Source organism: Carcharodon carcharias, chromosome 2 (assembly GCF_017639515.1).
Source record: "Carcharodon carcharias isolate sCarCar2 chromosome 2, sCarCar2.pri, whole genome shotgun sequence".
Lineage (NCBI taxonomy): Eukaryota > Metazoa > Chordata > Chondrichthyes > Lamniformes > Lamnidae > Carcharodon > Carcharodon carcharias.
In genome coordinates, this window is record NC_054468.1 from 54,969,451 (window position 1) to 55,113,629 (window position 144,179).

A 144,179-nucleotide genomic window follows, 5' to 3' on the forward strand; every position below is an offset into this window, starting at 1 on the left:
ATGAACAGAGATGTGTAAAGAACTAGAGTGGAGTCAGCTCCATACCTGTACCCTCTACTGTATATATGTAGATCGTCATGAGTTATTAATAAAGATTTGCTGTTAATATACTCAAAACTTGGAAGCCTACTTCATGGTGTCCATGTTATGACCAGTCTCCTGGCAAAGTTGCCTAATATGTTAACTTCCTGAATGGGATCTCAATTTTGTTATGCTCCCAGATGAGGAGAGATGAGCTGGCTCCCCTTCTTTATTCAACCCCTCAGTTGGTCACAAGGTTAATTTAAAAAGGGTAAAGGTAAAATGCCACAGATGCTGGAAATCTGAAACAAAAACATAAAATGCTGGAAAAACTCAGCAGTTCTAGCAGCATTTAGGAGGAGAGAAACAGAGTTAACATTGAGTCCATATGACCCTTCTTCAGAGCTGAAGAGAGGTGGAAATGTGATGAATTTTACACTGTTAAAAAGGGGTGGGTCAGGTGGAGCTGGATAGAAGGCCAGTGACAGGTGGGGACAAAGAAAGGATTGACAAAGATGTCATGAACCAAAGGACAAAGGGAGTGTTAATGATAGTGGTTAGTGCTAAAAGAAAGTGCTGACAGTGGCATAAAGGTAAGAAAGCAGAATGTGATAATAGCAGGACAACAGTAGTATTGTGTCAAAGAACATCAGGGAACAAGTAACAGATGGCTCTGTAGGGGATGGGGTGGAGGGAGGGGGCAGTGGTGGGGAAAAAAAGAGGATAGAAAATGGGGTAGAAGGTGGGATAAAACCACAGATAGATGAATAAAAATAAAAACGGATAAAAAATAAAAATGAAAGTAGAAAAGAGGGGATAAAAAATAGGGGGTGAGGATCGAGGAGAGAATTCATGGTCTGAAGTTGTTGAACTCAATGTTGAGCCCAGGAGACTGGAAAGTGCCCAGTCAGAAGATGAGGGGCTGTTCCTCCAGTTGGCGTTGAGCTTCACTGGAACATTGCAGCAGGCAAAGGACAGGCATGTGGGCATGAAAGCAGGGTGGTGTGTTGAAATGGCAAGTGACAGGAAGGTCTGGGTCATGCTTGGGGGCAGACCGGAGGAGTTCCGCAAAGCGGTCACAGAGTCTGCATTTGGTTTCCCCAATGTAGAGAAGAATTTAAAAAGGATCCCTTCGGCCGTGGATACCTTTTCCCAGTCCAAATGTATTTTTTTTTTTTAGAAGCAGCCAATTTAGCCAGACTTTCTTTAGTCAAAGAAAGAGTGAGTTTACTAGTAACCAAAACCCGAGAGAAATAATAAAAAAGCAACACACATACACAGATCAGAAATGGCAAGTTAAGAGTCCAAATAAAAGGTAAAAAAAAAAACAGATCAGTCCTTGGCTTGCCCATGAGACGAAGGTGGCGGTACATTGCAGCTACTATGTTTGGTGATTCCAGTACAGCTGACTTTGGCAGTTTCTCAGTTGGTTTGGAGACATTTGTTTCTGCAGGGGAACTAAAGAGTCTGTCCTATTTCCTTTTTGATTGTGGCTTCCGCTGGCTGTAGCCTCCAGGAAAGCCGGTGGTGGGGGAGGGGGTAGGGGGGCCGAGCGGGGCGGGATAAAGGGGGCCCGAGCGAGAGAGAGAGAGCACAGGGGAACGAGCGAGTGCAGCAGTGCACAAGGGAGCGAGAAAGGGAGAAAGGGCAGGGAAGGGAGGGAGTGAGAGGCCGAGTGAGGGAGAGACCAAGAAAGCGGGAGAGAGCAAGACAGAGCGAAAGGGAGACGGGGGGGGAGGGGAGAGAGAGAGCGAGAGGGAGATGGGGAGGAGGGGAGAGAGAGACAGACAGGGGGGAGAGAGAGAGAGAGACAGACAGGGGGAGAGAGAGAGAGAGAGACAGACAGGGGGAGAGAGAGAGAGAGAGACAGATGGGGGGAGAGAGAGAGAGAGAGACAGACAGGGGGAGAGAGAGAGAGAGAGACAGACAGGGGGAGAGAGAGAGAGAGAGACAGACAGGGGGAGAGAGAGAGAGAGAGACAGACAGGGGGAGAGAGAGAGAGAGACAGACAGGGGGAGAGAGAGAGAGAGACAGACAGGGGGAGAGAGAGAGAGAGACAGACAGGGGGAGAGAGAGAGAGAGAGACAGACAGACGGGGAGAGAGAGAGAGAGAGACAGACAGATGGGCAGACAGAGAGAGAGAGACAGACGGGGGGAGAGAGAGAGAGAGAGAGACAGACAGGGGAGAGAGAGAGAGAGAGAGACAGACAGGGGAGAGAGAGAGAGAGAGAGACAGACAGGGGGAGAGAGAGAGAGAGACAGACAGGGGGAGAGAGAGAGAGAGACAGACAGGGGGAGAGAGAGAGAGAGACAGACAGGGGGAGAGAGAGAGAGACAGACAGGGGGAGAGAGAGAGAGACAGACAGGGGGAGAGAGAGAGACAGACAGACAGGGGGAAGAGAGAGAGAGAGACAGACAGACGGGGGGAGGGAGAGAGAGACAGACAGACAGGGGGAGAGAGAGAGAGACAGACAGACAGTGGAGAGAGAGAGACAGACAGACGGGGGGAGAGAGAGAGAGACAGACAGACAGGGGGAGAGAGAGAGAGACAGACAGACGGGGGAGAGAGAGAGAGACAGACAGACAGGAGAGAGAGAGAGAGACAGACAGAGAGGGGGAGAGAGAGAGAGACAGACAGACAGGGGAGAGAGAGACAGACAGACAGACAGGGGGAGAGAGAGAGAGAGACAGACAGACAGACGGGGAGAGAGAGAGAGAGACAGATGGGGGAGAGAGAGAGACAGACAGACAGGGGGAGAGAGAGAGACAGACAGACAGGGGGAGAGAGAGAGAGACAGACAGACAGGGGGAGAGAGAGAGAGACAGACAGACAGGGGGAGAGAGAGAGACAGACAGACAGGGGGAGAGAGAGAGACAGACAGACAGGGGGAGAGAGAGGGAGACAGGGGGAGAGAGAGGGAGACAGGGGGAGAGAGAGGGAGACAGGGGGAGAGAGAGACAGAGAGAGGGTGAGAGAGAGAGACAGACGGGGGGAGAGAGAGACACAGACAGGGTGAGAGAGAGAGACAGACAGGGTGAGAGAGAGAGACAGACAGGGGGAGAGAGAGAGACAGACAGGGGGAGAGAGAGAGACAGACAGGGGGAGAGAGAGAGACAGACAGGGGGAGAGAGAGAGACAGACAGGGGGAGAGAGAGAGACAGACAGGGGGAGAGAGAGAGACAGACAGGGGGAGAGAGAGAGACAGACAGGGGGAGAGAGAGAGACAGACAGGGGGAGAGAGAGAGACAGACAGGGGGAGAGAGAGAGACAGACAGGGGGAGAGAGAGAGACAGACAGGGGGAGAGAGAGAGACAGACAGGGGGAGAGAGAGAGACAGACAGGGGGAGAGAGAGAGACAGACAGGGGGAGAGAGAGAGACAGACAGGGGGAGAGAGAGAGACAGACAGGGGGAGAGAGAGAGACAGACAGGGGGAGAGAGAGAGACAGACAGGGGGAGAGAGAGAGACAGACAGGGGGAGAGAGAGAGACAGACAGGGGGAGAGAGAGAGACAGACAGGGGGAGAGAGAGAGACAGACAGGGGGAGAGAGAGAGACAGACAGGGGGAGAGAGAGAGACAGACAGGGGGAGAGAGAGAGACAGACAGGGGGAGAGAGAGAGACAGACAGGGGGAGAGAGAGAGACAGACAGGGGGAGAGAGAGAGACAGACAGGGGGAGAGAGAGAGACAGACAGGGGGAGAGAGAGAGACAGACAGGGGGAGAGAGAGAGACAGACAGGGGGAGAGAGAGAGACAGACAGGGGGAGAGAGAGAGACAGACAGGGGGAGAGAGAGAGACAGACAGGGGGAGAGAGAGAGACAGACAGGGGGAGAGAGAGAGACAGACAGGGGGAGAGAGAGAGACAGACAGGGGGAGAGAGAGAGGGAGACAGGGGGAGAGAGAGAGGGAGACAGGGGGAGAGAGAGAGGGAGACAGGGGGAGAGAGAGAGGGAGACAGGGGGAGAGAGAGAGGGAGACAGGGGGAGAGAGAGAGGGAGACAGGGGGAGAGAGAGAGGGAGACAGGGGGAGAGAGAGAGGGAGACAGGGGGAGAGACAGAGGGAGACAGAGGGAGAGAGAGAGGGAGACAGATAGAGAGAGGGAGACAGATAAAGAGAGGGAGACAGATAAAGAGAGGGAGACAGATAAAGAGAGGGAGACAGGGGGAGAGAGAGAGGGAGACAGGGGGAGAGAGAGGGAGACAGGGGGAGAGAGAGGGAGACAGGGGGAGAGAGAGGGAGACAGGGGGAGAGAGAGGGAGACAGGGGGAGAGAGAGGGAGACAGGGGGAGAGAGAGGGAGACAGGGGGAGAGAGAGGGAGACAGGGGGAGAGAGAGGGAGACAGTTGGAGAGAGAGGGAGACAGTTGGAGAGAGAGGGAGACAGGGGGAGAGAGAGGGAGACAGGGGAAGAGAGAGGGAGACAGGGGGAGAGAGAGGGAGACATCAGAGAGAAAGAGAGACGGGGAGGGAGAGAGAGAGACAGGGAGGGAGAGAGAGAGAGACAGGGAGGGAGAGAGAGAGAGACAGGGGAGGGAGAGAGAGAGAGACAGGGGAGGGAGAGAGGGAGAGATAGAGGAGGGAGAGAGAGAGAGACAGGGGAGGGAGAGAGAGAGAGACAGGGAGGGAGAGAGAGAGACAGGGAGGGAGAGAGAGAGACAGGGAGGGAGAGAGAGAGACAGGGAGGGAGAGAGAGAGACAGGGAGGGAGAGAGAGAGACAGGGAGGGAGAGAGAGAGACAGGGAGGGAGAGAGAGAGGGACAGGGGGAGAGAGAGAGGGACAGGGGGAGAGAGAGAGGGACAGGGGGAGAGAGAGAGGGACAGGGGGAGAGAGAGAGGGACAGGGGGAGAGAGAGAGGGACAGGGGGAGAGAGAGAGGGACAGGGGGAGAGAGAGAGGGACAGGGGGAGAGAGAGAGGGACAGGGGGAGAGAGAGAGGGACAGGGGGAGAGAGAGAGGGACAGGGGGAGAGAGAGAGGGACAGGGGGAGAGAGAGAGGGACAGGGGGAGAGAGAGAGGGACAGGGGGAGAGAGAGAGGGACAGGGGGAGAGAGAGAGGGACAGGGGGAGAGAGAGAGGGACAGGGGGAGAGAGAGAGGGACAGGGGGAGAGAGAGAGGGACAGGGGGAGAGAGAGAGGGACAGGGGGAGAGAGAGAGGGACAGGGGGAGAGAGAGAGGGACAGGGGGAGAGAGAGAGGGACAGGGGGAGAGAGAGAGGGACAGGGGGAGAGAGAGAGGGACAGGGGGAGAGAGAGAGGGACAGGGGGAGAGAGAGAGGGACAGGGGGAGAGAGAGAGGGACAGGGGGAGAGAGAGAGGGACAGGGGGAGAGAGAGAGGGACAGGGGGAGAGAGAGAGGGACAGGGGGAGAGAGAGAGGGACAGGGGGAGAGAGAGAGGGACAGGGGGAGAGAGAGAGGGACAGGGGGAGAGAGAGAGGGACAGGGGGGAGAGAGAGAGGGACAGGGGGAGAGAGAGAGGGACAGGGGGAGAGAGAGAGGGACAGGGGGAGAGAGAGAGGGACAGGGGGAGAGAGAGAGGGACAGGGGGAGAGAGAGAGGGACAGGGGGAGAGAGAGAGGGACAGGGGGGAGAGAGAGAGGGACAGGGGGAGAGAGAGAGGGACAGGGGGAGAGAGAGAGGGACAGGGGGAGAGAGAGAGGGACAGGGGGAGAGAGAGAGGGACAGGGGGGAGAGAGAGAGGGACAGGGGGAGAGAGAGAGGGACAGGGGGGAGAGAGAGAGGGACAGGGGGAGAGAGAGAGAGGGACAGGGGGAGAGAGAGAGAGGGACAGGGGGAGAGAGAGGGACAGGGGGACGGACAGAGAGAGAGGGACAGGGGGACGGAGAGAGAGGGACAGGGGGAGAGAGAGAGAGGGACAGGGGAGAGAGAGAGAGGGACAGGGGGAGAGAGAGAGGGGACAGGGGGGAGAGAGAGAGGGACAGGGGGAGAGAGAGAGGGACAGGGGGAGAGAGAGAGGGACAGGGGGAGAGAGAGAGGGGACAGGGGGAGAGAGAGAGGGACAGGGGGAGAGAGAGAGGGACAGGGGGAGAGAGAGAGGGACAGGGGGAGAGAGAGAGGGACAGGGGGAGAGAGAGAGGGACAGGGGGAGAGAGAGAGGGACAGGGGGAGAGAGAGAGGGACAGGGGGAGAGAGAGAGGGACAGGGGGAGAGAGAGAGGGACAGGGGGAGAGAGAGAGGGACAGGGGGAGAGAGAGAGGGACAGGGGGAGAGAGAGAGGGACAGGGGGAGAGAGAGAGGGACAGGGGGAGAGAGAGAGGGGACAGGGGGAGAGAGAGAGGGACAGGGGGAGAGAGAGAGGGACAGGGGGAGAGAGAGAGGGACAGGGGGAGAGAGAGAGGGACAGGGGGAGAGAGAGAGGGACAGGGGGAGAGAGAGAGGGGACAGGGGGAGAGAGAGAGGGACAGGGGGAGAGAGAGAGGGGACAGGGGGAGAGAGAGAGGGACAGGGGGAGAGAGAGAGGGACAGGGGGAGAGAGAGAGGGGACAGGGGGAGAGAGAGAGGGGACAGGGGGAGAGAGAGAGGGGACAGGGGGAGAGAGAGAGGGGACAGGGGGAGAGAGAGAGGGGACAGGGGGAGAGAGAGAGGGGACAGGGGGAGAGAGAGAGGGGACAGGGGGAGAGAGAGAGAGGGACAGGGGGAGAGAGAGAGGGACAGGGGGAGAGAGAGAGGGACAGGGGGAGAGAGAGAGGGACAGGGGGAGAGAGAGAGGGACAGGGGGAGAGAGAGAGGGACAGGGGGAGAGAGAGAGGGACAGGGGGAGAGAGAGAGGGACAGGGGGAGAGAGAGAGGGACAGGGGGAGAGAGAGAGGGACAGGGGGAGAGAGAGAGGGACAGGGGGAGAGAGAGAGAGGGACAGGGGGAGAGAGAGAGGGACAGTGGGAGAGAGAGAGGGACAGGGGGAGAGAGAGAGGGACAGGGGGAGAGAGAGAGGGACAGGGGGAGAGAGAGAGGGACAGGGGGAGGGAGAGAGAGAGACAGGGGGAGGGAGAGAGAGAGACAGGGGGAGGGAGAGAGAGAGACAGGGGGAGGGAGAGAGAGAGACAGGGGGAGGGAGAGAGAGAGACAGGGGGAGGGAGAGAGAGAGACAGGGGGAGGGAGAGAGAGAGACAGGGGGAGGGAGAGAGAGAGACAGGGGGAGGGAGAGAGAGAGACAGGGGGAGAGAGAGAGAGAGACAGGGGGAGAGAGAGAGAGAGACAGGGGGAGAGAGAGAGAGAGACAGGGGGAGAGAGAGAGAGAGACAGGGGGAGAGAGAGAGAGACAGGGGGAGAGAGAGAGAGACAGGGGGAGAGAGAGAGAGACAGGGGGAGAGAGAGAGAGACAGGGGGGAGAGAGAGAGAGACAGGGGGAGAGAGAGAGAGACAGGGGGAGAGAGAGAGAGAGACAGGGGGAGAGAGAGAGAGACAGGGGGAGTGAGAGAGAGACAGGGGGAGAGAGAGAGAGACAGGGGGAGAGAGAGAGAGACAAGGAGGGAGAGAGAGAGAGAGACAGGGAGGGAGAGAGAGAGAGACAGGGAGGGAGAGAGAGAGACAGGGAGGGAGAGAGAGAGAGAGACAGGGAGGGAGAGAGAGAGACAGGGAGGGAGAGAGAGAGACAGGGAGGGAGAGAGAGAGACAGGGAGGGAGAGAGAGAGAGACAGGGAGGGAGAGAGAGAGACAGGGAGGGAGAGAGAGAGACAGGGAGGGAGAGAGAAAGACGGGGAGGGAGAGAGAGAGACAGGGAGAGGCGCAGAGAAAGAGAGGCAGACAGGGAGAGAGAGTGAGAGAGGAACAGGGAGAATGAGAGTGAGAGAGAGAGACAGGGAGAGAGAGAGAGAAAGAGAGAGAGACAGGGAGAGATGCGTAAAGACAGGGAGACAGAGAGAGAGAGAGACAGGGACAAGGAGAGAGATGAAGAGACTGGGAGAGACGGAGAGAGAGGGGGTATCAAGCAATAAGTTTAGCTCAGTTAACAGTGCTGTGTTTGGGTGGTCTCGTGTTATCTAATTTGAATTTAAATAGCATTTCTGTTATATTCAGTGATTTATTTGAGTTTGCAAGTTATTCCAGCTAGGAATGTGCAGTGCTGCAGTACAGTATTTCTACTTCAGCATAGGTTCCTTTGGACATTTCTCGCCTGGTAGAACCAAACTCTGGCTTTAACATTGATTCCTATGGCAATCCACTATTCGCTTAAAGTTGTTTCATTTAAAGTCATGATTTTCAAGAATGTGACCACAACTTTAAGTGAGGACTTACTGTATATATTTATCAATTGTCAGCAGTATGCCTACCCCTGCTGCCTCTCTGGGCTGTTCTGAGGTGATATCCTGAGGGCCAGAGGAACCTCACTCACCAGTAGCATATCTCAGAAAAATCCAATTTGCAGTGCACATGGTTTTCTAACCACAAGGAATTTTCAACATGCGCTCCCAGTCGACAAGACTCTCCCCCAGAAATGCCAAGAGAAAAAATTAATCTTTGTATTAACAATTCTTGCCTAATTAGTTTTATAATGGTTTCAACACAGATATTCCATTGGTGGTCCTGTTGCTTCTATTATGTATCTATGTTTTTTTGAACACAGTTGTGAATCATTTGTCATTGCCTTGCACACCTGCAAAGTCATGCATAGAACTGAGGTCAGTATTTAAAGAGTCATACGGACTCGAAACATTAACTGTATTCCTCTCCGCAGATGCTGTCAGACCTGCTGAGATTTTCCAGCTTTTTTTATTTTAGATTTCCAGCATCCACAATATTTTACTTTTATCTCAGTATTTGTCTGTCCAGGTTTAAGGGTGAAAAAATTGTCACTCCTAGTTCTGCCCCTCAGTGCTGCTCCCATTTGATAAAGCTGTTGTAGGTCAGATTGTTTGACAAAACATTTCTGAAGATAATACTATGGTATTACTTTTAGGTTAGCTAGAAATGAAATACATTAAACAATAACAAAAGGCTGTAAAATAATCAAGTGCCAAAGTTCATGTGCAATTGAATTACCCGAGGGAACTGGCAGATGAAATAACCACAGTTCAATGCATACAGTAAAAGCCTCTATCCAACTGCCGGGCAAGCTGTCTACATTGTGGACACATAATGTACTTGTGCGAGTGTTGCGTGTAAATTATTAAGGGAGGAAGGACAAAGCATGTGCGATCCCAGCAAAAGGATAAGGAGCAAAAGAGAGATGGCGTTAAAAAAAAAGAGGGAGCTGTGGAAACCCCAGAAAAGCAGCAGAAGCACTAGGATTTCTACAGTTCTCATGCTGGTTATGGCCAAAATACAGACAAACCCCAGGGGAAATTCACCCCCAGATGATTTATTGCAACAAATAGCAAAACATGCATGTCGATTGCCCATTTCACCTGAAAATTGTGCTGTAGTGGGAAGTCTCATAACTTTTGTGTCCTCAGGAATTCCTACCCATGGTAGAGTTCAATGCCTCAGAACAGCACCCCATCAAGTATAAAACTTGAGCAATCTGGAAATGAAATACATTAGACAGTAACAAAGGTTGTTGTTGGGCAGGCGAGGGGGCGGTTGTTGCAGGAGGTACCCATATGTAGGGTATCTGCCAGAAATGCAGCGCATAGCAAAAGGAGTTAAAAGAGGAATCTTGATTGAGTTAGTCAATGTGAAAGCAACTTTTCTTTATTTATTGTATTAGATTCCTATTAGGTAATGTTTAGTTTTGATTTTAGTTTGCTTGTTACAGTAAATCACATGAAATCTTGTCCTTTGGTTATTTCCATTGGTGGCAGGCAAATTTCTCTATTTTAAAAAATGGTTATTGGATCTCTACAGGGATCGTAACCTGTATCTAGGTTTGTGTCATGTTGCATAATCTTAGTATGAGGGACCAGCCCTTACCACTATCTGGACATTGATTAGAAAGCGAAGTCAGTTTATTTCACTGCTATCACATGGAACACCTGAGAAACAGGCATATCCTACACAATGGACTGCAGCAATTCAAGAAGGCGGCTCACCACCACCTTTACAAGGGCAATTAGGGGTGGGCAATAAATGCGGGCCTAGCTAGTGATGCCCACATCCCGTGAAAGAATAAAAAAAGAGTAGCAATACAAGATTAAGTCCCAATGAGCACCCAGCTTCTAACAGACTCATTTCTCCCTGTGAAAGCAAGTAAAATCTTCCAACGTTCTTAGAAAATTGTTCCACTTTGCTGGGATATTCGAGCACCAACATTCACCAGCAAGGCCCACCTCAGGAACTCCTTGCTTCTTAAATCTTGAAAAGCGTCACTTGTCCTTTCCTTTTGAACAGAAAACTGTTACAAGTATTCTACATAATTGCTAATACAAAAACAGTTCACCCTGCTCTTCATTGGTGTAGCTGCTGCTTCTCCACACAACAGTAATTCTTTTCTCTTTGCCTCTCTCTCTCTCTTTCTATATCTCTACGTCCAAAAGCCAGCTGTGCCTCTTTTTGTGTCCAGGTCTGAAAACTATCACTTGATTTTCAATAGCTTTGGTTTTTAGTTTCTTTCTCATGACAACCAGATCACATGGGCCTGTTTCTGGGCAGAATTTGTATGATCACTATCTCCCTATCCAGTACATTCTATTTTACCTTAAATTAAAAGAGACATTTTAAAATATAACCATCTTGTAAAGTTTTGCTTTCATAACAGCCATGGCTGTACTGCATGGAGCCTCCAAAATGATTCAGGCAGAACAAATACCTGAGCATGCCAAATGTCTGCTTGATAATGTTCCTAGATGCAGCATTGCTGTCATTCTAGGCCACTTCTGCAGCTGTGTCCAAGTGTCTGACAGTAGTCATAAGCCACTTCTGAAGGGGAGAGCCTCTGTCGCCCAGCAACAAGTCACTAATGTGATCGCTTCAGTGGAGGCAAGACCAGAGTGACTGCCCTTGACATCAAGGCAGCATTTGACTGTGTGGCATCAAGGAGCCTAGCAAAACCGGAGTCAATGGAAATCAGGGGGAAAACTCTCCACCTGTTGGAATCATACCTAGCACAAAAGTAGATGGTTGTGGTTGTTGGAGGTCAATCATCTCAGTTCCAGTACATCACTGCAGGAGTTCCTCAGGGTAGTGTCCTCAGCCCAACCATCTTCAGCTGCTCATCAACGCCCTTCCTTCCATCAGAAGATCAGAAGTGGGAATGTTCAGCACCATTCGCTGAAGCAGTCCATGTCCAAATGCAGCAAGACCTGGACAATATCCAGACTTGGGCTGACAAGTGGTAAATAACATTTGCGCCAAGTGCCAGGCAATGATCTCTCCAACAAGAGAGAATCTAACCATTAGCCTTTGATATTCAATGGCATTGCTGAATCTCCCACTATCAACATCATGGGGGCTACCATTGATCAGAAACTGAACTGGATAGCCATATAAATATTGTGGCACAAGGTCAGAGGTTAGGAATCTTGCAGTGAGTAACTTACCTCCTGACACCCCAAATCCTGTCCACCATCTACAAGGCACAGGTCAGGAGTGTAATGGAATACTCTCCATTTGCCTGGATGAGTGCAGCTCCAAGAAGCCTGACACCACCCAGGACAAAGCAGCCCGCTCGATTGGCTCCACATCCACAAACACTCATTCCCTTTACCACTGATGCACAGTGGCAGCAGTGTGTACCCTCTACAAGAAGCATTGTAGGAACTCACCAAGGACCCTTGGACAGCACCTTCCAAACCCAGGGCCACTACCATCTAGAAGGACAAGGGCAGCAGATGTTTGGGAACACCAGCACATGCAAATTCCCCTCCAAGTCACTCACCATCCTGGCTTGGAAATATATCGCTGTTCCTTTACTGTGACTGGGTCAAAATTCTGGAACTCCCTCCCAAACAGCACTGTGGGTGCACCCACACAACATGGACTGCAGTGGTTCAAGAAGACAGCTCATCACCACCTTCTCAAGGGCAATTAGGGATGGGCAATAAATGCTGGTCTAGCCAGCAACACCTATTTGCCATGAATGAATAAAAAAAAATAATGGCGCAGAACGATTGAATCACAAACGCTACGAGCAAATTGGGCATGGGTCTGCATGTCTCCATGTGGTCACAAACAAACTGGACATTGTGGGACTGGAATTCTTTTATATTCAGGAAGATGGCAGGATGGTGGTGTGGCAATTTCAAGAAAATGTAGCTGCAGTCCACGGCAACTTGTCCCCTGGGAAAGCTTGCAATGTGGGAAAAACCTAGTGCTTTCTTCTACATCAGTATGTCCATTGGGGAAAAACTTGTAAGTGTTCTACTGAGAGCCTCGGTGACCTTCCTGATACAATGCTAAACAGCAAGCTGGGAGATTCACTGATGTCATAGTTTGGCAATAGCCTCCTTGCGGAAGCAAAAGTGCCTGAAATTACTCTTTATGAAGTTAAAGGAGAAAAAGTGCTCTCTAAAGACCTCTTGTGGGTATGTACACTGCCTCCTCCTCCCTCTTTGCTCACTTGATTCTGTTTTTTCCTGTCCTCTTGGCTGTAGCCTCTCATTCTCCAGTGCAAAAGAAAGCTCACCAGAGCGTCCATAAGAGAGTGGAACTTTTTAAGATAGACAAATGGATCCTCTATCTTACTCTTCATAGTGGTGTTCATTCTATGAACTTTAAAATGAGGCCCTTAATCTCACTTACTAGCTTTTTGCACCCCTCCCCCAAAGTTTTCCAAGATAATTGCATATACCTCCAGGAGTGCTGCAGCAGAAGGTCTGTGTGATTAATTCCCACGCACCAAATAGAACACATGCTCTTGGGATTTAGGAATCTGCAGCTCAGACCAAACCCTGGTGTGTAACATTAGCCAAGTGGAACCAAGTAGCAGAGAAAAAAAAAACTAACCAGTAACAACGGCTGTAGGAATGGTTCCATTTATTCATTTTTAGCAACAAAATGGAAAGAGAATTAAAATAATTATGTTGGGGTATAACATTCTGCGGCACACATTTTTTACAACCCACGTCCAATAGGTGGCAATAGCTTGATTAGAAATGCTACGTCCATGGAGACAAATATAAAAAATAAATGAAGTTGTACAGCAACAAAGAACCTTTCCCAGTAGAATGCAAATTATTAGACCTAATCTCAGTAATCAAGCTCCATATGAAGGTGCATAACATGAAAGCAATAATTTTGACTACATTTTTTGATGTTTGTAATAAAGATCAAAGTAAGCCACTGGATCATAAAAGATCCTTTTATTTACAGTGGGGCAACAGGCAGTTCACAGAAAGCAGGTGGGATAGCTACTCAATTAACAACCCATGCACTCAGACTACCAAAGCCATGCCAAAACAATTCAAAAGCATACAAGGGAATTGTTGTGCCAAACTGTGACATAAATTCACTGTTCAAATTTATTGAGGAAATTCATTTAAATCTAACTAGATCTTGGCACAGATTTAGAAACAAACTGTAACTTTCTCAGCCACAAATCTATAGCAAAGTTTCCATAACTATTGTGTAAGTCTAAAAGAAGTCAATGATCACTTTACATATCAATAATTAAATTCTCCTTCTTACTTATATATTTAACCTCATTAAATCCAGTGGAAAGTTCCAGGGTTAATGACATAAAGAAAGTTAATTGGGAAAACACTAGCCAGTAATCCATCCAGACATGAATTTTGAAATCTGCAGTTATATGGTAAGTACCACAGACACTTTCTGGTGCAGTTGAAGACAGGGATCTATTGAGAACAATCCTCAGCTCTTTGTTTCAGACTTCAATCACATGACCCTAACATAAATTATTGCCTTTAGGAGCTGAGGTTTATTTCTTTTACGATTGCATGAAAACCTCTGCTGCCTTAGGCATCTACTTACTCTCAGTATGTTTTCAGCAACCACACCTCACTTTAAAACGTTAACAAGTGCAATTCCCTCATACAATTAAGCATTAGTGTTAGAATAATTAACATGCTATCCTAAACAAAAAGGCAAACAATGACACTGGACATGATTTCTAACTTTAATGCAACTTAATAAATTAGTTACAATGCAAACATGGAATCAAAATCTGAACACTTTCCATTTTAACTTTTATTCTTTAGGTTAAGCAAGTTATGCTAAGATCAATGGTGGTACAAAAGAAAGTAAGTTTCAAAAACTGCATATCGTCTATGGTTTACTTCTGAAATTTGGACATGGCTTGATTCTGTATGATGTTGATTACTTCCCTAGACAGTGTATTTTGTACAAAGCAGTAATGTAGTGTTAACGCACGTTAAGTGTGGCCAGCCAAAAATTCGTAACACTAAGAAGGCATAGCTGAATCCTGACATGCATTCATTCAACTCACCACCAATTGCTCCTCTTTGTTTCAATTATCTACACAAGGCTAAATGTAAAGAAAATATTGTTGAGATATATCTGATTTAAAATGGAACTGAATGCTGGTATTTTCTTATTGTTCTTTGTAAACAGTATTAAGTCTTGAAAAACAAAAAAAACATACCTCAGTCTTCAGTGTAAAAGATGTATGTGTGAGCGCTCCTTGTTTTCTTGCAATGAAACATTTAAAGTTCAAATGAAGGCAAATAATCCAAACACTGTCCCCTTACACGAGTGTAAGTTAGCAGTTAGCTGTAGAAACAGTAATATGCCGCCACAACCTGCTTTCTCATTCAAACACACAATTACTATGTCTTTGGGCGTGCTACAAAATAAGGACTGGAGCAACTGGAATGGGTGTTCCACACTTTAAATATTCTTCATTCACTTGGTCACTTTATTACATGATGGGATTCCTCAAATATGTGGTCCAGCTCCCCTCTTAAAGTTATTTTGTCCTCTTTTGGTCCCTGATACCACAAATAAGTAAGCAAATAAGAAGGTACTAATGCAATTTATTCCCAATGTTTGCCTTCACCTCTCCTCTTAAACCAATAGCTCTGGGCACAGGAATGCATCCAATTCTAAATGTAAGAGTCCTCCCTCCATCAGCTGAATTCCGGGGGGTGGGGGGGCATGGACCTGAGGGCTTAGATATCCTTAAAACAACTTATTTTTTAAAAACAGGCGAGTATTAGTGTTAAAAAATGGCAGTTGGAAAACCTAGGCCAATGTTCCAGAAACTGATGATATTGTAGGCCCACATAAGCAGGGCCACGAACATAAGCTCACAAATTTGCCACCTGATTAAGGCTACCTTTTTGAGTAAATCAAATGCCGGGAGTCCAGTGCTACTGTTCCCACTCTTTTTCTATATTATGTAGAAGAGTCTACAGAGTGGCTCCTGATGTGAAATGTAAAAGAGGTTATCTTTCCAAAACAGGAATAAAAAGACCCAGTAATTAGAAAAGCACTTTAGTATAAATACACAAGAGACCTGTAATGCTTTGTCTTGCCTTCCTGCAGAAAAATGCATGCTTACATTCTCTCTCTCTCTCTCTCTCTCTGATTGCTGAGTTGAGATAGGTAACTCACCACGAAGGGAATCACAAGCATGAACTTTATCTAGGCTCAGGTGACCATAGGCACTACTTCAAGAATTTTAGTTAGTTCCAACCAGTTAGAAGGTAAAAATCTTTACCAGTACTACTATCCACTAATTAATTGAAAAATTCTTTATGTTACAGCATACAATGAGGTTTTGTCCTACATGACACACAGCCCTAAGAGAAAGTAGTTCTTTGTTTCACCACATGCCGCTTTCTTTCACTTCTCATTGTTAAACTTTTTGAATGAATGCCATAATTTCAGTCTCACCTCTCTGGGTTCTAATTGTCCATGGTTGGATGGTTCAAAGTCTTCTACATTCACTAATCAGCTTTCAGTCCACCTTCCATTTCAAATGTTTCCACCAATAGGAGGAAATAAATGCAGCTTTTGTCATAGCTATTAGCACAACAATATGGTCTTCTGTTTTTTGTATTCACTCCAGAGTTCTTAGAGCAGAAAACCTGGAACTTTATCTATTTACACTGAAAGAATAGCTAGAAACCAAAGCTTCTTCTGAGGTTATTTGTTTTACAGTCGCACCTTTATTGTTCATAATTAGACACTGAAAATATGTCCTAAACCATTTCACTTTGAGCTTAAACTTATGAGATGTTAAAAAATATATGTTCTAAAATAAATAATGTTTTATTTTGTCTTGTCTTTCAATAATTTCCTTTTTCTATGCCACTCATCACTTCCTGTTCAAGATGATCAATCAGGTGCTTTCATTGGTTGCAAGGAAATAAAAGTAGCTGGTGCTGTATCACCTTGCAATCTTCCCTCCCATCTAGTCAGGGAGAATTCTACCTCCAGTTAGTGCCTCCCTTTGCTGGTGTGAATTCAAATTCTATAGTTTGGAAATATGTAAACAGGTTTTTAAAAAATATAAAACAAAAACAGAATTACCCGGAAAAACTCAGCAGGTCTGGCAGCATCGGCGGAGAAGAAAAGAGTTGACGTTTCGAGTCCTCATGACCCTTCGACAGAACTAAGTTCTGCTGCCAGACCTGCTGAGTTTTTCCGGGTAATTCTGTTTTTGTTTTATATTTTTTAAAAACCTGTTTACATATTTCCAAACTATAGAATTTGAATTCACACCAGCAAAGGGAGGCACTAACTGGAGGTAGAATTCTCCCTGACTAGATGGGAGGGAAGATTGCAAGGTGATTTCCAGCATCCGCAGTTTTTTTGTTTTTAAAAAATATATGCTGTTGTGCTTTTGGCTTTTTTCCCTCTTACTCCAGATTCTTGGCTTCTGTATCTTACTCCATTCTTTTGGGGCAGGTCTTCTGTTTGGCGAGCTAGGGTAGGGCCCGCTCTTTGATACGTAAAATGATGCGGGATGACATTGGGTGGAACTCCCGATGTCACCCCATGTCATTTCCATTTTCAGGTTGGCAGGGGCGCAGCCAAGTCAGCTGTGTGCCCGCTGACCTGCCAACGGCCTATTGAGACCATTGAAAAACTAATCAAGGTAATTAATGGACCTGCCCATCCAACCTTAAGGTTGGCGGGCAGGCTGGGAGCCCTGGCAGGCTTTGGGAAAAGCATGAAAACTCATCCACAGGTGGGATGAGGTTTCATGAGGGTATTTAAATGATCAAACCTTTCAATAAAATTTATGGATATGTCCCACCTCATCTGACAGTGTCACATGAGGGGACATGTCAGGGAAATTTTTTTATCCTTTCTATTAAAAATTTTAATTTTGAGCCAATCTCCCTGAGGCAGCACTTAGCCCCAGGGAGATCTGTGCACTCTTTCACGCACATGCACGAAAGAGTACACTCCCAGCTGAGGGAATCCCCTCCCCTGCCCCGTCCGGGGGGAAATTTCCCCCTTGGTGTTTCCTGATTCCCTGGGTCTTTGCCAATACCTTGGTATCATAGTAATCTCTGAGTAACATACCTAGGATAATTAACAGAGCTCTGTCCATTAACCTGGAATTTCTTAGAATAGCGCAATATATGGCACATGCTGTAAGTTGCATTCTCCAATTTTCTCACGCCATAATAAGACTAAAGGTTCCTGGAAAATTGATTCAATTGCAGTGTTTCAAGCTCAACGATGAATCAAGAACTGCATGGTGTACCCAAAAGCTTATTCCTCCAGACCTACTACATAGTACTATAAAAAGCCGAGAAGTAGTGCCAGAGATCAGAATGAGGGTTGGCATTATTTACAGTGAAAGTTATGCACAGTTGTATAAAGTTCTGGGTTGACCACATCTGGATTACAGCATTCAGTTCTGGACATCAAAGCCTCAGGCTTTCGATAAAATGCTAAAAGTTTGATTAAGAGTACAGGTTGCATAGACTAACTTTGTATGCCTTTGGATATAGACAGTTAAAAGGTGACCTAATTGAAGTGTCTAAGATGAGTAAAGAATTTGGTAAGGTACATAGAATCTATTTCTTCCGGTGACAGAGTACAAGACAAAGGGGTATAACCTTAAAGTTAAAACTAGGCTATTCAGGGTTAATTACTTCTTCACACAAAGGGTTGAATTTTACACTGGGGGTGGGGTCCTCTTCCCCAGCACAAAGTCGGTAGTGAACGCATCCCCTCTTGGCCAAATTGTTCCACAAGTATTTAACGGCTGTTGGGCCATTAATTGATGAGGTGGGTCTTCCACTCCCATCTGAGAAGAAGTCCCTCCTGAGAGCTGCCAGCTATTCAAAGAGCCAACAGCTCTCTTGTCCCAGCAATGCCAACGGGAGCAGTGGATGAAGGCAAGTCAAAGTCTCACTAGGGCCAGCTGGCAGGCACTTTGAAGAGGAGGGGGGCGCCTGGGCGAACAGTGGAGGGGTTGGGGTGAGGGAAGCGGGGGGGCTGCGGGGAGAGGGGAAACATGGGGTGGAATACTTTTTAGCCCAAAAAGTAGACAGTCCCAACTTGCCCGGCCACTAGCCCATGAGGTTTCATCTGGCAGGCTGGACACTTGGCGTCAGCCTCCCTTATTGTACTTAAAATCCCAGCGGCGGTGGGAGGCGGCTATAACTTAAGGGCTTCAATTGGCTTGTAGGCTAGCAGATCGCCCAACACCTCTCTCGCCTCTGGTAAAATTGCAGTGGGAAGGAAAGGTTGCAGGTACAGTGCTACTGCTATAGTGCCCAATTTTATGCCCTCTGCCACTTGCCATCCCTCCCCTGGGGGTGGTAGAATCCCAGCTAAGAGACAGTGAAGATCTGGAACCTACACCACCATAATAGCTAAATGGAGTTACGATACATATTTGCCATTAACTAATTGCATGGGGGAGCAGGCAAGAGGGGCTGAATGACTACCTCTTCTATGTTCCTATGCATTGGAATGCAAGTGAAATCACCTTAAATCAATCTTACAAGGTTAGTTTTAGTATAAATTGTTGTAAAATATTCGAAATGTAATTTCTAGTGTCTGCACCCATTTTTCTTACATATTTCAGTTTGGAAGAGGCCAAGAAAAGAGCTGTAAACTTCAGGTATGAAGGTCTGTAGGCCCTCCTCAATGAGATACCACAGAGATAAGAGGACACAAAGGACAAGGGTTCCACACAAGGTAAGCTAGGTGGTGTGGAGGGAGGTGGCCAGGGTGTACAGACCCAAAAGATCTTATTTGAATATCTTGCTGGGGTGCTTTGTACAACCAAACAGTTCTGGAAAATATTTGCATAATTCTAAATAGAGATCTGCAAACTTCCTAAAAAAAATGAAAGTGCTCATTATTGCAGTTGATTAATGGGCTCATGCTGAAAAGCAATATGCGATTTCTGTATGTCAGTCAATTCGCTGTCCATTCTTGCATGGGGTATGTAATTAAAATAAAGTCAAATTTAATGCAGCATTTGTCAGGGTAGTCCAGTTCATAACAGAGGAACAAGATAAATGATAGACAGGGATTCCATAACAGCTTGTAGCTCTAGATTGCACTCATGTGATCATTGTCAATCCACACCATTATGTCAGCTCTAGTGAAGTGCAATTAGTGAGGCCATAGGAACACTTTTTATATCTCAAGGCTCAATATACAGGATGCTGCAATGCTGTGTTCATCCCTCAGTAGTCCATTGTTCTTTTCAAAATCAAGGGCAAGATATGGCTGGCTTCATAGGGACAAGATGTACCTAATACCATTATGGTTTTGAGTACCACCATTGCAATCCATGATCACTAAAGCAAAACTCACATTTGCAATCAAATTAAAAGTGAACAGAACACTGTCATACTTGGATTGGGGTCTGTGGGGAGGAGTGGGAGGTGGTGTGGGGGGAGTGAGAGTAAGAATCAGGTGTCTAGATAGGTAAGGGATCTTCCTCCACTGTGTCCCCAAACTTGTATTCCAAATTGGTTGGCTTCTGTATAATCCCAGTTTTGTTCTTGAGAAAGATCTTTCAGTTGAAATTCATGAGGAAGAGATAAGAGTCAGAAGTTAAATACCCAAGACAGAAGAAATCAAACATGAAGAGGAGACATCAGCGTCACAGACAGTTGCTGAGAGACAGTTGCAAGACAATTCTTTAGGAAGGATATGAGGGTCCATGAGAGGGTGCAGAGGAAGCTTAGCAGATTGGTTCCAGGGTGAGGGTTTTAGCTACAACATTAGTTTGGAAAACTAATTTGTGTTGTTCTCCTTGGAACAAAGGAAATTGATAGAGTTGTATAATATTATGATAGGTTTAGATAAGGTAACAAAGATAAGTTAATACCATTAGCTGAAAGTATAAGGACTAGGGGACAGTGATTTAAGGTCTTAGGCATGAGTTGCAGGGGTTATGTAAAGAAGAACCTATTTACGCAGCGAGTGAGAGATGACCTGGGACTTGGTGCTTAAAGGGGGTGGAAGTGGAGGAGATGAATTCTTTCAAATGAAATTGGATGGGCATGATGGAAATAAGCTTACTGGGCTACAAGTAATGGAATTGATTTGATTGCTTTATAGAGAGCCAGCATGGACTCAGTGGACCAAATGGCCTCTTGTGCCATAATGACTCTATGATAGAGTTTGTTCAGTCTCATCATCTTATATTGTTTTATAACATTTGTAATAACCAGCATATTCTACTTAATTTAAATATATAAACCTTGATAATACTCCATTCATCAGTAAAAGCAGAAGTTCAATGAAGTTCTGAAGTCCGCAAACATCCTTTTTAGCTCCAAGTCAACTGGACATGTGCAGAAAAAGAAGGTTGCAAATGTAGCAATATTTCTGTTAAGTATAAGATTTTTAGAACTTTAGAACTGAAAAGTCAATTAGACTTGCCACTGTGCATTACCCTTGTGACCTTTTCATCTTTTCTCAGTCCTAACCTAAAGTTTCACTCCAAGTTGCTTCACAGGAGAGTTATGAAGCAAAATCTGACATTAAGCCAATGAAGTAATATTAGGGCAGATGGTCAAAAGCTTGATCAAATACATAGGTTTTATGGAGTGCAATAAAAGAGGAAAGAGTGTTAGAAAGGGTTAAGGATGGAATTCCAGAGTTTAGGGCCTAGGTAACTAAAAGCACGGCCATCAATGACAGAGCAATTAAAATCAAAGGTGATCATAAGACCAATATTAGATGAGCACAGCTATTTCGGAGGTTTTGAGCTGGAGGAGATTAGAGATAGGGAGGGATGAGGCCATGAAGGGACTTGAAACAAGCAGAAATTTAAAAGTCAGGCATCACTTGACCAGAAGCCAATGTAAATTAGCAAGTATAGGGATGATGGGTGAGCAAGTATAGGACTTGGTGTGAGTAAAATCACAGGCAGGAGAATTTTGGAGACCGCAACTTTATGGAGGATAGAATGTGGGAGGCCAGCCATGAGTGTGTTGGAATAGTCAAGTCTCGAGGTGACGAAAGCATGCATGAAAGTTTCAGCAGCAGATTAGCTGAGGCAGGGACAGAGTTAAGAAATATTGTGGAGATCGAAGTAAGCAGCCTTACTGACAGCACAGATGTCTGATGAGAAGCTAGTCTCAGGTTTAAATATGACAGCAAGGTAGAAAACTGTTTAGTTCAGCTCAGGAGAGGGATGAAGTCAGTAGCTAAGGAATGGAGTTTGCAACAGGGACTGAAGATAATGACATCAGTCATCCCAATGTTTAATTGGAGGATATTTTTACTCATCCAGCACTGGACATTTGTCAAGGAACCTCATAATTTAGCAACAGTGGAGAAGTCAGGTGAGTTGAGGTGGAGCTGAGTGTTGTCAACGTACATATGAAAACTAACACTGTGTTTTCGGATGATGTCGCTGAAGGGCAGCATTTAGATAAGAAAATAAGGGGGTCAAAGATAGGTTGTGAGGACACCAGAAGTATTGGTGCAAGAGCAGGAAGAGAAGTCATTGCAAGTGATACTCTGGCTATGATCATACAGAATAAGAATAAACTAGTTGAGCACAGTCCTATATAGTTAGGTGTCAGTGAAGAAGCGTTGGAGGAAGATGGTGTGATCAACAGTGTCAAAGGGTGCAAACAGGTCAGGAAAGTTGAGCTTCAACATAGTTTACCTTCAATACAGTCACATAGGATGTCATTTGTTAAAAGCACACCAGGCATAAGAGATTATAGAAAGTTAGGATTACCAAACGTGCTAATGTAAAAGACCTGCTGTATAGTGAGTTTGTGGCACTACTGCAGTGTAATAGCATTTCTGCAGTAAGAATTTGAAAGAGGACTGGTTTTCACTGGGTTTCCTGTTTTGTGCTCCTATAATTGAGTGCAGTTGTGGAAAGAGTGTTTCCTTTCCCTTACGAATATACAAATTAGGAGCAGGATAAGGCCATTCAGCCCTTCAACCCTGCTCCTCCATTCAATAAGATCATGTCTGATCTGAATGTATCTTCAACTCCACACTCCCACCTACCCCCAATAACATTTCACCCCATTGTTTGTTTATTAAGAATCTATCTACCTCTGTCTTAATAATATTCAAAGTCTCTGCTTCCACTGTCTTGAGGAACAGAGCTCCAAAGATTTGTCCTAAGTGGGTGACTCCTTATTTTAAACAGTGGCCCCTGGTTATAGATTCTGCCACAAGTGGAAACATTGTCTCCACATCCACCCTGTCAAGACCCCTCAGGATGTTATATGTTTCATTCAAGTCACCTCTTAGTCATCTAAACTCCAGCAGGTACAAGTTTAGCCTCTCCAACTGTTCCTCATGGCAACGCACCCAATCCAGGTATTAGTTTAGTAAGCCTTCTCTGAACTGCTTCCAACACATTTACATCCTTCCTTAAATAAGGAGACTAATACTGCACACAGTACTACAGATGTAGTCTCACCAATGCCCTGTATAACTGAAGTATAACCTTCCTACTTTTGTATTAATTTCCCCTTGCAATAAATGATAACATTCTATTAGCTTTCCTAATTATTTGCTGTACTTGCATATTAGCCTTTTGTGATTCATGCACTATGACCCCTAGATCCCTCTACATCTCAGAGCTCTGCAATCTCTCACCATTTAGATAACATGCTTCTTTCTTATTTTCCCGCCAAAGTGGACAATGTCACACTTTTCCACATTATACTCCATTTGCCAGATTTTTGCCCACTCACTTAACCTATCTCCCAGTATAGCCTCCTTGTGTCCTCTTCACATTTTACTATCTGACCTTTCTGTGTCATCAGCAAATTTAACAACCATACCTTTGGTTTCTTCATCCAAGTCATTTATGTAAATTGTAAACGTTGAGACCCCATCACTGGTCCCTGTGGCAGCACTCATTACATCTTGCCAAACAGAAAAAGACCCATTTTTGCCTACCCTCTGTTTCCTGTTAGCTAGCCAATCTTATATCCATGTTACCTCCTACACCATGAGCTTTTACTTTTCGCAATAACCTTTGATGTGGCAACTTATCAAATGCCTTCTGGAAATGTAATACAGTACATCCACTGGTTCCCCTTTATCCACAACATATGTTATGTCTTCAAAGAACTTCAAAAAAAGGTTAAACATGATATCCCTCTCACAAAACCATGTTGGCTCTGCCTGATTACTCTGAATTTTTCCAAGTGCCCTGCTATAACATCTTCAATAATAGCCTCTATGACAGATGTTAAGCCAACTGGCCTGAAGTTAACATGCTTTCTGTCTCCCTCCCTTTTTGAATAAAGAAGTTACATTTGCTAGTTTCCAATCTAATGGAACCTTCCCTAAATGTAGAGATTTTTGGAAAATTAAAGCAAAAGCATAAACTATCTCACTAGCCACTTATTTTAAAACCCTAGGGTGAAGTACATCAGGACCCGGGGACTTGTCAGCCTGCAGATCCAAAAATTTTCTCAGTGATTGTAACTATGATTGTAATTTTCCTGAGTTCCTTCCTCCTTTCCATTTCCCGATTTACAGCTATTTTTGGGATGTTACTTGTACCCTGTATCATGAAGACTGATGCAAAATACCTGTTCAATTCATCTGCCATCTAATTTTCCATTATTAATTTCCCAGACTCACTTTCTATACAACTAACACTCACTTTGTTAACACTTTTCTTTTAAAAATATCTATAGAAACTCTTACTATCTCTCTTTATACTTCTAACTAGCTTTCTCTCGCACATTAATTTTTTCTTCCTTTTCAATTTTTTATTATTCGTTATTCATTGCTGTTTTTATATTCTGTCCAATCTTCTCACCTGCCACCCATCTTTGCACAATTAAACCCTTTTTAGGTTTGATACTATCTTTAATTTTTTTTAGTTAACCATGGATTGTGGGTCCTCCCCTTGGAATTTTTATTTTTTTGTTGGAATGTACTATTTTGGAGATTTTTAAATATCTCCTTAAATGTCTGCCACTGCTTCTCTATTGACCTATCTCTTAACCTCATTTGCCAGTTCACTTTGGCTAGCTGTGTTTTTATGCCCTCATAATTGCTCTTATTAAGTTTAAAATACTCGTCTTGGACCCCCTTTACTCTCCCTCAAGCTGAATGTAAAATTCAATCATATTATGATCACTGCTACCGAGGGGCACCTACACTATGAGGTCATTCATTAATCCTATCTCATTGCACAATACCATGTCTAGTATAGCCTGCTCTCTGGTCAGTGCCAAAACGTTTTGTTCTGAGAAACTATCCTGAAAACATTCCATGAATCCCTCATCTAGGCTACCTTTGCCCATCTGATTTTCCCAGTCTATATGCAGATTAAAATTCCCCATGATTATCGCTACACCTTTCTGATAAGCTGTCATTATTTTTCTTTTTACCCCATCCTACTGTATGGTTACTGCTAGGGGGCCAGTACACCACTCCCACAAATGACTTCTTGCCCTCATCATTTCTGATCTCTACCCAAACCATTTCTACATCCTGGTTTCTTGAACTTAGGTTATCCCTCTCTAACGTGCTAATACCATCATTAAATAATAGAGCCACCCCTCCACCTTTTCATAGCTTCCTGTCCTTCTTGAATGTCATGTACCCTTCAATATTCAGGTTCAAACCTATGTCATCCTGCAGCCATGTCTCTATAATGGCTATCGGATTGCACTTATTTATTTTTACTTGCAATCCCAGTTCATCTGTTTTGTTTTAAATGCTACGTTGATTCAGATACAGAGCCTTTAGCTTTGTCCTTTTATTCTTTTTATAATTTCTAACCTTGTCTGATTTATTCTTAGGTTTGTACTCTCTGTCCCTTCCTGACACAGTCTATCATTTCCCACATTAACACTTTTCATATTTTCTCTACTCTTTGATCTATTACATCTTCACAAATTTGATCCCTTTCCCCCACTATTTAGGTTAGAAACCTCTCTACTTCCCTAGTTATCCAGCTTGCTGGAAGACTGTTCCCAGCATGGTTCAGGTATAGATTGTCCCAACTGCAGCCCCCATTTTCCCCAGTACTGCTGCCAGTGCCCCACAAACTGGAACCCACTTCTCCTACACCAGTCTTTGTGCCACTTATTCTTCTAATGCCAATTTGCACATGGCTCAGGTATTAATCCAGGGTTTATAACTTTAGAGGTTCTGCTTTTTAATTTAGTGCCTAGCTCCACATATTTTCTATGAAGAAACTCTTTCCTAGTTTTACCTATGTTATTGGCACCTACGTGGGGCATGACAACTGGATCAGCCTCCTTCCCACTGCAAGTTTCTCTCTAGCCCTGAGCAGATGTCATGAACCCTGGCACCAGGCAGGCAACACAGCCATCTTGGCTCTTGCTCTTTGCTGCAGAGAACAGTGTCAATGTCCTTCACTACACTGTCCCTAACTACCGCTACATTCCTTTTTGTTCCACCCACTTGAATGGCTTCCTGTACCACAGTGCCATGGTCAGTTTTCTCATCCACCCTGCATCCCCCACTCTCATCCAAACCAGCTGAGAGAACTTCAAACCTAATGGACAAATGCAAAAGCTGAGGTTCCTGCATTCCTGCCCTCTGGGTCCCCTTACCTGCATCACTCAGTCACACTCTCTTGTCCCTGACCACTGACCAGATCAGAAGGCCCAATCCTAAATGGTGTGACCGCTTCCTGGTAACTTTCCCCCTCCATGATGTGTTGTAGTATCTGCAGCTTTGCTTCCAGCTCAATGATTCTGAGCCAAAGCTCCTCCAGCCGCAAACACTTACTGCAGGTGTGTTTGCCCTGGTTCACACTGGCATCCAGGAGCTGCCACATGCTGCAGCCTTGACACATTACCTGTCCTACCATCCTTAATGTGTTTTAATTATGTTATTGACTTATTTATTTTCCTTTTTTATGTTATTAACTTTATCACAGTTTGTATACTGTTTTAAATGTTAAATACATACCAAATACGCACCAAACAATTAGCTCATTTCCCTGTAGTTGAGTAAGAACCAATTCCTATCGGGTGCAAAAGGTAGAAAAAGCAAAAGGAAAGGAACACCTCCTTCCCTTCATCACTGAACTCCCCCATTCACCAAACTCCCATATATGCAATCAGTTCTTCAGCTGCAGTCATTTGCCTTAGCTGTACTAAAGAACCCTGAATTTATATTAAACTGAACTGGAGGTAGAGAAACCAGATTCAACCAGTTAGCTAATTAACTGCTCAGCACTCTCAGCAGAGTATGCTTACCCTACCTCAGGCTGGAGGAAAAAAAGGAGGAAACTTACATCTTATATTGTACTTTCCAGTTACTGCCAATTACAAATTAGGCTAGATTTTTAAGAACAAGATTAACACTTTAAAACTCCCCCACTCACCAAACTCCTAGGTCTGCACTCAGTTTTTCAGCTGCACTTCATCGGTGTAAATATATAACTTAAATTCAAATCAAAGGATGGTATTATGGGCCCCAAAATCCAGAGATTTCTGCCCCTGTTATACTTAGTGGAGATGACACTAAATAAATTAGGCATACGTGAGACATTCTGCAGGCTGGATATGTAATGATTTTTCTATACCAAACCTTTGCATTCACTTTCCAGTGCTTTTCTTTGATGCGGTGAGTTGTAGGAGTTGAAATAGTAACTGAGAAACTTAAGTCCTTTCTGACCCGCTTCTATAGCAATTTAGTTTGCAGCATAGGTTTTCCTATGAGAATTCTTTTATATTCTAACTTATGGAAGGAGCAGATGGGCTAGACCAGAAGGGATTGAAGAAGAGTTTAACAGCATCTAAGGAGGATAAGATGAGGCCAACCTGCTACTACACCTGTTATGATCCTGTAGAGATCAGTAATATTCATTTATTTTCTTTTAGAATCTGAAAACCCAGGTATTTACTAAAATAATGAAGTCACGAGGTTCACAGTTTAAATCAAAAGGATTTTACTACACAAAAGTCAAAGAACATGAATCTTAGTAACTACACTTAAAGTCATTACATTAAAAAGGTTAAAGGTATAATAAACACAGATGCTTATACTTTGAACCAAGCTTTTTATCTCAATTTTCCTTCTACACCCTGTTGACTTCCAGCTTCAAACTCAAGCCAAATACTTATCAAAAATTGGAAGCTTAACCATTTGGTCCAAGAACTACTTTGAAGTTTTGTACAAAGTTTAAGATTTCTTGAGCCTTATGCTTACTTCTGGCAAGTTATTCCTTCAAAACTCTTCCAACCATCCCAAGGTTGTAGGCTCCCATTTCAACACAAGCAATATTAACATCTTACGAGTAGCCACCTTGGATCAGATCTCTCCTGGTTCTAATATTCTTCAACTCTGAAGTCTTGTATCTAGAACTCCCTTCTCAACTTGGCTATCTCAGAAATCCAACTCACTGTTAGTAGAGTCCTTCCATGATAAAAGTTTTTTTAAAAGCCCTTTTAGCCAGCAGGTACAGAATTTCAACTGAATCCTGTTTGAAATTTCCTCTCTAGCCAGCTTGTTCTAAATTAATAATCTAACTGTTTGGATATAGCACCACACCCAAGGATCTACTCACTCCTATAATTAACTTCTGGCTGATCCTTTTTCTATTTTTTTATTTTCCATGCAACTTGGTCATATGATCATTTACTGGAAGCAACTACTTTTTACAAGAATTCTTCTTTCAGAAACATCTGACTCTTAAAGGGAGCATCACCCCAACATAAAACAAAGATTCCCCTGACATGAAACTACCATATTTTTCATAATATTATTGTGGGTTTATGGCTGTCTGTGTGGCTGATTTAATTGAATTAGAGCTGGATAGATGCAAAGTTGAAATTATCAAAAGAGTTAGGTGTAAGAAGGATATTTGAAATGCTAATGGATGAGGGCTTAGCATAAAGGGTGTGAATGAAATTTGCATTTTTGATAAGGATTTTTGGATTTTCAAAGGAGACACGATAAGGTTTTACAACTGGCAAGATGACTATTGCAAGATCATTGATTTTTCCGAAAAGTACTGGCTGTACTGACAACATGAAAGATTTTATTATGGGAAAAGTACATTTCAAAAGATATGTAGAACAATGGGATTTTACACATTAAAGAGATAAAACATATATAAAGAGGGATGGGAGGCTATGTGGGTGCTGCCAAGTAAAATCTTGAAAGGTACATGTGAGTGACTTGGAAGAAGCTCTGCAGGAAGAAGTGCTGTTCCAGAAATCAAAGTTGTCTTACAAGCTTCTGGATTTCCATTATCAAGTGGATGTGTATAGTAACCTTGCTGGGTTGATTTGTAATTTCAAATCTGCTTTGGACTGTTGCCTTAAAGGGGATGTGTAGTTGGGAGCCTGTTTAATTAAAAATTTTGGGAAGTGTTAAATAACTAATTGTAATTTTGTGTACACTTATTGTTTTGTTTCTTTTTCTTTTGTTAATAAATGTTTTAATTTATAAATCTCAAAGTGTAAAAGGCTCAATTCTTCTGAACTCAGTGCATAATTCTTCTCATAATCAATACAAATTGCAAAACCGTTGCGACAGCGTGGCCAAATTTTCCTTGTGGATTTGTTCTGCCTGGCACACATCACCTGCCACTTCATAACACCCCTCACCCCCCAAAAAACACGTGGGCCAAAACACACCACATAAAGAGGCTCCAGAGATCTGAGCTGTGTGCATAAGTGGTTTCACTTAAGAGGATGAATTGTGCCAGTTTTTACAAAATTACTTGCAACCCAAATGATCAGTTCAAACAGGGTTGCTAGTGGGTGTTGAAGTTTGCTATGTCTTCACAATTTTGCTATTTAGAAAGGCCCAAAAATGAAGTTCCAGAGGAGCTGGGTCCAGATTTTTTGAACACTGAAGCATGGAATGAGCTTCATGAAAAGCATTACTGGGAGGAACCTTTATTAGCAGTTGCAAAGGAAATTAATATGTAGATTATCTGTGATGCTTTCTAATTAATCATGATTTGCCTTCAACTCCACTTCCATTATTATATTTACACCACCTTCAATGTAGAACATAGCTCAACATTCAACTGCTCCTCTCACACTTATGAGCTGTAGGGATAATTCAGCAAAATCAAACTGTAGCTTCTTTTATTACACCATTCTCAAAAATGTTAAACTATTACTACTCACCTTGCACATCTATTCAAACCAAGACTTCCTCTCACCAGGCCTTACCCAGGTTTTAAATGTGTTTCTCCTAGCTGCCACCTGATAGCCATAATCACAAGAACTGCTTTTTGATACAAATGGCTCATAGAACAGGGACCACCTTCCTCTCATCACACCTTGGTCCTGGGAATAATCTGCTGGGTAGCTTTGTCTCATTTCTGTGTGCTACTCATTCCACGTATCTGAAGGCTTGAACAGTGTTCTCTCTAGCTTGTTCCCCATGGACTCTGAGGCTGCATTTCGTGCTTTCATGGAGCAAAATTCATCATGAACCACTTCTGAAGTGGAGGGCCATCACAAGCGCTAATGAAGCTACCACAAGCACAACTGATGTGTTAAATATTACCCATATGAGTACTATAGAGTCAACATTCATATTTGTCATTGGCTGCACATCCTTGGAATCTGAGTTCAGTGGCTGGAGAGTTTGATGTTTCTCAAAGCTTCTTCTCAGGCAGGACCCATGAGATAAGAGTCCAAAAACTCCCCAGCAGTCTCTATGGTCTCCTTTGGGGCAGGGCATATACTCATCTACTCTCCATTTCTTTTGCAACCTTATGCTGTGTGAATACTAAATCTTACTTCCTCATTTACACTATCTACACCACTTCCCATGTGAAAATATCTGGCGCTTGGGAGTGAAAAAGCCAAGCGATGTAGAATGCAATCCATTGCACTATCATCTTTAAACAACAAGAAAATATTTTTTCCCCTCTTCCTCATCCCCACCATCATCCTCCAGGTCATTTTTCTTTGCCTCAAATGCTGTGTTATATCTAAAGAATGGTTATGATCATGATCTGCAGCTTGCACAGATCTACCAGTCTAGTCACCTCCTACAACTGGACCTGAGTGCTATCCCAGGAGTTTGATGGATTAATCTTCATTTGAGGTTAGATTTTTTTAAAAATCTGCAATACCACCACCACTCGCCAGTCTTTCATAAGCATCAGGAGCTATTTATTTTCCTGAAACAAGAATAGATGCATTAGATGAAGATTAGCAATGTCTCCTAGGTAGAAATGAAGCAACTGATGTTATAGGTATGCAGGCATTACCTTGTTACAGTAGGCAATGGACTTTTAAGCTTCACTGTAGTATGTTACAGTAGGCAATGGACTTTTAAGCTTCACTGTAGTAGTAAAGTTTTTGTTAGGAGAGATGGAGTCATTTACAGTAAGTTAGAGAAGTAGAAAATCTTTGAAACATGGAGCAGCACACAAGATCACTTCTACGCCAAAAAAGAATGACCACCACTGCAGTGATTCCCATGGTACCAAATAAAAAAAGACAGTTTCAGTCCTTACCTTATCAGATAATTTTATCCACGGCCTGCTCTTTTGTTCCAGTGATGAGTGATTACCCTCAGTGCCACTGCCATCTTCCTGTATATGATCCTAAAGATCTTTTTTGGGGGTATTCTATCAGGATTCTTTCTCTCATTACTTACATCTCTTCCACAGGGGTCTGCCTTGAAAGTTAGGTGTTTTTTCTGCTTTTTTCTTTGGATCCTTCTGGCTCTTTCTGAAGTTGAAGCTATATTTCTTATAAAATTACACAAAATCTTTCAGAGCTATAACTACTGCCTGCTTCTCATGCTCTTTCCAGTTGATGTACACAAGAACTAGGAGCAGGACTAGGCAATTCAGCCCCTAGAGCCTGCCCCATCATTCAATACAATCATGGCTGATCTCATTTTTGGCCTCAACTCCAATTTCTTGCCCTCTCCCCATAACCTTTCAACCTGTTACTAATGAAAAATCTGCCTATTTCCTCCTTAAATTTATTCAGCGTCCCGACATCCACTGCACTCTGAGGTAATGAATTCCACAGATTCACAACCCTTTGAGAAAAGTAATTCCTCCTCATCTCTAATTTAAATCTACCACCCCTTAGTCTAAAACCATGGCCTCTCATTCTAGGATGCCCCACAAGGGGAAACATCCACTCCACGTCTACTTTGTCTATCCTCTTTAGTATCTTATATGCCTCAATTAGATCTCCTCTCATCCTTCTAGCTAGTATATGCCTAAACTGCTCAATCTCTCCTCATAAGACAAGCCCCGCATCTCTGAAATCAATCTAGTAAACCTCCTCTGAGTCACCTCCAATGTAATTACATCCTTCTTCAAGTAAGGGGATCAAAATTGTGCACGGTACTCCAAGTGTGGTCTCACCAATGCCTTGCACAGTTGCAACGACACTTCCCTATTTTTATATTCAATTCCTTTAGCAATAAATGCCAAAATTCCATTTGCTTTCCTTATTACCTGCTGTACCTGCATACTAGCTTTCAGCGATTCATGCACGAGGACACCCAGATCCCTCTGCACGGAAACATTCTGAAGTTTCTTTCCATTTAAACAATAATTCACCTTTTTATTCTTCCGACCAAAATGGATAACCTCACACTTATCCACATTAAATTCCACCTGCCAAATGTTGGCCCATTCACCTAACCTGTCCATATCCATTTGTAAATTTCTTATTTCTTCATTGCAACTTACTTGCCCACCTATTTTGGTGTCATCTGCAAATTTAGCTATGGTGCCTTTTATCCCTGAATCCAAGTAATTAATATAGCTTGTAAATAGTTGGGGCCCAAGGACCGAACCCAGGGCACCCCACTTGTTACAACTTGCCATCCAGAAAAAGATCCATTTATCCCAACTCTCTGCTTTCTGTTGGTTAGCCAATCCTCTATCCAAGCTAATATATTACCCCTAACTCCGTGTGATCTTATCTTGCAGAATAATCTTTTGTGCAGCACCTTATCAAAGGCCTTCTGGAAGTCCAGATGTACATCCACAGGATCCCCATTATCCACTTTGCTTGTCACATCTTCAACGAACTCCAGCAAATTAATCAAACACAATTTACTCTTAAGACCATGCTGACTCTGATGGATTGCACTTTGACTTTCCAAATGCCCCATTACTACTTCCTTAATAATGGATTCCAACAATTTCCCAATGACAGAAGTTAAACTAACTGGTCTATAGTTTCCTACCTTCTGCCTCCCCCATTTTTGAATAAGGGCATTATATTAGCATTTTCCCAATCCACTGGAACCTTTCCAGAATCCAAGGAATTTTGGAATATTTTAGCCAATGCATCCACTATCTCCGCTGCCACTTCCTTTAAGACCCTGGGATGTAGAGAGGGTAGATTACTATACAGGGTAGATGCAGGGAGGATGTTACTGATGGTGGGGGAGTCCAGAACCAGGGGTCACAGTCTGAGGATATGGGGTAGACCATTTAGGACTGAGATGAGGAGAAATTTCTTCACCCAGAGTGTGGTGAGCCTGTGGAATTTGTTACCAGAGAAAGTAGTTGAGACCAAAACATTGTATGTTTTCAAGGAGTTAGATATAGCTCTTGGAGCGAAAGGGATCAAAGGGTATGGGGAGAAAGCGGGAGCAAGCTTTTGAGTTGGATGATCAGCCATGATCATAATGAATGGCGGAGTAAGCTCAAAGGGCCGAATGGCCTACTCCTGCTCCTAGTTTCTATGTAGGCCATCAGGTCCTGGGGACTTGTCACCCTTTAATCCCAATAGTTTGTTCACTGCTTTTTCTCTAGTGATGGTGATTGTTCTAAGTTCCTCCTTCTCTATACCCTCTGCACTACCTGTTACTATTGGGGTGGTACTAGTGTCCTCCACCGAGAAAACTGAGGCAAAATAAGCATCTCTGCCATGCGTTCCCCACTATTAACTCCCCAGTCTCATCTTCCAAGGGGCCAACATTCACTTTAGCTACTCTCTTTCCTTTTATATACTTGTAGAAGCTGCTGCTATCAGTTTTTACATTTTGCGCTAGTTTTCTTTCATAATCTCCCTTTGCTCTTTTTATTATTTTTTTTAGTAACCCTTTGTTGATCTTTAAAAGTTTCCCAATCTTCCAGCCTGCCACTGACCTTTGCAATTTGGTATGCTTTCGTGTTTGCCTTAATGTTATCTTTAACTTCCTTGCTTAGCCATGGGTGCTTTTTCCCCCTCTTACCATCTTTCTTCCTCTTTGGAATATATTTTATTTGGGAGGAATTGAATATCTCCTTAAATATCTGCCACTGTTCATCAACTGTCCTACCTTGTAGTCTTCCTGCCCAGTCCACTAGGGCCAAACCTGCCCTCATGCCTATGTAGCTACCTTTAACTCCAGAACACTAGTGTGGGACTCAAGTTTCTCGCTCTCAAACTGAACGTGAAATTCTAGCATGCTATGATCACTCTTCCCTAGATAATCCTTTACTATGAGATCATTAATTAATCCCATCTCATTACACAAAACCAAATCCAGAATAACCTGCTCCCTGGTTTGTTCCACAACATATTGCTCCAAGAAACGATCATTAATACACTCTCTGAACTCTCCCTCGAGGCTAACTATGCCAATTTGATTAGTCCAGTCTATATGCATATTAAAATCACCCATAATTAATGTCGTGCCTTTCTTACATGTTCCCAGTATTTCCTGGTTTATACTGTGCCCTGCTGCTGAACTACTGTTTGGGGACCTATAGATTACTCCCCACTAGGGACTTTCCCTTGCTATTTCTTATTTCTACCCAGACTGACTCTACATCTTGCTCTCCAGTGCCTATATCATTCCTCACTATAGCACTGATCTCTTCCTTTACTAACAAAACTACACCACCTGTTTTTCCTTCCTGCCTAACCTTCTGAAACACTGAGTACCCTTGGATATTCAACTCCCAAACCTGTTTTCCCTGTAACCAGGTCTCAGCAATTCCCCCCAAATCATACCTATTTCTTTCTATTTGTGCTGTTAACTTATTAGTTTTATTCCAAATGCTATGCACATTCAGATACAAAGCCTTTAAGTTTGCCCTATTGTCAATTTTCCCTACTCTTATATGTGGGCTTTTAAAGCCTGGTGGAATAAATTTCCACTTCCACAAGAGTTATAAACCCACATTACATTCATTAGCATTGCCACATCATCACTACCAGCAGCTTTGACAACAACCTGAATTTATACTGTGTCTATAATGCAGAAAAATGTCCCTAAATGCTTCTGAACAGATGTAATCTGAACTCATCCAAAGGCAGAAGTTTCACCCCAGTGGCACAAGAATGTTATAAATGCCCACATGGCTGTTTAGAAACCATGATTTGAGCCAATGCAAATTACAAGATTCTCATCTTGAAACCATTTCATGCTTAATGGATTGACATCATGATTAATAATTCATATAATTTCAGATTTTTTCTAGTATGGTACATATAGTACCTAAAGGTAGAATAACTAGTTCAAAACCAGCATGGTTCTAAAATTATTGTAAAGGTTGTGGAGGATTTTTGGGTGTGTGCTATTAGAAACATATATTTCACCTTTCGAGTTGGATTGTTACTGCTTTAGAAGCTTAAGTTACTGTTATTTAACTCACCTGAGATAACTACACTTCCACAGCAAATCATTGTGAAAATGTAGATAGTTGATCATTATTGTAAAAGCCCCTTAGGATAAATCTATAAACCTTAATTATTTGTATAGGTGTTTCATAAGCTGCTTCTGCGAAACCATGCTTTATATCAAAAAATTATTTTTGAATTTACTGGCTGGAAACCCAATTGATTTTAAAATGACTAAAGCCACGTTCCACTGTCTTGGGATCAGTCAAAGATGGCTGCACATTTGCATCACTGTATCTTCTACATCCCAAAACTATTGAAACAACAGCATCCTGTCTGCAAAGCTGCACCAGGAACAATTGCCTTGAAAGAGATGAATTGGGGGCATCTCCTATTGTATTAGCAAAGTATCCAGACAATCACCTGGGTACTTAACTGGGTGGAGATAAACCATTAGACGTAATCACTTGAACCATGGCTGACAGGAATTCCCAGCAATGAACTAATCAAGGTACCTATAATGCATTTGCCATGACCGTCTTTGGGTTGCTGGGCAGTTGGAGAGAGATGGTGCCAATCCTTCGTGTGTTTAAGCACCTATTTTCTCTGCAGAACAGGACAAGCAACTGCAATGTTGAAAGAACAAGACCCTGACTGGGTTTCTTCATCTCCCTCTCTCTCCATCCAACTTACAAGTTTTAAACCCTGTCTGCTAATTTTGACTGCCCAGGTGTTGCAAAGATTTTAAAAAGAACTCAGCCCAGTGCTGTTGTCTCTAGAAGACCAGATAAAACATTCATCACCAAACCACCTCAATGCCAAAACAGCAGGACTATCAAGTTAAAGCAGCAGAGCTTCAGAGTTCAGTCTGAAGTAGCTGAGTCACCAACCTTCAAGAGTCATATATCCCTTTAATTTTACTGGATTCTAAATTGCTTAATCTATCCTCCCCAGTCTGTAATCTATTTGTGTGTGTGAGAGAACTTCGAGAGTGTGTATGTAAGTTAGAGCATTTTTATTATTTCACTTAGGCCAGATTAAGTACAATAAAAACTATTCTCGTTCCTTTTTAAAATTCAAAGCCTATCTGATCACATCTTTTATGGCCATGGCACATAAGCAGTTAACATTCATGCAATTGGCAAGGTTGGACAGGCTAGGCTTGTTTCTGCTGGAGTTTAGAGAGAGAGGTGATCTGATTGAAATATACAAGATCCTGAACAGCTTGACAAGGTGGAAGTCAAAGGATGCTTCCTCTTGTGGGTGAGTCCAGACCTAGGGGGCACTATTTTAAAATTAGGGGCCGCCCATTTAGGACAGAGATGAGGAGAATTTTTTTCACCAGGGTTGTACAACTTTGGAACTCTCTGCCTCAGAAGGTGGTGAAAGCGGGGTCATTGAGTATTTTTAAGGCAGAGATAGATAGATTCTTGTTAGGCAAGGTTATTGAGGTTCGATGGTAATGTGGAAATCGAAACACAATAAGATCAGCCACGATCTAATTGAATAGTGGTGCAGGTTCGAGGGGCCAAATGGTCTACTTCTGCTTCTATTTCTTATGTTCTTAAGAAAAATCTCTCGTGGTCAAACAAGGAGGAAAAAGGGAGCCATTCAACCCCTCCTCATCTGATTGGAACACTGCTTTATCCCAGTAGTCAGATTAAGTTTGACTACAAGGCCCCAACATAAAAATTGCTAGGTGGAAAAAGGTCAAGGTCAATCTAATTCTACTGTTCCATCCTGATAAGTTGAATGCTCCCCCCATGCCAAAATCTGTCCTTCCACCCACTTTCTATGGCCCCTCATGCCCCTATATTAAACCATAGTACTTCCATGTCCATACTGACACACTACATACTGTCAGTATCAGACAGACTGAGCTGTCAATGTTTCCACTGGGGGAGTGTTTTTGTATTCTATTAGCTGTCTAGGCTCTCAGCCAAGCATACATAATAAGGCTTGGTTGACAGCCCAGACAACTATTACTCTTGTTGAAACAGCTGCTCTCCGGAGGAAACATTGTTTGATTGACAGCTCAATCTCTGATGTCAATTTCACATTTTGTTTCTACAAGTTAAGCGTTTCATGTGTTTCAAGAGGTTTTTATGATTGATACTTTAAAAAGTCTGGATGATTGACAATTTTATTAGTTTGTAGTGAAATGATTTTTAAACATAGGAGAAAGTTATGAATGCATTACTTTTTTCCAAAGCTTTATTTTTACACATTCCACTATACACTATAGGGTTCTTTGGTTCTAATATAGTGAGGTTCAATGGGCAAGGGAGTGCTATAGTCTGGCATTGGGGACATGAGGGGCCATTGGGGGTGATGAAAGAGCAGAGCTTGGCATAGAGGATCCTTTTGAACTTACCTTTTGAAAGGTCCCCTTATGCAGACTAGGGCTCACAACTCAAAGGGGCCATGAACCATGGCTCTTTAAAAATCAGGCACGACTCCATGAAAATTGCAGAGGAATAGGAGATGCCTATCTCCACAATAGAATTAGCCAGGTCCAGCATGTCGGGTGCAGGCTTCTGATAAGAACCAGCTGCACCCTTTAAAGGCACTCCTGAAAATCAGGCAGTCCAGGAATGGGGTCAGGAATCCTGGAATCAGGATCCATCTGCCATTTTTAAAGGGCTTCCAAGTCATGTCAACTTGGTGAAAATTCAGGCTGAAGTAAGCAAAATCCCAGTAGTGAGGCAGTGTGTGTGTTGGTCTTATTAAAATGTAAGGTACTGAGGGAGCTTGACAGGCTAGATGCTAAGAGGATGTTTCTCCTCATGAGGGAATCTAGAACTAGGGAGCACAATTTAAAATAGGAGGTCTCCCTTATTAGACAGAGATTAAATATTTCTTAGAGAGTAGTTGGTTTTTGGAATTCTCTTCCTGTGGAGGCTGGGTCATTGAATATATTCAAAGCTGAGTTAGACAGGTTTTTGATCTACAAGAGACTCAAGGGTTATGGGGAGAGGGCAGGCAGGAGAGTGAAGTTAACGCCACAGTCAGATCAGCTATGATTTTATTGGATGGCGTAGCAGGTTCGATGGGCCAAATGGCCTACTCCTATTTCCTATGATCTTTTGAAACTGTTAGTCTAGCCACTGTTTCCCAAGCACCTACCATACATCATGTCTCAAATTAACTATATGCCAACATATATATATTTTTAAAGTTAACAATTGAAATAATGCCACTACAAACTTAAGATCAGCATTGGAAACTTTGGGATGTAAATTCCTTTAGGCCTACTCTAAAGCCTGAAATGGGCACCATGCATGGAGGGCATGTTTTCAACTGGTGGGCCGAAGGGTAGCCTGAAATTAGGTTTCGGGCCTCATTACTTAAAAAGACAAATGTCTGGCTGCTTGTCTCACAGGTAGGTCCTGGTGGGAGTGGAGATGCAACTGTGCGGTGGTCAGTGAGGGTGGAAGGGGGAGCGAGGAGAGGTTAATTGGAAAAACAGTATAGAGTCATGGAAGTAATCCTACTCCTCATGGCTCCACAGGAATGATCTTTGATCCAATTTGACCTTTTTTTACACGTAAAATCACACTGGATATGTAGCACTGCAATTTTACAACCTTGCCTTTTGCCAAAATATATAAACTTTATAGATTAGCAGAATCAAAAAAGAAAATTTCCAACTATACCTGACTGACTATCATAAATTTACCTGCAGGTTTCTGATCAGAATGGAATTAGATAACGCATAACTAGCACATACCTGACTCTCCAAAGCATCTGCTCAGTTACCTTCACTTGAGGGATTCCAATACTCAGGAATAGGAAAGTGCACTGGAACCTGACAGGACAGGAACAAACGATTATGATAAAGGAAAAGCAGGAAACTTTAGTCTGGAGGGCCAGATGGTGTCCTTCTTCAATTCATGAGGCTGTGCTCCATGCTCGATAAAGATACTTCAATTCCTTCCACTAACAAGCGCAGGTATGGATAAGAATGTAGAGGAGTGAACAAGATGAATGAGCTTCCATGAGTTACAAAGATTCTCTCATTCTTGGTTTTTTATATGTTGTTATGCCATTTGTAACATGATACAAAAGAATAAATCTCCACAACATACAACCAACCGATTTATTGATTTTAAAATACAGACAAATTTTTACTGTGCACACAGACATTTATGTACGATTATATAACAATGACAAAACTTAATACACATTAAATATAATGTTGTATCTTACAATATTAATTTTAAAGCCTGCAATGTAAGATAAGCCAGCCCAAAGAATGTTCATGTTGGAATAATTTAACTCAAGTTTCCAGCTCTAGTTAGAAACACTAAGGGTCCATTTCTTTTATTTGTTCTGTACATGTTGCAATATTGGAGCTACACTGTTAGTTGAAATTCATACGGTAACACTGTTCTCGTTGCATACCTTTTGAACTAGACAGTTATTATGTTTGATAGCTTGTGTTGTATTCATGCTTTTGAATTAAGTACTCAATACCATAATATATTACAGTGATACCTGTACAAACGGTTACTCCAAATACATGGGCAATAACTGACGGTCCCAAATAACTTACATTATAACAGATACACAGTGCCACTCAAAACCACAGATACAAACTACAGACAGCCTTCAATGCACCAAGACTCCGGACACGCAGGTTAAGTGCAAGGCAACACAAGGTTAGAAAAAAGTGTTTGTGCAATGGAGATCTCTTTACCTTGCATGTATAGTGACAGAGAAACCACTATCTCTGGGATTGAATATTTGCACAGCTTTATCACAAGTATAGAATGGTTTTTCTGTTCTACAAATACTGAGTTAAGTGACTCCTTTACACAAAAGCCAGAAATTGGAGGCCCTGAAATCATAAGGCAGAGGGGGGCAAGATGGATGTTAGGAGAAGGGGGTGGAAAGGAGTTGGAGAGAATGGCTTCCCTTTTTCCTCCATTCTCAATTTTCTCTCTTTTCCTGCTCTTGGGTTATCTTCTCATTCTTGGAACAGCTGTTGCTGTGTGAATCAACCAATAAAGATACTCAGGGGCCCCAATCTACATGCAGTAAATCAAACATTTGTAGAAGTCATATGATCTTGTGTAATTTAATCTGGTGTCATATGACTCAACTCCACATGGCCCAGGACATGTGATCAAACTTCCAGGATTGCCTCCAACCAGAGTTGGATCTTACTCCACCAGTACATCAGCTACTGAGGAGCTATTAACACCACCTACTCACTTCCCAACACTTCAAACATTAACAGCGCAGAAAGAAGTGGTCTCATTCAAGGGTCTTCAAGACATTAATTCTCCCCACTAATTTTGTTGCAACTTGCCAGGCACTTCAGTTCTTCAGCTGTCACCTTGTTCTGGGTATGCTGCCAACATAGTAGATCCCAGAATCAGGACACCCCTCTCCCAATGGGAAAGGATTTTGGGATGGCAATGAACTAAGAAATCCAACAAACATAAAATGAACTGAAGTCACATCCTGTAGGCAAAGTTCCATAATTGGGCACAATCCCAATTGCGGGTGAAAAAAAGCAATGCTGCAGGAGATTCAGCCAATTCCAAAATATTTAGCTCATCTCCAATGACAATTTCAAAACCAAACACACCAGCAAATAAAGGACACCTAATGTCCTTTAGGTATCCTTAATTTACAAGTTTCATTATATAGTAAATTTGTTTACCTGACGGCACATTCTTCAAATGGTTTCAGAATGCAGCAGTAATAGTGCATACTTTTGGACTTTGTTTTTATTCCAGCACCCTTTTCCTTCATTTTTTAAATTTCCCCATGCACCTGCTGCCCTTTTCTTGTAATAGGCGGAGATTGTGGAATTGTGAGGTGCTGTCAAAATTCTAAGAACTAAGTCCGTTCAAGAGCAGGAAAGGAAAGTGTACTGAGACAGATTTTAGTGACGACAGACAACTTCTATTATTTGTTTATAAAATCCTTGTCCCGCACACCAACATTCAGTTCTGGTCACGTAACAGGTTCGCAATCCAAGTGTCTTTCATTTCAAAACACTCTCAATTGAAGCAGAGTGTAATTTCAACAACAAACTGCATTCCTTAGTGTATCATACCAGTCAGTGGTTTGAAATAATTCCATTTCTGAATGGGCTAGCGAGATGCAACATTTTGCATAGTAAGAAATGGGTCTCTCTTTTTTAAACAAGGATAACACATTTTGCACTTTATAATTACATACTTAAACATGACAAACTACTTAGAAAGCAGTTAGATTTACTATACAAACTGTATCTACAATTGATTAGCTTATTTTTTTCTGAGAGATTTGACCCATGAGAAAAGATTAAGCATGTTATGCAAAATCTTATACTGCTGTGCATTATTCGAAATTTTTTCTAATAAAGTAGGTCTTTTCCAGATGCCTTTACCTTTTTTCATGGCTTTTAGCTCTGCTCTAAGCAACTTTGTCTGCAATCTCCAGTACAGTTTAGGATTAGAATTTAGGCCCTCAATGTTAACAGTTCGCCCAAGGCCTTTCCTCAAAATCTCTTCATTTAGAGAGACCGAGTAAAAACCACCCTAAGGGAAAAAAATGCAATGAAAATCCATTTTAACTAGTGGTTATACATTTTGAAGTGGCATGTTACAATGCCAATAATTTCATCTAGCCTTGCCAACGGTGGATCACTTATTACTTCGATACAACTAACAGGAAACATAAAAGCAAATTTTCAGTTGAACTGGGCAAACAGCAGATGACAAACAAATGATAAGCAATATAAAAGGCTTTTCTGAAAAAAGAGGCCCATAAATGTTAGAACTAGCATATATCTGTGCATAAACATTAAGAACTATTCAGCTGACTTAGCTGACTCATGCTGAGGTTGCAATAGAAAAGTGTGCGTTCTTGGTTGAACAAAGTTTTTTTTTCAAATTCTCAGTTTACGGGCTATGATATCATAACAAAAAATATCGTAAAAGCCACCAGGGGTATTATCATTAAACAAGCTAAGAAGGGACAATTGAGCTAAACTGCAAAATCACTTCAAATAATCGTCTTTTAAGGGTCAATACATGTAATATTTCTCCACAAGGTCAAAGCTAGAGAATGCCAAAGAAACTGACAGCCTGAGACTGCGGTAGAAATGAGAAGTGATCCTAGCAGAAGATTGGACAGTGGTTAATGAGCGAGTAATCATGAAGTGTGCAAGATACAGCTCAAGTCTGTAGCCCAGAATATTGAAAATAAATACATACTGCTGAAGGATACTGGCAAGAAAAGCAGAGAGAGATTCTAATTGGGAGTTTGATCAACACTGATGCAAGAATTTATGACAAATAGGAGATGATGTTGATAGAGACAGGAGTCAGTATAGAAGATTCAAAGAGAGCAACAATGCCATACTCAATATTTTGGAGAGTATAAAATTGTCTCCTGTCACAAAAATAATGCAAAGCAAAAAAAATGTGAACTCAAAATTGGACCGCATAGACGGCAATTTAGCCCATTTTGGCTGTGCCAGCTCTTTGGAAGTGTTACCCAATTAATCCCATTGCCCTCCCCTTTCTCCATAGCCCTGCAAAATTTTCCATTCAAGCATTTATTCAACTCCCTTTGGAAACTTACTTTCAAATCTGCACCCACCAATCTATCAGACAGTGCACTCAAGATCACAACTCACTGTGTAAAAAAAATGTTTCCTTTGTCAATTCTGACTCTTGTCAAAAACCATAAATCTGTGTCCTCCAGTTACTGACCATCCTGCCACCAGAAACGGTTTCTCCTTATTTACTCTGTCAAAATGGTTCGTGATTTTGCACACCTCTAGTAAATCTCCTCTTAACCTTTTCTGCTCAATGAACAACACCAGCTTCTCCCACCTCTCTACACAACTGAAGTCCCTCAATCTTAGTGCCATTTTAGTAAAGCTCTTCTGTACCTCTTAAGGCTTCAATATCCTTCCTGAAGTGAGGGTCAGTTTGCTCACTTGGCTGGATGGCTAGAGCATGGTGCAGAATGACTCCAATGGTTTGGGTTCAATCCCTATACTGGCTGCGGTAGATCATGGAGGGCTGCCTCCTTGCCTTGCCCCATGTTACATATGGTACCCCTCAAGCGATATCACCACTTGTTTCTAACAGAGGGGGACCCCTATGGCCTCTCGTGGACTCTGGCTAATTACCATCCTTTCTAAAATACGATTCCCAGAATTAAATACAATAATTTCCCAAAGGCATAACTCGTGTTTTATAAAAGGGTTTAACATAACTTCTTGTTTTTGTACTCCATGCTTCTATTAAAAACACCAAAGTTCCCATATGCCTTTTTGACAACCTTTTTGAATTGCCCGGTCACCTTCTAAGATTTGTGTACATATGCTCCCAGGTCCTTCTAATCCTGTAACCCCTTTAAAATTATACTATTTAGTTCATGTCGTTGCTCCTCATTCTTCCCTGCCAAAATGAATTACTTCACATCTCTCTACATTAAAATTCATCTTCAGTGTGAATGTCCATTTCACCAGTCTACGGCCTCCTGAAGTTTGTTACATTTCTGAGTTTTGTATATTCTGCAAACTTTGAAAGTATGCCCTGTATATGCCCAAGTCCAGGTCAGTAACATATCTCAAAACAAGCAGTGGTTCTAACACTGACCCCTGGGGAATACCAATGTGCACTTCCCTCCAGTCTGAAAAAGAACCATTCACCACTACTCTTTGCTTTCTATTCCTTAGCCAATTTTGTACTTACACTACCCCTGTCCCTTTAACCCCATGGGCTTTATTTTGTTCACAGGTCAGTTATGTGGTAGTTTAGTAAACACCCTTTGAAAGTTCATAAAATCATCAATCAAACCCCCTCTGTTACTTCATAAAACAATTCAATTCAGTTAGTCAAACATGTTTTTATCTTTAACAAAGCTACGGTGACATTCATTTGCAATAACAATTAAAATGCCTGGAAACGTGCTACTGAAAGATAGGTAGACTCAGGGCTACTTACCTCACTGCCAGCCACGTACTGGTAGGAGATCTTTCCACAATTTTATTGGCTTATAGCCACTGCCAGCCATTTGGAAGAGCTACTAGGAGAGGTTAATGATAGGTGGCCCAAATGTTGCCTTTTCTCATAAAAATAGGTGCTGGGCACAGTTTTAGACAGGATGAGTGAAAGGCTTTGGAAAACAGAGCACTTAAACAATTCAAAGAAAGCAAAGCGGGTTCACCAGTACAGAAGAACAAATGCTGGAAAGTCACAAATAAAAAGACAAAATGCTGGAAAACACTTAGCAAGTCAGGCGACATCCACAGTGATCATTTCAGTGGATATTATCTAATATTTCCCAACACAAAATTAAAGGTTAAACGATTTTAAGCAAATACATAGCCAGGGTATAGAGATGGAGAATGAAAAACAAAGGAGAAGGTCTGTGATAGGATGCAGAATAAGAGTGATTAAATGACCAAAACGGATTTTGATTCAAGACAAGCGAAGAAACAAAAGATGGGTCCAAAGGAAGTGTAAATGAGCAGCTAAGAGGGTCAAGGAAGCATGAAATATCTGGTTGATAAGGCTCCCAAGACCCTGAGAATGTGCTGGGGAAGGTTAGGCAGATCCCAAGTGTGTGGACAATCTGGTCACTTACAGATAGCAAATCACCATCCAAAGGAAAAGCCCACAATGAAGATCTCCTAGGTTGCACCAATGCGCAGAAGATTAAACTCATAGCCAGTATTGCAGCAAAAGCTGTGGTATGAAAATCCAGGTGTATACAAAAAGTTAGGTTAACATTTGGGATCTGATGCAGACAGGCTGCTGATAATAAGGGAACTACAAAATTAGAAAGTTGAGCAAAAATAGCACCAATTGTATGGTGGAGGCGGGAAAACAGACAGAGGGGAGAATCTTTAACCAGCCCAACATAAATTGGAAATGTTCAACTTCAAAAGGCTCAATGTGTCAATATGGTACACAGCTACAGCCTAATTTGACATGTCAGGAAAACAATTTTGACTCAAGTCCCCTCATAGCTATCATCTGCTTCCTTCCCTTTAGCTAATTAATCTCAATACTACCTGTTCTTCATGAGCATCAAAAGTGTTTGCCTTTAGGACTGATATTATTGAAGCACAATTTCTAAATAAGCTCAAAGCCTAATAAATTCCTTGGTTTTCTGAAAGGTACTTGCAGAGACAAGACAGAAGATTTATGAAGCAATAGTCGCATTGAGAGAATCAATAAACATCAGGGTGCTTCCAATACATTGAAAACAAAATATAGTTGCCATATTTAGGGATAACTATGGGCCCATTAGCCTAATCACAACAATTGAAGCCTTTAATTTTCCAATAAACAGAAGTAAATGGAAGAGCATGTGTGAAATAAACTAAGAAAGGAAGATAACAAAAACATAAGAAATAAGAGTACAACATCAAGCCTGCTCCACAATTCAGTATGATCATGGCAACTCCATTTCCCACCCACTATCCCGATTTCCTGAGATACCGAAAATCCGTGTCTCAATCTTAAATGCACTCAAAAATGAAACATCCACAGCCCTCCGGGATAGAGAACTTCAAAGATTCACAACCCTTGGGAGTGCAGAAGTCTCGGCCTTAAATAGTTAGCCCCTCATTTTGAGACCGTGCCCTTATGATCTAGATTCCCCAACCAGGGGAAATAACCTCTCAGTGTATACTCTGTCAAGCTCCTTCAGAATCATAAACAAAAACAGAATTACCTGGAAAAACTCAGGTCTGGCAGCATCGGCGGAGAAGAAAAAGGTTGACGTTTTGAGTCCTCATGACCCTTCCACGGAGTATTGGCAATGATTCCTTCAGAATCATGTATGTTTTAATAAGATCACCCCCTCATTCTTCTAAACTCCAGAGAATTTAGATCCAATCTACTCAGCCTCTCATTATAGGGCAACCCTCTCATTCCAGGGACCAATCTAGTGAACTTTTGCTGTAATGCCCCCAGTGCATGTATACCCTTCCTTAAATTTGGAGGCCAAAACAGTGCTGAGTATGCCAGGCGTGGAATACTCGCCAAAGCCCTGTTCAAGTATAGCAAGACTTCTTTATTCCTGTACTCCAATTCTCTTGCAATAAAGGCCAACAGGCCATTTGCCTTAATTGCCTGCTCTACCTGCATGCTAACTTTGTGTCTCTCGTACAAGTACACACAAATCCCTCTGAGCATCAACATATACAAGTTTCAACTTTTAAAAAAAATTCTGTGTTTCTATGCTTACTACCAAAGTAAACAACCTTACACTATCATATTATCCTCCATTGTCCAATCACAGCCTCTCCAAAATGAATGCCTACAGTTAAATTTGGCAGAGACCATATAGTATATCACACCTTGACATCCGAAGGTCTATTGCATGAGGTTTTTTTTTTACAAAGAACAGTGCATATCAAGGGAAAAAAGAGATATTGATTAGTAACTAATTTAAAGGGAAGGAAGCAGAGGGTAGATGTAAGGGGAGTTAAGGTGAAATGTGTGGAGAGTTAAATTGAAACCTAGTGAGGAATCCAGTAGGGCGTCCCAGGGGTTCCTTGCTGACATCTTAGATATATCAGGTTAATTTCTGAATGCATGGCAATGGGACATATCCAGAAGGGCTCCTGCCAGAGAAGTAAATTTATTAGCAGAGTTCAATCATGACTGCAAAAGAAGCTTTTTAAAAAGAAATTACAGGAGGATTAAAATAAAGATTCACTTAAGTCTAGAAGTCTGTCGGAATGAAAAATTGCTATAAAAGGAAAATCTCCAAGAAACTAGATTTAAGAAACATTATATTAACTGGAAAGGAGTCAGAGAGAAATGAATCAGAGACTGGTACCAAAATCAAAACACTAGAAATACTCAGGTCGGGCAGCATTAATGGAGAGAAAAACAGTTAACGTTTCAGGTCTGACCATTTGTCAGAACTGAAAAATGTTATAGGTGTAACAGGTTTTAACAAATACAGGTATGGAGAAGGGGGAGGAGGCAAGAATAAAAGGGAAAGTCTAATGGAGGACACAGGAGGTTAAATGGCAAAAGGAATATTTTGCTGCACACAATGCAATCTCCTCCACATTGAGAGATCAAACTCAAATTGGGGTGATCACTTTGCTGAACAGTTCTATTAAATCTGCAAGCATGACCCTGAGCTTCCAGTCATTTGCCATTTCAATTTTTCATCCCACTTTAACCTCTCCATGCTCATGGAAGCTCGAGGAACAGTGTTGTTCAATTAGGCACTCTAACATTCCAGACTCAACATGGAGTTGGACAATTTCACAAAATAACCACTGCCCATTTTTTTTTTTAAAAAGACAGGAGATGCTGGTAATGATTCTACTGTTGACATTTACAGGTCCTCTAGACACATCTTTTGTTTCTTTACTTGTTACATTACCAGAAGCTCTGGCATTTCCCCATTATCCTTTATGCTATTTACATCATTCCTGCTTTCAATTGTGTCATAAACCTTCCTTTTTGTTCTTTCCTTCCCTCCCCCTTTCCCTGCATTTTCTTTAAAATCTGTTACATTCAAAAGATTTTCTAGTTCTGATGAAGGGTCACAGACCTGAAAGTTTAAAAGTTTCTCTCTCCACAGATTTTGCCTGATTGGCTGATTATATTTCAGATTTCCAGTACCTGTATTATTTTACTTTGTACATTATCAGGATTTGTGTACACCTTCAGTAATTTAAATACTTAGAATTTATCTTTATTGGTCCTGTTAGGATACAGATTTTGAGATGGAACATGCATAATTAATGTTAATAGCAAAACAATCCTGCCACATATTACAAGCAACTCTGCCTCAACTACGTCAACTGTGTTGGTTTACTTTTAAAGTCACTGGATAGTTTGAAATTTTTAAAGTATATTTTCTTTATATGGTCATATTAATTTGTTGGTTAATTTGAATTACTAGACAATTGAATTTTTTGTGCCAAGAACTCCTTTAAATTAACTATAGTGGACTGCAGTTGAAGTACAATTGCAGCTGATGCAAGGCCATTTAACATCAATTTCAGCCTTTGAAAAAGTGCATAAACAGCCCTCTAAGCAGCTTTAGGTTTCTAATATTACAGAAGAACAGATTACCTCACTAAAACAAAAACAGAATTACCTGGAAAAACTCAGCAGGTCTGGCAGCATCGGCAGAGAAGAAAAGAGTTGACGTTTCGAGTCCTCATGACCCTTCAACAGAACTGAGTGAACCTAAGGAGAGGGGTGAAATATAAGCTGGTTTAAGGTGGGGATGGTGGGGGGGGGGTGGTGGTGGTGGTGGTGGTGTTGTGGTTGTAGGGACAAGCAAGCAGTGATATGAGCAGATAATCAAAAGATGTCACAGACAAAAGAACACAGAGGCATTGACGGTGGTGATATTATCTAAACGAATGTGCTAATTAAGAATGGATGGTAGGGCACTCAAGGTACAGCTCTAGTGGGGGTGGGGTGGAAGGGCTAGCAGAGCATAAAAGATTTAAAAATAATGTGGGCAAGAGTGTTCTGCAAAGCGGTCACCCGGTTTACGTTTGGTCTCTCCAATGTAGAGGAGACCGCGTTGGGAGCAACGAATGCAGTAGACTAAGTTGGGGGAAATGCAAGTGAAACGCTTCTTCACTTGAATGGAGTGTTTGGGCCCTTGGACGGTGAGGAGAGAGGAAGTGAAGGGGCAGGTGTTGCATCTTTTGCGTGGGCATGGGGAGGTGCCATAGGTGGGGGTTGAAGAGTAGGGAGTGATGGAGGAGTGGACCAGGGTGTCCCGGAGGGAACGATCCCTACGGAATGCCGCAGGGAGGGGGGGGGGGGGAGGGAATATGTGTTTGGTGGTGGCATCATGCTGGAGTTGGCAGAAATGGCGGAGGCTGGTGGGGATCCTTTGAATGCGGAAGCTGGTGGGGTGATAAGTGAGGACAAGGGGGACCCTATCATGTTTCTGGGAGGGAGGAGAAGGCGTGAGGGCGGATGCGCGGGAGATGGGCCGGACACGGTTGAGGGGCCTGTCAACGACCACGGGTGGAAAACCTCAGTTAAGGAAGAAGGAGGGCATGTCAGAGGAACTGTTTTTGAAGGTAGCATCATCAGAACAGATGCGACGGAGACAAAGGAACTGAGAGAATGGGATGGAGTCCTTACAGGAAGCGGGGTGTGAGGAGCTGTAGTCGAGGCAGCTGTGGGAGTCAGTAGGTTTGTAATGGATATTGGTGGACAGTCTATCACCAGAGATTGAGACAGAGAACTCAAGGACGGGAAGGGAAGTGTCAGAGATGGACCATGTGAAAATGATGGAGGAGTGGAGATTGGAAGCAAAATTAATAAATTTTTCCAAGTCCCAACGAGAGCATGAAGCAGCACCGAAGAAATCATCGATGTACCGGAGAAAGAGTTGTGGAAGGGGGCCGGAGTAGGACTGGAACAAGGAATGTTCCACATACCTCACTAGCCCTTTCTTAACATTAAAAAACGTCGTCACCAGATACCAGGCAGCATAGTATCATTTTCTTGCACCATTCTCAAAATTTGAGCTGTAATTACAGTTTGTTTGCTCCAGTCTTCTGAAGCACATTGTAACAATACCATGATTCGATACAAATTAAACTTGGTTATCTGAGACATGGACTTACCTTGTTTAATCTTACAATGCAATCAATAAAAGAATTCTCCCTCCTCAGAGGTTGAAACCAAACAACATGAGGTGGTTTTATTTGTTCTCTTAACCAGGCTCTGCCCTCATCAGTTATTTGCAAGCCAGCCAGCCTGACCATCAGATGACCATTTGATTGCCCTGAGGAAAACAGGAGTGTTTCTTTATTAATCATGGTAAATTTGAAATAAAATGCATTTCACACACAACAGGTAAAATAGCTTACCCAACTGGAGTAACTTAACCCAAAATCTTTTAAAGGGGAACGTAACCTTCATTTTGTACACCTTTAAGGAGGATTTCCACAGATGATTATTTGAGTCCAAGAATTAAGGATAGAGTATTCTATGTTTAATGGGGAATCCAAGGCTAAAGGACCCAATTGCCTTTTCTGATACCATAGGGTAAGCCTTTTTGTCATACTTTTTGAGTGGAAAATTTACAGGAAGAATGCTGAAAGTTGACCTGAAGAGATAGCCCCAGGAGATCAGCTTGATCCTTTTCAACTAAGCATCTAGCCCATCAGCTGGAGGTTGACTGAATCTGAGCTGTGGTGCTATTTATATTTTCATATCATCAAATATTCAGGCAATTGTGAAATACTACTCCAGCACCATGTCCCTGTACAAGTGCAAGACAATAAAAACAGCCAAGGCAAAGAATGTATAATTCCATTTATCCAACCAGGACTTAAGCATCTATAGCAAAAACGGGTACTAGTTGATCTCTGAACAGTACATATCCTGGATCAGGGTAATGATAGGATATCCTGTTTTTTTAAAAAAAACTACTACCTTGCTGTGAAAGCTGCAAGCCAACTCTCAAGGCTCTGGGACGTGAGTGTTCATATCAGAAATGCTGTGACAAAACTACATCAGCATAAAGTATAAAGCTATTTGTTCGACCAGGACCAGATATGGTCAAAGAGAATAGCATAAAGCATAATTAGCTGAATTAGGATTATAAACTATATCTGAATTTTCCAGATCCATTTTCTGGATCTATCAAACAATGCCCCAGAAAAAAAAATTGTAACATGCCACACGTGCAAGAAAATGGAAATGATGTACAGATCAGGTAGGATCTAATACAATGCAGGCTCAAGCAGTTGAATGGCCTATTCCTATTCTTATGTACCACTATATCCATAACATAGTTGCGTTAAATTGACATTCAATCCATCAAAGCAGATCAGTATGATTGACATCAGAAACAGAAGAAAAATATAGCAAGATGACCGCTTGTGGAGATAAATTTATTAAATGCCCAGTCTACTCTTCAATTGCCTGGATGGATGCAACTCCAGCAATACTCAAGAAGCTCGAAACCATTCAGGACAAAGCAGCCCATCTGATTGGTACCCCATTCACCAACTTCAACATTCACCAACTTCAACATTCACCAACTTCAACATTCACCAACTTCAACATTCACCAACTTCAACATTCACCAACTTCAACATTCACCAACTTCAACATTCACCAACTTCAACATTCACCAACTTCAACATTCACCAACTTCAACATTCACCAACTTCAACATTCACCAACTTCAACATTCACCAACTTCAACATTCACCAACTTCAACATTCACCAACTTCAACATTCACCAACTTCAACATTCACCAACTTCAACATTCACCAACTTCAACATTCACCAACTTCAACATTCACCAACTTCAACATTCACCAACTTCAACATTCACCAACTTCAACATTCACCAACTTCAACATTCACCAACTTCAACATTCACCAACTTCAACATTCACCAACTTCAACATTCACCAACTTCAACATTCACCAACTTCAACATTCACCAACTTCAACATTCACCAACTTCAACATTCACCAACTTCAACATTCACCAACTTCAACATTCACCAACTTCAACATTCACCAACTTCAACATTCACCAACTTCAACATTCACCAACTTCAACATTCACCAACTTCAACATTCACCAACTTCAACATTCACCAACTTCAACATTCACCAACTTCAACATTCACCAACTTCAACATTCACCAACTTCAACATTCACCAACTTCAACATTCACCAACTTCAACATTCACCAACTTCAACATTCACCAACTTCAACATTCACCAACTTCAACATTCACCAACTTCAACATTCACCAACTTCAACATTCACCAACTTCAACATTCACCAACTTCAACATTCACCAACTTCAACATTCACCAACTTCAACATTCACCAACTTCAACATTCACCAACTTCAACATTCACCAACTTCAACATTCACCAACTTCAACATTCACCAACTTCAACATTCACCAACTTCAACATTCACCAACTTCAACATTCACCAACTTCAACATTCACCAACTTCAACATTCACCAACTTCAACATTCACCAACTTCAACATTCACCAACTTCAACATTCACCAACTTCAACATTCACCAACTTCAACATTCACCAACTTCAACATTCACCAACTTCAACATTCACCAACTTCAACATTCACCAACTTCAACATTCACCAACTTCAACATTCACCAACTTCAACATTCACCAACTTCAACATTCACCAACTTCAACATTCACCAACTTCAACATTCACCAACTTCAACATTCACCAACTTCAACATTCACCAACTTCAACATTCACCAACTTCAACATTCACCAACTTCAACATTCACCAACTTCAACATTCACCAACTTCAACATTCACCAACTTCAACATTCACCAACTTCAACATTCACCAACTTCAACATTCACCAACTTCAACATTCACCAACTTCAACATTCACCAACTTCAACATTCACCAACTTCAACATTCACCAACTTCAACATTCACCAACTTCAACATTCACCAACTTCAACATTCACCAACTTCAACATTCACCAACTTCAACATTCACCAACTTCAACATTCACCAACTTCAACATTCACCAACTTCAACATTCACCAACTTCAACATTCACCAACTTCAACATTCACCAACTTCAACATTCACCAACTTCAACATTCACTCCATCCACCTCCAGCGCACTGTGGCAGCAGTGTACCATTTACAAGATGCACTACAGCTACTCACCAAGGCTCCTTCAACAGCACCTTCCAAACCCATGACCTCACCATCTAGAAAGACAAGGGCAGCAGATGCATGGAAACACCACCTTTTGCAAGTTCCTATCCAAGCCACATACCACCCTGATTTGGAAATATTTACTGTTGCTGGGACAAAATCCTGGAATTGCCTTACTAATAGTACTGTGGGGATACATTAGCCACATGAACTGCAGTGGTTTAAGAAGACAACTCGCCACCACCTTATCAAGGGCAATTAGGGATGGGCAACAAATGTTGGCTTGACCAGCGATGCCCACATCCTGTGAAAGAATAAAGTCTCTCATATCCCCAGGATATCTCAAAAGTGCTTTGCATCAGTGAATTAGTCCCATGAAGCCCAGTCACATGCGTCATGCAGGCAAACAACCAGCCAATTTTCATGCAGAAAGCTTAGAAAAAAAACAGCAAATTAGATAAATAACCAGTTAATTTGTTTTTGTGTTGGTTCAGGGTTGAACGTTGGCAATCCCTGAATGTCAAGAGGAACAGATCTTGGAGCCAACTTAGAGAAGTCACAGCCTAACATTGGAAAGCCTGACTATATACAGCAAGTGTACCTATTTACTATTTATTGTATATTGAATGTAATACCCAGGCACAAAAGAAGTAGAATTACACAAAAAGAATTGACAATGTCAACTTGAAACACGCAGGATTTACTCATTACACACAAGTTTCTAAAAAAAAAACTAGTAAATTGGCTGTGGATTTTTTTTTAAATACACAAAAGGCAAGACTTGTGCAATCAGCTACTCAGAGCATGTAACAATATTATATCAGACAACAATTGTTGCATACTACCACAGTAAGCCTCTTTGTTTTGGTTGCAAATTCAACATAACAAATCTTTCTCTTCTGAACCATTATGGGCCATAAGGTTAAATTTTAATATTAAAACTTTGAAATATGTGAATGATGAATTTGGGTGTCAAATAAAGAAAAGATCTCAAAGAATATGTGCACAGCGCATGATTCCATCCTGAAATCTGAGAGCTCCTATTGTCTCCAGAACTCAATTTGAAAATCTACCTCCTAAAATTATAAAAGTTCTGTGGTTTACAATGCAAGGAACACAAGAATTAAGGGGAGAAGGATATTCAGCCCCTTGAGCCTGCTCCACCATTCAGTAAGATCTGATTGCAGCCTCAACGACACTTTCCCGTCTGCTCCCCTTGACCCTTGGCTCCCTTATTGATCAAAAAAATCTATCGAACTCAGCCTTGACTGCTCCTTGGGAAGAGAATTCCACAGACTAACAACTCTGCAAAAGAAAATAGTTCTTCTAATCTCAGTCTTCAAAGGGAGACCCCTTATTTTTAAACTGTCCCCACTAGTTCTAGACTCACCCACAAGGGGAAACATTCTCTCAGCATCCACCCTGTCAAGTCCCCTCAGGATATTGTGTTTCCACAGGATTACCTCTCATTTTCTGAACTCTCATGGATATAGCCCAGCCTGCTCATTCCTTCCTCATAAGCTAAGCCCTTCATCCCAGGGCTCAGTAAAGTGAATCTTCTCTGAACTGCTTCTAATGCAGTTATATCCTTTAAGTAAGCAGTCTCACTGAGGCCTTGCAGTGCTAGAGCACATAGCCATATTTTAAAGTAGATTCCCCTTGCACCAACAATTGCCAACATTCCATTTGCCTTCTTAATCACTTGCTGTACCCAATACTAACTTTTTGTGATTCATGTACCAGCACACCCAGATCCCTCTGTACCATGGAATTCTGCAGTGTCTCTCCATTTAACTAATATACTGCTTCTCTATCCTTCCTGCCAAAGCAGACAAGTTTGCATTCTCTCGCATTAGACTCTGCCAATTTTTTGCCAACTTACTTAACCTAAGTCCCTTTTGTAAGCTCTTTACCTCCTCTAGACAACTTACTTTCCTACCCACCTTGGTGTCATTGGCAAATTTAGCTACCATATATTTGATCCTCTTCATCCAAGTCATTGGTATAGATTGTAAATAGGTGAGGCCCCAGCACTGATCCTGCCATACCATTTTTTTAAAGTTTATGCTTAGTGGACAAAACCAATCAAAACTTGGCTAAGAGAGCCAAATATTAGTAATGTCAAATATTTGGCTCAATAATGTCTACATTTGGGTTATAAAAATTACTACTTCATTAAAATTCAAATAGCTCACAAGCTAAGTTTAATCACAGTGATTGCACATTTCTAGTAAAATCCACATGGAGTTCTGTGAATTTTAATAAATGACACCATATCAAATTAATCTAATATCGTCATTTGATGCATTTTACACTACATTCATGTGATTTCAAGATTGGCAGTTATCAGTCACATGCAGAAAGTGGCATCACAAGCAGTCTTTAGTTTCAATCACTGAGTTAATTCTGTAGTTCACATATATATTATCTTATGTTACCAAGCAGTTACTTACATCTTCTTTGTAGTGATGAAATAACAGGAAGGGTAATGGGAATATGTTCTAGTTCTAGTCCATTTTTCATTATATGATGTACTCTCCCTCGAAGTTTAACACTTTTTTCAATAAATTTATCAGGTATCTCTGCAGCACTAGTAAATTTAGTAAACTGCAAAGATGAAGAAAAATGGTCACAAGAATTTTCATTACTGGTCCAACTATTATTTCCAACTCAAATAGACATTCTGTTGGAATCTTAAAATCATAATTTTATTTTGTATCTATAATGAAATCAATTGCAAAACCATAATAGGTAATTTTGAAAATTTATTAGATCTCACATTACTTTGTTTATGGAAAATCAAACATTTTCATAGCAGAAACATTACATCATACAATGGAGTGTACTATTCTGCTGCAAAGGTTTAAGCGTGCACCATTTTAAGGTCATAAAAGTCTAACTGCATTAAGTAAATGGATCCTGAGGTCACTCAATTCAACTCTTTGATGAGGAAACTGTGGAGATGAAATGTGTTCATTAGTTAGGCTGCAGATCAAAAAATGTCAAAACTTCAAGACTGTTTTACAGCTAGAGCAGAGTGATGCATTGACTACGATAGCTGCGTGCTCATTTTATTTTTTAATTGCTTAGTAGTGGTTCACCTATAATTTTCCTCCCATAAATTCAATCAATATCTTGTTTATGGCAAAATTTCTATACAATTTAAGGCAAAATGAATTAGAGCTGCATTCAAGCAGGCATGTCACTTAAATGCTGTAAGTAAACATTATAATTATTTGGTCTTTGTTAATTAGAATGTGATCAGTTTCACAAAGCAGCTGGCATGATCTAAGTATTTCCCATCAACAATAAAGTATATTAACTGGAGTATGACATTTGGACATGCTGACAGCATTTTTTGCTCTATTAACAGCAAATTTCTGCGGTGCTGCTCAAAAGAATTGCTCTTTCAGAAGAGCAGGAACATAATGCAAAGCTCAATATATTAGTCTGCAAGAGTGCAGGCCCTCATATTGAAAGGCTACAAGATAGAATTGGTTTACATTTTGGAGTTTAGACTATAGATAAGAGCCCTGGTTTTGTTTTTGATAAGGTCAATTAAGAATATTCATTTTGGTTCCAGTACAAATCATACAACAATCCCTCTCTGCTTTAATGAGATTTTCCAATTTCTGGCAATGATATTGCTCAATGGATAATGGTTCCTGAAATTTATTTTATATAATGAAAAAGGGTTCATAAACATTGCTTTTACTTTCTTCCCCTGAGGGCATTGGCTCTTTGTTCCTAGTCATCCTCCAGAACCTCACTGGAGTGTCAATTATTTAGGAACACCAGTTTATTCAGTTGCAGAAGATCATGATCCTGTCCTCACCCAACGTAAAAGATGCCAATCAGAAACTCATGACCCTGCCCTCACCCAACATAAAAGATGTCAATTGGAAACTCCTGGCTGGTCTCCCAGGTTCTATCCTCTATAAACTGAAGGGCAACCGAAACTCTGCATTGCCTGTGTCTTGACTTGCTTCAAGCCCCATTCACCTTTCAACCCTGGGCTCATTGACCAACACTGGCTCCCAGCCAAGAATACCTCAATTATAAAATTCTCATTATTCCTTTCAAATCCATCCATGGCTTTGCCTCTTCCAATGTCTGTAACCTCCTCCAGTCCTAAAACCCTCCAAGATCTCTGTGCTCCTTCAATTCTGGTTTCTTGCACATCCCTGACTTTAATTGCTTCATCATTGGCAGCTGTGCTTTTATCTGCCTGGATCATAAGCTCTTGGAATTCCCTCCCAAAACATTTCTGCTTCTTTCTGCTTTAAGACACTCCTTAAAACCAACCACCCTGGCCAATCGGTAATAATGTCTCCTTACATGGCCCAATGCCAAATTTTGCTTGTTAACATCCCTGTGAAGCACATTGAGACATTTTATCGTATTAAAGACAGTAAAGACAAATGCAAGTACTTGTTGAGGCTTGGAGACTGAGACACAGTATATAAAGTTTTGTAAGTCATGAATGGTGATTTAGCCTTGGAGTTTGTTTAATTAAAGTTTGATCAGTTCTCTATGTATTATTTGACTTCTAGTTTTATTGAAGTCAAGACTTGAAACATTAGCATCTTTTCTCTTGACAAATACCAACGTTTTGTCTGGTATTCGACTTCCAGAATTTACGATTTTTAAAAAATCCTTTGTAGTTGTACCATTAATTATAGATAGAGAAATTTATCTTTGCAGATTCAAACTCACTAAAGAAAAGTCTTAACCCCGAATAGCTAACTCTGTAAACAAAAAGGTCACTTTATGTGCCTGGTTTTCTGGTGCAGGAGCGAAGTTGAGAGAGAAACTCCAGCGTCACTTACTAGTCTGACGCTTCTGGCAAACATCACAACTCCGACCACTGCCAGGCCCGTACCGAGGTTCTGCAAAAAAGAGCGGTGAGACACATAAACTCTCCCATGTTTATAAAACAAATCGAGCGATGAGATGCTGTCGATCCTCCCGTGTTCACAATCCTTTAACCGCGCCTAGCCTTCAAAGCCCAAATTGCACATTACCCACAAAGGCTGACCGTTCAGCCATTTTTCTGGTAGCTAAAATATTCGAGCAGTGAAGACTCCTGACCGAAAAGTGACTCTAGCTGCCTGAGTGAGAGCACCGGAACGACCCCCATACCCGCACCACGTGAATATGTTCATCCGCAAACTCCCCCAGCCGGCTGAGGTACCCTCCCAGCACGTTCTGATCCTGCTCAGGCATCGCCAACGCAACAAGTGATTCATAAATAACCGAATCCGCGCGCGGCCCGGATCATTGGTGCGTCAGTTAAAGCATTCCCGCCCTGCTGTTCACGGCACAGCTCTTCTTGCGCACACACTGTTTACGTACTTGACGCCCCACAGGAGGGATTACTCTGAAAACACAAACAAGGAAGTAAGTAGAAGGGTTATACCAATGGGAGATTTACGTTTTATTCATTCTCTGAGTATGGGCATAATTGGCATTTATTACCTGGTGTTTAATCTTTCTTCTTGAACCTCCTGTAGTGAAGGTAACTCCACAATACTTTTAGGTAGGGAGTTTCATCATTTTTGACCCAGGTAGAATGAAGGAACGATGATATATGCCCAAGTCAGGAACAAATAGAATGAATTACGAAGATATCATGGAACAAAACCAATCTCCCCCCCACCTCTTCCCCATCCCAGACCTTCCCTTTTTGTTCTTCCTCCCTGCACCCCCACCCTGAAGCATATAACCCATCACATTTCTATCCTCCTTCAGTTCTGAAGAAGTCTTATTCGACTCAAAACATTGGATCTGTTTCTTTCCCCACAAATGCTGCCAGACCGGCTGAGTATTTCCAGCGCTTTGGTTACAGCGCAAGAGGCCATTCGGCTCATCATGTCAGTGCTGGCCGTCTGCTAAAATTCAGCTAGTCCCCCATAGCCCTGAAAATCTTTTCTCTTCAGATAATTATTCAATTCCCTTTTGAAAGCCATGATTGAATCTGCATTGACTACACTCAGGCAGTGCATGCCAGATCCTAACAACCCCTGTACTCATTGCAGAATAAAGTTTTTCCTCATGTTGGCTCTGGTTCTTTTGCTAAACACTTTAAATCAGGGTCCTCTGGTTCTTGATCTTTCTGCCAATGGGAACAGTTTCTCCCTATCTACTCTGTCTGGACCCCTCATTGTTGTGAGCACAACTGCCAAACCTCCTCTCAACCTTCCCTAAGGAGAACAGTTACAGCTTTACCAACTGTAGAAACACACTGAGAGGCTTCTTTGTCAAACAAAATGAACCTTACACAAGAGCTTCTGGTGCTTATATACAGCCATTTTTTGCCTAGGGAACCCCTCCCTAGAATTTATTCCCCCACACTAGCAACATATTAGTTGAATGAATCACATGACCCCTACTCAACTGGACTGATCTTAAAGTAGCAGTCATCACACCAACCTATCCACATAACTGAAGTTTCTCATCCCAGGAACCATTCTCATAAATCTTTTTTGTATTCTATCCATCCTAAAGTGAGAGGCCAAATCAGCGTGGTAACTTGGAGGTGAGGACGTTGCTATGCACCTGTCCCTCATATCTTCCCCATGGTGGAGCTCACTAACTTGCTAAAGTGCATTGAGTTAAATTGCTATATTGCTTTTAATTTTTCCTTTTTTTTCTGTTAATCTGATCTTTCCTTTCCTATTTCTTTCTATACTTGATTTAACATTGAACTCACCCATTCTAAGTCACTCTACTCAGTATTTCCTGTGTTTATTTTTCAATCATTAAATCTCATTGGTTAAAGTGACCATCCAGTTGTTCACCAAGATAGAGGGTGCCATTGCCCTTGCTGTGTTGTTATCAACTTGTACTTCCAGGAACAAAAGTTTAAAAACCTAAATGTTCCCGAACAAGTCTTAACCAGCAAGGCACACAAGATGCCTTGCTACAGTGAAATCTAGCCCTTCGTAATGCTGCTTTCTGACTAAGCACTTTATGAATAGAAAGACATGTAGTTCATATCTTGACTTGATAATGGAAAATGGGGCACCGAGCCATGCAAAGCAAAATTAGGGAAGATGACCAAAACCTTGGTAAAAGGGGTAGGTTTTAAGGAGTATCTTGAAGAAGGAAAGAGATGTGGAGAGATTTAGAGAGGGAATTCCAGACTTCAGGCCTACGCAGCTTAAGGTATGGCTAGCAATGGTGGAACAGTTAAAATCAAGGATGATCAAGAGGCCAGAAGTGGAGCAGCAGAATCATTTTGGAGGATTGTGGGGAGGATTGAGGAGATTATAGAGATAGGGAGGGGCGAAAGCAGAGGTGAAGTAATAAATTAGGGAGGGGCGAAAGCAGAGTTGAGTTAATAAATTAATGACATACTGACCATCACTGATTCAATAAAATAACACATTTGCAGGTACTAAAAGTTGCATTTAACACCTTTCATAATTACCAGACATTTAAAAGCACTTTACAGCCAATGAACAATGACCTAATTTCAAAAGTACTTTTAACGTAGGAACATGGCAGCAATTTGCAAACAGCATGCTTCCACAAACAGCAGTGTGATAATGACCAGATAATCTGCTTTCGTGATGTTGATTGAGGAATAAATATTAGCCAGGATACAGGGTACCCCTCTGCTCCTCTTCAAAATGGTGTCATGGAATCTTTTTCATCCATCTGAGAGGGCAGATAGAACCATGGTTTAATGTCTCATCCAAAAGATGGCGCCTCCAACAGTTCAGAACTCCCTCAGTACTGGATTGTCAGCTTTGATTTTTGTGCTCAAGTCCTGGAGTGGGACTTGAACCCCAAACCTTCTGACTCAAGAGGTGAGTGCTACCAACTGAGCCACGGCTGAACACTACAATTAATCGAACAGGCACCAGCAAATTAGTAAGAAACAAACAGCAGGCACCAGTGACAATAAATTAATGGAGAAATGGGCATGAGTGAATGAAGACATTCATAGAGCAGTAGTAGAATTAATAAATTATGTGATAGGTAGTGAATTAATAGACTAGCATGCACACTACTGAATAAATGAATATAGCAGCAGGCACCAGTTAATTAGTAAGTTAATTCCACCTGTAATTCAGCACAGTAACTAGTAAACGAATACATTTATACAGCCGCATACCTGCAGTGTATTCATAAATGAAGACCAGCCAATCAATAATTTAATATAGAAGCAGCCTCGAGTAAATGAAAGAAATGATGGAACAGTGGGCAACTGTAAACTGATAAGGTTTATTGGCAGGTACCAGTGAATGAATAACTGAATATATCAAATATTAAATGCATGGAGAAGCTGAATATACCTTGGCTGCTGCATATGTGCAGTGTCCCACTGAGGCTTTTGATCAATTCCTATGACACATGACACAAAAGTGTAAATTTGTCGATGCATGCAAAAGCACCCTTTCAATATTCTTCCGGCCACTCATGAATAAAGTGAAATTTTAAAATACATTCCCTTGCCAGTAACTGCACAGAAAGAGGGTTAGAAATACAGACAAAATAAATATTTCAAACACTAAAATTCCATGTTCCCACTAAATAAATATTTCTTTTAACAGCTGTTACATTAGCTCATGAAACTGTAACACATTAAAATGTGTTTTAAACATCTCAAAATACTGAGAAATTAACTTAGGAAAATGCAGTATAGACATAGGTAAAATAATCTATTTCAAATTAGATCTGTGAATTATTTATTTCCGATCAAAAAATAATATACTCTTCATAAGACTAATATGTTGTGACATGCTTTGTCTTAAAGTAGGCAGAGCTGGGAGGCAATCAAAACAGGAGCACGCCATTGGTGGAGTTAAGAGGGAAAATCTGAATTGTACTCAGAGCTAGATGGGGACAGAAAATGTAGTGTAGAAAACCCTTTGCTGCATCTGAGGGGAATCTTGATGCTTGAGTAGCAAAGAAATCGGCTGACAGCTTGGCAAACTAGGGTCCTGAATTTGACAGAACTGCAATGGAGTTGTGGGGTTTGTCAGCAAGATGGCCGGGGGTGGGGAGGCTCTTTTCATCTGATATCATTGTGGTGGAGGCAGAAACCTGGCAGTTGGCATAAGGGGTGTGGGATTTTCCTCAGTGTTTTCCTGGTATCTGTCTGCAATGAATGGGAAAGGAAAAGTATAGGCCTGCAAACACTGGTTTGGGCAAATCTCACGTCTGGTAGAATTGGCTTGTGATTTTCAAGAGATCTTTTAACATTTAAGTTTGTTTTTATGATTACTTTCCAAATGTCAATCCATCTTTGTATCAGACATTAATTCAAAACATATATTCTGTCAACATCAACAAATTCTGTCAACACAATGAGCCTATTTAAAAGGAAAATAAAACTTAACCTGAAAAAGCTTTTAAAATTTGTCCTCCCTTTTTCTCTAATTTTCAAAACTGTTTTGGCAAAAACCAAAAACAAAAAAAAATTCAGCCATTCAGAAGATTAAATATTATAACAATGTTTCCAAGGCAATTAGGTACATTAAGCTTACAACTCAATGTACAATTAGCTCTGGGCAAAAAATATTGTCCACACCAAGAGCTCTGGGAGAGGTTGAGGCCTTCATGGAACAACAGTGAAGACATTAAAAGACACAAAAGACAATGCAATCATTGCGAACTATGTAAGAAGTGTTTAAAATATGATTTTGAATGTTAGAAATTTCAGCAACATAAATGCAGGGTATTTTTCATAAACATTGTAAGTGACTTTAAAAAAAGGATAGTACACCACCTAGAGCCATGTTAGCTAATAGTTATACATTAATGTCATTGAATACGGAAATTCCCATTAGAATGCCAGATATTGCGACAGGAAAATGTTACAGGTAAGTGTTGATCATTCAATTTTAGAATTCCAATAGGAAATGTTTGCTGAGGAATTTAAATGGGAATATATAACCTATACAAGAATTGAGAAATATGAACTGTGCACATTAATTAGGACACAACACACTTAAATTGGACAAATAAATAATTAATTAAGAAAATTTTAAATTTTGTTTATGATTTAGGAATGAACAAATCTAAATATACTGAAAAATCATAACGTAAAAAGCAACAAATTGTGCAAAAAAAAAGTACATTTAAGAATTGGTCAATATTAAATAAAGTTCACAAGCAACTTTGATGATCAAAATATTTGTGCCTTTATGCTTGCAATCAGTTTCCAAAAATAATCTGCATTTATATAATGCCTCATCACATCAGAATGTCACAAAGTAGTTCAGTCAATAAATTATTTTTTCTATCCTTCTGTAGCCAAATGTAGCAGCTAATCCAATATCCGATAAACAGCTCATAAGTTCAACCAGCTCATCTGTTCTTGGTAGTTTTGATTGGAATACTGGAAAACTCCGCTCTTCTTCAGATCATGCCATAGCTTTTTCCATTGCCACCTGAACAGGAGATGGGGTTCTCTGTTTAGCATTTTTCAAAATATGGCATCTCCACTGCTGCACTAAAATTTCAGGCTAGGTTATGTACTCAAGTCCTAGACAGGAGCTTGAACCCATCACTTTTTGACTTAAATCGATTACAACTAGATGATGTCTCTCCTGATATAATTGAATCAATACTGACATCTCCCAGTTGCAACATAGCCTTCATTTTAATACTTTAACATGTAATTCTTTAACAGCATTAAAAGAATGATTACAGACAGGTTATATTACTTTAAATGGAACCCTCATTGTACAGATTGCAAACATTAATTTGACTGCTTGCTCAATCAAGTACAGTTCTTCTGATTTTATGCAAGTGTAATTTGATGCAACTTTGTACGTAATAGAATTCAAATTGTTTTTGGAAACCCAAAGAAAATTTGTTCGTTGAAATAGCCGAGGCATTACCTTTACTTACTGAATTGACTTTTTCCAAATAGGAAGAGAGAGAATTTAAGAATACATATATGCTACAATCAGGGCATCAAAGTTTGACTCTTGGTACAACAGAAGTATATAATTATTGACTGCATTTGATTGCCTGTACTATTAAACAATTGGCTCAGGCATTACAAAAATGAAGCACTGAGGATATTTCATCTTCACCATTTAGGTTGTATGCACAATTGCTTTTTTAGCCTATCCCATTCATCATTTTGGTCTTAAGGATGTACTGCATTAATAAGGAGTGTTGCCCTTTGATTACACAATAGATTAAGTGAGACACTTGTGAAACACTGATATTCAGCAAAACAATGGTTAAGATCTTTTTGGGTAGGTATGATAAAATACCATCTACTGGTAACTCAAAAACACTGCACAACATTATGTCAGTTATGTTTTAAGATGGCCTAATTCCCTCTCCTGTAACTTCCAGGGCAGAAATTTAATATCAAACAACTCTTTTTAAAAAAAAAGGGTCAAATGTTTTGCAGAGAATCATAGAGCACCACAGACAAGGATCTGTAGCTCTAATATGCAAAAAGCAAAAGCCATTTAAAATACAGTGCAAAACTGTAGATTAAATTATTCAGTAAAAAGTGTTGTTAAAGAGCTATAATTTCCAAGAAACTATATAACTTATAGCTGTTACAAATGATCTGCCGGTTGCTTAAACAAAATGAAAAATAGGTAGGAGTTATCTGCATCTCAGAAAAGTAAGAAAATATATAGTGATCTGTTTATATGGCACCTGAAACAATGCAAGTTGATCTCTACCTATGTAGTGAGTGCTATTGCATAGGTAGTTTTTACTCTAGCCAAAGCAAACAAAAAGCCTGATCAAAATTAGTACAATACATATAATTACCACTTATAACAACCATTGTCAAAATAACATTTACAAAACTGAATAAAATCCCTTATTTTGTATTATTCCTTCAAAACTGGTCAAGAGATCTCAATTTAATTAAACTCCAAATGTTCATTTATCAAGACCTCAATTATTCCTCTTGCACTGCCACGTGGATGGGTGCTCATCCTGCAGTTTTCTGAATTTGTTTCCATAGCGCAGCCACCATGCAAGCCCAATAAAAATGCAAGATACAGATTCCACATAATAGCCATCAGTTATGGTTGAACAGGAGCCACCAGATTTTGCACAAAGCTGTGTGGGGCAAAAAAGTTGGAGAATGAATGTTTCAATTTTATCAGCAGAAAACTGGTTTGTTGTAAAGTTGATCACATTGGAAAAACAAATACATACTATAGATCAAGCATTTCTGGTTTTAAAAAATGAAAACTCACTTCAGAATCAATTGCAGATCTACAGCTTTGTTCAGGTGCACCTATGCACTTCTTGACTGTAAGTGGGTCCACCAACCAAAGAGCTAATGTAGCTGGCCAGTTTCCAGCAAGATTAGAAATAGTATTCAGTAGAGTCATGTACGTTCCTCCAATCGAAGGGTCACTAATTTTAGCATTAAATGCCATGACTGCAACATACATGCTATAGACAGTCACCTAAAGAAAGAGAATATTTAAAAATCTCAGTAACACATTAGGCAAACAGTGCAATGTAATTCCAAGTAAATTTCCCTTTTAAAAAGCTATAATGAACTTCACATAAGAATGATCAGCAAAAAGCTATTATTTATTTTTAACTGGAGCCTTGTAAAAATCTTCAACTATGCTTCTTTCCACAGCTTTATTTGGACCAGAAATATTGGAATCACAACTGTTTCATCAATGCCTCAGACTCACAGACTCAATTCAAACTGGTCAAATTTGCATACAATGAGAATCTTGGAGTAACAGAATAAAGACAGGCTAGAAATGGCAGAATGACCTGAATAAATTGTGAGTAGGCACAACAATGACAGATAAACTTTAATGCAAAGTGTGAAGTATTGCACATAGGAATAAAAAGTGGAATGTCTATATTACATGAATGGCACTAAAGGCATAAAGGATAATGAACATCATGGAAAAGGTTAATCCAGATTACTCTTTAAAATGTGGAAGTGGGACAAGCACAGAATCTATAGTAGTAAAAGGTAAACCGAGGACTTATATCAGGAAATTCTTCACACAGAGAGTGATCAACACTTGAAAGGATTTCCACACAGAATGGTGGAGGGGATAAATCTTAAAATAATTTAATAAAAACTAGTTACAACAATAGGAAAATGTAAGGATGTATTCGACGAATTAAGGTAGGCCAAATTATAATTCCATAAACAATTGATCAAGTTGTTGAGTACAATTGCTTTAATCTTTCAATTAGGTAAAGGTGCCTCAAACATCTCTATATAACAATGTACAAAAACTTGAAATATCTCTAATCTTTTAAACAATGTAGAATATAGGTTTGAAACATCTATAATCTATGTAAAATGATTAAGATAGGCCTGAAATATTTCTAATGATCATGTTACTTTGCTCTTCAGCTACCTTTACGCTCATTTGTGAAGTTCTTTATATCTGAACTCTCTTCTCTGCATCTTAAGGTAAGCATGCGGTAACTAACTTCAAGTCACATTGAATGTAACTCTAACTGGGTGACACGAGATGCATGACTGTGTCAATTTCCCCTCTTCCTTGGGATAAGGTCAAGATGATTTACAGATTTACCTTCCCACAAACTTCTCCAGTGAGATTCAGAACATATCAAGTCATAACATTCAACAGACCTATATTAACTTTGATTAATGTTCAATCACTGGGTATTAATCCATATCTAGTTGTGTGGGACCTTTACTCAAATTGGAATATCTGTTTAACAACTTAATCAATTGCTTATGGAGTTATGATTCATTTTAAACTTGGACTTATTTTGAACCAGGCTTCACTAAGTAGCCCATTAAGCACTAATTATAGAAGTACAGACTCACAGACACATTACGTTGTCAGTAATGGTTAATGACAAAAGAAAACAAACCTATGTGCACATAGGGTTCTGACTACCAACTACAGTTAAATCTTAAATGTTAGGAGAGCAATAGGACCATCCTGGAGCAACAACCTCCAGTTCTTATTTTCTATTCCAACCCAGCTCTATTTTATTTTAAAAATGTTAACTGGATGTTAGCAACCACTTTTAAAGACTGGAGAGGGCTGCTCTAACATTCAGATACCTGTAGTCATAATGAATACACTTACTCACCTGATGTAAGGCATAACTGAACAACAGTACTCCATAATAATAAACAGGAAACTCTGTGCCCTGTTTCAGCATAGGAGTCCAAAAAACCACCAAAGCAAATATCATACCCATAAGTAACCTGTAGAGAGATGCAGTCAAATACCATTTTAATTAAGATCATAAAATATCAAATACAATGCAGTCTTTGGAGCATAAAAACATTAACAAAATTACATTAATATTGTAATGGTTCACAAAATAATCAACACTTAACATGTACTTAACTTTACATTCCATCTCAAAATGCAAAAAAAATTACAGCCAAGACGATTATCTTAAGCCAAAATTATAAACTTTCAATCATGCAGAAATAAAAATATTCATTTTTACATAGTGATGCATTAATTTATTTATTACAATACATAATGGTCCACTTACAGAAAAATTCTGCAGCCTACTTGATACACAAAGCTAAAACATACAATGAGGTAGGATTCCCAAGGGGATTCTCCCTATCTCCTGCCATAACTTTGATGGAAGGTCGACAAATACCCTGGCAATATGGTACAAACATCCATTTATACCATTTCTGCTGACACTATTGAAGAGTTCAGACAAATCTCCGCACAAGTTCCAAATAAATACATCCACCATTGGTATTGGGAAACATATCCATACAAATGCACAAGATTATATTACAAGATTATTTACTGGCTTGTTGTATTCATTGTATTAAAGGGCTGTTACCAATAGGCAACAATTGCTCCAGTAGCTATTTGGTGGGCATTGTTCATGGTTGCGGAAAACCTCATAGTTCACTCAAAGTGTTTGAAACATATTATTTACAGAAAATGAAGCACACCATTCAATTGGAATAAAAATGTATTTTTGACTAGCAGTTCTCTGATTCTGCAAACTTTTTTTAATGTCCATTCTATCTTTGAAAGAAGTATACCTTGGACTGATTTGCTTCAAGTCAGTATTCCTTCTGACAGACAGGAGACACTGTCATGTGAAGTTATGGACAAGGGTCATATTTCAGGTCCAGTTTTGCACTAAGTTTTAGCACAAAGGTGCGACAATTTTCTACAATTTGAGGATCAGCTAATTCTGCAATTACTATTTATTCTTGCTACTATAAACCCTGGCTTCCTACAGTTATCTAGGTATTGGGCAGGTAAAGACACTTTTCATAGGTGTTGAACCGGAAGAAAATATTGGTGGTGAACAACTTAAAAATATGTTCAGAATCACATATAGAATTATGATCAAGTCCCCCCTTCCCCCCCAAAAATAACAAAGAAGCTCGATTCAAATATTTGCACCAGTCCACACTTTTGAGTTGGAGAGAAAATAATGAAATATATGTAGTAGCTGATATCCCATGGCATTGTTCAAGGTGTATTAGGATAGTAGGGCTATTATATACAAAATGGGAAGGGGGCAGCTGTTAATAATCAGAATATTTACATTTTCCAAATGTCAATATAACATTGGATAATTAGGGTAACTAGAGGCTGGTTTACTTAAAAAAAATCAACTTTGAATTCAGTTTACAGTAAGGAGAAACACTGGAAGAGATTTTAACTCACTCAAAAACCTATTCTCTTACAGAGCTAAAATCAGGCCCTCTGTGTCAACTGAGTGATTTCTAAAGTTATAGAAAGAACACAAAAACTACAGGGGGTGTGCAGTTAACAGTTTTTTTCCTTGGTCTCACAAAGAGCCAATTTTAAAGAGCATAACCTCTGAATTTTATACTGAAAAGTTATTAACTTTTACCCAAACAAATACAAAATTGTCCTCTGGCTTTCCTTCAGATAATGTTAAAAAATTAGTAAAGATTGCTTGGGGCTAAAGAAAAATATTCTGAATCAGTGTGAAACGATACTGATGCATCCTGGGAAACTGGGTTGAGCGAACAAATATGAAGCTGAGGTAACAAATGCAATACCAGATACAGGGTATCAAGTTTACATAAGCAGCTTCTATTATAAGCATCAAACACAGACACAAATTTATAATGGAAAAGCGGTTATGGAGGTGTAACAAAAAGAAACATTAACTATGGTTCTGTGGATAGGAAGTACATGCAGTCTAGAACAAAAAAAAGTGTATATCTGAATCCTCATTTTTTGCAAACTAACCCTTTTCAAAGCAAAGAGAAAGATACATTACCTAAATGGCATTGCCCAGTAAAAAACATTCAGAGGTTTTCGACCTGCTGTGTATTTACTTATCACAAACGGTAATAATATTTGCAGCGGGACCATAGGCACTGCAAGTATAGCCAACTGCTCTTTAGGCACACCCAATTCAACCAACTTCAATCCAGTCACTTCATCAGCAGCTGAGAATCCAATCTGTAAATATATATAATTTTTATAGTCCATAAAAACATTTCTGCAGATTTAAAAACATCTCATTGCAATACATTCTAACTAAAAATGAATTTTCCTAAATTAAGCAGTAAATATTCAGCTATTCAAATTTCTCTGATTCTAAAAGTCACAATTTAATAAATAGATTGCATCAGACCATGTCCCAGAGTCATTATGCCACTACAAACATGCGTTCCAACAATTGTTCTTATGTTCTGCCGAGCTTTTTAAAAGAATTTCATGGTTGTCTAGTGATATTTGAGTAAATTTCCCATGACAGATCACAAGTTACATGATGGAATTTGGATGGCCAATAGCAAAATTATTTAAAACTGCCAACATATCATTGATTACACATAGATTGTATCAAAGATTCTTTGTCATAAGAACATAGGGCAGAATTTTTCATATGGCAGGTTGGCTCGGCGGGAGCAAGCGGGCGCTGAGCTGATCGCCACCCACAATTGGCTCTGTGCCACCATTTTACGCAGGCGGGTCAATTAAGGCCTACCTAGCGTAAGATGCAACCGGTAGCGTTCGGCGCGACCTGTGGGGGAGGTGGTGGTGGTGGTGGTGGTGGTGGTGGTGGTGGTGGTGGTGGTGGGGGGGGGGGGGGGGGGGGGGGGGGGGGGGGGAAGGGAGAAAGGAGGAGAGTCAGGGCCTGTACTCTTTCGTGCATGTATGTAAAAGAGCACTTCAACCTCCCTGAGGCACGAAGCTGCCTCGGAGATTGAATCGACATTAAAATAATTAAATAAAGGATTTAAAAAGTTATTTAAACATGTGCCCTCATGTGACTGTGTCACATGAGATGGGACATGTTTTTATATTTCGGGAAAGTTTTTTACTTATTTAATTAACACTTCAGGAAACCTCACCGTGCTCGGGGATGAGGTTTCCTGAAAAATATGAAGGTTGGACGGGTAGCGCTACTAATTACATGAATTACTTTCGTAATGGCCTTAATAGGCTGTTTATATATTGGTGGGCGTGCAGCCGACTCCATTGCGCGCCCGCCAAACGAAATATCACGGGACTGCGTGATGACATCAGGATGCATGCCCAATATCATCGCACGTCGGTGTGTCGGGTCCGCACCCACACGCTGACAGAAAAATCTGCCCATAATTACAATTTGAAACAAAATATTCTTTCACGGGATGTGGCATCATTGGCTAGGCCAGCATTTTTATTGCCCATCCCCAATTATGGTACACATTGATATAATTTGAGTATTGCTGAAAAAACATTCTTTGTCGAAGCTTTTCATCTTGCACTCATCAGGACAATTTGCAAGAATACCAAATGAAAAGGAACAACAATTTATATTGTATGTGAAGACAGTGCCGATTGGTTGGCAAGTGGACTCTGATTGGTGGAGGCATTGCCATGGAGAATGCACCAGTTGATGGTGACTGATAGTTAACGGCCAATTATTGTTAGAATTTTTAACCAGGCAGCTCAACTCAGATTGGTCAAGTCATTGCCCGAGGAATGAACTAGCAAATGGCTGTCACCATTTTGTTTAGCTCATATACGCACAGTGTGCACCCATGTTCTTTCTGTCTGCAAAGAACAGGGCCCTGTGTATTAATATGTGTAGCTTCCAGTACACGCAAATGCGCCACACTGCAAGGTTACTGACAATCTTAAATTGTTTGTCAGCATAATTCTTAGCACACTGAGGATTATTTAGCAAATGTTGTCCAATCATGGAATCACATCTAATGTTGGACACTGTGTTTTGAGTTTTGTGAGCATGGGCTAGTTGGATAAGGTCTGTACATTGGCCATTGTGAACAGCAGAAGTGACATGCTGTTTGATAAGATCCACCAGTCTTTGGGACATGTGCCTATATACCTAGCATTGCACCAGGACTGAAAGTCATATACCAGATTTGTGTGATAGACAGAACGTCTTTTTGGCTTGATGGCAGCATCCTGTTAGAGGCGAATAACACTTGTGCTGCTACTATACAGTAGCAGCATGAACCTGTGCTAAACTTTTTGAGATACCTTGCCCTTCCAGGGTTATCAGGTAGACTGGACACTTTTCAGGGTTCGTCTGATAGGGTCCATCCACACGGCTCGTTGTGTCTGTACATGTATGGGCTGCCCAAGACACACAAGTTATGTTCCTTTACACCCTATCTTATCTATGACCGGTTCTGCACAACATGAATTGGCCAAATGGTTGGATGAATTGTTACAACAGTTTTGAGCAAGTTTTCCACATACATGGTGAAGGATTCCTTCACATTTGCGAAGACCATACAGAACTTGCATATTGATAGCATTACTGTGTCCATATTCTCATTTGACATTGCTCACCTATCCACTAATGTTCCATGTAAGGAAGCCATTGATATTTGCGCTGCAGCACTATATCATAGCAATCTATATCCATCATCTTTGCGCAAATCAGTACTCATTGAACTTATGAACTCAACAACTCATACAGTTGAGTTCAGTTTTAACGACACCATATATGCCCAAATAGGTGGTGTTGCCATCTTTTCCCCTCTAGGCCCAGCTCTCACAACCATCTTTGTTGGGTTCCAAAGTGTATATTTCATGGAGTGACAACTAACCTCCTACTCCTTGCATATATGTGGATGATACATTTGCTATATTTAAATTTGCAACTACATGCAATCATTTCCGTACGTGTCTTAATGGGCACCGCCCTGCACTCAAATTCACCTTAGAAATGGAGCAGTCAAATGAACTGCCTTTCCTTGATGTATTAGTTGAGAAATCTGCCAGAGGACTCTCTACTACGGACTACTGCAGGCCTACCTTCATTGGTCAATATACGCATTGGGATTCTTACAGTTCCACGTGCTATAAGGTTGGTCTTATTGTCAACCTCAAACAGGGCCTGAACCATTTGCTCACCATGCAAGCTTGATGCCGAAATAGGGTACATCAAAGGTATCCTGTGGGATAATGACTACCCTGATCAGATCACTTTGCGCTGTGCATCGGGTAAACTCACAAACGGGCCTAAGGACATCACATTTGGCCCTGAAAAATGCAAGTGTACCTTAACTTTCCCTTCCAGGATAATCTCACTCAAAAATTTGAGCAACAAGCAAAGCTACCTGCTTCACGCTGCTAGTATGCAGTAATACGAGTGGTATTCGCCACAAAGAGGCATTCTGTTCATCACACAAATAAGTAATGTGGTATATGAATTTCAGTGTCAGTGTGATGTCAGGTATGTAGGCCATAAGTCCCAAAGACTGGCGGATTGGATCAAACAGTATGTCCCTTCTGCTGTTCACAGACAAGGTACAGACCGTACTCAACCAGCCCGTGCTTGCAAAATTCAAAATACAGTGTCCAACAATAGATGTGATTCTGGGATTGCACATTTGCTAAATGATCCTCAGTGCGCTAAGAATTACACTGACAACCAATTTAAGATAGTCAGTCAGGCTCGCCATGTGGCACATTTGCATGTGCTGGAAGCTACATATTGCTGGTTCATTTCTCAGGGCAATACATTGACCGATCAGAGTCAAGCTGCCTGGTTTAAATTTCAAACAACACTTGGCAGTTTACTGTCAGTCATCATCAACTGATGCATTCTCCATGCAATACCTCTACCAGAGTCCACTTGGCAACCAATCAGCACTCTCTTTTCATATGGTATAAATTGTTGTTTCCTTTCATTTGGTATTCTTGTGAATTGTCCTGATGAGTGCAGGTGAAAAGCGATGACCAAAAAAAGTCTCTTTTTTTCAGCAATACTCAAGTTCTGTACTACCAAACAACTAATTGACATAATTTTTGGATACACATTACAAAGATATATCTGGCTAAGGTACTGAAAGGAAATAGGTGAATAAAAATCTAGGAGAGGTGTTTTTAAGTTGAGTTTTATTTGCTCTTTTCACTCTTTTGAATGAACTCATCTTCGAGTATAGACTTTGAAGCTTCTTTTTAATATAAATTGCAAAAAATAGCACAGATCCTGACAACTGGGAAGAATACAGAGAACAGCAAAGGGTGACAAAACAGATTGTAAGAGTTACAGAAATGGAGTATGAAAAGAAATCTACAAGAGATATCAATATTAACATTTTTTTAATAATTACATTAGAAGAAGGGTGATCAGGAGCATTGTGGGCTGCTTGAGAACTGATAACCGTGATGTTGACAGTGAAAATAAGGAATAAGTGAGCACGTTGAACGATTATTTTGCACCAAAGGTCAGCATGCTAAACATCCCAAGGAAATGAAATATGCATCGGGGAAGGAGACTCACCAGAGTTAACCCAAGTGAACGACAGTAATGAAGAAAATAGTGGCATACAGATTGGCAAATACCCAGGATCAGATGGTTTCTATCCCAGGGTTTCAAAGGAAGTAGGTGAGAACATTTCAGATTGCCCAAATACAATCTCCCAAAGCACACTCAATTCAGGAATCATTCCTTTTGATTGGAAAATTGCTCAAGTCACTCTGCAGTTTAAGAAAGGTGACAGAAGGAAACAAGGAAATTAAAGACCAATTGGCCTAACATCTATTGTCAGGAAATTGTTAACATCTATAATTGAGGAGAGGGTGTTCAATCACCTTGAAATTTTTCAGCTGATTAGAGAGCCAGCATGGATTTGTGGGTGGGTTATGCCTGACAAACCTGATCAAATTTTTGAGCTGACTAAAGTATTGGGCAGGGGAATGTTTATGAATAAGAGCAAAATATTGTGGATACTGGAAATCTGAAATAAAATCAAAACTCTGGAAAAACTCAGCAGATCTGGCAGCACCTGTGGAGAGAGAAGCAGAGTTAATGTTTCAAGTCCATATGACTTCTTCAAAGCAGAATGTTTATGGATGTTATTTAAATGGACTTCCAGAAGGCATTTGATAAAGTCCCTCTTAAGAGACTATTAGCTAAAATTGAAGCTCTTGAAACTGAGGGAAAATTATAGACCTGGTTAGGAAATTGGCTAAGTGGAAGGAGACAAAGTAGGGATATTGGGCAGGTACTCTAACTGGCAGACTGTGATCTGCAAGGATCTGCGTTGGGGCCTCAACTGTTCACCGTATTTATTCACAACTTAGATAATGGAATAGAAAGGCACATACCCAAACTTGAGGATGACACAAAGATAGGCAGCATTGTAATAGTTTAGAAGGAAGAGATATTGATAGATTAAGTGAAGGGGCAAAACTCTGATAAATGGATTTCAATGTAGGCAAATGCAAGGTCATCCACTTTGGACCTAAAAAGGATAAAATAGGTTATTTTCTAAATGGTGACAAGCTAGAAACAGCGGTGATCCAAAGGGACTTGGGATTCAGGTATATAGATCGTTAAAAGGTTATGAACAGGTACAGAAAATAATCAATAGGGCTAATCGAATGCTGGCCTTTATACCTGAAGGACTAGAAATACAACGGGGGTAAAAGTCATGTTTCCGCTGTACAAAGCCCTGATTAAACTCACCTGGATACTGTATACTTCTGGGCACCACACCCTGGAAAGGATTTACTGACCTTGGAAGGAGTGTAACGTAGATTTACCTAAATGATACTTTAATTATTGGAGTCAAGGTATGATGAGAGATTATACAAACTAGGGGTTGTATTCCGTAGAATTCAGAATACTAAGGGGTGACTTTGTCAAAGTTTTCAACATACCAGGAGGAATGGATGGAGAGTCTAGCTCTAGGGGTATAGTCTAAAAATTAGAGCCAAGCCTTTCGGGAGCAAAAACACTTTTGCACACAAAGACTGCTGTTTTCCACAAACTTATGCTAGATCCATTGTTAATTTTAAATCTGAGTTTGATTGATTCTTGCTAACTAAAGATACTGAAGGATATGCAGCAAATTTGGGCATATGGAGTTAAGTTGCAGATCAGTCATGATCTCAGAATTGAATGGCAGAACAGATCTGAAGGGCTAAGTGGCCTACTACTGTTCCTATAGTCCTATTATTGCCATCGTTAAATAAGGCCCACGCTCCTTTTGGGCTTCTGGTGATGTGATACATGAATCCATGAGTCAGGTTGCTCTAGAACAGCTTCAGACCATTTTGAAATCATGGCCCCATAGTCTACAATGAAGCTGATCCAGAATGCATTTCCTACATGCAAGTGTACATGTGGATAACAAACTTGATTTCAAACCTTCTCTATCTATATTTGCCACTCAAATAACTATTGAGTTTCTGATATCAGCAATACAGAAAATGGTTCACTGCAGTTAATTAATTCAGAATTTTTCAAAGTTGCAGTATGAATAATAAATAGAATTTATAGCATAGAAACAGGCTATTTAGTATTTATGCTCCATATGAACCTTCTCCAACCATTCTTCACCTAACCCCATCAATATATCTTCCTCTTCCTTTCTTCCTCAGGCTGTCCAAAAGAGACAACCTAACCATTTCCACATGACTTTCAAAGGCATAACCACTGCTGAGTCCTTCACCATTAAAACAGGAACACGATACTTAGGAGCAGGAGTAGGCCATTCAGCCCTTCAAGCCAGTTCCACCATTCAATAAGATCATGGCTGATGTTTGTGGTCTCAATTCCACTTTCTTGTCTGCTCCCCATAGCCCTTGGCTCCCTTGTGTATCAAAAATCTACCTAAATGAGTCTTGAATAAATTCAATGATCCAGTCTCCACCGCTTTCTGAGCAAGAGAATTCCACGTACTAACGACCCTCAGAAAAAAATTTCCCTCATCTCCGTCTTTAAAGGGAGACCTCAATTGTGCCCCTTAGTTCTAGTCTCCTCCCGGTATCTACCCTATCAAATCCCCTCAGGATATGTTTCAATAAGATTACCTCTTGTTCTTCTAAACTCCAATGGGTATAGGCCTGACCTGTTCAACCTTTCTTCATAAGATAAGTCCTTCATCCCAGGAATGAGTTGAGTGAACCTTCTATGAACGACATCTAATGCAATTATATCCTTTTTCAAACAAGGAGGCCAAAACTGCACACAGTACTCCAGATGCGGTCTCACCAAGGCCTGTACAGCTGTAGTAAAACTTCCCTACTTATATATTCCAATAAACACCCTTGAAGTAAACATCAACATTTTATTTGCCTTCCCAATCACTTGCTGCACCTGCATACTAATGTTTGATGATTCATGTACCAGGACTCTAGATCCCTATGTACCACCGAGTTTTGCAGTCTCTCTCCTTTTAAATAGTTGTACTGCTTTCTATGCTTCCTGTCAAAGTGGACAACTTCACACTTTCCCACTTTATATTCCATCTGGCAAGTTTTTGTCCACTCACTTAACCTGTCAATATCACTTTGCAGACTCTTTTATTTCCTCTTGACAACTTACTTTCCTACCTAAATTGGTGGCAGTGGCAAATTTAGCTACTTACATACAGTCCCTTCATCCGAGTCACTGATATAGATTGTAAGTAATTGAGGCCCTAGAACTGATCCTTGTGGCACTTCAATAGTTACATCTTGCCAACCCGAAAATGACCCATTTATCTCTACTCTTTACTTCCTGTTAGCTAACCAATCCTTTATCCATGCTAATATGTTACCCCCAAAACCATATGCTCTTATCTTGTGTGTTTTGGTGTGGCACCTTATCAAATGCCTTTTGGAAACCTAAGTATACCACATCTACAGGTTCCCCTTTATCCACCTTGCTTATTACTTCAAAAAAACTTTGATAGATTAGTTAAACACAATTTCCCTTTCACAAAACCATGTTGACGTTGCCTGATTCCATTATGATTTTCTAAGTATCCAGCTTTAACCATAATAATACCTTCTAGAAATTTTCCTATGACAGATGTTAGGCTAATTGGCTTGTAGTTTCCTGCTTTCTATCTCCTTCCTTTTTTGAATAAAAGGTATTATATTTTAAGTTTTCCAATCCACCAGGACCCTTCCAGAATCTAAGGAATTTTGAAAGATTATAATCAATGCATTTACTGTCTCTGTAGACACTTTAAGACCCCAGGAAGTAGGCCTGGGGTCTTGTCAGCCTTTAGGTCAAATTGTTTCCCAACAGCTTCTCTCTGCTGATGGTGATTATTTTAAGTTCTTCCCTCCCTTTAACCTCTTGATTTTCAAGAAACTTTCGGAAGTTTTCCAAGTCTTCAACAGTGAAGACAGACATAGCATACCTCCACCATTTCCTTGCTTTCCATGATCAATTCCCCAGACTCACCCTCTAGAGGACCAACACAAGTTTAGTTATAAAAACAGAAAGTGCTGGAAAAACTCAGCACCATCTGTGGAAAGAGAAACAGAGTTAACATTTCGAGCCAAAATATAGCTCTTCTTTGGAACATGACCTTCTGAGTTTTTCCAGCACTTTGTTTTTATTTCAGATCTCAAGCATCTGCAATGTTTTGCGTTTATACCAGCTTTAGGTACTCTTTTCCTACGTAAATATTTGTAGAAACTCTTGCTATCTGTTTTTTATATTACAGGCTAGCTTTCTCTCATACTCTACTTTCTCCCTTTTTTAAGTCATTCTTTGCTGGTTCTTAATATCTGACCAATGTTCTGACCTACCACTAATCTTTACAGATTTATAGAGTTTCTTTCAATTTGATATAATCCTTAACTTCTGTCTTTAGCCATGGATTATGCATTCTTCTCAAACAGCATTTTTCTCTCGCTGGGATAGATCTTTGCTGAGTATTAGTAAATATTTCCTTAAAAATATGCCATTACATCTCTACTATCCTACCTTTTAACCTAGTTTCCCGGTTTACATCAGCTAACTCTGCCCTCATACCCTTATTTATGTTTAAAACACTCATCTTAGACCTATACTTCTCCCCTTCAAACTGAACATGAAATTCTATCATGCTGTGATCGCTGTCACCTGGAGGTGCCTTTACCGTAAGCTTAATGATTAATCCTGTCTCACTGCACATTACGAGGTCTAGAATAGCCTACTGCCTGGTTGGCTCTTGAACATACTGCTCTAAGAAATTGTCTCAAATACTCTCGAACTCGTTCTACTGGCTACCTTTACCAATTTAATTCACCAAATCTACATGTAGGTTAAAGTCACCTACAATAATTGCAGTACCTTTCTTACATGCCCCATTTATCTCTTCTTGTATACTCTGTCCTACAGTGTAACTACTGTTAGGGGATCTATAAACCACTCCCACAAGTTCCATCTTACCTTTTCCATTTCTTATCTCTACCCAAACTGATTCTACATCTTGCTTTTTCAAGCTGTCATCTCTCACTACTGTACAAATGACATCCTTAACCAACAGAGCTGCCCCACCACCTTTTCCTAGCTTTGTCTTTTCAAAATGTCAAATAACTTTCAATATTCAGGTATCAGCCTTGGTCACCTTGCAACCCTGTCTCTGTAATAGCTATCAGGTCATACATAGTTATTTCTATTTGTGCTCATATAGACTGCAGCAGTTCAAGAAAGCAGCTCACCACCACCTTCTCATTTACGGATGGGCAATAAATGTTGGCCTTGGCACATTGAAGGAAAGAATTTTAAAAAATCACCCATTTTGTAACAAATGCTACGCGCAGTGAGAAACAAAGCCTTTAACGCAGATTTTTTACAATTTTTGGCCTTATTTGCTGGTGCACTCTTAAGTTTGTACTCTCTGACCCTTCCTGCCACTCTCTGGTTATCATTACCCAAATTGCTATTCTGCTCTATTTCCTCATTGTTTCCCTTTGATTTACCACACCTCTTCTCACATGATCCCCTTCTCCCACTATTTAGTTTAAAGTCCTCTCTACCACCTGAGTTATGCGACTCGTCAGAACACTAGTCCCAGCACGGTTAACATCCTCGCGGTCACCAATGACAATGAGCTTAACTGGGCCAGCCACATAAATAGATTTTATTAAAAATTTCCCAATAGCAATCTGGAAAAAATTATTAAGTTCAGAAGAATTACTCAGCTTCAAAGCTGATATTATTTTGCCTCTTTCAGGGATTAAATATTTACGTAAAGCTCAAGTCAGTTTTGTTGACGCTACATGTTCAGTTGTTTGTTCTCTTACTATGCAGCCTGAAATATGCACTTGATTGGGGCAGTATGCCACATAAAATATCTACAAATAAAATCTAAAAATTATGAATTATGAAATAATTGAAAGTTGGCAACTATTACATAAATGAAAATTTTACAAATTATACACAAAATGTTACATATACTTTTGTTTCTAAATAAACAGCCTACTAAGGCACAGCTCCCATTATGACAGCTTTATGAAAATTAGGTCTTTGAGTTACAATTGACCCATCAGCTGGGATATTTACCTAGAAACCAAGATGTCTGTGTAACCCAGGTAGACTAAATTTGGGCAGTGTTGTAGCCAGAAATAAAAGGAACTTGCACAATTATTAAACAGATTTTGGTGTTGGTCAGGAGTAATTAAGGGATTTACTGGTGAGCTTCACTTTCCTTTTGCTATCTGTGGCTATTTGTAGCTGCACTAAAAAAGTACGCCAGGAATTTCATCCAGAGGTTTTCACGATCGGCCATCGTAGCTTTACCCCAGATATATCAAGTAAACAGGATGTCTACTGAAGTTACAAAGGACGATCAGGAGAACCCTCAAAAGTTCCCTGCAGTAATATTTTAAATTACTCTCTCATGGGGATCTTTATTCTATATGCACAGACACAAAATGTTAAATGGTGTGGTCTAGAAATGCACCCCATATTTACCAAAGACGACACTATCTGAAACAATAATACTAACATGGTATTAAACTTTGTTACTCACTATAAACACTGGCCTGGAGCTTCTGCTCAGTTACTCTGTTCTTTTGTGGCACAATTCACTCAATCAGCAAAACTTTGCAGAATTTTAAATGCAAATCACATTCATTGTAACTCGAGTTTCTGCGATTCTTTGCACAAGTTTAAAATACATCAGTTAGAAGCCTGACTGCTTACAAAACTCCCTGGTTGAATTAATCCATATTACGAGTTTCTGCTAATTACACCCATTTGCAGGCTTCATGGAGACATTCATATTAAGCTAGTTCATTTGAGAGCAAGGGCACTAATGGCATGTTTTAAAGCTTTCAAATTTTTCATTTATTAAGAGGCTGATTTCTGTACACTAATATAACTGGTAGATGATTTTGTATATTTTTTAAAAAAATAATATCAATTTGTACACATTTGTTAAAATGAGTATTTTGTGATTAGTAAGCTGAAAATTGATTTATCAAACAGCAAGTTTGGTAACTTGCTCAAGTATATCACTCAAATATATCAATGAATATTTACAGTTTGGTTTCGAAGATCATTCTAAACATTTAAGTTAAATCAGCTTACTTTTGCTGTTAGCAACATGATGCAGAAATTTAAGACAGCAGGCATCTTTACTATACAGATGAGCGACTTGTAGGTTTCCTTGATTCCTTGCTGAGGAACATCACGTAACGACATTTGTCCCAAGGTCTCCTTTTTAAATACCATAACCAAGGTTGTTGTCACCAAGAAAATTATTCCCCAAAAAGAGAGAAAACCTAAATATAGGAAATTAAGATAAAAAGATGTGTGAAAAAGCTATAATTTCTCTGCAGAAAATGCTAACAAGATGACATAGAAAACTGTATAACTACATTGCGTTAACTTTAAAACTAGGTAGCTAGGACCTAACTCCTTCCTCTGTCATATTCAGTGTGCACTAGATAAAGAAAACCTATCCTACTGCTACAAAGGTACCACAGAAAATACACAAAGCTTTCAGAAGAGCTCAACATCAATTCATGTACTATGGAAAACAAGCCCTTGAATTTAAGAATGGATTCTGAATGGGGATGACACTGCTGACTAAGAACTGATACTCAATCTTGTACACAGTGTCATAAAATCAGAACTGAACAGCACAGAAGGAGGCCAATGGCCCATCAAGTCTGTGCTAGCTCTTTTGAAGAGCAATCCAGTTAGTCCCACACACCTACTCTTTCCCTATATCTTTGCAATTTTCCTCCAAGTGTTTATCCAGTTTCCTTTTGAAGGCCACTATTGAATCTGTATCCACTATCCTATCAGACAGTGCAATCCAAATTTTAATAGCATATATAAAAAAAAATTCATGTCATCTCGGTTCTCTTGTCAATCAGCTTAAATCTGTGCCCTCTGGGTAATGACCCATCAGCCATTGGAAACTCTATTTACTCTTTTATTTAAATCCTTCATGATTTTAAAAACCTCAAATAAATCTCCTCTGAATCTTTGCTCTAAGGAGAACAACTCAGCTTCTCCAGTCTATCCATGTAACTGCAATATCTCATCCCCAGAAACATTGTAATAAATCTCTTTTGTACCCACTCCAAAGCTTCACATTCTTCCTAAAGCCCAGAATTGGACATAATTCTCCAGCTGGGGCCAAACTAGTACATTATATGGGTTTAGCATAATTTCTTGGCTTTTGTACTTAACATTTCTAGTTATAAAGCTCAAAGTCCTATGCACCATATATGCCTTGGTTAACCTGTTGTGCCTTCAAAGGTTTGTGATTAAACACCCAAAGTTCTCCATAACCCCCTTTAAAGTTGTACCATTTAGCTTATTGTCTCTCATTCATCCTATCAAAATGTATCATCACATATTTTTCTGTGTTCAATTTCATCTACCATGTGTCTGCCCGTTCCACCAGTCTATGACCTCCTGAAGTCTACTTAGTATTCTCCTCACTGCTTATTACACTTTCAAGTTTTGTCTCATCTGCAAACTTGGAAACTGTGTCCTTTGCTCCCAAGTCCAAATCATTAATGCATATCAAAAACAACACCGATCATGGAACTAAACATTGGGGAACTCCAATGTTTCCCTTCCTTCAATCCAGAAAACAAACACCTTTTAAGAATGAAAACAGAGTTGTTGCCAATGTTGTATCCATGCTGCTTTCTCCCCTTTTTATACCATGAGCTTCAATTTTGCTAACAAGCTAACATGTGGTACTTTATCAAACACCCTTTGCCTGTAACTGCCAGGTTATTTCTTCTCCCCTTTTTCAAGCAACGGTGTAAACATTTGCAATTCTCCAGACCTTTGCCATTACCATATATCAAAGCACTGGAAGATTTTGGCCAGCACCTCCACAATTTCTACCCTTACTTCCCACTACAACCCAGGATGCATCTAGACTAGATTTCTTAACCACTAAGTACTGCCAACCTTTCTAGTACCTCCTCTATGTCACTGAGTATTCCGGCAATTTCTTCATTTACCTTGTTGTTCATCCTTCGAGGCGAAGATGACCATGTTCATCATCTGGGGTGTTATGTAGGGTTCTGGTGGGTATGTAGATGAATACTAAGGCTGATCTGGGGTGAGAAGGTCCTGCTGCAAATAAGGACAAAATACCACAGACGACTGAGTTTTGGACACTTTGCTGGTTCAGGATTTCCTCTTGTGTTTTCTCTCTCCTCTTTTTTCTGCTTGATTTTGAAGGAGGTCGCACTGTTTTTTATTGGTTTGTGCCAGGTACATTGACTCTGGGTGAGCTTCGCCCAAGACTCAATATCAAAACTAAGTGAAACCTTTAGAGTTTCCTTCTAACACTGGCTTTGAGCACCATGAGAGTACACCCTAGACTCAAATTCTCCATAGAAGATTTGCTTTGGTAAGTGGAGTGTCAGGCATTCTGGCTACATGACCAGTCCAAATCAATTGTGCACCTTGGTGTCTGGTATTTTGTCTTACCATCTGATCTTCAGAAGCTTGTGAAAGCAGCTCCAGTTTAAGTGGTTGAACTTCTTGGCATGATGCTGGTACACTGCCCAAGTCTCACCTGTGTACAGCAGTGTGGGCAGGACAATCACTCTATGGATTTTCAGTTTGGTAGGCAGATTTACTCCTCTTCGTTCCCAGACAGATGATTGAAGTCTGTTGAAAGCTAACTTGTTTTGGCAATTTTTACATGTGTCTCACCATCAACATTAACAGCTCAAGAGAGTGTGCTGTCAAGATAAGTGATTTTTTTTTAATCCATTCACGGGATGTGGGCTTTGTTGGCTGGGCCAGCATTTATTGCCCATCCGTAGTTGCCCTTGAGAAGGTGGTGCTGAGTTGCCTTCTTGAACCATTGCAGTCCGTGTGGTATAGGTACACCCAGTGCTGTTAAGAAGGGAGTTCCAGGATTTTGACCCAGCGACAGTGAAGGAACAGCAATATATTTCCAAGTCAGGATGGTGAGTGACTTGGAGAGGAACTTCCAGATGATGGGGTTCCCATCTATCTTCTGCCCTTGTCCTTCTAGATGGCAGTGGTCGTGGGTTTGGAAGGTGTTATCAAAGGAGCCTTGATTAATTCCTGCAGTACATCTTGTAGATGGTACACACTGCTGCTATTGTGCGTTGGTGAAGGAGGGAGCGAATGTTTGTGGATCTGGTACCGATCAAGAGGGCTGCTTTGTTCTGGATGGTGTCAAGCTTCTTGTGTGTTGTGGGAGCTGCACTCATCCATGCTCCTGACTTGTGCCTTGTAGATGGTGGACAGGCTTTGAGGAGTCAGGAGATGAGTTATTCGTCGCACAATTCTTAGCCTCCGATCTGCTCTTGTAGCCACAGTATTTATATGGCTGGTCCAGTTCAGTCTCTGATCAATGGTAAGTCCCGGGATGTTGATAGTGGGGGATTCAGTAATGGTAATGCCATTGAACATCAAGGGGCGATGGGTGGATTCTCTCTTATTGGAGATGGTCATTGCCTCACCCTTGTATGGTACGAATGTTACTTGCCACTTGTCAGCTCAAACCTGGATATTGTCCAGGTCTTGCTGCATTTGGACATGGACTGCTTCATTTTCTGAGGAGTTAGGAATGGTACTAAACATTGTGCAATCAGCAGCGGACATCCCCACTTATGACCTTATGATGAAAGGAAGGTCATTGATCAAACAGCTGAAGATGGTTGGGCTGAGGACACTAACCAGAGGAACTCCTGCAGTGATGTCCTGGAGCTGACATGGCTGACCTCCAACAACCCGATTCCCATTGAATCCAGTTTTGCTAGGGCTCCTTGATGCCACATTTGGTCAAATGTTGCCTTAATGTCAAGGGCAATCACTCTCACCTTAACTCGGGAGTTCAGCTCTTTTGTCCATGTTTGAACCAAGGCTGTAATGAGGTCAGGAGTTGAGTGGCCCTGGCGGTGAGCAGGTTATTGCTAAGCAAGTGCCACTTGATAGTACTGTTCATGACCCATTCCATTACTTTACTGATGATCGAGAGTAGACTGATGGGGCAGTAATTGGCCGGGTTGAATTTGTCCTGCTTTTTGTGTACAGGACATACACGGGCAATTTTCCAGTGCATGCCAGTGTTGTAGCTTATACAATACTGACAGGTTCTAGTAATGGATTGAAACTTTCAGCTCATGATAGGGCTTTCCTGGAGTAGGTTGGTGTATTCTTCGTACTGATTGTAAGGCCAAAGTTATCGCAAGCAATGTTCTCCAATGCATGTCCAGCTCTGAACCGGCCGCTAGTGCACAGTCATTGGCAAACAGGAAATTGTGAAGTATATCCTTGGAGACCTTGGCCTTTGCCAGAGTCTCAGATTGAGCAGCTTCCCATCCATGCAATATATATCAATGCCAGGATCATCACCATGGAAGGCATTGGACAGTATGGAGGAGAAAGACACGCGGAAGAGGGTTGGTGCTAGCATGCAGCCCTGTTTAACTCCATTAGTGACTGGGAATGGAGAAGACTCACCATTGTCCAAAGCGCACACGAGCATGCAGGCATGAAACTGCTGAAACATTCTGATTAATTTCTTAGGGCAACTGAATTTCTCCATTACCATAGGTTTGGCAAAGCCCTCTTGCTTGGTAAGCAATGATGCAAAACATTAATTTAATACCTCAGACATGCTTTCTAAAACCACCAATAGTTGGTTCCTAATTAGCCCCACCATTCCTCAAACAAACTTCTAATGTTAATATGCCGATAGTTGACCTTTGGCTTCCTTTTTGTGCTAGCTGCTAATCTATTCTTTTACTGCCTCTTTCCATCTCTTAATTCCTTTATCAGATCTCCTCTGTACCTTTTATATTCAGCCTGATTCTCCCTCGTATTATCGAGATGACATCTTTCACACACCCCCTTTTTCTGCTCCATCCTATTCTCCAACGCCTTTGTCATCCAGGGAGGTCTGGCTTTGGTTGTCCTTCCTTTTTCTCCATTGTTGGAATGTACCTAAACTTACCCAAACCTTAAAAGGCTCTCATTTCTCCATTACATTGTCACCAGCCAGTCTTTGACTTCCAGGCCAGAACCCTCCACAGCTTGCTAAAATTAGCCCTCTTCCAGTTAAGTTTTTTTATTCTAGATTGGTTATCAAGAAGGCCAAGGAACAATCTAAATCTTCCCAAGATCACAGAATCACACAGTGCAGAAGAGGCCCTTTGACCCATCGAGTCTGCACCGACACGTGAGAAACATCTGACCTACCTATCTAATCCCATTTGCCAGCACTTGGCCCATAGCCTTGAACATTATGACGTGCCAAGTGCTCATCCAGTTACTTTTTAAAAGGATGTGAGGCAACCCGCCTCTATCACCCTCCCAGGCACCACATTCCAGACCGTCACCACCCTCTGGGTAAAAAAGTTTTTCCTCACATCCCCCCTAAACCTCCTGCCCCTCACCTTGAACTTATGTCCCCTCGTGACTGACCCTTCAACTAAGGGGAACAGTTGCTCCCTATCCACCCTGTCCATGCCCCTCATAATCTTGTACACCTCGATCAGGTCGTCCCTCAGTCTTCTCTGCTCCAACGGAAACAACCCAAGTCTATGCAACCTCTCTTCATCCCAGGCAACATCCTGGTGAATCTCCTCTGCACCCGCTCCAGTGCAATCACATCCTTCCTATAATGTGGCGACCAGAGCTGCACTCACTACTCCAGCTGTGGCCTCACCAAGGTTCTATACAACTCCAACATGACCTCCCTACTTTTGTAATCTACGCCTCGATTGATAAAGGCAAGCGTCCCATATGCCTTTTTCACCACCCCACCAACATGCTCCTCCACCTTCAGAGATCTATGGACACACACGCCAAGGTTAAGATGCTTCCTAAGTATGACATTCTCCACTTGACCAACTTCATTTCCCAGGATTAGATGCAGCAATGCCTTCTTCCTCACTAGGGAGGAAACATACTGATCAAGAAAACTCTCCTGAACATACTTCAGAAATTCCTGCCCTCCTCTGCGTTTAACAATAACTGTCCCATTCAACACTGGAGTAGTTAGAGTCTTCCATTATCACCATATAATTCTTGCACTACAATTTATTTGCAAATCTGCTCCTCTATTCCCTCTTCACTATCTGATAGTCTATAAAGTACACTAACTCAACTAATAGTTTCATTATTGTTTACTCCAATAAAATAAATTCTTTGACCTCTCAAGGACATTCTTTCTAATAATAAAAAACATCCTCTATAGATCTAGCACAGATTAGCTGCAGCTCAATTTCCTACTGTTTTTGCCTAGAGGCACACACATTATGGCAGCTTAACATTTCTATTTCCCTCTTGATACTCATTATCCTTATACTTACAAATGCAAGACTACAATTTTAGGCAGTTTCTACTGTGGAATCAGCACAAAGTGAATTGAGATTTCCCACCTTTTTGTTACTTAGGTTCCTTAACTATCCTTGGAATAATATTTTCCTCTGTTTCAACTAAGCCTTCTGCTTGAAATCCAAGTGTAAACAGTGAGTAATTATCAAAAGAAAAGGACATAAGATAGTGTGAGATAAAAATACTTGTAGAAAAGACAAGGAACAGCAAAAAATGAAAAGATGAAACAGGAAAGAGTCATAATGGTCTTGAAATGTCAACAGTTTCTCTCTCCACAGATACTGCCAGACCTGCTGTGTTTTTCCAGCATATACTATTTTTTTTTATTCAAGATAAAGGTGCTGGATTAGATAAAGGAGAAGTTCAGTGAGTTATTGGATCCAATACAAATTGAGTAAGCAACGAAATTAGCAGGATCAACATCGGGGAATCCTCAAATTGGTGACAGATATAAGGCAAAAAGGCAGATTAAATGCATAGCATTTCATGGATAAATGGAAGTTAAATTTAGAGTTAAACTTAGACTGAAAAGGAGGCATACAATAAGGTTAGAGCTAACAATACAATGGAAAAGCACGTGGAATGTAGAAAGGGCAGTTAGGAGATGAAAAGTGAGATTAGAAGGCTGAAGGGGAATATGAAAAATAGCTAGCAGATAGCATGAAAGTAAATAGGGCAGATATAAATATATAAAAATAAAGAGTTGAGCTGCTCAGAAATGAAGGAATAAGTCCAGCTGTGGAAGGTGAAGGTATTACAGGAAATATATTAACTATTTTGCATCCATTTTTACAAATGTATGGTGTATTAAAGAATGATATTGAACAATTGTGCAGATTGCCCCAACCTATGGTCATTGAAAGTTGTACCTGACAAATTTAATACAATTTCAATCAGTGTTGAGAGATCATTAATTTAAAATGGACAGTGAACAGATTGTGAGGTATTTCTTTACAGGTAGTTGTTGGAGTATGGAATGTTTTAGTCACACCAAGTGGTTGAGGCAGAGACCACTATATCTTTTAACGGAAAACTGAACAAAGGTTTGAAGCAGAGGAAGATACAGGACAAATGGAAAAGCACAAAGCAGTGGGATCGATTTTGGATTATTCTAGCAAAGAGCTGGCACATATACTATGGGCCAAATGTCTTAATTCTGTGTTTTAAACTCCTTTGCTTCTATAATTCAAACCCCAGGTTCCTGAATGAAAGCACAGATATGAGAGAAGTGTATTGTGACAAAAATAAAATGTTGTCTTAATCTCAGTTTCTTAAAAAATACAATTTTAAAAATAAACATTTATACATTTAATTAAAATTGCAACCTGTTCACTTAGACAAAAATTGCTGGTGACCCTTTGTGACAGCAACATAAAATGTTAATATATTGGCTCCAAAATTATTAAAACTGATATCCAGCTGAACAACTCTTGTTAAATATTCAAATACAAATATAAATTATTTTTTTAGTTTACTGGAGCACAAGCAGGTAGGAGGATCAAAAACTGCTCAGTGTGAGGGAAACGGTCAAACACACATTAAATCAGTGGATCAAAAAGAGTTGCAGAAGTGGAAACATCCTCAGTGCATTGGTGGTGGGGTGGGTGGGAGAGGGGAGCAATATACTGTTGAGGCTGCACGTACCATACAACACCTAAGGGGAGACTGCGTGCAGAGCAGGAGCCAATCACAGTCCAAGCTGGGATGAGAGTGGCTGACAACAAGAAGGTCTGAAATTCCTTTGTGACAAGAAATCACATACAAGTTATGGTGCCAAGCAGCAAGTCACTGCAGGGTGAGAGGCCGCAAAATTGTAGCACTTTTTATCATCTGTGAAATGCAAATGCTTCTGAGCCACTTCAAATGGGTGGAAATGTAAAAATGCCAGTTACTAATACTCACAAAAAATCCAATTATCTTAGTCTTGAGAAGTTTAAAATTATTGGAAGGCTAAATGTTTATGCTTGGACTGAGGTTTCAGCAACTAAATATGTTATATTCAAGCATAATCTTATTTACTTCATACTGTAATCCGCCTATAAAAATTGGGAAGGTGGCGGTTGAGGGGGGGCGGGGGTAGAGAGGAGGAAAAGATAAAGAGAGATAAAAAATGACAGCTACTGTGAAGATGCTATGCAATCACACAAAGAGTACTCCTGTTACATGCAGTAGCCACTCTTAAATTTAACCCCCTCCTTCAAATTAAAGTATATCCTCCATGAATTCAGATAATTTTTAGGAATGCAGAAGTTTTCCTCATCAAAAAAATTGTTGACAAAGCAAAATTATATCCTAGTCCTCCATGAAGATGCAAGATGAAGAATTGACTAGATAGATTATAGTAACCTTGCATGAACAAACAAGCATAGACACGCAAACACACGCAAACACACACAAACACGAGTTTCCTATAATAAAGGAACAGCATGCTGCATTTGCAATTAAGAACTGCAATTTCCTCCAGAATGATTCTATGAAGCAAATCCACACAATAAAGGGAATCACTGACCAGCAAGCAATGGACAGGGTACAGGGAATATTGATGAAAGCAGCTATTAAACTTCACTTGAAACCAAGTGGAGCATGTTTACAGATTCATATCTTTAAGTCACTTTTACATTGTGCTAGTGCTGGCAACTCCCAACATGCAGAACCTCTAAGGCCTGTGGTATTAGCAGACTGTAAAAGTGGTTTAAACGCACCTTATGTGAATAATGCCTTAGTTTTACCTTAGTCTCACTCGTAAACCAAGTTTCTTACCAATATTAACAGAACAAAGGGGAATCTGAAATCTAATTATGGGAATATTAATGAGAATAATGAACAAAGTCACATAATTTATTCAATAACTGATAGTTCAAAGCAAGCTGGGGTTGGTCCAGCTAGAGTATTACAAGAACAAGAAGAAATTGACACTCAATAGGGGTGCTCAGTCCACTTGGAAAGTTGCTTCAATGTTAACAGGAAAGCACTTCAAGAACAAGTACCTAGTAGCCCTCTACACCCGGGACAAGAACTTTGCTGTGACCACCAACTGCTAGAGCAAGCAGGAGAGCTGCTACCAGAGCTGCACAACAGGTGCAATATGCCCAAGGAGCTTGGGGGGGGGGGGGGGGCAGCAGAGAGCGGAACAGCGAAATCCCTGCTTCAACCACCAAAAATCAGTAGTCTGACAGCGGAAAGGACAAGTTGAAAGTCTCCTAGGAGTGGCCAGAGTTGAGATTAGAGGAGCAGCAAGCATAGGAAAGATGGAAGTGCTCCTCCAATCATAGATTCTTTCTCTTCCACGCTTGCTGTTCCAGCTCCTCCAATCATGGATTCCGTTTCTTCCACCCTTGCTACTCCTCAAATTAAAGATTCTGTATCTGGAGGAGCAGCAAAAGTGGGAGAAGGGGAATCATGATTGGAGGGGTTGGAACAGCAAGTATGGGAGAGACAGAATCTGTGATTGGAGGTGCAGCGCTGTCTCTCCTGTACTTGATGCTCTTCCAATCACAACTCTACAGTCAGCTCCTGCTCTCACTGACTGACAGAGCTGGGATTTTTGTTTTAAAAGCCTCATACCAGCCCTGAAGTTGGAACAAACATTTAAAATGGCAGATTTCCAAAACACCAATGTCAGAAATCCAACAAACGGCTGACATTTCTCATCCCTGGTTTATGTCAGCAGAGTGGTAGCGACATTCCCTGAAGATATGACATGTCAGCTTAGCAATAAGGGGAAATTCTACAAAAATTGGGCGAGACTAAACCTTGAAAAGAACTCTGTTGGGTTTTCAAAAGCTGGTGTTGATGGGTTAACAGCTGAAGCAAGTGAAAAGTGTGAAAGCAACTGGGGGTGTAATACTTGATAGAGGGCCTCGAGATTCAATAGACATTCATTCAAGTAGGCTGTGGGGTTGGAGCCACACTGAAACTTGGACAGCAGCAGAGTTCTATAACAAAAACAGAATTACCTGGAAAAACTCAGCAGGTCTGGCAGCATCAGCGGAGAAGAAAAGAGTTGACGTTTCGAGTCCTCATGACCCTTCGACAGAACTTGAGTTCGAGTCCAAGAAAAAGTTGAAATATAAGCTGGTTTAAGGTGTGTGGGGGGGGCGGAGAGAGAGAGAGAGAGAGAGAGAGGTGGAGGGGGTTGGTTTGGTTGTAGGGACAAACAAGCAGTGATAGAAGCAGATCATCAAAAGATGTCAACAACAATAGAACAAAAGAACACATAGGTGTTAAAGTTAAAGTTGGTGATATTATCTAAACGCATGTGCTAATTAAGAATGGATGGTAGGGCACTCAAGGTATAGCTCTAGTGGGGGTGGGGAGAGCATAAAAGATTTTAAAATGTTTAAAAATAATGGAAATAGGTGGGAAAAGAAAAATCTATATAATTTATTGGAAAAAAAAGGAAGGGGGAAACAGAAAGGGGGTGGGGATGGGGGAGGGAGCTCAAGACCTAAAGTTGTTGAATTCAATATTCAGTCCGGAAGGCTGTAAAGTGCCTAGTCGGAAGATGAGGTGTTGTTCCTCCAGTTTGTGTTAGGCTTCACTGGAACAATGCAGCAAGCCAAGGACAGACATGTGGGCAAGAGAGCAGGGTGGAGTGTTAAAATGGCAAGCGGCAGGGAGGTTTGCCATTTTAACACTCAACGCTGCTCTCTTGCCCACATGTCTGTCCTTGGCTTGCTGCATTGTTCCAGTGAAGCCTAACGCAAACTGGAGGAACAACACCTCATCTTCCGACTAGGCACTTTACAGCCTTCCGGACTGAATATTGAATTCAACAACTTTAGGTCTTGAGCTCCCTCCCCCATCCCCACCCCCTTTCTGTTTCCCCCTTCCTTTTTTTTCCAATAAATTATATAGATTTTTCTTTTCCCACCTATTTCCATTATTTTTAAACATTTTAAAATCTTTTATGCTCTCCCCACCCCCATTAGAGCTATACCTTGAGTGCCCTACCATCCATTCTTAATTAGCACATTCGTTTAGATAATATCACCAACTTTAACACCTATGTGTTCTTTTGTTCTATTGTTGTTGACATCTTTTGATGATCTGCTTCTATCACTGCTTGTTTGTCCCTACAACCAAACCAACCCCCTCCACCTCTCTCTCTCTCTCTCCGCCCCCCCCCCCCCCCCCCACCCCGCCCACACACACACACCTTAAACCAGCTTATATTTCAACTCTTTCTTGGACTCGAACTCAAGTTCTGTCGAAGGGTCATGAGGACTCGAAACGTCAACTCTTCTTCTCCGCCGATGCTGCCAGACCTGCTGAGTTTTTCCAGTAATTATGTTTTTGTTTTCGATTTCCAGCATCCGCAGTTTTTTTTGTTTTTAGCAGAGTTCTATATGTGGACCATCAGAGAAGCCCAAGTGGAAATTTTGTAAAACTGACTTTACAGATGGGTACCATTGATTTTATATTCAGCCAAAAAGAATAACTTTCGCAAGGCAGAATTATACTGTTTTTTTTTCCCCTTCCAAAGTACATACCAACAAAACACTAACCTACCAACATCATATTGTGACCCTGCAATAACTGCTATCACCTAAAGATTCTACACTGAAACTGCATGCAGATTCCAAGTCATTGAAATGCATTAAAGTGGACAGAAATTTTAAAACAGTAAAGGCCAAAGGCCACCTAACAGTGCCATCTAAAACTATAACTGGTACTGCAGGTAAATGCTGACCTTGGTAAAACGGACATTGTTAAAGATAAAGCCTGACATAAGGGTTTTCACTGCATTTTTAACTGAAATAAGAATGAAAGCTGAACAATTTTAAAATCACTGCACTTTACCTGATAGAGTGACAATTCCAGTTGGTTGCGACTGAGAACGTAGATATGTGTTGCAGAACTCTGGTGATTCCAATGCCAGGAAGAGCACGTTACCGAGAAAGTACCCAGCTGTCTGTCCAACTGAATTACAAGTAGAAGCTAGTCCTACATTTTCTTTGGATAACATAGTTAATGCCCAGCCATCCACTGCTATATCCTGAGTAGCTGCCAGAAACCCAAATATAAAAAACACAACTGTGAGTTTAACAATATTGGGGCTAGTGTGTTCGTCACTTTTCAATAGTGCATCTACTTCAGACGACAGGCAAAGCATAAAAAGCCCCAAAAAATACTGAGTTGGTACCAACCAAGATTTTCTCCGCCCAAAGTTTGGAAAATAAGCAGCATCCACTAAAGGTGCCCACAGCAGTTTCAGGCTGAAAGGCCAAAACACAAAGCTGTAAATAGCTTGGTCAGAATAACTAACATTTTTGCTTTGTAATATAAGTGGGATGCTCCCAGCCAAACCAAGAGGAATTCCCTGCAAGACATAGAGGAATAAGAGCAGTAAAATGTTACTGAAATCATTTTTAAGGACTATTTCATGATCAGGTTCTGATAATCCATTGTCATAGTCTTCTAATAAGCTTTTGTTTTCATCTATATGTAAATTGGTCTCATGGTTCCACACATCGTTTTGCATACGCCAAGCTTCAATGGGATTTTGAATACGTTGTCTGCTGCGTTCTTTGGGTATGTCTGATGACGGCATTTCAGATCTGAAGACCAGGACTCAGTTCTTCAATCAACACGTCACATGGGAGCCTAAAAACAAAAATACAGTGAAAAAAAATGACATTTTATAAAGTTTCAGACAAAAAAGCTGTCTGTAATAAGCAGTCAAATGTTTCTAGAAGTACTTTACATAGATTACAATTTCTGCATGTTAAGGAGCAATTTCCATTTTAGTTGAGAATCTCCTAAATGAAATAATTGAAGCTTTCCTCTACAGCACTCTTAACAGGCCTTTACCACAAGAAAGCACTTCAGCTGCATTGGTGCAGAATTTTAATTTCCTTATGCTATCTAAATGAAAGCTTCATTACAGTAACCTTAATTGCTGAAATTCAGGCTGTTTGGCTCTAAATTGAAATGCACAGGAAACCACCAATTATCAGAATTAATTTTACTTAGAATTCTCAATAACCAGGAAGAATCAACTATCAACACCGCTGAAGATATTTCCATTGGAACTGGATTTGAACCCATGTCTCAAGAGGAGGATAAAAGTGAACAAAGTAATACAACACTGGTACTTATTTAAATTTATTAACACATACTATTGTCTATTAGGACTTGCATTAGATAGACTACACTTGTGAACAGTAGCATCTGTGATCATGATTTCTTTGTTGATGGTTAGGAGAGATTGTATAAATGTAAGCTGTTGCTGTTATTTACTTGAAGTATATGACTCATATGTACTTAGCTGTATATCAATTATTTTAGGTAAAAAAACTCCCCTCTTGAAACATTTTTAAGACTTAAAAATCTTGGAAATGGCATAAACTATAAAACTTGTGGGTAATTATGAAGTGATTTGTTTGTTAGCGGACTTTTTTTCAAAATCAAACACTGACTTAAGCTAACTAACTCATTAACAGAGTAATAAATTGTACATCTTTTGCACACCACATTTGGTACATGCTTGGAGCACACATCAGGAAATTGTACACCATGACCCTACAATTTTCTACCATAATCGTAAGAGGAAACTTGTGTTTCAATGCATTAAGGCTGGAATATAAAGACAGAATGAGCTGATGTGGGAAATGGTGATGCAGTACCATGGGCATAAAATGGGCTGACATGGGGAACAGTGGGACGATAGGGAAGTACTAATGGTTTGAAAGGGGGCAATGACAGTATGGGTTCCATTCTCAGGGATTCTTCTTGTAAAAGGGGGGAAACTTTTCAGAGGCCCAAGGCTGTTGGGATCTGAATACCCTTTCAGCTTGATCATCAATTCTCCCAAATACACTTAAGTATTGCCCACTCCACTTGACTGGATTTTGGATAATTTATTTGTTCATGTTTGTCTTGGAACCTTTAATTTGTGCTGTTTCTACTTCAAAATGTCTCAGCATGTTGTTAAATTTAATACAAAATTTGAATTTCCTCAATTGTCTGCATTGGAATTTTTTGCCCAGGCTGAAATTTATAAATGGTGCAACACAGAAGATGCAAAATATAAAGCCAAAGTATACAAATAATAAAAATGTAGTCAAAGGAAGGATGGGACCAATTAGGAACCAAAAAAGGGCATCTTCTCATGGAGGCACAGGGCATGGCTGAGATACTAAATAAATAATTCGCATCCGTCTTCACTGAAAGAGGATGCTTCCAATGTCACAGAAAGGAGGTAATTGAGAAAATTGATGGGATAAAAATACATGAAGTGGAGATACTTAAAAGGTTGGCATCATGTAGGATGGGTGCATCCTACATTGCTGAGGGAAGTAAGGGTGGAAAGAGTAGAGGCTCTGTGATAAAATCGTCCTTGGATATGGGAGCTATGTCTAAGGACTGCAGAATTGCAAATGTTACATGTTTATTCAAAAACGAGGCAAGGGTAAACTCAGCAATTACAAGCCTATCAACCCACCAGTGATGGGGACATATGGTACTTGGAAAGAATATGGTAAATAAATGAAAGCCATCAAGGATTTGTTAAAGGCTAATTGTGTTTGACAAACTTGATCGAGTTCTTTGACAAAATGACATGAGATGGTGGATGAGGGTAGCGCGATTGATGTTGTTTCACGAGCCTGAGAAAAGGAATAAAAGAAAACTTACTTTTCAAAAAACGAAATTTGGGCCCTCAGAGACCGGGAGAGACAAGTCCCAGTAGGCCTCAGTAGTTTCTGTGCATGCGCCGGCACTGGAATGGCTCACATGTGAAGTTGGTCAGGATCCTCATTGTAAAGCCAGTAAACAACCATGCGCAGATGCACAGTTTGTTCTTTTCTGTATTTTTATAGAAAGGGAGTCCTGCACCTATGCAGAAGAAGAAACGAAAGCAAAAGTGAAAGTGAGTAAAAAGAAGATTGGGTGACCCAGAAGAGAAACGCCATTCTCCAGAGAGGCACAGAGGAGGCAGGACAGAAATTGCAGAGAGCAGATTTCCCAGAAGAACAAACAAAAGTCCCAGAAACCAGGGGGTGGGACAAAAGGTCCCAGGAAGACAATGAAGTCAAGGGAAAAGTACAGAAACCCGAACAAGGTCCTGTTCAGTGAAGTTAAAGTAAGGAGCAAAGCAAAAGGCCCCAAATTAAAGAGAGAAAGCTGTGAGGTGCAGAATCAAGGTCAAGTGGGCTTGCGATATGCCAGAAGATCCAAAGAGACAGCCAAAGGTTGGTGACTCCTTACTACAGCCCTGTGAAGCAGTGGTGTTCTGTTGGCACAGCTGAGTCTATGAGAGTGCGTGGAAGGCGAAGCTTGAATGCACGTGGCGAACCGAGGAGAGGAACATCAGAGGGAGAGATCGAAGCCTGGAGACTTCCGAGAGAAAGCTTCACTTGGGGGAAGATTCCAAGACAAGTTCTTTGAGAGTGGAGATTGGAAATCCATGTGGAAGACAGTTTCCATGAGACCGATTGGCTCACAGTGTGATAAGCATCTGGGGGAGTTGATGAGAGATTCATAGTATCTGTTTGGGGTGGCATCTGTCACTTGGTTTCAGAGTGTGGTGTGTCTGACCACAGGTCGTCTGTTGGCTTACATGTACTGTGAACATTAGAGTGCCAGATAGATTTTTTGTAACCTGTATTATTCTTACAAATCTGGTATCATTGTAGGTGAAGGAGTCGTTAATCTTTTTCTTGTTTAATAAATATTTTATTCTTTTGTTAAAAGTACATCAACAGACTCTGTGACTCTGTTCAGTAGCCACCTTCTGCATTTCTAAACAAAAAATAAAACTTAGGATCTATAAAGCCAGGTTCCACCCAGGGACCTGATTTCAGAAGGTCATCACAGACTGAAATAGCAGATGCACGGTAGATAAAATTCAATGAAGAGAAGTGTGAAGCATTTTGGTAGGAAGAAACCAAATAGTACAATTTAAAATGATACGCAGAAGCAGAGAGATGTCCAGTAGTATCAGCTGGGATCATAACAGTGCATATGGATTTTCAAAAGGGGTTTGATAAAGTACCACAAACTTGTTAGCAAAATTGAAGCCCATAAGATAAAAGGAGTAATAGCTGTGTGGATACAAAATTAGCTAAAAGACAGAAAGCAGAGGGTCATGGCAAACTCTTCTTCAGATTGGGAAGAAATATGCAATCAAGTCCTCAGGAGTCAGTGTTGGGACCACTGCTCTTTTTCTATGCATTAATGACCCGGATTTAGATATACAGGGAATAATTTCAAGGTTTGCAGAGGACACAAACTTAAACATACTAAATGTGAGAAGGATAGTAACAGATTTCAGGTGGTCATTGACAGAATGGTGAAATAGCAGACGCACGACAGATAAAATTCAATGCAGAGAAGTGGAAGTATTTTGGTAGAAAGAAACCAAATGGTACAATTTAAAATGATACGCAGGAGCAGAGAGATGGGGTGGGACTGGGGTGGGGGAAAGGGAGCGTGGTTACGTATATAGGTTTTTGAAGGTGGCAGTTGAGAAATTGAAAAGGCTGTTAAAATGGACCCTTGGCTTTATTAATAGAGCCATGAAGTGCAAAACCAGGAAAGTTATGTCTTTAAATTACCACTTAGGTCCCAGCTGGAGTACTGTGGTGAATACTAAACACCACACTTCAGTAAGCATTTCAAGGCCTGAGAGGGAGTGTGGAGGACATTTACTAGAGTGCAGGTATGTGCAGGATGAAAGATTTATGGGTTAGAGAAACTGGGGCTGTTTTCCTTCGAGCTTGGAAGGTCAAGGAGGTATTTGATGGAGCTGATCAAAGTCTTGAAGGGTTTTGATAAATATGGAAAAACTGTTTCTAATGCCAGATAGCTCACAAGTCACAGATTTAAGGAAATTAACAAAAGAACCAGAGGCTACACAAGGAAATAAGAACAGAAGTTGCAATGATCTGGAGTAGATTGCCAGAAAAGTGTGTGTTTGTGTGTGTGTGTGTTTCTGCTGGGGGGGGAGGGTTAAGTTGAAGTAAATTCAGAATAACTTTGAAAAAGAAATTGGATAAATACTTGAAAATGAAAACAACTTGCCCATCTATGGGGAAAGAATAGGGAAGTAGGACTAATTATATAGCTCTTTAAAAGAGACAGTATAAGCATAAATAGGCTAAATGGCCATTCTGTATTCTATCATCATATGATTCTATGAAAAGGACTCACAAAAATACTAAATTAAGAATGATTAAGCTACTGAAGCAAGTTAAGTTAGATAAAACTGCCTTATTTCAGTAAATGCACATGAACATGGACATTTGGCATCAATTTTCAATAAGCAGCAACTCACTTAGGTGTAACGGAAGGGTTCAAACATTATAAATTGCAAGAACAAACCACGAGCAAATCACAATCTCCAGTTATCTTTGAGTGCAGCCCACTTGTTTCCGCATCAAGTAGAAATTGTTTATCAGTTTTGTATGTATTTTGTATATACAGTTTTTGTCTTGTTGTGACACAGCCGTTGGTAAGGCTGAGTTGTTTAAATCCCAGAGGGAGACTTGAAACAACTGTCATAACCTATATTTTCAATTGGTACGTTTGCAATGCAGCTCTGAATTCAGGAATAAGACCACTGAGCCTCAAGAGGATTTTTATATAAAACTAAATTAAACATTTATTAAGTTAACAAATTAACACAGACACTTATCTACAAATTACTACCACAGTAACTTTAAACAAACCCCCAAATTAAGCACTCCCAGATAAATCTCCACCAAGGCAACAGTAACCCTTTAAACCCTTTAAACAGTAAGACTTTAAACAGACACCAGGCAAAGCACATTTGACCGTATGAATTCAAAGTGAGGTTCCTTGCAATTTGGTTCCTTTGCAGACATCGTTGTAGGCTTTCAGGCTGGTAAGATCTTAAATGCCTTTGATTTACACAAAATCTCCTTTCCCTCTTTATGCCTAGCTTCCCCTTTGAAAGTAAATTTTCCATGGTATCCTAGGCTTTTAAAGTCACATCTTCTAACAATAACATTTTCATCCCACTAATTTTATTAGTAAGCTGAAAAAAATAAACACATTGCTTGATGTCTTCTAGCTAGGGGCAAGATTTCACCCATTCTTTTGAATGGTTTATTTAAAAATGCAAATTGCCATTTTGACACCTATGTTTCTTCATGTTTACCTAGTTGTCATTTCAAACCTAATTCTTTCTATACACAAAGCACCCAGATTAGTTGGTTTTAATCCAATTACGACACACACAATCAAACACAGACAAAGACCCCAGTACAATTCTATTTTAAAAATAATTTCCAATAACATTATAGACATTAATATCTCTTCATGACAGTCTCCGTATTTGAAAAACAGATATAATTGTGTTAGCAGTTCAGAGAAGGTTCACTCAACTCATTCCTGGGATGAAGGGCTTATCTTACGAATAAAGGTTGAACAAGTTTAGCCTATACCCATTGAGGTTTAGAAGAATGAGAGGTGACCTTATTGAAACATATAAGATCCTGAGAGGACCTGATAGGGTAGATGCCGTGGGGATGTTTCAACTTGTGGGAGAGACTAGAACTAGGGGACACAGTTTAAGAATAAGATGGCGATGAGGAGAAATATTTTTTTTCAGAGGGTCGTTGGTATGTGAAATTCTCTTTGCACAATCAGATCACCCATGATTTTATTGAATGGCCTACACCTGCTCCTACGTCCTATGTTCCTATCACTGATCCTGATGCAAAAAGCTATGAACTTCATAACAGGTCTTTTGTACTGCCAAAATGGCATTTATATAAATACACATACAGTAATTTACTTATATTCTTATGAAAGTCATAATACTATCATAAAAAATTTAAAAGCCTAATTATTATGACATAACTTTGGTTAGAGAGTGTTGTGAAGACATGCTTGTGTCAAATATTGTACTTACAAAAAGACAGATTTTTTTGAGACAGACTGGAGTAATTTCAAATCTACAGCAAGCTGGCTGAATCCAATTACATCACTACACCAAAGACAACAAGTCCACAAATTCCATTACAGACAATGGCTTTTCTGGAAATTTTTAAACAGTCCTCTTTCTGCCTTATCAAAGATATCTAGGGAGGCATCGACAGTAATCAACAATGGAAAACAAACCATTCAAAGGTTACAAAAACAAAAACAGAATTACCTGGAAAAACTCAGCAGGTCTGGCAGCATCGGCGGAGAAGAAAAGAGTTGACGTTTCGAGTCCTCATGACCCTTCGACAGAACTTTGAACAAAAGACCTTGATTTTTTTTCTAAGATACCTCTCTAGACAAGCTAATCAAGTTATCATTGGAAAATACAATTATTTTTTGAAACACTAGCAGTCAGAGAGAGGTCACATGACCAACAAGTTGTATGTGTGTCTAAACACATATTTGGGGCGGAAGATCAACAACAGCTGAGTGAAGGAAAGCCGCTTGCTCTCTGTCCCTATCTAAAGACTGAGCCATGTCTACTAAATTTGATTGTGTCTTCATTGCTGAAGTAGAAAGAGATTTTAAAGAAAGACTTCAATTTTGCAGCAGTGTCTGCAGAGAAGAAAACACCAGCTTCAACTTTAAACTGCCTCAGCGCCGAAAGGAAGGCCCTCAGATCCGATCTGCAGCTGCACAAGCCAGCAAGCTACAAACCGTGAACTTGGTTCATCTTTCTTGTGAACTTTAATTTCGCAAATGTATTATCTTTTACTCTGTAATATGTATTTTCATGTGTGATTGAATGTATGTGCACGTTTGTGGAAGTCAGTGTGATTTGAACAAGCTGAGTGAGTGGGCAAATGCATGGCAGATGCAGTATAATGTGGATAAATGTGAGGTTATCCATTTTGGTAGCAAAAACAGGAAGGCAGATTATTATCTGAATGGCAATAAATTGAGAGAGGGGAATGTGCAACGAGACCTGGGTGTCTTTGTACACCAGTCGCTGAAGGTAAGCATGCAGGTGCAGCATGTGGTAAAGGTGGCAAATGGTATGTTGGCTTTCATAGCCAGAGGATTAGAGTACAGGAACAGGGATGTCTTGCTGCAATTGAACAGGGCCTTGGTGAGACCACACCTGGAATATTGTGTGCAGTTTTGGTCTCATCTGAGATAGGATGTACTTGCTATAGAGGGAGTGCAGCGAAGGTTTACCCAACTGATTCCTGGGATGGCGGGACTGACATGAGGAGAGATTGAGTTGATTAGGATTATATTCGCTGAGTTCAGAAGAATTGGGGGGGGGGGGGGGGGTGGAATCTCATAGAAACCTATAAAATTCTAACAAGACTAGACAGGGTTGATGCAGGAAGGATGTTCCCGATGGTGGGGGAGTCCCGAACCAGGGGTTACAGTCTGAGGATATGGGGTAGACCATTTAGGACTAAGATGAGGAGAAATTTCTTCACCCAGAGTGGTGAGCCTGTGGAATTCATTACCACAGAAAGTAGTTGAGACCAAAACATTGTATGTTTTCAGGAGTTAGATGTAGCTCTTGGGACAAAAGGGATCAAAAGATAAGAGGAGAAAGCGGGAACAGGCTATTGAGTTGGATGATCAGCCATGATCATAATGAATGGCAGAGCAGGCATGAAGGGCTGAATGGCCTACTCCTGCTCCTAGTTTCTATTTTTAATATATTTACCTGAGTCAGTTTTAGTGAAATAAAAATAACCACTTACTTTGTTAAACTCAAGAAAAGCTGTCTGACTAGTTCTTTATAATCACAGCATGTAAACAGTTAAGAATTAATTGCCAAGTATAACTCTTTTAAAAAAAAACCCTGTTGTGGTCAAATGAGGAGAGGGAAAAGAGGGGACAGCATTCAACCCCTCCTCACCTGATCATAACAACAGATGCAAACTCAATGAAACTACAATTTAGTTCCAAGGCTCAGGTATTGTAACCCATGTAATTAGAACATTTAGACATCCAAGATCGTGGATTAAATTACAGAACTGTTATTCATGGCACTCTTGTACAGGAAAATATTAAACAATTCATTTTGTACCAAGATAAAAGCAAAATACTGTGGAAATTTGAAATAAAAACAGAAAATGCTAGAAAAGCTCTGCTCTAACAGCATCTGTGGAGAGAAAAAGAACAGTTAACGTTTGGAGTCCGAAGGGACCCCAAACGTTAACTCTTTTTTATCTCCACAGATGCTATTAGACCTGCTGAGTTTTTCCAGCGTTTTTTGTTTATGCTTCACTTTATACCAAACGGGTTTTACAATTACAAAAGCGCAGTGACTAAGGAAAATCCAGTTTACCAGGCCGCCCTCGGGCCACGTCTGTAACTAACGCCCTGTGTAACATTAAACAAATTTTTATTGCATAACTACAAATGTTTTTTTAAACTCTGTTATCCTGATGAAACTCTGATTTAATGTCCAGGTAGCTTCATTTGCTGAAAGTAGTGGAACAACAGCCAGGTGAGGCTGACCCTGCCTCCCGGGAATTGGCTCCTCCGGCGGCGGTTTAACTATCATGCTCCCCTCTCAGACAAGGAGGCGACTTCAGAGTCAGGTTCACGCAAAGACATGCCGCTACCGCCTAATGAAAGACGAAACACGATCTGAACAGGAAAGCATGTTCCTCAGCCAGCGGAAGACGCTAGCACACCGACCGCAACTGCGGCCCTCCCATTCCTCCGGGAGCAACAGTAAAACGCCAGACCACACACCGCCATCAATCTACATCCCTAGGCCCCAGTTACCGACATCTTCAAAAACACCCCCCTCACCTGCTGTCGCTGCTCAGTCCCTGATCCCGGATCTCTGATCACTGCTGCTGGCTCCGCCCTCACTCGAGACGAACAGTGACGTGGCTGATTCTGATGGGTTTACAGTCCCATCAGCTGCTGGAGACAGGGGGACCTCACCACCACAGGCTGTTGGAGACAGGGAGACCTCAGCACCACAGGCTGTTGGAGACAGGGCGAACTAACCACCACAGGCTGCTGGAGTCAGGGGGACCTCACCACCACAGGCTGCTGGAGTCAGGGGGAATTAACCACCACAGGCTGCTGGAGTCAGGGGGAATTAACCACCACAGGCTGCTGGAGTCAGGGGGAATTAACCACCACAGGCTGCTGGAGACTGGGGGACCTCACCACCACAGGCTGCTGGAGACAGGGGGAACCTCACCCCCACAGGTTTGTGGAGACAGAATGACCTCATCCCCAGGCTGCTGGAGACATGGGGTCCTCAGCCAGATGCTGCTGGAGACAGAGGCCCTCACTGACATTCTTCTGGAGACAGGGGGACTGCTGGTTACTGATGTAAACTTTTGCAGCTGATTTATTTTATCTGACCTTGTCCTCTGTAACCTTTTAGATTCACTTTGGTTCTGAAAAGCCTTTAACCAATAAGGCAAGCGTAGAATTCTGGAAAATAAATTTCAAATGAAGTTTAATTTTAAAAGGAATAAGATATACTCATTAACATACAACAAACTTACAACTTCAATTGGGTGATCAATCCAGCTAGAAGTGTAAATTGATCTCAGGTTCGCCCACTGACAGCGATTTCCCCAAAACATTTCCCCAGGCAGCTCAGCACTTAGCTCAAGCTGCTGGATGTAGGCCAGCCCTCACCCACATTCTGCTAGAGACAAGCAGGTCCTCACTCACTGTCACCCACAGGAATGTTAGAAAGCAATATTTGATATCAAGCCACATTAGGAAATAATAGGTTAGATGATCAAAAGCTTTGTCAAAGAACTGGTTTTAGGAAGGGAGCATCTCCTAGGAGGTCAGAAAGATGGAGAGGTGGAGAGGTTTTGGGAAGGAATTCCAGATCTTACTGGTCCAGGCTTTGAGCTTTGTTGGGTTGGAGGTTGATACACAGACAAGGAGGTGAGGCCTTTTAGGAATGTGAAAACAAGAATGAGAATTTTAAGATCAACCATTGTTTAACCAGGAGCCAATGTAGGTCAGCATACATAGGAGTGATGGGTGAATGTGACTTGATACCATTTAGGACATGAGCAGCAGAGTTTTAGAATGCTTGAAGTTTACGGAGGGTAGATTGCTTGAGGCTAGCTAGGAGTGCATTGGAAACTAAAGTCCAGAGATAACAAAGGCATGAAAAAGGGTTTCAGCAGCAGATGATTGCAGCAGGAGTAAAGATAAGTAATGTTACGGAGGTGACAATAGGCTGTCATAGTATTGGTGTGGATATGAGGTCAGAAGCTCATCTCAGGATCAAATATGAAACAGATGTTACAAACAATCTGGTCCATTCTCAGATGTCAGAGAGAGGATGGAGTTGGTAGGGAATGGAGTTTACGATGAGGATTGAAGACAATGGCTCCAGTCTTCCTAATATTCCACTGGAAGAAAGTTCTGTTCATCCAGGATGGATATCAGAGAAGCAATCTGACAATTTAGAGGTAATGGAGAGGTTGAAAGAGGTGGTTGTGAGGTGGAACTGAGTGTCATGAGCATACATGTGAAAACTGTGCTTTTAGACAACATCGCCATGTAATGAGAAAAAGGGGATACAAGGCTAGATCCTTGGGGAAGTGAGGAGCTCAAGGTATTTTTTTGTCTCTAAGCTTGTTTCTGGTCGTTCTGACCCACCTTTCTTCCTCCAGAGACATTAAACAAATACTTTGCATTTCTCTTCACAAAAAAAGTTCTGGAAATAATGGGGAACTAAGGGCCTAATGAGAAGGAGGAACTTTAAGATATCATATAATGTCATGATCTCGGTTCAGGTCAGTAACTTTTCTGTTAAAAGAAGCAACCAAAATCCCCAGTTATTCACTGAAACAGTGATGCTACAAGATTCCATGGTTTAAAAAGAATTTTTTTTTTACCATACAAGAGTCAAACAAAGCAAACACTAAATACTATCTTGGGTAATCACCTCTACTCTAAAACCCAATCTCAGCTTCGGTCTTAGTTTCCTTAGAAATGGGAAGGGCCAGTTTCTTTTCTTAGTTTCCTTTTTCAATTAGGGTCTGTCTCAAAAAATATAAACCACAGATTCCATCACAATAAGTAAAGACATAATGCAGAATCGTTCAAAATTTGCACTAAGTTGGTAGCGGACAGGAAAAATGACATTTTACTTGCTGGCTGCAATAGCAACTTCTCATGACGTATCATCCCAATCCCGCCACATTAATTATACATTCCTGGAAAACACGCTGTTTTGATGGCAATCAGGCTTCATTCGCAAGTCACGCCATCACTTCGCCACCTCATCACGCCAAGCACCATATTTGAAGTGCAGCTGTGCTTCCAGTCCATGACAGCTGCATAGAAGTCATGGCCCTGAAAGGCAAAATGACTACAGCCTCCCCAGTATAATGACACGTCCCTCAAGCACCTTTTGGACTCAGTAGAGGCCCGCCATGATGTTCTCTACCCCAGCTATGGCCGCAGGACAGGCAACAGCATCACCAATTCAGCATGGGAGGCGGTGACAGCGGTGGTCAGCGCTAATGCTCTGCAAAAGCAGGCAGCCACCCAGTGCCGCAACAGGATGAATGGTCTCATCCATTCAACCAGGGTAAGTCACTCTTCTCATCACTCTCAACTCACAAACCCATCGCACATCCACAGGGATCTCACACCTCAAGGGACAACACCACTAACTCTCATACACACCCTCACATCTCCATCAAGCTCATATCATCACGAGCTTGCGCCCTCATCCCATCCATACTCCACTCACCACACAAACATTCCATGCAGTGCCATGTGTCCTGATCATACTCTCACCATCTGTTACCACATCGAAGAAGCCTGCTCAAAACAATAGGGAGAGTTCCTGACAGGGGCTGGAGTGGCCCACATTAAGCCCTTCACTCACTTTGAGGATGTATCATCACGCTGACTGGTAGGGACATGGACCGTGCCTTCAGTGACGTCCGTGGCGAACACCCTCGTGACGATCCTGCGCTACATCATCCCTCTCTCAACTCAACTGTGAATGCTCTCTCACCTGCTTTTGACTGTGTTGCCATGCACTGATTATCTCTACTTTGGTTCACAGGGAGCTCTGCCAAGCGACTGACACCCTCAGCCAACCTGTCCCTCAGCTGTATCCATGTCCTCACCTCCAGCCAAAAGGACACATCCATTGAAGAGCTGGAAATAAGCAGCTTGGAAGACCCTTTACAGCACTTGCCCACACCCTCCACCAGCGCAGAGACACTCACCTAGGTTGGTTCAGAATCTGGTGGTCACCGCACAGATATGTGTCATCAGCAAGAGGAGGCAGTTTCAGCCAAGCTCCCCAGCACTTGGAGGACTGCTGGTGAAGAGGCATCTGTGAGGTCTGCTTCAGATGAGGAACCTCTGGATTTGTCCTTCCAACTCATCATGGAGAGTCAGCAGAAGGCAGAGGAACATCATGCAGAGCTGTTGGAAGCCCCAGCAGAATGGCACATGAGTCAGAGGAGTGCATCCACCTGCTTTCTGATGATGGTGCCCACATGCATGTGTGGAAGTCCCCATGGGAGGATGGCGGATGCCAGGAGACCCCAGTCAAGCAGAACACAGAGATGTGTGCAGACCTGCACTCCATCACGGGTGCCATGGGTGAGTTCCTGCAGTTGCGACACAAGAACGAAATGGGACACCTGGACATCCCCCCAGGTGCTCCTTCCCCTTAAGGAGTCAGGCTGGGGCACCCGAAGGGAGGAGGTGCGGCAGCTGCACACACCTGGGTCATCCCCATTTCACTCGGAAATCTCAGAGGCTGTTCTCTCGCTCCAAGTCCCCTCTGCCTATGACCGCCTCAATCTTGTCATCTGTCACTGCAGAGGGAGCAGCTGGCCCACAGGAGGACAGCCAAAGCAAGGCCTTGGCTGTCCAGAGGATCCACACCGAAAGCATCAGAGGCAACAGGGTCAACCATTGTACAAGGTGTCTCCATCCCTGCTGTGGATGTCAGGGCAGCAACTAGAAGTCTAAGGCATTCAAAAGTTAAGAAACTCTGATCACAGTTGTTTGCATGGGTGAACACATTTTGTCATTTTACAATCTGGAAATATATTCAGTTTCACTGAATAATGTGTAATGGTGTCTTTCAGCTTCTTTGACAGGCTTCACAAGTCTCGCAGCTGGCCCACATGATTCTGGAGGGAGAAGCATGTGTGTGGCAGGGCTTTTCAAAGCCTCATGCAAACACTCTCCCATGAACGCGGATCCTTCCCTTATCAAACTTACCTCAATGTCCTGAGCATTTTCAATACTGCCCGCTGGAGTTCGCTTTCAGTTGACCATCTGAACTGACTTGCATCTCCTCCCACCTACTGATACATTCCCATGCAGCACTTGATCTCACCCACCACAACTCTCGTTTCATTTTCTAACTAGCTAGCATGATAGTATGCAATTTTTCTTTCGCTCTCCCATCCTTTCCCCTGCTCTCTGCACTCCTTCCCTCCTCCTTCCCTTTACACCTTCCACCCCCCCCTTACACCTACCTCCCCAGCTGCCATCTTCTCTCCTGATACCTCCTCCTCCTCCTGTAGTCCCTCCCCCTCCTGCCCCTGAGAACTTTGTTTGCTACCTCCCAACCTCCCCCCAACACCTTCGTTTCCCCCTAACCTCATCTCATCGACACCTTTGTTCCCCCCTGACAACTTCACCCCCCCCCCCGACACCTCTTCCTCTCCCAGTTGATCCTAGACCTTGCTCTCCCACCCCCTCGCCAGTACATCTTCATCTCTCAAATACAGCTGGACCTTCCTCTTCACGCCCTCAACCGTCATCTGTTGTGAGCAGACCCTCAATGGTGACTTTCCACCTTCCGTGAGCTGTTTCGCAGCAAAGCCATGTCCATGAGAATCCACCCAACATGCCCACGGACATTCCTCCAGAGTCCCATTGCTATCGGGCTCCAGCATCTTCTGCTCCTCGAATGTCCATGATGTGAACAAGGTCCTGTCGTTAAGTCCCGACTTCTGCACATCACACTTGTCAAGACGTGTGCTTTCCTGCTGACATGGGCGGACCATCCATTGTGGGGGTATGATTTTGATGGGCTGACCTTATAATGATATGCAAATGTATTGCAATGAGTTTCCCAACATCCGATGGCAGAAAACGTGGCCTGCCATTGACGGGCTGAGCGGATGATTGCAAACTGGTTTCACATCGTGAAACCAATTTTCGGCCTTCTTGCCATATTGTCCACTCAAGCCACCGAACATGCCCGACGCCAGTGAGCACAGAAAATTCCACACATAGTACTGGAATTAATGGGAATTAGTGATGACAAATCCACTGGAACTGATGACCTGCATCAAAGGTTTAAAAAGAGGTAGCTGCAGAGATAGCGGATGTATTGGTTTTGATCCCCCAGGATTCCTTAGAATCTAGTACAGTTCCCAAGGATTGAAAGGCAGCAAACATAACCTCTTTATGAAAGAAAGGAGGAAGAGACAGACCTGTTGGAGTTTTTTGAGAATGTAACGAGCAAGGGGAACCAATGGATGTGTGTTTGGGTTTTCAAAAGCATTCAATAAGGTGTCATAAGCTATTACACAAAATTAGGACTTTTGGTATTGGGGGTAATATATTAGCATGGATTGAGCATTGTGTAATGGACAACAGAATATAGCAATAAACAGGACATTTTCAGGTTGGAATGTTGTAACTAGTGGAGTACCACAAGGAATAGTACTTGGGCCACAGTTATTTACAATCCATACTAATGACTTTGATAAGGGGACAGAGTGTAACACAGAGTACCCCAAGGAATAGTACTTGAGCCACAGTTATTTACAAGGCATAGTAATGACTTTGATAAGGGGACAGAGTGTAACATGGAGTACCACAAGGAATAGTACTTGAGCCACAGTTATTTACAATACATACTAATGACTTTGATAAGGGGACAGAGTGTAACATATCCAAAACAAAAACAGAATTACCTGGAAAAACTCAGCAGGTCTGGCAGCATCGGCGGAGAAGAAAAGTCCTCATGACCCTTCTGTTGAAGGGTTCTGTTTTTGTTTTGGATTTCCAGCATCCCCAGTTTTTTGTTTTTATCTCTGTAACATATCCAATTTTTCTAGTGATACAAAGTTAGGTGGAAAAGCAAGTTAGGAGGATGCAAAGGAATATAGAGATAAAAACAAAAAAACTGCGGATGCTGGAAATCCAAAACAAAAACAGAATTACCTGGAAAAACTCAGCAGGTCTGGCAGCATTGGCGGAGAAGAAAAGAGTTAACGTTTCGAGTTGACGTTTCTATCACTGCTTGTTTGTCCCTACAACCACACCCCCCCCCCCCCACCTCTCTGTCTCTCTATCTCTCCGCCCCCCCACATACACACCTTAAACCAGCTTATATTTCAGCTCTTTCCTGGACTCGAACTCAAGTTCTGTCGAAGGGTCATGAGGACTCGAAACGTCAACTCTTTTCTTCTCCGCCGATGCTGCCAGACCTGCTGAGTTTTTCCAGGTAATTCTGTTTTTGTTTTGCAAACGAATATAGACAGGTTGGGTGAGTGGGCAAGAACATGTCAGATGGTATACAATGTGGTGAAGTGTGAAGTTATTACATTGGTGGAAAAATAAGAAATCAGAAATTTTTTAACTGTTGAGACAATGAAAAATGTATACATTCAGAGGGACCTGGGTATCCTTGTAAATGAATCACAGTAAGTTAACATGCAGGTACAGTAAGCAATTGGGAAGTTGAGTAATATGGTAGCTTTTGTGAATAAGGATTAGGGTATAAGAGTAAAGAACTTGTACTACAATCATATAGGACATTGATGAGGCCACACATAGAGTACTGTGTGCAACTTTGGTCACCTACCTAAAGAACAAAGGCTCATTACACTGGTTCCTGGGACAGTTTTGGTCTCCTACCTAAAAAACATACTTGTACTTGAAGAAGTGCAACAAAGGTTCGCTGCACTGTATCCTGGGATGAAGGGATTTTAAGAGAGTTTGGATTGATTAGTCTGTTAGTTCCTGGAGTGTAGAAGAATGAGAAGTGATCTAATTGAAACATATAAAATTCTTAAGAGGCCTGACAGGGCCATGCTGAGAAAATGTTCCCCCTTGCTGCATGGGAATCTAGAACATGGGGTCAGTTATAGAATAAGGATTCAGCCATTTACAACAGAGATGTGGAGAAATTTCTTCACTCAAATAATTCTTGAAATTCTGTACTCTAGACAGCTGTGGATGCTCAGTCATTGAGCATCTTCAATACAGCTATGGATAGATTTTTGAGTAAAGAAAGACTTGCATTTATATAGTTCCTTTCAAGACCACCAGATGTCTCAATGCACTTACAGCTAATGAAGTATTTTTGAAGTGTAGTCACTGTTGTCATATAGGAAACACAACAGCCACTTTAAACACAGCAAGCTCCCACAATCAAAAATGTGATAACGACCAGATTATTTGCTTTTGTAATGTTGATTGAGACATAAATATTGGCCAGGACATGGGGATAACTTGTCTGCTCTTCTTTGAAATAGTGCAATGGTATCTTGAGAGGACAGATGGGGTATTGACTTAACATCTCAGCTGAAAAACTACACCTCCAATAACGCAGCACCTCCCTCAGTACTGCACTTGAGTGATAACCTTGATTTTTTTTGTGCTCAAGTCCTGGAGTGGGACTTGAATCTACAACCTCCTGACTTAGGGTTAAGAGTGCTACTAAGGGATATGGGGATAGCTTGGGAAAATGGATTTGAGTTAGAAGATCAGCCATGGTCTGGTTGAATGGCAGAACAGGCTTGAAGGTCTAAATAGCCTACTTTGCCACCTATTTATCCCTGACCTCCTGCTCTCCCTACCATTTCAGCCCTTATATCTTGGCACTTTCCAGTATTTCTATTTTCCCTTTGCCCTTTCTAAACTCATCTTTTGCTGCTCACTAGATTTCTTCCACGGAGTCCATACATGGACTGCAGCAGTTCAAGAAGGCAGCTCACCACCACCTTCCCAAGGGCAATTAGGGATGGGCAATAAATCCTGGCCTAGCCAGTGACGCCCACATCGCATGAGTGAATAAAAAAAATTGCTGATCTTTCCACCACTCCAATCCTATTTGTCACATGCCATAATGGTTCTCTTATGCACAACATCCCTCACCTCTACAAAGCCACTATTAACACCCTGTTATTGAAAATACCCACTCTCAAGCCATTTTTGTTATCTATCAATCCATCTTTAAGTACACTTTCCTCAATACAATCTGCAAGCACGTCCAGCTGAGTACCATCCTCAGTGATTGTGCTATGCTGTCCCCTCTTGACCTTTCCGCAGAGCACACATGATAATGATAATCAATTAAGTGCCTATTGTAATCACAGTGGGGATAATTCAGCAAACTCTGAATTTACTGGAAAGGGGCATCTCGTGGCATGCAACATGAATTGGGTTTTTTCATTGAACTTCAGTGCCAATTTTTTTTTACACCGATGCTGAGAATGCAAATTGATAAGGGCTCAGGATGGTCAATGGGGTATCTGGGATCTTAGTGAATGATGGGTCCAATAGTCTTTTCCTTTCAACAATTAAATTTAGGCTTAAGAAAGAAACTGAGAGAGGAATGGGGTGAATAAATGTCAGATTAGTTACAAAAAGAGAAATAGAGAAGGAAAGAAAGATTGGATTAAGAGTGAGAGAAAGAAAGAGACAGGAAAAGTATGAAAAACATTGAAATTTAAAACACCCCTAGGAACAATTTACTATTTGCACCAGTGAGACTTCAATTTCAGTTCCTTTTTGGGGTTGAGTGGCATTGCAGGAACATAAATTTTGCTGTTAAAATATTTCTTAGGTCATTTAACACCAGCCCTAACTTCCTGCATCAAGTTCAATTCATATTTGTGCTGCAATGTCTTCAAACTCATAGACAGACTGATGGTGAGATCCCATTTAGACAAAGCTAACAAAGGAATGGCACAAACCCTGCAATTTGCAGCAATTCTCCACTCAAGGCATACCTATTCCTCACCACAAATTACATTCCTCAGCACCGTGAACTCGCAGTTATTTTTCCAGAAAATCCTGGGCTGCTGTCACCGTTGATTTTAATGGAGTTCAGGGCTCTGAAAATAGCTGTTCAACTTTTCCAGCAACGATATCTGTGGAGCAGTGCAAAAGCCCCAATAAGTCATGGCTTTGTGTGCAAAATGGTGTAAGTCACTCACATCATAATGTGCTGGAGTATCTGCACCATCGTAATGTTGTATGCTGTAATATAATCATTTTCAGCAAATTCAGGCTATTCTTTTGCTCAGGTCGGATTTGAATGTTAATTGATGTTAACTGAGGACAAATCAAATCCATTCCAGCTCCTCAACTAGTCCTATTGCATCTAGGACACAATCCCAAATGCAATCAAGAACAACATCCAAGAATGACAATCCCACAGATCACTGGGAGCAATTAAATAAATCTCCAAGGTTACCATTACAAAACCTGGGCGTACCAGCAGATTACCTCTATGCTTTAGAGATTCAGAGATTCACCAGTCTTATACACTTATGTAATGGTAACTTTTTAAAAATTCATTTATAGGATGTGGGCATCACTGGCTAGGCCATCATATATTGCTCATCCCTAATTGCTCTTGAGAAGGTGGTGGTGAGCTGCCTTCTTGAACTGCTGCAGTCTCTGTGGTGTAGGTGCTGTTAGGGATGGAGTTCCTGGATTTTGACCCAGCGACAGTGTTTCCAAGTCAGGATGGTGAGTGACTTGGAGGTGAACTTCCAGATGGTGGTGTTCCCATGTACCTGCTCCCCTTGTCCTTCTAGATGGTAGATTTGTGGGTTTGGAAGGTGCTGCCTAAGAAGCCTTGGTGAGTTTCTGCAGCGCATCTTGTAGATGGTACATACTGCTGCCACTGTTCACTGGTGGTGGAGGGAGCGACTGTTTGTGGAAGGGATGCCAATCAAGTGGCTGCTTTGTCCCGGATGCTTTTTCTTGAGTGTTGAAGCTGCACTCATCCAGGCAAGTGGAGAGTATTCCATCACATTCCTGACTTGTGCCTTGTAGATGGTGGATAGGCTTTGGAGAGTTACTTACTGCAGGATTCCTAGCCTCTGATCTGCTCTTAAAGCTATAGTATTTATGTGGTTAGTCTAATTCAGTTTCTGGTCAATGGTAACCCACAGGATGTTGATAGTGGGAGTTTCAGCGATGGTAATGCCATTAAATGTCAAGTGGCAATGGTTAGATTCTCTCTTGTTGCATACGGTCATTGCTTGGCACTTGTGTGGTGTGAATGTTACTTGCCTAAGCCTGGATATTGTCCAGACCTTGCTGCATTTGGACAAGGACTGCTTCAGTATCTGAGGAGTCACGAATGGTGCTGAACATTGTGCAATCATCAGCAAACATCCCTACTTCTGACCTTATGATGTAAGGAAGGTCATTGAAGAAGCAGCTGAAGATGGTTGGGCCTAGGATACTACCCTGAGGAACTCCTGCAGTGACATCCTGGAGCTGACATGATTGACCTCCAACTACCATAACTATCTCCCTTTGGGCGAGGTATGACTCCAACCAGGGAAGAGTTTTTCCCCTGATTCCCATTTACTCCAGTTTTGCTAGGGCTCCTTGATGCCACATTCAGTCAAATGCTGCCTTGATGTCAAGAGCAGTCACTTTCACCTCACCTAACCATAAACATGTATATAGTTATACTTCTTTGGAAGGGGGAAAGTATCTTTAAAAATAAGGGGGGATTTTATAATATGACTCTATAATATTTTATTATTATGTTATATTAATATATTATAATATATATTATATATATTAATATATATTTTATGTAACATTTTATAAGATGCCATCATTAGAGGGGAATTGTGTCATGTGATTCAGCCTCAGTTTCACTTTGGTCTATTGACAAAACAGTACACACAGCGCTGCTGCTGATGTCTCCAAGCTTTCTATCCATGGACATCTGTTCTCACCTGCGTAGTTTAAATAAATGAACCCATAACATGTTTGCATAATCCCTAATGAGTGATTGGTGCCATTTATATCATGATAAAACATGACAATGCCTTCCTTTTCACTTCTCTAACTCTCTTTGTTTCTTTAAGACGCTTCCTATAATCAAACTTTTGGCCATCTGCCCTAATATCACCTAATGTGGCTCATGAAATTCTGCTTTAAAATGTTCCTGTGAAGCACCTTGAGATGTTTTATTATGCTAAAGACGCTATATAATAGCTATATAATATAATCTTGTTGTCCATAAATAGGAATACATGGTGCATAAACTGACGGACAAAAAAACCATTCGAGATTGTGAATTTGTTCGAGGCCAATACCATTCAACCTGTATTTGAATTGTTGGCTGGCTATACTCAGTAGCCCCCCCTAGCGGCAGGGTGAGACGCTGTGCTGACTGGCCGGCCAGGGGGCGGGGCCGTGCTGAGGGCGGGGCTAGGCTGGGTTGGCGCGGGGCAGTGTGGGCGCGAAAGCGGGAGCTCGTGGCTGGGACGGGGCAGCGGCGATGGCGATGGCGTTGTGTAACGGTGACTCTAAGGTTAGTTTCTCTGAATGAGAAGCGGCATGGAGTTTCATGTCGGCCAGCTCCGCAATATCCAGTACGGGAGGAGGGGGTAGGCTAGCGAGTTATAACGCTGTGCTGTGAGCTGTAGGGGAAGTCGAGGCTGCGGCCTGGTGATCCAGGCGCTCAGTTGTGTTTAGTTCGCTTCTTTTTCTGGGATGTTGACCCGGGGCCGTTGACGAGACCGCGGGTGAAGGGAGGGGAGGGGGTGGAGAAGTAGGTGCTGTTTCCCGCCTGGTCTGTTTATTTTGGCAATGGCAGGTTGGAGAGTCAGGCTCCATGGGCCCGCTGTCTGGAGGGAGGGAATGGGAAGACCGACCCTCCGGCCGAGAGCTTCTGAAGTTGCACTCCCCCTGTCTTCAGTATGTTTGTTAGACTTATAAAAAGTGAAGGAAAGCCTCTCGACAGTTCCTCGCTTTCAGGTCATCTATCAAGCTGCACCTCGGCTTGGGGAGGCTTGTGTGGCAATCGGTTCATGTCTTATCTCTGATCACTAATATCAGAGGTTGTAAAATGGCCATTGCCCATAGGAGCGTCCTGAAGAGAGCAACCGATCTTATTAAAATGGTCGAAGTAACATGAGTAAATCATTTTGCAACTGGACAAGTTTTTGTTTATGGGGACAAGGTTTAGAACAGTGCAGGAAAATGTTTTCTGCACGGCACCTGTAAGTTTTTTGGAAAGTATCTATTCTGGTTAGATATGCCATATAGATATACAGTTTTAAAATATTTGAAGATTTTGTCATTGTTCAGAATCAGTGGATATTTTTGTTAGAGGAATAATGCCTTGCTAGTACTTCGGTATTCTGTAAATTTCCTACATTTCGTGAATTTTGTTTCTTGCAACCCTACACTTGAACATTGTGTTTAGAAGTAGCACAGAGAAGAGCCCTGAGGCTGTACTGTAACAATATCATAGGATTGAGTTGTGAGGAAAATGGGATAAATTGGGCTTTTCAATCGATCAAGGAGGAAAGCTGGTACAGGTACATGATGAGCAAAGAAGGAGAACAAAGCTATAGATCCAAATTAACTGGCAATTATAGGAACATAAGAAATAGGAGCAGGAGTAGGCCATTCGGCCCCTCAAGCCTGCCCTGCCATTCAATAAGATCATGGCTGATCTGCCCAAGGCCTCAACTTCTCTTTCGTGCCAGCTCCTAGTAACCCTCAACTCCCCAATATTTCAAAAACCCATCTACCTCCTCTTTAAATACTTTCAGTGATCTAGCTTCCGCAACTCTTTGGGGTAGAGATTTCCAGACATTCACTACCTTCTGGGAGAAGAAATTCCTTCGCATCTCAGTTTTAAATGAGCATCCCCTTATTCTGTAACTATGTCCCCTAGTTTGAAATTCCCCCACTAGTGGAAACATCTCAACATCTACCTTGTCAAACCCCTCAGAATCTTGCATGTTTCAGTAAGATCACCCCTCATTCTTCTAAAGTCTAATGAATAAAGGCCTAACCTGTTTAGCCATTCTTGATAAGTCAACCCCTTCATCTCAAGGAACAGCCTAGTGAATCTCTATGTCCTTGAGGATTCTACATTCTGGTTGATTGTGACAGCAAGTCTCTTCTCAAAGGCCTCTAAAAACTTTGCATGCTGTTGTTGGTGTATTGAGCCATTCTTTTACCACTAACGGCAAAATCCGGACCATACCATTTACAGCATAGAAACAAGACCAATGCATCAATGCCAGTGTTTCTGCTCAGCACAAACCTCTTCCCATGCTTCTTCGCTTAACCCTACCAGGATATCCTATTTCTTTATCGCTAGTGCTTAATTTGCTTTCCCTTTAATGTATCTGTGCTATATCCCTCAACTACTTTGTGTGGTAGTCTGTTTCACATTCACACTATTTGGGTAAGAAGTTTTTCCTGAATTCCCTTTTGGATTTACTATATTTATAACCTCTAGTCATTTCACATCAAGCAGCATAATCTGGAAAGACCTCTATCAAGTCACTCATTAGCCTTCTCTTTTCTAGAGAAAATCTTTTCAATCTTTCCTGATAGGTATAATTTCTCATTTCTGATTGTCATTCTTATAAACCTTTTTATTTTTGCACCTTCACCAAGCCTTTATTTTTTTAATAATACTGAGACCAGAATTGTGCACATACTTCAAGAGTGTTCTGATTGGGGTTCCTGATTTTAACAATCTCTTTTTTCTAAAATAATAGAATTCAAAAATAGGGGATCTTGGCACTTACTACTGTTAGTGATTTCTGGATCCCTTTATCCTCTACCACATCATCCAAGCAGTATACAACTTTATTCTTACCAAAGTATCACAATTACCTGCATCAAAATTATTTGCTATTAAATGGCCCATTCTGCAAGCTTATTAATGTCTCCCTGAACGTTATCGCATTATTCCTTGTAAGTATGACACCTCCCAATTTCATGTTACCTGCACATTTTGAAATTGTACTTCCAATCCTTTTGTCCAAATTCTTAATGTAAATTATGAGCAACAGTAGTTGTAGCACAGTCAAAACAAGAACAGAAATACCTGGAAAAACTCAGCAGGTCTGGCAGCATTGGCGGAGAAGAACAAAGTTGACGTTTTGAGTCCTCATGCACAGTTCTTGTGGGAACACAACTTCCTACATTTTACCTATCTGACAACTTAACTCCTATTCTCTCATTTGTTGCTGGCTTGCACTCTATTCTACTACTATTTGAAACTGGCTGTCTATGAGGGTGATGGAGGTGAAAGGAACTTGGATTGGCACTTGTTAGAAATAAACTTGCAGGGCTAAGGCGATGGAGCGAGAGAGTGTGATGACTAGATTGCTCCTGAGAGAACCAAAGTCATGGGCCAAATGGCCAACTCCAATGCCCTAATGGTTCCGTGTGCTCTGAATTGAGAGGCTATTTTATTGAAGGCCTTTTGAAAGTCCTAATAGATGCAATCCATCTGATCCAGTGGCTTTATCCTCTGTTTGATCAGCTTATAAATTATTTCCTTAATTTCTGTCCTGAATGTCTGTCTTTTTTGATCTCTTCTAATATCATGCTTGCCTTTATAGACTCCCTGATAAAAATGAGGCCATGTATCTATTCAATATTTTTACTGTTTTGCTACTAGTATCTGAGTTTATTTTATACATATCTTAGTGGCTTTATCCCTATCCAGATTTGTCACTTATGCATCAGTAGAATACTATTTTTTTTGTATCTTCAATAATTTATTTATAAAATTCCATTTTGCTTTCTAAATTTTTTTTAACCTCTTTCCTAAGCTCTTTGTATTTCCTTTTGTTATCATCCTTGTAGTCTTTATGTCGTTAGTGTATACCTTTTTTCTTGAGGTTTAGTTTGCCCCACACCTCTATTCAAATGCGGTGTTTCATTATAAACTAATTACCTCTGCCATTTAAGGTGGGCAGAGGTAATATTTTCACCCCTGTTTGGTGGCCTGTTTGTCTGTAAACAGTATGTGAAAGACTAATGGATGGATTTCAATGAAACTTGGTACACAGCTTATGGCTAAATGAAGAACAGGTTAGTTTTTGGTGAAGATAGGGATGAAGACACTGGAATTTTTTGAAGGATCCATTAACATTGGGGATGGGGCAAATTGACTTTTTTTTTTTACCTCTGCCACTGAAGGTAGATAAAGGTAATGTTTCAATCTCTGTAGAGACTGGAACTTCTAAAAAGAAATTCAAACTTCCAGTTAATAACTGAAAAGATTTCACGTTTTAAGATGTTTGCTGTAACAAAACAAACTCAAAACACTATTAAACACTATTTCTGTAGACAACTTATACTTTAAACTATAGATCAGAACTTTTAAAGCTACTGAAGAAACTCACAATCAGGCATTGGACTGTCCTTTAAGTAGCCATTTAATTCTCCCAGAATCAGCCCACAATGATTCCTGGCTCTCGAGGATTTATTTCTGATCTTATCCTTTCCTGGTCTTTTAACTCCCAAACTGTCTTTCATGATGCAAGGTTTTCTGGTGACTTCCTATAGCTAAAGCTAGGCAAATATTCCAGCCTTGCTTTAACTCCCCATGAATTTATTCTCTCCAATCCTAGCGCGTGCTCCCACCTACGTTTCTGCATGATGGAACATCTAGCTGTTCTCCTCTGGACTCAGGCAGACTAACTTGTCTGTGATATTTTAAGAAAGGCTGTAACCCAATATCACAATGCCTTCCTCTGTACCTCTCCCATCTCAAAAGCCCATCACCATGACCATGCGAATCACATGGACCACGTATCCAGGTTGAGATGCTGATTAGCTATCCTTGAGATCCCAAACCTCCTTTACCTTGGAAGTAACTGGACAATTTAAAGCAAGACTGTTTACAACCTGACATTCTTAACATTTTCCTTGGACTTTGGAGACTCTCAGTCTATCCACTGTTAGCACTCAGGCTGCCATTGTCTCTCAAGTGTAGATGCCTTGAACCGTCTTCCCAGTAAAACAATCTTGGCCCTCTTTAATCTTTGGCAATCAAACGACCTAGGTTTGCTGTCAGGCAGACTTGAGAACAGGACATATTTTATCCTAAGTTAAAGACACAGTCAGAAACAATCTTTTCTGCCTCAGAATTGTAACAGTAATGTTTTCATCCTGTTTGTAAACAATATATCTCAAAAATGAATGAACAGATTTTAATGAAACTTGGTACCCAACATATTGCCCAAGGAAGAGCGGTTTTTGGCCAAGATGTGGATCTGTATCCAGATCCTGGAATATTTTTGGAAGGCTTCATCTATTAACATTGGGTGATAGGATGAATTGACTTTTACTTGTAGAAAGCTATGGGTTGTTTTATTTAGAATGTTGTGGATTGTTTCAGCTGCTGGGTGCAATTTGTCACAGTTGTCAAAATAGAAGCAGGGTCTTTAGAGCGGATTGTTGATGTGGATTGGCCTGATGTCTCCTCCATGAGATTGTGTCTCTTAAAGAGCTTTATTTTTCCAGCTTTGTATTTACAGAGCATTAACGAGGCAAGGAAAGGCTTCAAGGAAGAGCTGCATAATAGTAATAATGTTGAGTTAACAGTGTGGCAGCAGTATTCAATTTAGTGAGTGCTCTCTTCACTCATATTGGATGTTTGAGGTCCTTAGCCTTTTGTATAAGATCAAAATAGATGTTCCATGAGTCATTTACATCGTCTAGCATCAGAGTATAAGAGTATTTCCTTGAATCCTGCCTCTCCTGCTTGATTATGTAATTTATCGTAAATGTGGGGCATAGAGTGACCTAGAAGTGTGCCATTATTCCATCTTCTGAAGTAAGACATAACGTATGATCAAATTATATTGCATTATCTTGCACTACCACAGTCCTCAGGATGTTGCAAAACTTTACAAGCGATAAGTTACTTTTTCTCTCTAGCATAATCAATGCTGTGTGAGTAAAAGTTGAAGTCAATTTGTGCATCTACTTTTGGTAATGGTCGTTGAGGAAGGAACTCCCTGTTCTTCAGATATTGCTTTGGGATACTTTCTGTCAATCTGAATTACCAGAGCAGGCAGGTTGGCTTAAGTTCAACATTTTAACAGATTAATGGCATCTCCGAAACAGTAACATGCCCTCAGTACAGTGCTGGAATGTCATCCTCAAGTCCAAAAGTAGATTGAATCCACATCCTAGGAGAATTGTGCGATTTATTATCAATTGAGCCAAGCTGACACTTAAAGGTGATGAGCAGAAATCCCACATGCCCCAAATGGTGGTTCGCTATAACTTGAGGTTAATTGTTAGATTTGGTCTGCGTTAATCTGTAAGTAGTAGGTTTTGACTCTTAGAGGCTGCACTCTAATCTTAGCCGTTAGATTTTTTTGAGGAGTGTTGGTGGTTTGGGGGGAACATGAGTTCAGAACATGTCTCAAAACTAAAAACTGATCAGAACATGGATGACAAACTTCAAAACCAATGAATTTTGCATTGATAATGCACTGCTAGTGGCTGGATTGTACTGCTACTGGCTCCTGGCAAAATGAAGAAGAGAATTTGTGACCTGAAAAGAGGTGGCTTTTGAAAATTTGTTGGTGTAAGTATATATTGCCAACCTTTTTTTTTTCAGGTGTGTTTGGAGCAGACACTTTATCTCCAAAATAGTTGTGCCAGAAATTACTTCTGAATGGCAAATATTTAGTGCAGACTTTTTGAATGACATGTCTTTATAAGCCTCAGTAAATTTTTGTCCTGACTTTACTAAGTGGGTGTCATCAGTCAGGGGCTAATTTTAGCTTTGAAATGTTATCCTCAGTGTTATTACGTACAAGAAGGAGAACAGATTTTAGGTTTCTTTTTCAATGTTGTTGATAGGTGAGTTGAAGCAGCCTCCCTCATTCCCTTTCTGTTGGCACACTTTGGATCCTGAACTCAATCATTTGCTCTACAGTTAAGGAAAATAATTTTGATGCTATGCCTGCTTTTGCCATCTAGTGTTGAATATTTTACAGAATATTTTTCTAGAAGCTTTTTATGTAAATTAAGACTTTAGCATAAGTTTAATTTTTAACTTAAGTTCTTGGGAAGGCCAACATTTATTGTCCATCCCTAAGTGCCCTTGAGCAGGTGGTGTAGGTACACCCACAGTGCTTTTCGGAGAGGGTGTTTGATTCAACAGTTTGACAAAGTTTGTCTTTAAAGTTGCACAAGGTTGAGCTGATGTGTATTTTTTAGCTGTGTATTGTGCAATAGTGGTCTGCCAGTCCCTAAAATTAAGCCTTGTTAAGGGACAGATATTTTAATACATCATATATTTCAGCCTGTATACTTGTGTCATTTATTATCATGTGAATGAGATATGACATATGTCGCAACTTCTCAGAATTTGTTTTAAAACCGGATGTAAAAGTATTCTATGATCAGTTTTGTTCCACTCCCTCCCATTCCTGAATAGGAGACTGCTGGAGGAGACATCAAGGATGCCAGACACCAATATGAAGGGGCCCTCGTGATTCTTGATGCAGGAGCACAGTATGGAAAAGTGATTGACCGGCGTGTTAGAGAACTTCTTGTACAGTCAGAAATCCTGCCACTGGAGACACCTGCTTTTGCAATCAAAGAGAATGGTTTTCGGTACGAATCAGCTTTTGGTGCAGCTCAAGTGGATGTTTGTATTTATATATAAATATATGATAGATTCTCCTGCTACTTTTGAAATACATATTCAAAAAGTTTTTGGAATATGATTAATAATATAAAGTATTTTTATAAAGATAAAACTTTCAAATATTTCACCCCAACCCACTGGAGTGCTCAACAGGGATACATAATGGCATTCATCTTGGTTGTGAGACACCTTGTAATGAAATCCTATTGAAATTAACTGGGGTTGAAGCTCTCTGTCTCCATGTTGGGGTATGTTCATTGTTTGGGGTGCCTGATCCAAATGCCTTCAAGTTAGAGTCTTAAAATTTCATGCACGTGTTGTTCATATTCATTTAATAGTCTTAGGTAATAAGATGGAAAATACCAGCAAGGTTAGAAAAAATGTCTAGGACATAAGAAATAGGAGTAGGTGTAAATTTGGTATGTGATTGTTGAAATGACTGTTTTCACAAGTGAGAGATACCACATGGAAGAGGTAGCTTTACACCTTCAGAGCTTTAATAACTTCCCATGTGGTATGTTAGTTTTAGTACTCTGGTTGATTTATAGCATTCATATCTATTTCTATTTGCGTATTTCTTTACAATTAGTTTTTTTTTATTACTCAGGTCCTAATCTTGTGATTGGGATAGCTGAATGGGAAAAGTGCCTTAAGTCTGTCATTTTCATGGTGTTGAAGTGCAATGCTTATTAGCAATTTCTTCAGTCATTTTACTTTTATACTTTTGAGTCTGAAAATTCTCCCAATTATGATATTGATACTGCTTTTTTGAAAACCAAAGAGGCACTAACTGTGTAACTATCGACACTTACTATTAAGCAGTTATTCTGCTTACTCTATTTTGCACTCTCACTGTTCCATCCCTTGTATTAAATTCCAATTCTTTTGGAAAACTCCTTTTTACTTTCTAATTTCTTACTTTTTAAAATAATAAACCACTTAATATTGCTGTGAAGAAGAGTCGTGCTGACTTGAAACGTTAACTCTGTTTCTCCCTCCACGGACACTGTCAGACCTGCTGAGTTTTTCCAGCATTTTCTGTTTTTATATCACTTAATATTGCATTAAGTTTTTCTTTCTTTCATGGTAGAATTTGATTGCCAGCTTACCATATTGCAGTTATTACATTCCTACAGATATGCAAGTGATTTGTTCTTAAATACTGTTCCTGTCTTACAGTGCTATTATCATATCAGGGGGGCCAAGTTCTGTTTATGCAGAAGATGCTCCATGGTTTGATCCAGCAATATTTACAATTGGCAAACCTGTTCTTGGAATCTGCTACGGAATGCAGGTACTGTGCACAAATTCAGATCATTAATGTAGGTTTTTTGATAAAGTCAAAGGCTAATTTCACTCAAAGTGCTGAATCTTTGGAATTCTCTACCCCACGGGGCTGTGGAGGCTCTGTGTATATTGAAGACTGAGATCAATATCTTTCTAGATATTAAAGATATCAAGGGAAATGGGGATAGTGTGGGAAAATGGCATGAGGTAGAAGATCAACAGTGATCTATTAGAATGGTGGAGCAGGCTGGAGGGGCCAAGTGGCCTATTCTTCCTCTTTCCTATGTCCCTAAAGAATTACACTTTTATCTGCACCTTTCATTTATCGGGGTACTACGGTGGCATAATTTTACTTAAAACTGTTTGTGTTGAATTACGTACAGTGCCTTTTTGATGTAAAGTGTGGTTTTCATCTATTGCCTTGGATATATTATCTGTTCAACAGTAAACTAGAATTTCAAGTTTAATGTAGGGGAAAATTGAAGCATTACATGCAAACCAATTTTTATTTAAATTCACAGATGATGAATAAAGTTTTTGGAGGTACAGTGCACAGAAAGAATGTGAGAGAGGATGGCCTCTTTACAGTAAATGTGGATAATAGCTGTTCACTGTTCAGGTACTGGTGGCTTATTTTAAATCCGATGTATTCGCAATTTTTTGTCCTTGAGAGAAGTGAGTGAGTGGATGGATCTTCCTGACCAGGGATGCCAATATATGTGCTTAATGCACCATCTAGTTTCTACAGTCCATACATTTTTATGCTATACTAATTAAATCTATTTTGAAAGAAAGGCTAGAGATGTATAACATGAAAGGTTTTATACCATGTTTCTTGCATTAAATTCTCACCCCCAACTCTTTCTCCCCCCACCCCCAAAATTGGAACTTGTTTTGAATCTTTATTGGAGCAGTTTTGTACTAGTAGGCACTTCTAGATCTGACTATCCCCCAAGTACCCAGAAAGAATGCTAAATTATACTGTCAACTATTATTTAACTAATGCTTTTGTGACTAAATTGCATACTTTTTCTTCATTTCCCCTCTTTCTCAGCCCTAAGGGAAAATGAAAATTATTTCCAACAGAACCAGCAATTTCTTGTTGGCTTTAGTTAAATGTCATTAATAAACATAATCCTCCTCCTCTTGTGCAATTCCCATGTTTTATTATTGTTTATTTTTCTGTATTGGTTTCTGACATTTCTGCTCCATTAGAGGTCTACAGAAAGATGAGGTTGTCCTGCTCACTCACGGTGATAGTGTGGACAAGGTGGCAGAGGGATTCAAAGTCGTTGCACAGTCTGGAAACATTGCAGCAGGTATATTTAGCAATGAATAGTTTGTGAATCCAGGTTTGACCATGTTTGTGTATGTTTTGAATGTAGTGTGACGCACATTGTTTTTCAACTGGGAAGTCATCAATTTATTCATGCTGTGATTATGACCAGTACTACTATCACAGTGATTTTTCTTGTGTGTATGGTGATTTTTAAATAGCAGTATCCAATTGTTAATGAATTTTCTCAGCTGAGACACTGGATCAGCGTCGAGAGCCACAAAGGAATCCCGATGCGCACAATGCATTCTGGAGCTCTTGTAGTTGTCTTGGTGGACCAGCTCCCTTCTGCCAGGGGATACCTGAAATGATGGGCCTCCACTTATGGTAGAAAATATATGGTAAAACTGGGAATATCTCCTGTGAGGTAGGAGACCTTTAAACTATTTTTTTTCAGAATAACATCATAGAAAGGAAGGCATTATTTTATGCTTCCTCTTCCCTTGGTCCTACTCCACCTTTTGAAGCTATTTCCCAGTATATTGATCTTCTAAAATGTGGTGGAGGGAAGAATGAGAAAACTATTTGTTTTGTAAAAGCTTTCTGCTACCTGATCAAGCTCTGTAGTTCACTCTGCTATCTGTTAGATTATTGGTTTAATAAGTGTGCAGTACAATTAAATCAAATTATTGTTTCCAGACATTATTTTTATGAACATACAAACAAGGAGTACGAGTAGGCCATTCAGCTCCTCAAGCCTGCTCCACCATTTAATAAGATCATGGCTGATCTGATAGTGACCTAAAATCTGCATCCCACCTATCCCCGATAACCTGTCACTTCCTTGCTTACCAAGAATCCATCCACCTCTGCCGTAAAAATAGTCAAAGACTCTGCTTCCACCACCTTTTCAGGAAGAGAGTTCCAAAGACTCATGACCCTCTGAGTGAGAATATTTCACCTCATCTCTGTTTTAAATGGGGTAACCCCTTATTTTTAAACAGTGACACTTAGTTCTAGATTTTCCCACAAGAGGAAACATCCTCACCACATCCTGTCAAGACCCCTCAGGATCTTGTATGTTTCAATCTTACTCTTCTAAACGCCAGCGGATGCAAGCCTAGCCTGTCCAACCTTTCCTCATAAGACAACCTGCCTATTCCAAATCTTCTCTGAATTGCTTCCAATGCATTTACATCTTTCTTTAAATAAGGTGATCAATACTGTGCACACTACACCAAATGTGGTCTTGCTAGTGCCCTGTACAATTGAAGCATAACCTCCCTACTTTTGTATTCAATTCCCCTCGCAATAAGTAATAACATTTTATTAGCTTTCCGAATTACTTGCGTACTAGCCTTTTGTGATTCATGTACTAGGACACCCAGATCTTTCTGCACCTCAGAGTTCTGCAATCTCTCACCAATTAGATAATATGCCTCTCTTTCATTCTTCCTGGCAAAATGGACAATTTCACATTTTCTCACCATAAGACGTAAGAGCAGAAGGGGGCCGTTTGGCCTATCGCACCTGCTCCACCATTTAATGAGATCATGGCTGATCTGATTATTCTCAACTCCGCTTTCCTGCCTTTTCCCCATAACCCTTGATTCCCTTATTGATTGAAAATCTGTCTATCTCCACATTGAATGTACTTAACGACCCAGCTTCTACAGCCCTCTGTGGTAAAGAATTCCACAGATTAATTACCCTCTGAGAGAAGAAATTCCTCCTCATCTCTGTTTTAAATGGGTGACCCCTTACTCTGAGATCATGCCCTCTGGTCCTAGACTCCTCTTCAAGGGGAAACAACCTCTCAGCATCTATTCTGTCAAGCCCCTTAAGAGTCTTATGTTTTAATAAGGTCGCTTCTCATTCTTCTAAACTCCAGTGAGTACAGGCCCAACCTACTCAACCTCTCCTCATGAGAAAGTTTCTCCATACCCAGAATCAACCTAGTGAACCTTCTCTGGACTTCCTCCAATTCCAGTATATCTTTCCTTAAATAAGGCTACCAAAACTGTTCACAGTATTCTAAGTGTGGTATAACTAGTGCCTTGAATGGTTTTAGCAAGACTTCCCTATTTTTATACTCCATTCCTTTTGAAATAAAGGCCAACATTCCATTTGCCTTCCCTATTACCTGCTGAACTTGTATGTTAGCTTTTTGGGATTCATGCACAAGGACACCCACTCCCACGTTATACTCCATTTGCAAGATCTTTGCCCACTCACTTAACCTATCTATATCTTTTTATAGCCTCCTAATGTCCTTTTCACAACTTACTTTCCTACCTGTTTTTGTGTCATCAGCAAATTTGGCAACCATCCCTTCATCCAAGTAATTTATATAAATTGTAAACAGTTGAGGTCCCAGCACTGATCCCTGTGGCACACTACTCGTTACATCTTGCTAACCTGAAAAAGATCCATTTATGCCTACTCTCTGCTTCCTTTTAGCCAGCCAATTTTCAATCCATGCCAATATGTTACCCCCATACCATGAGCTTTTATTTTCTGCAATGATATTTGACGTGACGCTTTATCAAATGCCTTCTGGAAACCTAAGTACAGTACATCCACTGGTTCCCTTTTATCCACAGCATGTTACCTCCTCAAAGAACTCTAAGTTGGTTAAACACAATTTCCCTTGCACAAAACCGTGTTGATTCTGTCTGATGTCTTGAGCTTATCCAAGTGCCCAGCTATAACTTCGTTAACAATAGCTTCTAAAGTTTTGCCTACAACAGTTCCTTTAAAGGGATTTTGCATTGTAGATTGAGGTAATTAACTGACCTACCTATATTCAATAAAGGAATACCTAAATTTACAGCACAATCTATTTATCCCTTCCATAGTGGAATGTATATTTGTTTGCAGACAGTGAGATGTAATTGCCTATAATAAAGCAGTAGAATTCATAGTAGTAAGAAACTGCTTTCTGTGAGGGCAGGTGCTGTACAACAATGTGATTGTTCTGCACAAGAGGGGAAAATGAGAGGGAATTTGGTGCTGTGCAGACCAGGATTGGCAAAGCCCGTTGTGTGAACTACAGTGAGATTTTTTTTTCGATTTTAAAATATATTCCACACATTGTCACAGGGCTGGCCTTCGGGTGTTCCACTCTGAAACTGGCAGTAAGGAGTTGTGTGCAATTTACTGGTCAAGTGATTCCCCAAAAAGACACAGTTGAGATAGCTTAAAAGTGTGGAAGCTGGCTGGTGCAAACTTGTTTCTATCATTGGATTAATTCTGTGGTTGATGTATATTGTAAGGCTTCTCCTTTTAAGGGACATACTTTTAATTTTCATAAACTAAATATTTCAAACAAGTGAGTGTTTACTGCCTATTTTAGAAGCGTTTCATATTTGATCTTGTGCAAAAGAGTACTTTAAAAATGTGTATGTTAATTTTCTGCTTGAAACGTATGCAGCAATAGCAAATGAATCCAAGAAACTCTACGGGGTTCAGTTCCACCCAGAAGTAGATTTGACGGAGCATGGCAAAGACATTTTGAAGAATTTCTTGTTTGATATAGCCGGTTGTAGCGGGACATTCACAGTCCAGAGCAGAGAAGTAGAATGTATCAGAGAGATACAAAAGAAAGTAGGACATTCCAAAGTTTTGGTAAGCTTTGTTAATCTTTTTAAATTTCTACAATAATGAAAAAGCAATTTTTCATGGCATTGTGCACATTTCGTTTAATAAAAAACTGAATTTCACAGTGTAGAAATTGTACCTATTATCACTTGATCCATAGGTATTACTGAGTGGTGGAGTAGATTCTACAGTGTGCACAGCTTTGTTGAATAAGGCTTTGAACCAAGATCAAGTAATAGCCGTTCACATAGACAATGGTTTCATGCGGAAAAAAGAGAGTCAGACTGTTGAGGAAGCCTTGAAGAAACTTGGTATTAAAGTTAAAGGTAAAAATACAAAAAAAATTCTAACTGGTTTTAATGATCAATAGTACTATAAAACCGATGTGGAAATGTTCCTATCGCAAACATTGACAGACCTATGTACAGCATATGGCACAAATTTAGAAAGACCATCAAAGCCACAGAGCGTACAGTATAGATTCACCAGGGTGATAACCGGGAAAGAAAATTATCATTGTGGTAAGACTTGAAACACTGGGGCTATTTCCACTGGAGCAGTGAAGGCTAAGAGGAGATATAATGATTTAAAATTATGAAAGGCGCTGGTAAAGTGAATAGGAAAAGACTGGCCAGCGAAGTGAAAGCCCATGGGATTCAAGGGAAAGTGGCAAGTTGGATCCAAATTTGGGTCAGTGGCTGGAAGCAAAGGGTACTGATCAGTCAGTATTTATCTGACCATTTCCATTAAAGGGATATGCAGGGCTCGGTGCTAGGCACCTTGCGGTCCATGGTATATATCAGTGCATTAGACTTAAATGGAGGCATAATTGCTAAGTTTGCAGATGGTGGAAAATTATTGCTGTGATTAATCGTGAGGAGGAAAACTGCAGCAGGAAGATTCCAATGAACAGGCCAAGGAGGCAGGAAAGTGGCAACCCAGACAATTGTGAGGTAATGCATTTTGGAAAGGCATGTAAGGTGAGGGAAGATGATAAATCGTAGTCCTAAGAAGTGTAGAGGAACAGAGGGCCCTTGCAGTGCATGTCCATCGATTCTTTAAGGTAGCAGGTGGTCTAGGTTGTTAGGAAGGCATATTGGATAGCTCTTTTGGCTGGCACAGATATGGCAGCCGAAAAGCTACCTCTTGTGGTGTAAATTTCTATGATTCTGTGACCAACATCCAAGTTCAAAGTTGAGAATCCAACCTTTTATTGGCAAGGTGGAAAGGAAGAGAAATAAAATTGGAAGCAAAAATGTTCCATACTTATTTGGTTTGCTTACAGCCAATTGACGTGTGTAGTAAGCTTTTCTATCACTTGCAGAATTTTGTAGAATTCTCCAGTATTGCCATTCTTTACCTTCAGGATCTGGATTTTTTTTTTTGCCAAATTCAAATTGAAAATTATTCCAATGTATTCTGTAAGTATCTGTAATGTGCTACTTGTGTATGCCACCCACCACAGTATCCTGAATTCCAATTTGGCTGACTCGCTATTAATAACGATCTTGCCAATCATTACAAGAAGCACAAGACTGATACAGCCCTTTTTAGGGCAAATTGTTATGTCTATATACATGATTATGTACCTACAGCTTTAACCATTGTGATATTCAGTTTTAAGTTGCATTTGAAGATTAGAACTTAGTTACTGTTTTCTTCCTGCAAATCATTACTGTAACTTTCTTTTAAAATTTTCAGTGGTTAATGCAGCACATGCGTTTTACAATGGTACAACAACTCTACCAATTTCAGAAGAAGACAGAACCCCTAGAAAGAGAATAAGTAAGACCCTAAATATGACGACAAACCCCGAAGAGAAAAGGAAAATAATAGGGGATACGTTTGTGAAGGTTTGTGAATTAACTTTGTAGCAATAACCAAAATAATTTTGACGTTGTGATACAATGCTCAAATATTTTACTTGAGCGTATTTCGAAGTGCTGTGACAGATGAGAAGCATAAATGTTTCTCTTGATTCTTTTTATTCTAGATTGCAAATGAGGTCATTGGGGAAATGAATTTAAAGCCTGAAGAAGTATATCTTGCTCAAGGTACTTTGAGGCCAGATTTAATTGAAAGTGCATCAAGAGAGGCAAGTGGGAAAGCAGATGTCATCAAAACTCATCATAATGATACTGAACTGATAAGAAAATTGAGGGAAGAGGTCAGTGATGAATTTTATCAGCTTTGTTTCTTGGCTAAAAGTTGAGCAAACTAATCACTGAAAGTTCTAGTGTGATTAATATAAAAGTAGAGACATTTGACCAAAGTAAATTAATTGATTTGCTAATATTTTTCCAAGGTTCCTGTAACAATTTGGTTCACAGGTATGAGCTTAGTTGATCCATTTATCTGTAATAATAAGCAGTAATCTGTCTATTAGTAACTGTGTGTATGCAATTCTTGCAGTTTCTTCATGAAGTTAAAATATCTGTTTTAGTTTCATAATTCTTCAGATAGGAAGTTTATTTTATAGTTGTGTTTGGTATAGTTAAGTTTGAATGAATACTGGAAGTCATCACTTAAAGTGGCGGTTGTGTTCCTGAAAATCACTGCTTTAAGTGAAGAATGGTTTCCCATAGGAATCAATGTTAAAGCCAGTGTTAGGTCCTGAGGGTGATTTTTGCCCAGAAAACTCAATGTAAAAATTGAAACACTGTACCATGCATGTGCAGCGCTGTGCATTCCTAGCTGAAATAACTTGCAAAATAAAATAAATCACTGAATGTAACAGAAATACTGTGTAAATTTAAACACAGGTACTGTATAGTACAGTACAGAGCAGCACCCCTGTACAGCAAAGAATCCCTTTAAAAACAAAGTCCACAGCAGTTCCTCAGGTTTGTACTGTACAAACAGCAAAGAAATTTGAAAAACAAAAGTTTACAGTACAGCGGAGAATTCTTTCAAAAAACAAAGTCCCTCAACTAGTACAGGATACAGTTTAAAAACAAAGGTTTCAAAATGAAGGTTACTGGGGGATGGGTTGCGTGCCTGAAAATGCAACAAAAAAAAACGATGTTCCTTAAATGTGCAGTACAGCCAAAATGGCACCAACACAGTCACAAGCAAGACTCTACTCAGAATTACTGGGCCAGGTGACATGATTGCGCTATCACAAGGTTGGGGGGGTACAATGCTGTCATCACAATGGGTGGGGGAGGCGCGATGCCATCATCACCGTGATGGGGCGGGGGGCATAGTGCTGTCATCATGGTGAGTGGGGAAGACGCGATGTTGTCATCGTGGCGGCGGGGGGCACGTGATGCTGGCATCGTGGGGGAGGGGAAGCTCTTGGTACCATCATCCCACTGCTCGCACTCATTAAAACAGGGGACACTGCACTTTAAATGGAACACAGACATAAAATATAAAGCCCTTTAAACCAAAACCACTTTAAAGGGTGACACTTTTAAAACACAGACTCCCTGCATATAACTATGTATCTTTGGTTCTGCAGGGTAAAGTGATTGAGCCACTAAAAGACTTTCACAAGGATGAAGTGAGGGCATTAGGCAGAGAGCTGGGTCTTCCTGAAGATATTGTTTTGAGGCACCCATTCCCAGGTAAACTGAACACACAATCCTGCCTTCATTAAAGTAGAATTCATTCCTTTTTGTAGTTTCTCTTGTATCGTAAGTAATTTCTGGTTTATGTCGAATTTTTTTTAAAGGCCCTGGTCTTGCCATTAGAATAATCTGTGCTGATGAGCCTTACATTTGCAAAGACTTTGCAGAAACCAACAATATTCTGAAAATAGTAGCTGATTTCTCGGCAAGTGTGAAAAAGGTAAGTTTATGAGCAGAATTTTTCCCCAGTCAGTGGGGAAGTTGATGAGTGGGCACGTGTGTGGCACCATTTTACATGGGCGGGCCAATTAAGGCCTGCCCCGCGTGACGTCCACAGGGAAGCATTACGTGGTCCCCTGTGCGGGTAGGGGGAATGCCTAAAATCGAAAGTGCGCTCTTTCGCGCATGCGCATGAAAGAGCGCATTCATCTCCCTGAGGCTAAGTGCTGCCTCAGGGAGATCAGCTCTTCTTTCAACAATATTAAAAATAGAAGAAAAAAATTCCCTTACATGTCCCCCCCCATGTGACAATGTCACATGAGTTGGGACAGGTTCATAATTTCCAAAACAACTTTATTAAAATTTTTAAAACCTTACACGAAACCTCATCCCGCCGATGGATGAGGTTTCATGTTTTTTCTAGTTGCCGCCAGGGCTCCTGGCCTGCCTGCCAACCTTAAGGTTGGACGAGCAGATCCTTTAATTGCTTAATTGATCCTGTCAATGGCCTCAATTGGCGATTGACAGGTTGGCGGGCACACAGCTGATTTTGCTGCGCTCCGGCCTTCCTGAAAATTTAAATCAGGCGCGGTGACGTTGGGAGTTCCCCCCTACGTCACCACGTGTTATTTTATGCATCAGCGAGCGGGCCGCACCCCCGCTCGCCGACGGTAAAATCCTGCCCTATGTTTTTACTCACCACAATTATTAGTAGAAGCTTCGTTCAGGAATTCAGAGATCATTTGCCATTTTAATTTTTTAACAGGAGCAACGTAAGTCATGTGCAATACAATACTGCTCAATAAATGCGAATCATCTATAAAAGCATCTTTCAAACTTTTCTGGGATGACCCCATGCAAATGATGACTCACCTTGTCCTAACTTCTAAAGGGCAAAAATTTGCTGCAAAGGTGGCATTGACAACAAATACCATACTTTGACCAAAGCTAAAAGCAAAATACTGCAGATGCTGCAAATCTGAAATAAAAACAGAAAATACTGGTAAAACTCAGTAGATCTGACAGCATCTGTGGAGAGAGAAATGGAGTTAATGTTTCCAGTCCGTATGGAGTTTATTCTGTAACTATTCCTCGTTGTTTCTTATCGGGACAATGTAAAAGGGCTTCAGTCTATAAAGGCTGCTTAATGTCTTACACAACCTGGTGTCTGGTCAATTTAATTTCTGACAGTCTTGTCAGTAAGTAGTTTGTGGCTTTATTTACAACAAAGCATTAGGATTAAAGTAAGGCTGGTTCGATAGACTAGACTGAAGTTGTTATTTCCTTGCGTACTAAAAATATGACATTGCAGGCCCATGACCGTAAAGTAATAAGATTATTTCAGATTAGCTGCATTTGATTCTAACTCTCCTCGATTTTAAACATATAAAATTTTATCTGGTGGGAACTTCACCTAAACTGTGTCAAAACTTGCTGAGCACATGAATACTTAAGTCCTTCAATGCCATTCTACAAAAGTCTAAATGGTGATGTTAATTCAGTCAACTCAACCTCACCATTGACTGTAATGAGGGGGCAACGGGCTGGAGTTGCATGGTGATTACTTTTTCTTTACACAGTGTGTAAGTCCCAAAAAACTATGAAATGGTCTGCATAATGCCGTGAGTCACCACAGCACGATTCCTTGGCATAAGGAACAGATTACAGGTGCATTACTACTGTGACATGAGTTTTCGGCAAGTTAAAGCCCAAAATCAGCAACCCAAAGAGAAACATTGTATACTAACTTTTTTGTAATTATAACATAAATTGCTAATAATTCAACAATACAAAATTCTGATAAACTGTTAAAATCTTTGTGCTCTTGTTGGGTTGAAGGTCTCAGTTTCAGAAGCAGTCATATTAATGCTAATATGGATGGCAGTATCATATAAACATTTAAATGACTCATTAGTCCATCACAACTTTGCTAGATTTAATACACTGGGAGGACTAATGTTGAAAAACAGTATTCTAAAATTGGTGCAATTTTGTTGAACTGTGAATGAGCAGAGAGACCTTGGTTCCAGCTGCACAAATCCTTAAATGTGGCAAGGCAAGTTGATAAGGTAATTTAAGAAGCATATGAGTAACTTGGATTTATAAAAGCAGAGATATAATGTTTGGTTAGGCCCCAGTTGGAGTATTGTGGATGATTCTAGGCAGCACACTTCAGGAAAGATGTAATGGGCTTCGAAAAGACACCAGTGAATTTACAAGGATGTTACCAGGGGCTTCAGTTATGAGGAAGGGTTGGAGAAAATTAGGACTGTTAACCTTGTCTGTTCCAAGGAGAATGTGATCAATTGAAGGCTTTCAAGATAGATTTTGGTAGCGTAGATAAGAGGAAAAACTATTCCCTCTGGTGAGTGGGTCACTAACTAGAGTCCATAGATTTAAAATCATTGGCAAAAGATCTAAAAAGGAGATGAGAAGAAATATTTTGAGTGGTCAGGCTCTGAAATGCTCTACCTGAAAGGATGGGCACTGATTCCATTAATAATTTTATTAAGTTGTTGTTCAGATACTTGAGGCTGACGAATTTTTGGGATTATGGACAAAAATACAGGGATGTGGGACCAAGTCCGACTGCTCTTTCAAAGATCCAGCACAGACTGAAGGGCCACCTCCTGTGCGGTAAAATCCTATAATTACGAAAAGCAAATATATTTTCACATTAACTCTGACATAGCATTATTGAAATGTCCTAACAATGTGTTGATGGTACATCAAAGCATTTATGCTAGCTTTCAGCAAAGGGTGTGTTTACATAAATATACGACTCTAAAGACCTTGGCAGTCACGGTATTATGTTCTTGTACAGCCACACACTTTACTGCAAAGGGTCAAGTCCTGTACAAGTGATGAAGAACAGGAAAAATTGATGCAAATTACAAGCCTGCATTCACTCACTGCTTTTCTGATGCCAATTAAAACTGTTGGAGTACAGGTCAGTAATATATTTTAAGAAATATGTAAATCATTACAGAAACTGTTAAACTTGATATAGTTTGTAATATGCTTTTAAATGGTGTTTTTATAAAATTGAATTGTTTCAACAGATTATGTTATCTGGAAATGGAAATGCTTTGGTGTAAATTATTCAATTTAATGCACTTAGCATTTTTAAAATTATCCAGAATATACTATTTTTAACTATGTCATAGTACTTGGAAAACTTCTTTCCACGGTGGCTTAGGAAATTTATCAGCTGCTCCATGAAAAGTAAAATACATATGCATGTCGGTTGGCATTTGTTGACTGTTACTATGCCTGTAATGTGAGAGTATATATTCTACTGAATTGGTGGTATCATCATATCGAGTTTATTACCATGTTATTGCCATGACCAACGTCCACTGTTGTCTAGATTTTTTCAGGAAATATGAGCTGTCGTATTTATATACTTTAGATTTATTGAACTGTAGGATAATGTATTTTCCCCAGTTGAACCTAGAGTGTATTTTAAGAATAAAATTTGCGTTAATTTTCTGAAATTATATTTTTTGTCTTGAAGGGTGACTGTAGGTCGTATAGTTATGTTTGTGGCTTAACTAGTAAGGATCCACCGCATTGGGATTCCCTCATATTCCTAGCCAGACTTATTCCACGAATGTGTCATAATATTAACAGGTTTGTTCGTTTTTATATTGTGTTTTTAAGCTATTTTAAGAGTAAATATGAAGGGGAGATTAGATGATACTTTTTGTGTATGATATGAACAGGCTTTTTACTGTTGCAGGCTATTGTAAATTTGTTCTGTATTAATAGAAATGTTTGTGTTTCAGAGTTGTGTATATTTTTGGACCACAGATCCGAGAACCCATAACAGATGTAACGCCAACTTTTCTAACAACAGGAGTGCTTAGCACACTCCGGCAGGCTGACTTTGAGGCACACAACATCCTTAGAGAGTCTGGTAGGAATACAGTTAAGCATTCTTGTGAAATTCATAAGTGGGATAAGATTGTGCTCTCATCTTGGAAACTTTTTCATTAATAACCTGCAGTAATGCAAACATCTTTTGCTCAGACTTGGTTGATCTGAGCTTTCTTAGTAGATACACACTTCCATCCCCTGCCTTAACGCATTGGTATATCAACCTGTTGCTCCACAGAATTGCCTTTTTTCTATTCAGATTTTTAGGTTTTTCCAGATAAAGAAGTTTTCATAATCATTTGGGTTTCAGCCTCTCAACCAGAAAGTAGAAGTTAACGCAATCTGTAATTACTTGACTTAAACATAAATACAGTTCTAGTTCTGCATTAACATTCTTCAGTAAATGGTGGTTATGTGTATGTTCCCTTATAGGTTACTCTGGAAAAATCAGTCAGATGCCAGTTATTTTAACACCATTGCATTTCGACCGTGACCCACTCCAGAAGCAGCCATCTTGTCAGAGATCTGTGGTCATTCGAACCTTCATTACAAGTGATTTCATGACAGGCATCCCAGCAACTCCTGGCAATCACATTCCTGAAGAGGTGAGATTTGAATTTTGCAGTTCTTGGAAAATATAGTATATCTCCCCAACAAATTTAGAGGATGTTTTCTAGCATTGATGCAGAAGTGTATTATTGAAAATAAATAATTTGTGGTTAGTTTCAATACTAGCCAATATAGGGTGCAAGTATGGTCAGTGCATTTTATTTAATTTTTTTTCTGGTTTTATCTCTGCTAAAGTTTCAGACTGCTGGGCCAAAACTCTGTAGATTTGTTCCTTCCAAAATGACCATTCTTCAAGTGTGACAGTGTTGCCAGAAGACTATTCAACCAGGCAGGGCATCACAAATGAGCATGATTGTGTTTTTGTCCTATACCCACTGCCAAGGTGTTTCCAATAGTTGTGATCAGTACTGGGAGTGCTGATTCACTAATTCTATTTTCTTCCTCTATCCTGCCCTAGTTTAGCATAGGGAACAGTTAAGCATTTCAGCTAATGTCCTGACAAATCATCAGCTCAGACCTAGGTTATTTATGACTTAGCGCACTAGCCCATTGTAGATGTTTACAGAATTTTTAAATGCACATTAAAAGTAGTAAGTATTAATCGGAAATGTTTTTCTTGTAATGTCAGGTTATTTTAAAAATGGTGAGAGAAATCAAGAAGATACCTGGAATTTCCCGTGTTATGTATGACTTGACCTCAAAGCCACCTGGAACCACGGAATGGGAGTGAATAAAACATAATTTTTATTTCTGTGAAAACATTCCCAATATTAACAGTACAGTGGAAGTGTGACTGGAGCTGCTACTTTGCACCTTTTTTGTCATCCCCCCCCCCCCCCCCCCCCGCCCCCCCCCCCCAGAAGCCTAGCGTGTAATTCACTATTTGGCAAGGACGCATTTCATGGGCTAAGGATATGTACGGGTAAATGGATTCAGCATCAGATTGTCCTGGTAAAATTGTGAAGCTTTTGCCAATGTATTTTGATGTCCTTTATAGTTCAGTTTATCTGGTGTTTTGTACATCCTAAGACACAGTTCATTTACAGTACATTTACTAAGCCATTGCCAGTCTGTCATTGTAAAACTCAATTATTGATGTGACCAATTTTTTTTTTAAACAAATCTGTTACAAACATTTTGCCAAATGGATAGGTTGTATTGAACTGTATTGACAAGTTTAGATGTATTCCAGTATATTTAAAGTTTCTTGACAGTTTGTAATTGCGTTGTTCTAAATGAACAAATTACCAGCAGTTTGGCTCTGTTTATCACAATAATCTTGGAAACAGTAAGAAATGGTTAGAAGGAAAGCAGTTGTGAATTTCATGGCCTATAGAACTTTCATCAAAGGATTTTATTTTTGCCAAAAATCCTGATCGTATACATGTTTTTGGATGGATATTAACAGCCAACTGTGTACTGTACATATTTCCTAATTTGTGTGTGAACCAAAATTTTATTTCAAGGATAAGAGGACTAGGGTTTTCCAAAGGCAGCATTTTTAATGTATCATTTGATAATTTTGTATATCTATTTTATTAACTGACTACCATAATTTCATTCTGTGAAATATTTTCACTTTGGTACTGTACTTACCGAGATATCAGTTTATCCACATAATATGTATGGTTATTGTTATTTGTTGCCTTAATTTGATAACCTCTATATCCCACATGTTCAGAAATGTAAATTATAATTGTAAACTTTGTCAAATTAATAAATTGATAAGACCGACCACAAGTTCTGAAATTTCCATCCAGGAGTAACTTTGTCAGCGGTACAGCATTAAGGCTTTTAGTTTTGAGTTTACTGCAAAAACATTCATGAAAATCTAGTCTGGCAGAATTTCATTTAAAATTTTTTTTTCAAAAATCCAACTAGTCACAATCAGTTGTTGCAGGATAAAGAACCCAGTCCAGCTAATTTAATGCTTGTATGTCTAATTTATCCAAATTTAAATGCTAAATGCAGTAAAGTTTGTGAATGATAGAAACAAAAATTTCAGCAAAGCTGCAGACTCCTAGGTAGATTACCATTGCCAGTTCCGCCATTTTGGAATTGGAGTTCCAAACAGCTATAAATGCATTCTGCGTCTGACGCAGCAGTTAATACATTTTATTCGTAATATCATGATTTATAGCATTGCTGAAAAAGAAGTTATTCAAGGCCTTGAATGAAATTTTTGGTATATAGTTTTCCTTTATATAAGAACAAATAAATGCCTAAATCACACATTAGTATGGCATATTTTTTTTCTGGTAAAATAAAACCCCTCGTTTATAATTTATATATGAAACAAAATAAGAGAATTTTATTTTCAAGCTACATGTTACTAACGTTGAGGAAAATATGACTTGAAATACATGAACCTTACCATTTAATAACTGCTGACCAGTGAGTTCATTCTGCAATCTCTATCTTAAATTATTAAATGGAACAAACTGCCACCTTTTCAGGAATCATGGTAGGCATAAAACAAGAAAATAAGTATTTTTGAAATACCAGTGAAAGACGTATCAGTTTAATTTCCTTTTCACAGCCTTGCTGGTAATGAGTCTTGATAAACATGCAAATCACTTAAGTGACTTAAGCTAGTATATAAATATATACATAGGTACTGCTGTAAATTTTTTTTTTAGTAATTCAACTTATTGCATGCATATTTCCTATCTACAGATTCTGTTTATTGTTGAGCCTCAATAAAGCATAGTATTAAATCACTTATGACTTTTCATTTAAAAACTGCAGCTTACACCATGTAAGATATATTGGAATGTTAGATCTGTGATTTCAGCTCTTGACTGCTTGCATCTTTAGAGAATTACTGTTGCCCAAGGTCAGTCTTTTTAACTTTCTTGTTGATGCAGAAATAAAAATAAAAACTTAGGGAAATCTCTGCTGCTTTCACTTGTTCTCTCATCTATACCTCAAATATAACTTTATATTTATGTCCTCTACTCTTCTTCAATCTCCAGTGTTTAAATAAATTTCTTATCTCAGTTTCTTCCAGTTCCTTACACATGCAAATAATGGCATCCTTCCACCTATCTGGTTGCCGTTTGTTGAATTAAATTTGAGCGAATGATCAAATACCACAAGGCATGAAAAACACAAGGTGAAAATTGACACAGCCGAGAATGGAACAATTAAGAAATAGGAACCAATTAGATAAATTTTTGATCAACTTCCTGAGGACATGGTACTAAGGTTTATAGCTTGAGAAACATGCTAAAAGAAATATGTAATTTACACCGTAAATGTCAATTTTTTTGTTTGAATTCCCTAACATCTCCCTTTCATTCAAGTGCTTCAGCCTCCAGTTCAAAGAGTTTCCCCCAGCCATCGCTGTCAGTTATCAGCTACCTTGAATGAAGAGGTTTAACCAAATAAACAGAATTCACCTCCCATAGATAGCAGTGTCACTGCACTGTAACTTCCAGAAAGTAGTTTAAGGAATCAAATTAACATATAACCCAGAATTTTTAATAACAGCAAGAATGACATTTCACAAAGCATTCTATGGGCTTGGAATTCTGCAGGGATTCACCTGGTTACCATAACTTCAGCAAAAGAGCTGAAGAAACCACAGAAAATAGTGTAAATGCAAATTCACCCCTATTGCATGTGCAGAAATGACGTGCGTGCATCAGCTTCAAGCGCAAGCTTTCCTCTTAACGGTCTTCAGCTCCAGGAATGTTAATGCCTCATTCTCAACCTTTAACAAGAAATTGATTCAAGTGAGCTCTGATTCGGTTCTGGTTTCTACTACTATTGTTGCCAACCTTCCATGATTGTTCTGGAATATCCAGGATTTAAAGATTAATCTCATAGGCATGTTTGCAAGTAACCCAGGAGAAAAACATCTTCACAGACAAGCTAACTGTTGTGAATTGTTTGTGAGAGATGCAATTTCTTAGTGTAATCCAGCTTCACCTGTGATCTCAGAAGAGGGCTGTGAAATCTTGTTATTTTACTGCCACTGACAATAGTTTGGGGAGCTGAGTAGTTGACTCTGCCTGTTGTTAATGACTTGGTTACAGAGACAGCCCTGCAAGACACCAAAGCTTCAGCTGGTGTTTTTAGAGGTAAGTATCCCACAAGATAGACTGGAGATGGTGAACGGAGAAATGAGGGGTGCAAGGTTTCATGTCCCAGTTTTCTGAAGACTGAGCCGGAGTGCTAGTGTTTACTTCCTCTTGTGGCTCGAGCACGATGGAAGGTCCAGGGAGCTGACTTAAACTCTTGCTCTGATTCTCAAATTTCTGCATGCTTTCTGCATTTTTTAAGAGAAAATAGGGAAAAAAGAAATTATAGCAGAATGAGACCTATTATGTCTGTGCTAACTGAAAGAGAGCTGCCCAGTAATGGTATTTTTCACCTCTTGATCAATAGTTTATTACATTTAAAATGTATATCCAAATACTTTTAAACGTGGTGAGGTTTTCGGACTTCCCATCCTTTCAGACCCCCTACTACAAGTGAAAAAGTTTCTGCACTCCCTTCTAATCTTTTTTGCCAATTACCTTAAATTCATGCCCTGGTTACTTTTCATTCATGGGATGTGCATGTTGCCAGCAAGGCCACCATTGCTTGCTCGTCTATAATTGCCCTTGAGAAGGTAGTAATGAGTTGCCTTCTTGAAGTGCTGCAGTCCATCTCATGTGGGTGCACCGACAGTGCTATTAAGAGATTCTCCTCTGGGGAGCAGAAAAGTAGGTTGTGAAGAGGACGTAAAGAGGTTACAGACAGATATAAATGGGTTGAATGAGTGGGTATAAATCTGTTTTGGTCTTATTTAAGGAAGGACATAAATGCATTGGAGGTGGTTCAGAAGAGGCTTACTAAGTTGATACCTGGAATGACTGGATTGTCTTATGAGGAAAGGTTGGACAGGTTGGGCTTGTTTGCACTGGAGTTTAGAAGAGTGAGGGGTGACGACTGAAATCTAAAAGGTCCTAAACAGTCTTGACAAGGTGGAAGTGGAAAGTATTTTTCTTTTTGTGGGTGAGTCTGGAAATAGGGGACCCTGTTTTAAAATTAAAAGAATGAGAATTTTTTCTCTGAAGGTTGTGCAACTTTGCAATTCTTCTTGTAAATAGAATAGCACTTTTTGCCTAATATTACTGTGGGATACTGAAGCAGGTGTGGGGAGCTGTGTGTGTGTGACTAATTAAACTGAAGACAGACTGCAAGGTTTAAACCATCAAGGGCTAGGTGTAAAAGCAGGCATTTTGAAATGGGAATGGATGACCTAATATTTGCATTTGTAGATGAGAAGTTGTTTGAATTTCAAAGGGCAAATGTTTGCATCTTACAGGAGTTCATAGGTAAACAAGTAGTGGGGATATCATTTTTAATGATGCAAAAGCAAAGACAAGATGGTAGCATGAAAGATTTTTATATTCTGGGAAAAGTAACTTCCAAAGAAAGTTAAGAACAATGGGTTTAGAGATAAAAGAGGAAAAATATATTTAAAGAAAGATTGAAAACTGTATGCGGAATGGTAATGTGAGATCTTGAAAGGTGGGCTGTGCAAAGGCAGACTTGTGAAAAACAGTCTGTAGCCAACCCAGAGAAGTTAAAAACCTTGGAATTCTATTGTCAAGTGAGAGGGAGAGAGAAGCTGTGAAATGCTTCCCTTATAGCAACAGCGGGTGCCTTGAGGTAATATTATTGGGTCTTCTATAGATTAAGAATCTATTTGGACCGTTGCCTGGAAAAGACTGTTGATTTGGGAGTCCAGCTAAGTAGAAATTTTTTGGGTAACGTAAGACTAAATTTAACTGTGTAACTGTAATCACGTGTGTTTAAGTTTTATTTTGTAAATAAATCTTCTAATTTAATAATCTCCAAAAGTCTATTGGCCTCTTCTGACTTCAGTGCACATACCTCCTTCCTGGGTATGTACTTGTTGAAGATGGTCATTGCTTCACACTTCTGTGGCGCGAATGTTGCTTGACACTTGTCAGCCCAAGCCTGGATATTGACCAGATCCTGCTGCATTTGGACATGGATTGCTTCAGTATTTGAGGAGTCACAAATGGTGCTGAACATTGTGCAATCATCAGCGAACATCCCCACTTCTGACCTTATGATGGAAGGAAGGTCATTGATGAAGCAGCTGAAGATGGTCGGGCCGAGGACACTACCCTGAAGAACTCCTGCAGCAATGTCCTGGAGCTGAGATAACTGACCTCCAGCAACCAAAACCATCTTCCTTTGTGCTAGGTGTGACACCAACCAGTAGGGATATTTGTGGAGCATCTGCCTCCAGTGGGTTGTTTAATTGTCCACTACCATTCATGACGGGACGTGGTAGGACTGCAGAGCTTAGATCTGAACTGTTGTTGTGGGATCGCATAGTCCTGTCTATCACTTGCTGCTTATTCTGTTTGGCATGCAAGTGTTATAGCTTCACCAGGTTGACACTGTTGGGGGGAAATAAAGGAATACAGTAATGGTTAAGGGACTTGACTTAAAATATCTCAGCATGCAAAACCACAATTTTTAAGTAGTTAACAGTTAAAGGTCAGGCTGGGACAGCGAGAATGCAGAACCTTGCACATTCTCAGGGCTTGAGTATCAGCAAGACCATACTGGGTGCAAATATAAATTGAGTGTTTTGGGAGACAGTCTGGAGTCATAGATTGAAAAATAACCAAGATTGGGCCTGTTTATAGTAGATAGGGGAAGAACAGATGGTCCTAGTGGAGGTAGGAGGGAGGGTCTCTGCCAGGGTGAAGGCAGGCACAGATGATGTAACCTTTGTGACCAGAGATTTGTTTGCTTAACGTAAACCTATATGTTGACGAGATCGGAATCTGGAGGATGTTCTTGTACGTGACCAATAATGTATATATATATATGTTGAACACTTGTAACTTAGCAGAGCGCTGTTTCAGGCTGTATTGTGACAGTGTTCTTGCATTTGCTCGAATAAACGATCATAACTTGTGCCTGAGTCTCCTGTGGTTCGTTTGTCAAAGTGACCACAACAACACCTCATTTTTAGGTATGCATGGTGCTGCTCCTGGCATGCCCTCCTGCACTCTTCATTGAACTAGGGTTGATCCCCTGGCTTGATGGTAATGGTAGAGTGGGAGATATGCCGGTCCATGAGGTTACATATTATGTTTAAGTACAATTCTGCTGCTGCTGATGGCCCACAGCGCCTCATGATGCCCAGTCTTGAGTTGCTAGTTCTGTTCAAAATCTATCCCATTTAGCACGGTGGTAGTGCCACACAACATGACGGAGGGTATCCTCAATGTGAAGGCAGGACTTCGTCTCCACAATAACTGTGCAGTGGATGCTCCTACCAATTCTGTCATGGACAGATGCATCTGCAGCAGGCAGGTTGGTGAGGATGAGGTCAAGTCGGTTTTTCCCTCTTGTTGGTTCCTTCACCACCTGCCGCAGACCCAGTCTTCAGCAGCTATGTCATTTAGGATTCGGCCAGCTCGGTCAGTGGTGGTGCTACTGGACATTGAAGTCCCCCACCCAGAGTGCATTCTGTGCCCTTGCCACCCTCAGTGTTTCCTCCAAGTGGTGTTCAACATGGAGGAGCACTGATTCATCAGCTGAGGGAGGATGGTATATGGTAGTCAGCAGGAGGTTTCCTTGACCATGTTTGACTTGATGCCATGAGACTTCATGGGGCCAGAATCGATGTTGAGGACATCCAGGGCAACTCCCTCCTGACTGTGTACCACTATGCCGCCACCTCTGCTGGGCCTGTCCTGCTGGTGATAGTGGTGTCTGGGACACTATCTATGAGGCATGATTCCGTGAGGATGATTATGTCAGGCTGTTGCTTGACTAGTCTGTGAGGCAGCTCTCCCAATTTTGGCACTAGCACCCAGATGTTAGTAAGGAGGATTTTGCAGGGTCGACAGGGCTGAGATTGCCATTGTCGTTTCCGGTGCCTAGGTCGATGCTAGGTTGTCCATCTGGTTTCATTCCTTTTTTGTGACTGTGTAGTGGTTTGTTAAAAATGAGTGGCTTGCTAGGCCATTTCAGAGGGGGCATTTAAGTGTCAACCACATTGCTGTGGGTCTGGAGACACGTGTAGGCCAGACCAGGTAAAGACGACAGATTTCCTTCCCTAAAGGGCATTAGTGAACCAGATGGGTTTTTAGAACATTTGTGGAGCCTTCTGCTCCAGTGAGTTGTTTAATTGTCCACTACCATTTACAAATGGACGTGCAGGACTGATCCATTGGTTGTGTATGGGATTGCTTAGCTCTGTATATCGCTATTTCTGTTTTTTGGCATCCAAATCATCCTGTGTTGTAGCTTCACCAGGCTGATATCTCATTTTTAGGTATGCCTGGTGCTTCTCCTGGCATGTCCTCCTGTACTTTTCATTGAACCAGTGTTGATCCATTGACTTGGTGGTAATGGTAGAGTGGGGGCTATGCCAAGCCATGAGGTTACAGATTGTATTTGTAAAGAATTCTGCGGCTGCTGATGGTCCACAGCACCTTCTGGATTCCCTGTTTTGAATTGCTAGATCTGTTTGAAATCTATCCCATTTAGCATGGTGGTGATGTCACAACACAATGGAAGGTATCCTCAATTTGTAGACGGGATTGGTCTCCACAAGGACTGTGTGGTGGTCACTGATACCGATATCATCATGGACAGATGCGTCTGTGACAAGTAGATTGGTGAGGACGAGATCAAATATGTTTTTCCCCTTTGTTGGCTCCCTTACCACCTAATGCAGACCCAGTCTGTAGG

General features: G+C 40.8%; 3 protein-coding genes and 1 long non-coding RNA gene across 7 annotated transcripts; 2 read left to right on the forward strand and 2 right to left on the reverse strand.

The window, feature by feature from the left end:
- Window positions 1-38,891: 38,891 nt before the first annotated feature.
- c18h3orf33 (c18h3orf33 homolog (H. sapiens)) lies at window positions 38,892-57,827 on the reverse strand. Of its 3 annotated transcripts, none has more exons than XM_041211563.1 (5): window positions 57,623-57,827; window positions 57,310-57,369; window positions 54,934-55,087; window positions 49,403-49,563; window positions 38,892-41,342 (listed from the first exon to the last, which is right to left on the reverse strand). In XM_041211563.1, exons 1-5 carry the CDS (start codon window positions 57,704-57,706, stop codon window positions 41,070-41,072), a joined length of 732 nt encoding a protein of 243 aa, XP_041067497.1. In that variant the 5' UTR covers window positions 57,707-57,827; the 3' UTR covers window positions 38,892-41,069. The 3 variants fall into 3 exon arrangements, with proteins under 3 accessions (XP_041067497.1, XP_041067504.1, XP_041067512.1); XM_041211570.1 differs by having other exon boundaries at window positions 57,629-57,818; XM_041211578.1 differs by having other exon boundaries at window positions 57,505-57,738.
- A 2-nt stretch (window positions 57,828-57,829) lies between these two features.
- On the forward strand, window positions 57,830-96,099 carry LOC121290736. The gene is made up of 5 exons (XR_005945872.1): window positions 57,830-57,880; window positions 65,073-65,226; window positions 65,817-65,876; window positions 93,447-93,548; window positions 95,278-96,099. It is a non-coding gene; the product is annotated as an uncharacterized LOC121290736 (long non-coding RNA).
- slc33a1 (solute carrier family 33 member 1) lies at window positions 62,616-102,234 on the reverse strand. Of its 2 annotated transcripts, XM_041211540.1 has the most exons (8): window positions 102,158-102,208; window positions 95,093-95,293; window positions 92,258-93,061; window positions 80,186-80,379; window positions 68,690-68,874; window positions 66,533-66,650; window positions 64,675-64,890; window positions 62,616-64,534 (listed from the first exon to the last, which is right to left on the reverse strand). In XM_041211540.1, the coding sequence occupies exons 3-8, from the start codon at window positions 93,006-93,008 to the stop codon at window positions 64,367-64,369; spliced, it is 1,632 nt and encodes a 543-aa protein (XP_041067474.1). In that variant the 5' UTR covers window positions 93,009-93,061; window positions 95,093-95,293; window positions 102,158-102,208; the 3' UTR covers window positions 62,616-64,366. The 2 variants fall into 2 exon arrangements, with proteins under 2 accessions (XP_041067474.1, XP_041067484.1); XM_041211550.1 differs by lacking the exon at window positions 95,093-95,293 and having other exon boundaries at window positions 102,158-102,234.
- Window positions 102,235-113,827: 11,593 nt separating this feature from the next.
- On the forward strand, window positions 113,828-136,290 carry gmps (guanine monophosphate synthase). Its single transcript, XM_041211527.1, has 16 exons — window positions 113,828-113,912; window positions 120,822-121,000; window positions 122,214-122,328; window positions 122,843-122,940; window positions 123,537-123,640; window positions 127,031-127,224; window positions 127,358-127,523; window positions 128,899-129,050; window positions 129,191-129,364; window positions 130,661-130,766; window positions 130,874-130,989; window positions 133,813-133,938; window positions 134,506-134,621; window positions 134,777-134,907; window positions 135,300-135,472; window positions 136,066-136,290. The coding sequence occupies exons 1-16, from the start codon at window positions 113,880-113,882 to the stop codon at window positions 136,165-136,167; spliced, it is 2,085 nt and encodes a 694-aa protein (XP_041067461.1). The 5' UTR covers window positions 113,828-113,879; the 3' UTR covers window positions 136,168-136,290.
- Window positions 136,291-144,179: the final 7,889 nt, after the last annotated feature.

What these genes read in the sequence shown, in the direction of transcription:
- gmps (XM_041211527.1), top strand. Translation starts at nt 113,880, where the DNA reads ATGGCGATGGCGTTGTGTAACGGTGACTCTAAG. An exon ending in TAAGAAAATTGAGGGAAGAG is followed by an intron (nt 129,365 to 130,660) that starts GTCAGTGATGAA and finishes TTGGTTCTGCAG; the next exon opens with GGTAAAGTGATTGAGCCACT. An exon ending in GCAATCACATTCCTGAAGAG is followed by an intron (nt 135,473 to 136,065) that starts GTGAGATTTGAA and finishes TTGTAATGTCAG; the next exon opens with GTTATTTTAAAAATGGTGAG.
- slc33a1 (XM_041211550.1), bottom strand. Translation starts at nt 93,008, where the DNA reads ATGCCGTCATCAGACATACCCAAAGAACGCAGCAGACAACGTATTCAA. An exon ending in TGGAATTGTCACTCTATCAG is followed by an intron (nt 80,380 to 92,257) that starts GTAAAGTGCAGT and finishes TCCTATATTTAG; the next exon opens with GTTTTCTCTCTTTTTGGGGA. An exon ending in TACTGGGCAATGCCATTTAG is followed by an intron (nt 66,651 to 68,689) that starts GTAATGTATCTT and finishes ATCTCTCTACAG; the next exon opens with GTTACTTATGGGTATGATAT.
- c18h3orf33 (XM_041211563.1), bottom strand. Translation starts at nt 57,706, where the DNA reads ATGCCTGAGCAGGATCAGAACGTGCTGGGAGGGTACCTCAGCCGGCTG. An exon ending in AACATATTCACGTGGTGCGG is followed by an intron (nt 57,370 to 57,622) that starts GTATGGGGGTCG and finishes TCTTTTTTGCAG; the next exon opens with AACCTCGGTACGGGCCTGGC. An exon ending in TTCATCACTACAAAGAAGAT is followed by an intron (nt 49,564 to 54,933) that starts GTAAGTAACTGC and finishes TGTTTTCCTCAG; the next exon opens with GGCAATCAAATGGTCATCTG.